The 135,901-nt window shown below is 39.7% G+C and overlaps 2 protein-coding genes and 1 pseudogene across 2 annotated transcripts; 2 read left to right on the forward strand and 1 right to left on the reverse strand.

Annotated features, from left to right (window-relative positions):
- Positions 1-22,154: 22,154 nt before the first annotated feature.
- LOC149279535 (uncharacterized) lies at positions 22,155-23,033 on the forward strand. The gene has a single exon (XM_089501048.1). The coding sequence runs from the start codon at positions 22,155-22,157 to the stop codon at positions 23,031-23,033; it is 879 nt and encodes a 292-aa protein (XP_089357174.1).
- Positions 23,034-35,437: 12,404 nt separating this feature from the next.
- Positions 35,438-95,460, reverse strand: LOC149279536 (laminin subunit alpha-1-like; annotated as a pseudogene).
- A 29,158-nt stretch (positions 95,461-124,618) lies between these two features.
- On the forward strand, positions 124,619-125,497 carry LOC149279537 (uncharacterized). The gene has a single exon (XM_089501049.1). The coding sequence runs from the start codon at positions 124,619-124,621 to the stop codon at positions 125,495-125,497; it is 879 nt and encodes a 292-aa protein (XP_089357175.1).
- Positions 125,498-135,901: the final 10,404 nt, after the last annotated feature.

Consider the following 135,901-nt stretch of genomic DNA (forward strand, 5'->3'; position numbering starts at 1 on the left):
CGCAGAACCTCGAAGTGTGGCCCGCGTGAGATCGGCAGCCAGGATCACAAGAGCCCTGCTGCTTACTTGTGGGGAGAACGAGGGAGGCCGCTCCCCCTGCTGAAGTCTGTGAGCGGCATTGAGAGCTGTAGAGCAGGTAAGGGGGTGGGGTAGGTTGTGTGAATGAGTATGTCTGATTGAGGGAATGAATCTGTGAATGAATGAATTTGTGTGTGTGTGTGATAGCATGGATGTGTAAATGCTGGAACCTAGGCATGATGGGACTGTGATTGCTGTTAGCAATCACACTCCTATCATGCCAAGTCAGCCAGTACATGCTGAAACCTGGCTAGCTGCCCCCCTTGTGTATTGATGCTGCCAGCAGTATGGGGTCTGCACTTACAGCCACCCTGTACCAGCACGTATTGGCTGACTTGGGATAATAGGAGTGTGATTGCTAACAGCAATCTGCTAACAGCAATCACAGTCCCATCATGCCTAGGTTCCAGCATTTACTGGTTGCCTGGGTATGAAAAAAAACTCCTATCATGCCAAGTCATATTGTTGATTTTTTTTGTCCAATTGTGGTGTGTTACTTTTAATAAAAGCGTGGTTACACACTAAAATTGGACGAAAAATACAATGCCCAGCCAACCAGTACATGCTGGAATCTGGGTATGCCTGAGATTGCTGTTAACAATCATAATATATCATTTTTTTGTACAATTTTGGTGTGTAACTTACTTTTATTAAAAGTGTGTTTGGGGGGGTCAGTTTCGGCTAAGTGAACCCTGAATTTTCGGTTTTGGTCCAGAATTTTCATTTTAGTGCATCGCTAAAACAAATAGAACTATTTTATTTTTACTTATACAGAATCCTGAATTTGTAGGCCCAGAAATCCCAGAAATCAGTGAGAGGAAAAGTAAAGGTTTTGTGTCATTTACTTTATTTTAATCTGCATATTTTATTAAAGGCCATATTTTCTCTAAGTGGAAAATGAGTGCGGCCCTCACACGTATACAATTCTGATGAAGTGGCCCACTGCAGAAAAAACTTGGACGCCCCTGTACTATATGATATATAAAATAAATGGGGTGTGAGTCTATATACAAAACCCCCCTGATGTGAACCACAAAGGTCTGATCAGTATATCAATATGATGCTGTCCAGAGAGGTCCCCGGAGCCACTTTGGCGCTTTGGGATAAGTGGTTGTAATTGTATATCACATGAGAAAATCCCCTTTAATCCAGTGTTGGTTTATATTGCTGAATTATACAGCTGAGCCTTACTTTTAAACACTTTGATAGACCTGAACAATGGCACGACGCGGGATTAAGTGGGATTTACAAACATGAAGTAAAGTACACAGTTTCATAAATCTACATGGTCTGATTCACACAATTCTATTTGTGCAACTTTCACTCAAAATTCTTTATCTAAAGTTAAAAACGTATTTTATAATGTTTTTGCCAAATATGGTATTCAATTAAATAATGTTAATAATGAAAGTAAAATGATTACATCATATACCATTTTAAAGGTTGTCTTCCAGTGGATGATTTGCCATTTAAATGTAACTCTTGTGTGGCTCCCTATGTGTCTTCTTTACCAACTGTGGCTTAACATCTTGCTTTGAAGGAACTTTAAGGAACAAGGTAATTGAGGAGTCCAAAGTCATATCCATTAACTATTATTTGGGTTTGCTTGGCTGAGCAATCCAGAAGAAGTGAGGAAGCCATGTGGGAGCTCAACAGTATGCTCAACAGATGATCTCCCCAACTTGTCCATGATCATCACTGTAAAAGCGTGACATTGGGGCAGTGCCCCAAAATCTGGTCTGTCCTATGAAAACCAAGACTGTTGGGATGTATGTTTTCATTTAGTAAAACAGTAACAAGCTTCCAAGCGTATAAACATTTGAAGTTCATGGTTATATTTGTTTAGCTTTATAATATCACATTTTAAAGGGTCTGCATCAATGACAGAAACATAACTTCTAACATGAATCGTGTCTTGTATGTCATACTGTTTTAGTGCGCTATATCACTTCCTAAAACTGTTGTTTGATGCACTTTGGTCGCTCACATAACCTCCCCCCCCTTTTATCTCCTGTTTGAAGACACTAGCAATAAAACCATAAGAAACATAGAATTTGACACAGATAAGAACCATTTGGCCCATCTAGTCTGCCCATATTTCCCTGCTGTTCTGTCCCACGCATATAAATTCTGTTACTGTATTAACCTCTACCCCTTCTGCTTGGAGACCGTTCCACTTACCTACCACCTTCTCAGTAAAGTGAAATTTAATTGCATTACATCTAAGAATCTCTCTAGTTTTAGAATATAACCTCTTATTTATGATCATGTCATCTTCTTAGGACAACCGATCAGTGTCCTCACTAATTTCAGTAGGTACGCAACTTGTATCTACACATTTTCTTGGGGTAAGCATATATCTAAAACACCTTGATGACATATATATATATATATATATATATATACACACACATATATTAGCATGTACAATTTAAGTGCATTCTGTGCATTGGACTATCCCTTTAAGGCAATTTGACTTGAATTCTACATAAGGTTGTGGTAGAACATCGAGCAAACCCTTTTTTCCGAAACCTGTAAATCCCCTAAATATTAATATAATTAAATATTGACTCAGACCAGCTGAACTGAATGCCAAAGGCAACGTTGGCTTTATGGGTCTTTTTATTTTTACGTTGTGGATAACAGTAGTCTTATTCATGTATTGTCTAGACAACTTCAAACAAAAAGGGCATTTCTAGAGGCAAACAGCTGCAAATCCTTGACAGTGCTTTGTGGCTTTGTCTGTTTTATATTGATGCGCTGTGCTACTCACTGCATGAACACATACTAACAGTCATGTAAACTCTTCGGATGGAGTCTTTCATCAAAGGTAATACCTTTTATTGGGCCAACCCAGATATTGCTGTAAAGTAACATAGGCTTTTGAGACCTCAGAAGTCCCTTCTTCAGATCAGATGAAAAATATAGAAAACGTAGAATTTAAAGACAGATAAAACCATTCAGCCCATTACTCCTGTTGTGAAGACTCAATCCTCAATCAGTCCTTGGTCTCGTCCTAGATTAGGAATAGCCATATCCTTATCCCATGCAAGTTTAAATTCCCTCACTGTATTAGCCTCGACCACTACCGCTGGGAGGTTGTTCCATTAACCTACCACTAACCTATCACACTGTCATAATAGGAAAACTTTCTTCCATTACATCTAAGCTTCTGACCTACTACTTTAAGATTATGACCTCTTGTTCTCACACATACAAGACACATGCATTCCGTCAGAAGAAGAGACATCTGAGGTCTTAAAAGCTTATGTAGCTGTACATATTTGTCTATGGTTATCCAGTTGTACTGCTCCATATCCACATTTTTTTTTTCATATTAAAGCCTACAGAATATGTTTGTGGGATAACCCTAAAGGAAATTGTACTAAATACTGTAAATAGTCCATTGAGTGGAATCTCTTAATTCCTGCTGGTACATCAAACTTAAGCTTTTCATAATAATATTTACTTTTAAACATAGCCAGATGTAAAATAATAGAGCCTTTTGCTTTAAAAAGCTGCCAATTCGTACAAACGAACAGCTCCCAACTGTTGTCCCCTTACAATAAAGTAATCCATGTGTCTGGCTTTTGGCTGCTTATCTCTGCATACATCCTCTATACGTCTTTATCTATAATCACTTTGCTGTGATTGGAGACAATGGAGAAGCCAGTGATCTCATTCCAGTGTTATGAACGCTTTCATCTACTGATCATCCGTGATCAGATAATGACCCTTCGGCTGAAATTAGCTAGGTATGCAGTGTCAAAGGATTTATGTGTGCAGCTCACATGAAGAAGCGGTAACCTGATTTTTAATAATAAGACTCTACATGCATCTACCGAGCAGTTAACCTGTCTAGTGCCAGAGCAGGTGTGCAATACATTCAAAGGGTTAACAGGTACACCTTTTGAGTCTGTAAACATATATCCGTATGTAAAATATAAAATAAAGCTGCAGTTCCATTTCATACCGTAATATAATCTCATCGTAATTTAGTTTAGAATGACTATTGGCTACCATCCGAAAAAAAAATAGCTTCTTTGCGATACGCTACAGAATTTGATGTCGCTATATAAGTTAATAATAATAATAATAATAATACAATCAGAGTTATGCACCAAACTATCACTGTAACACCGTCACCAATGGCAATAGTGCAGGCATAGAAGCGTGATCCTTTACATACTATCTCAGTATTGGGTTTTTTCATCGTGAGGCTTTCCTAAAAGACAATGACGATGAGGTTTTCCATTAGACCAAAGACGCAGTGCATTGTTGCCTGTCTGATGGTATCACAGTATGGCGGCAGGAATGCCAAAAAGAAAAGCAGCTGTTTAGCCCTGGTAAACAAAAAAAACCTAAACCAGAGCCTGAACAAAGATGTGCTCCACACGGGAAAACCAAACACAAGCAGAACGTTTCTCCGGTTATCTCATTCACTCGCTAGCATTCGTGTTGAATAAGGCGCTTTATAGTTTGCCAATGGATGTGAAGACATGACGCAAACATAGTAAATACGAAAAGAAAGAACCAGAGGATGTTGTTGCTGGAGAAATGATATAGTTAGCATATTCTTATTCTTGTCATGTTAGATCTGGGCTAGCTAGCTGGATTTGGCAATATAAGAAAAATCTTTTGTACGGAAAGTCGCAGGGACCAAAATTCTTTACAAACAGAAATGTTTTAGCTGACTTGTACCCCTCTGCTTTCGATAAGCTAGGCCCAGCCAAGAGCTCAAGCACAGCTTAAGCCAATACCAACTTGATGTCATATGATGGCACAGCATGGAGTAGGTATACTGTCAAGGCTCAGCTGGCTCTGTGAGTAGTTTAATATTAATTCTTTAAAAAAAACCTGACCTAGAAGTTGTACCTATGTTGCTGTAGGCGCCCTCTTCATCTGGAACTGATTGGCTGCTTAAAGCAACTTATGAGTGGCAAGAAAGTGTTGCAACTGAAATTAATGGGAATTACATGCGCATGGGGGTCTGAACGTACCACCATGGGGGTGGTTGAAGCATTCACTAAACCACCACTGGAGCTGAATGGAGGTACGTATATCACATGCATGGAAATGTTTAAAGCCAGACACATCTCTTCCCTGGGGGAAAGGTGCAAATGCATATAGAGGGTGTCTATTTTTGCAAACGCAACACAAGGAAAATGTAAAGGGACCACGCAGCTAACATATGCATTAATGTGCGTATGATGTCCATAGTGTTCCTTTCATACACACAGTTCTCTTTCGTTTCACCACATAAAGTGTATACGTTCTGCTCCATTGACTAAAACCTGTTGGGATGATATAAAAAGAGCATTTCATTTTTAAAGAGATACACATTATTTTCTAGAGCTGGCCAGCTGATGAGCTACAGATGCTCACTGAGGATGCAAGCTGAGAGTGATGCCAACAGAGCAATATTGTATGACTGCTCCTGCAATCCGGAATGCTTATTTTGGCTCCCGTAAGGTAGAGGGGATCTAGATAAGATCTCCTTTACTGATCTTGGTAAAAATGGCATTTCTCATTGCAGAAGCATTGAGTAGCTGCTGGTCACCCAGAGAAAGCAGTGTTACGAAGCTCAAAATAAAACATATTGTTAAGCACTACATGTTATGTCTTATCTGCCTGTTATACAAGCAGGGCCGGCCCGACAATGGAGCCGAGTGGGGCAACCGCTCCAGGCCACTTTGCCGCCCCAAGCCCTTTTTTTAAATCGAAAGAGAGAGAGAGGGGCGCCGAGTGGTTTTCGCTTACCAAGCTGTCAGTACCCGCTCGGCGCCCCTCTCTCTCTCTCCTCTGCGGCGAGTCTCCCTGTTCGGTCTCGGTGCCGGCTTGTAATGCTGAGTGCCGGAAGATTTCCGGCGCTCAGCATTACAAGCCGGCACCGAGACCGAACAGGGAGACTCGCCGCAGGACTGCTGAAAGGTAAGTACAAGGGGGGGGGGGGCGGGGGAGAGGAAGGGTAGATAATGGGGGGGGCGGCAGGGACGGAGGGAGAGGAAGGGTAGATAAGGGGGGGGCGGCATTTTAAAATTCGCCCCAGGCGGCATTTTGCCTTGGGCCGGCCCTGTATACAAGGCTGCTGAATATGATGGTGCTATAAAAGTCACTAAGTATTAATAATAGCATGGTATTTTGAACTCGACTAGATGTTAATACAGTGAAGGCGTTTAAGCAAGCATGGGATAGGCATAAGGCTAAGCTAGATATAGGATAAGGAAAGTATTCTGAGGTTGTGCAGACTGGATGGGCCGAATGGTTCTTATCTGCCGTCACTTTGTATGTTACTCCCAGGTACATCAGAGTACGTCTGAGCTTCTCTGTAAAATTAGATGCATATAACTCCCCATCTTCCACACACTTGAAGTGGCAGAAGCAGTGTTTTTGTCTAGTAAAGATACAGTTTAAAATAAGAGTTTACATTGTTTATATGTCCTATGTGATATATTGTTTATAGTAAACAATATATTGTGAATAGTAAACTGTTTAACCTTATGTAGTTTATATGATATCAAGGTGATCTTTAGAAGTGCATGCCATAGGGGGTAATGTTCAACATTCTTCTATTCTAAAACCAAGAAAAAAGTTTATAAGTTACACGCAGCCAGGGACTTTATGGAAAAGTCTAAAAAGCAACACAACATTATCAACGGATGAGTGCTTTTATTACACCACCAGTCTTACAAGGTTTTTCCAAGTGTGACTGAGGTTGTTACAGTATATTGCTAGGGAACATGGAAATTAGGAACCAACAGGTTTGAAGAGTCATTCATTAAAGGCAAACACCTCCCCCGGCCCGAATGCTGTTTGAGGTATTTCTTACAGGGGTCATCTCCAATGGAGAACAAAGACCTAATCCACAGCTGGCTTCCGTTAGTATTAACAAAAAACACAGTATAGCTTTTTGATTTAGAACCCTCCTTTCATCTCTAAAATAAATAACTGATGAATAACAAGTCTTCATGCTGAACTAGTTAGAAACAGTTTGCACCAAATGGAGAAATACAAATCCCCAAGTTATTTCAAACAAAATATTGTTTCTTTTTCTGGATCAGCTGCTCAGATATATAATAAAAACCATATGTCTATAAACCAGATACATAGTTACATAGTACATAAGGTTGAACAAAGACCTAAGTCCATCAAGTTCAACCCTTCTACCTCACCTTCCTACTCTTGATCCAAAAAAGGCAAAAAAACCCTAATTAAGCTACTTCGAATTCTGTCATTAGGGGAAAACATTTCTTCTTGACTCCAAAAGGCCATCAGATTTCTTCTTGGATCAAGAAGCTCTAAAATATTAATTCTATTTATAGCCCTATGAGGAAGTTTGTAAGCCGGGTAAATTAATGTCACCTGTACGGTTGACATTGTAAAGCAGCCACATAGTCAATGGTAATATGCAGTGGAAGAAGTTGGGTTTTCAAAATAGTCTGCAGGTAATGATCTTTGTCTGAGGTTCAGTCATGCAGCTTTTCCAGGGTCACTCAACTCTCTTTAAATTCACATTGAAACTGTGACAAAGGCATGTTTTACACAGTGTATAATATTAAGTCTGTTTCTTCATCTGATCTAAGCCCCTCACCCCTATACCTAATTTGGGTTCTTCATCTGAAGCACCTACCAAGCCCCTCACCCCTATGCCCCTAAGACTGTTTCTTCATCCAAGGCACTCATCAAACTCCTCGCCCATAAGTCTGCTTCTTCATTTGAGGCAACCCCCAAGCCCCTCACCCCTATACCCCAAAGACTGTTTCTTTATCCAAGGCACCCACCAAACCCTTCACCCATAAGTTTGCTTCATCATCTGAGGTAACCACTAAGCCCCTCACCCCTATACCCATAAGTCTGCTTCTTCATCTGAAGCAACCACTAAGCCTCTCAAACCCTAAATAGTTTTGTTTAAGTTCTAGTCCCTCTTTTGACAACATAACTGGAGTTTGAGCAGAATATCATTCATGTTGAAGGCTGAAAGTTTCGTTATAAAGCTACGTACTTTCTGTCCATACACCATAAAGTGGATGCTGTTTTAAAAAGTAGTAAATATCTTAAAGTCACATATCTCACTAACTAAATTTTCATGTTTCCTTGTGCAATAACTCAAGAAGGAAACCACTAGCTGCCTATCTAGATGTATCAGTCCATAGCAAAAGTGACCTGAAGACTTCATTCTATGTTCACACTATGTTCACATGAGTTCGCTTACCCATAATGCATTCAACACAATTGCATCATTACCATTAAAACTGGAATTTTCCACATGCCTGCTTAAACTCATGGTGATAAGATCTATTCTAGAGCTTTCATTAATTGTTGAAATGTCCAGCTGGTTTTTCTGTAGGGTATATCGCGTATCTCCTGGATATTTTCTACAGTAGATTCTTAAACCATTGGTCCAACCATCTTTGAAAGAAATTGTGTTATACAAAGCTTTCAGGAAATGATAGTATTATCTAAACCGTCCCTGGAGCACTATGAAAATTGTTACGATTTACAAGAGGCTTTAAAGCCAACAATATAAAATGGTTAGAAAGCATGGAATGTGCTGTCTATGGCAGGGTCACTATTCTTCTGTTATATATTAACAGAAACAACTACACAACTGTCACAAACTACTAGAACTTTAAGGTAAAATGCCGTCAATATTTAATGTATATGTAGTCATTACAAATTAAGGACTTGATGTATTCTAGGTGTAGTGTGCTTCATGCAACCACAATATAAAATACTTTTGGCCACACGACATACCTAATTCTGTTTGGAATGTTAACCTATAATTATGCATTAGATGAGTGACTAGTGAGTATTATTTGATTAGAAAATCTTAAAAGTTTCTAATTATGGCCTTCGGGATAAGGTGTATAACATAAATCATGATCATAAAGAGAATGGATTCCCGGACAGGTAAAAGACATTTAGCAGTAGTAGCTACACAATGTATGATGAAGATATCAGTTGTGACACAACACTCCTTTTGTTTGGGTTATGCTCTCTCACTTCCCACACACGCAGGACTTGGAAATCACTATCCTGTTCAGCTCATAGAGATAAAGAGGAACATGCTCTGGCGAGAAGGACCCTCCTTTCTCTCTCTTTGTCTGTTAAATATGTTCCTGTGGAGATCTACTACCAGATATCCTTGTGGGCTATAATGAATGTTAGTGATAATGAAACCCATCCATGATGAAGCCATACTAATTTCGATGCAAGAGCTGGTCCATCCATTAAAAGTTCAGAGAAAATTCACATTTAAGGAGTCTTATGACAAAATGGTGAAAAATGTACATTTAACTTTAAAGTTTTACTCTTTCTAACTCTTCATTTCTCCTTTTGATGTGTTAACTGGTCTGTACAACCTCTGGGTTTACTGAGTTTATTTGACATTCTCACCCCATCATAGCATACTATCAGTGGTGTATTTAACACATTTGCTTTCACAATTTAGCCATGTCAAAGACCTATTTCAGCAAATAAGGTAGCTTTGCACAGTTGTTCCCACTAGCCCAGGTGGCCAAATACTTAAAGGCTTAGAATGGCATCTGCAAGGAAGAGCCTCATTACCATATTTAAAATTAAACTTCCTACACACGAGCATTCACAAGTTACTTACATAAAATATTTACATATTATACATATTACACATATTTTAAGAACCACATATCGCTGATTTAAGTGTTGTGCTAGAGACAAAAATATTTGGCTGAAAAACACACAAACATATAACATCATATAATATAAAACAATGGACAGAGTCCAGCATTATTATTATTATTTATTGTTTTATATAGCGCCATCAAATTCCGTAGCGCTGTATGTGACCGACCACCTTTTTTTTGGTAATTTATAATAGGCTATATTTTCATAAAAACTGTACTTTAAATTTGATTGGTTCCAAAAAAATTCAGAAACAAATTTTATCGCACAGAACCCCCTAAAGCTACTATTATTATTTTTTTTTAAAGTTTGAGAACATTATTAGTTATATTATAAATCATTAACGTTGCCATAATTTGCCATTCAGTACGCGAGGATAAGTCTTATAGTAGGGGAAATAGTTATTTTTTTAGTTAAGAATACCTCCAATAATGGGAGATTTGGGGAGAAATGCTACAAAAAAATTTTTTTACACTTTCTGCATGATACCATGTTTTGAATAAATAATAATTAAAAAACAATGCTTTTCTTTTAAAGACAAAATTAAAAAAAAAAACAAAACAATGCAGAACTGACCAAATATATGGATTTCGTGAATCCAAAGTTAAAATGCAGTTTTAGAAGTAATAAGTGTGGGTAGTGAAGTGTGATCTGTTGCAGAACGCCCATTGTAGTGCAGAATATGTAAAGGGAATGTGTTCAGCTGATTGAAGAGTTAATGAAGATAAACTTTTTATTTAAGAGTAATCATCAACCATGCTAACAAGAGTCTTATAGGAAAAAAGAGCTATTCTAAAATGATTATTCCCCAGTAAGTTGACTAAAGAAGCCTAAAGTATGTCAGTGGCAAAACACTTGGTGTGATGTGTGTTGGAATGCTTTGTGTGGCATCCCATCACACAATAAATGGCATTCCTACACAATGCATCTCTGTCTAGACAGTCGAATTACATGATACTGTATGCGTCCCTCAACTCATAGCATCCTGATCTTGGACAGCCCGCTGGCTGAGGCTGATGAGCGGTGCAGTCCTGCCACAAACTGGACACGCCGGCTGCCCAGCCCTTGCATTATTACAGGGTCCGGTAAGATCTCACCTCTGAGCTGGCACCGTACGGCAGCGCACAGCAGCAAAAGCAACAGCACCCTGAGGGATGGCATCTTTCATTCACAATACACTCCGAATGGGATCTGGCAGCTTGCGGGGCGAATCGCCGCGGACAGGATGCCTGGGAACCACCGAAACGGATTTATTTGTTCATCAGCGTTAGGGATCTCCGTATCCTCCCTGCCAGCAGTCGCTCTCTCCCAGCAGATCCTTTCTGATCCTCATCCACTATCTTCACCCATTCAAAGTCCTTTGGGGAGAGGGACTGGTGCCGGGGAGTGGGGGGGGGGGTGAGGCGGGGGAAGAAACCATTGATTTAAAAGGGGTGGAAGCTTACTAATTCGCGGTCAAATTACAATATATTTGCACGGACGTCCGTTTTACCGGATGGTCTCCGGTGTGGGGAATGAAGTGATTTATATGGGGAATTGTAGTGGTGCGAACTGAAACTTTTAATGGCTGAAAACATGTTGTGTTCTGAGAGGTTTAACCCACAAAGTGTGTGTGGGATAGAGGCAGTGAACTTTTATGTGAGAGCTGGTCCTGGGGGGATCAGGGAGGACAGCGGAGAGGGATTAAGTGTTGTTGGGGGGCTAAGTGGGTCAGAAGGGTCTTAGCTGACGACGTATGAGCAATTCACAAGTTACAAGAGATGCAGAAATGGGGAGGTGACTGGGACTCATAACACATAATAGGGATTATGTAAGTAAAGTGATTGAGGGGCAGAATTTCAAAGTGGTCTTATCACCATAGCAACCAATAAAATGGGGCTGTTGGGTAGGCCATTGTTTGGTGCTAGTACCTAAACAATTTGCTCCACTTCTTAGTTGGGTCAGAACTGTTGGGTAAGTATTCTTTCCAAGAGGTTCTGAAGCGGCTGATGCCGCCATTGGCAGTGCTACGCCATGTTTGCCTCTTTTAAAAGGTATAATATGCCTGAATGAGAGACCTAAAGCCTCAAAAGCTTGCAATCTATTATACTTTCTGTTAGCCAATAATGGTGTCATCTTTACCAAACTTGCTCTTTTTCTACGGTTACAACTCTATGTTTTTATTTAGCACTTTTCTTCTTCAGCTGATCCTTAAAGTTCATCTGGCCGATGGAGATTTGTGAAGTCTTTATCAGCACAGATATTCCCTTTTGAATTAATATATAGCGCTTCTTAATGTGTGTTCATATCATTTTTTGCATTTTCTGTTTTACTGTTATTGGTCATTTCTTATTCTGCTCTTTTGCAGGAGCTTGACGGAGTCTGCTGACACTAGATGGAGAAAAAGTAATTTAGAGTGGGTTGTATATAAGTGGAACAGAAGTGGTGGAATCAAATACATTGAGGGGATTTAAACCTGTATGGGATTGTCATAAAGCTATCCTGAATCTCAGCCAAAGCTGATGGTTTAAGTCTTTACATCAGGAAAAATGGTCTAGATGAGCCAAATTGTACTTATCTGCCATCAAATTCTATGTTTCTCTTTATCTTTTAAGTCTGAGACTTGTTGCAGCAGATAAAACGTCAGAACATGAAGGCTGCAGATGTTATTTCCTACAAACACCCAATGCAATTACCTATAACATGCTCATCACAGAGGTATTTAGTGCATGAACTGCCTTAGTAACTATCAACTGAACATGCAGTGCATATAAAGCAGAAATCACTCTGGTCAATCATCCCCACTGAGAGCTTAATTGATGTGCGACGGGTTATCTGCTGAACAAGTTCACATTGGGGTCTAATAAGTCCAGAGAATGGGGTGAATATGTAGATTTGTCAGAACAATGACACAGAGCAAGAAATTCACTTTTCACAGTAGTTTTTTTATTATTTATTGATTTATATAGCGCCATCAAATTTCGTAGTGCTGTCCAATAGATAGACAGGACATATCAAGTAGTATATAACATAAAAATTTGACTTACAGAAACAACAGTTTTATATTAATTACTAATTAATTAGTGCCTTTCACCCCATATTCTACTTTATTTTTGTGTGTCGGGAAGCATATAGATTGAAATTCATGGAAATTTCGTAATTGACTAATGTGATGTTACTGGCCCTTTTGTTGTCCCTTTGTTCCTGAATTCAGACACTCGACAAATGACCCATAATGACCTCAAACAATTTGCCACCCCTCTTTTTCATTGGAACCACACGGATTTTATTCTTTACACCAATCACTTACGTTGCTTCCACATCCTTGCGTCTTAGCTATGCTGGGAGATTTTAAATATATAATTTAAAAGAAAATGTTTTAATTATATAAGTACTGCGTGAAGAGATCACTTCTCATGAAGCAGACACCGTGTTTCTTCCTTTCAGCCTTATCTCTGAAACAGATAAGTAGATCCTCCTTTTCTGGCGCAAAGTGATCTTTTTGAAGGTCAGCCTCCTCCCAGTTGCATTCTCATTGATTCCATCTGTGAATATTTCACAATTTTCTCAAAGTATGTAGTTAAAAAGATGTATATTATTGAAATATTTTTTAAATGAATTGACTTAAATGTTCAAAGAAAAAAAGATAACAAAAGACAGCGCTAAGGCATATATATGCTGTAAGTCGCAACAAAAATAAATACAAATAAACACCACATATTGTTCCAGATGTCCATTCCCTATAAGGTTTCCTTTATTTCAACCAATCACGTCTTATAATTAAACTTATTCTTGTCAACTTAATTCATATAAGACCATCCGTCCAATATCTTTAATTTGCCCTCTAGGTTCATGGGCAAAATTCTTGGCGTGGGTGTCCCTTCTTGCCCTTGTTAGTATAACGTATAAGCGATAATGTAGCTCTTCCACTTATTTCTTTCTAGATTTATAATCCGCCATCATATTCCGTACCACTATACAATGGCCAAACAGGACCTAACAAATAGTGCATAACATAACAATTCTATAGTACTAGATCTTCTCCAATACCAAGATGACAAGATATGTGTTCTTTGTTATGATAACCAGGACATAGGCATATATACATATTGCCATACGGCCAAGTTTCTGGGAACTAAGCAGGATCCGTGCCAAATATATGTCCACATCACAGCCTTTCCAAACATCTGAGTTTTTTAAGACTTATCATGAGTAGTTAGTAGTAGCCTCCTATAGATTTAGCAAATCCCCCTATACGTTCTAGTATGCACAGGCATTGCAAAGGTTCACATGTTGGCCGTAGCCATGTGTTGTGAATAGACTGTTAAAACACTTCCTGATGAAAGATCTTTGTTATCCCAACTTTCTGGCAGTGTGATTACTGTGCGGAGTCGGAACTAGTACTGGAGACGAATTACCTTAAACCAGATGTTTAAAAGCTCACTGTTATCTGTTATATTGTTGCTGTGTTCACAGCGAGATACAATAAAACCATTGCTAATCATTCATTTGCAAACATTTAAGGAGTGGGTGTTTATTATACCTATGTTAAAAATTACACTATGAGTACTGCAATTGTTTCAGCCACTTTGGGACTATATATATGTATATATCTTACAGTAGGATAAATTAGCTAAAAACAAGTTTTTGCAAACAAGTCAGATCATTCATTGAACTATGCATTATATGGGGCCAGCTAAGCCTTTCTTGCAGAAAAATGTTGATATGATGGTCCTTTATAATGCCCAGTGAATACACATCCTGCATTAATGGAAAAAAAACCAATGCTTTGGGGGTATTGACTTTTGTTGCCCATTTTATATGTTAAATACTAGAAATAGAGCTATTTAATCATTGTTGATTTTCCGCAGATTTAGAGCTTTGCTTTGTGATGTAGACAGGGAAAATTACTAGACAAAAATTTAGAAAAGGAAGCAAACATTCTGGCTGTTTACATTCTAAGATCCAGACATGTAAGGAGACATAAACTAAAGTCTCTGGATTTAAAATCAACAATGCTTGTTTTATTCAAATTTAACCCAGTCTGCTAAAGATACTCCATTATTTGCACTGTGCCTAACCGGCACAGCCTCCATAGTGTCCTATGTGCAGTGCGCCAAGATATGATGCCATATCCCAGCGGTAGATGGTAGATGGCAGCAGGGGCAGATATGTCTCTGTCTACAGTCAAGATCATAGTATAAGGTCTATTCACAAAGGTATGTACTATACAACTGTCAAAGCTACACAAAGTTACTAGTAACATTGACAGTTGAGTCAAGTTGCTCATGTAAACTTACTTGAGTTGGCCAAAATTGGACATCTTGTATACTCACTAGTCGACTGAACTGCACTAGTTCTATTAACAGCAAATCAACTTGTCTATTCGCATGAATTCAGCTTGATTGTGTAAAACTTCTCAGGGGGAGGCAATTTGATCTATAACCATAACCATTAACAAACTTAAATTCAATTTAAATGCAATCCCGTATATCCTGTTAATATCGTGTTAACTGCCAACATAGATGGTTTTTTGATACCTGTCATATCAAACAGGATAAATTCACTACAAATGTCTGTAATAATTTATTATTAATTATTATTATATTATTATTATAAAGTGTTCTTAAATTGCACACTTTAATATTTACAGGATAAGGTACTCCACGATAAAATACACAAACCGGACACCACGTTTTAATTACTGCCTTAGAAATAGGATAGACATTCTTTTGGATAAAAGAGTTGCCCTAGGGCCGAATTTACTTTGGGATGCCTGTCCATTCATGCAGGCAGATGACAGCCGGAGAGTTTAGCTTTGCACATTTAATCAGTACATCTGGAATGTGACCGTAATTAAATTCGGAGTAGATTTGGGATAATAATTTTAGTAAATGTTACCAATGTTTTTGTAATTGTACCCTTATAAATAAAAGTATACGATTGTAAACTATGTGCAATAAAGATAATAAGTAAAAATAAGCAAAACAGAATGGGAATGAGACCCCACAATTATGGGACAGGAAGTTCTTGCTTCTATGCTCCTAATCCAAAATCAGTAGCCAGAGGGAAAACTGAATGTTTAACAGCTGTGCCGCAGTGGTCACTTTAAAAGAAGAAGGAGTTGGACAGGGGTCCAAAGATGTGCAGTTGACCCTTTAGCCCTTTGCTTTTGAAAGAGAGAGGAATTTAATTTCAATCCATGGAAAATGTACGAGAAACTATTGAGAAATGGAAATACAATCCAACTGGGGTTTAATCATTAAAACCAGATTTTTTAGATGAGTTTGCATACGAGTTGCAATTTCAACTCAACTTATCAAGAGGCAAAAGTGGCGGGTTCTTCACGCGAGAATGATGTGCTGGTCCTGCATAATGGATGGTCTAATGGGGGGACATGACATTTCTTGTCATTTTAAGTTGCATTTCCATTTGAATTTGAGGAAACCGCTTGAAGCATTCGTTGGCTTGAGGTTTTTTTCCAATATTTGTGTTTGATTTGTTCATTGCAAACAGTGGAAAGTCTGTACATTTTGTCAATAAACCCGATTTGCAATGGGGGATGAATAATTTTGACTGCAACGGTACTAACTGTGAAAGTAATAACCAAAACTTTAAAAAAGCAATATATGCCATTATAAGACACTTGCATACTCAAGACACTTCAAATAATTTATTTTGGGGTATTGGGTAACTCATCGACTTTAGTGACAATTATAGAGAAATCATATATATATAACGGGCCACTTTTTATTTTTTGATATATTATTCATGCTAAATGTTGGACTATACATCTAAAAGTGGCATCAAAGGAAAGCCCTAGCTGCCCTTGAAAAAATAATGTATAATATGTATGAGTACAGTAAAAATGAAAAGGGGAAATCATAGATAAACAAGCATTTCGTAAAAACACAAAAAATCTGTAAGTGTTTGGGTACAAAGTACCTTAAGTAAAGAAGGAGTTAAAAAAAAAAAATTTACTTTTTTTGTGGTTAATGCACCTACACACATCTGGCAGGCCACTGGCCAAAAGAGGGCCTTACTTACCCGATCTTCCGCTCTGCAGTGTGCGACCACTGGCTGGATATGCCCAGCTGCACGCTACAGAACCATAAAAACATAATTGCCTGTTCTGTCAGATGCAGCTGTTGTTGGCCACCAGGGCCGGCCCTACCATGGAGCAGAGTGGGGAAATTGCTCCAGGCGGCACTTTTGAAGGGCCGGAACTTTGCCGCCCCACGCCCTTTTTTGGGGGCCGTCATTTCCGGCGCTCAGCATTACAAGCCGGCATCGAGACCGAGCAGGGAGACTCGCCGCAGGACTGCTGAAAGGTAAGTACAAAGGGGGGGGGGGATAGGGTAGATAATGGGGGGGGGGCAGAGGAAGGGTAGATAATGGGGGGGGGCAGAGGAAGGGTAGATAATGGGGGGGGGCAGCATTTTAAACTTCGCCCCAGGCTGCATTATGTCTTGGGCCGGCCCTGTTGGCCACACGTTATTTGATTTTTGTATGTATAGTCCATCACTTAGTACAATAATAATATATTAAAAATAGTGATTTTTTTAAAACAAATCGCTTTTATATTTGATTTTATTTATAGGTTAAGTGCCACTACTGAAAAAAAACCCTTAATTTTTCTTTCAGTAACATCCCCCAAGTAAACTCATACCCGCCATATCTATTTTTTTTTGTAGGGTGAATCGTTCATAGTTGTTTATTTTTGATTTTTACATTTTCTAACTCCAAATGATGCGTCAGGATGCAACAAAAATACATTACAGTCGATTCAAATCGGACGACAACATGCATTATTAAATAAAAATAAAATTTGGGGGACTATACTGCTCCTTTACGTAGCTATGCATGCCCATTTTGCTAGATACGAGCCTATTTTTATAAGGCAAACATCAAGTGTAAAAAAAGCTGTACAACAGGGACAGTTGGAATCATATGGCAAACTAAATGTTCCACATATAACAACCATTTGATCTGTAAAACATGTTTCCTGGGAAGCAAGAAATCTGTATATCAAACTTCAGAATGGGGTAAAAAGTTCAAGAACATTTCCTCTAAATCCCATTTAGAGGAAAAAACGATTCAGGTTGGCTAGATACTCCTACACCCTTAGCATATGCCAGAAACACTTCTGAATATCTTAAACAAAATAGAACATTTAATTAAATATTAACAATAGCTCTTTAGTTCTATGTATAGTCCATTAGAAAATATACAGGATATACTTTACATATGGTGGAAATTAGCTAGCAACAGGAGGTTGCATACATTAAAGAGACATTGAACATGGAGAATAACTGGCTCTGGGGGACAGCAAATGTATTTTTAAGTTAGAAATAGATATTTTTTAAAATGTGGTTTATCTATTGAGATGCACTGTTTTCGCTACAGACTCTTATGAGATAGGCCAATATCATATTTAAAGCTTAGTGAAACTTCAGTATCACTGGTATTATTTTACCCAATGATATAAAACCCATGAATGTGATGCTTACTCAAATGAAACACATGCAAACAATATTGAAGAAATGATTAACAATATAATAAGTCTAGGAAAGTCTGGAGATTGCTTACTAGTATGATAAAACTAGTATGGTAAAGGTGTGGTGCTTAATGGCACCGTTGTTGGTCTGCAAACACCCCATGCAAGAAAAAGAGAATCGATAATAAATTATGCTCAAAACACTCTATATGTTCCTTAACATATTTAATACATTTATCCTTTAGCATTCGACAGGCTCACTCTTTCTGGAGTGCTACCTGCTAGCTGTGCAACAGTTATTTTGAGAATAAAACAGGTTTGCCAAAAAGTGTTGTGTGGTTTGGTAAAGCATTTAGTACAACGTGTGTGTGTTTGAATGAAGTACATGCGACACTGCAAATGGTTTTCGTTGGTCTGACATATCAGCGATGAAGGTTTTTAATGCTGGCAGTCTACAATGTATTCCCTACACTTCCAATTGAAAGTAAACTAATTCTGGCATCAGTCTGTACTGAGATTGTTCCTACGTCTGCCTCTATCATACATTCTGGAATTCTATTTAAATGCCTTATGTGATGTCTATCTCAACAGTAAATGTTGTCTGGTATGTAGCTTTTCTATTATGTTGGCTGGCGTGTTGCTGTCTGTTAGTACATCAGATATTGCCCCTATGATCTTAAGAATTGTGCATATTCCTCTGCAATTTGATTTGCGCACAAAACAGCTCTGTCGTCACATTAAAGGCGTAGTATCGTTACACAGGAAAATATATTTATTGATATCAATTTAGTGTCATTCATATTTTGTCAGGAATGCCTAATTGTCATGTGGCACATAATTAGATTGTTGCCAAAGAAATTGAAAACTGAAAAAATATATATTTTTAAAGTTTGTGTTGTGATTGAAGGGTCCAAGAAAAGCATACAGAGAGGGGTCTGCTAAGGGTTACTTGATAAACAACTAATGTTTTGTGCAAGTTACTCTGTAACAGCGCTACACAATGTTAATTTGAAAGCTAATTTTTATTGATTGGAATAACAAATGCGTCACACAAATGAAAAATAAGAAAACCTTTCGAAATCAGGTTACTTGAATGCTAGGACATGTTGAATAGGGACATCTGCACCCAGGTTATTTAAGGTCACATCGTCTTTTGTCTGCGTTGAGGAACTGTAATCATTTCAGAATGTTTTGGCATTTTGTTCTTATTTTCTTACTTTCTGAACTCTATGATTTGTTTTCTCTCTGTGTCTGTGTATGTGGTTTTCACATTATATCAAGTATTGTATGGTGAACCAAAGCACTATTGGTTAATAAACTAAACAGCTACAGACTTGTAATGGTCTAGCATCGCAGTAGGATATATTAAGCTGTAGTCCAGAATACTAAACTAAAATCTGTAAATCTAAAGGGCAATGCTGACCACCAGGTCTGGACCAGACATTTGGCAAATGGCCACTGGGCCAGTGGCTGAATGAAATGCACAATTACTACCCCTCCAGTGGCAGTCCTTCAGTGTGTGTCCACTCACTGGATACAATCCGCCACAGCTTGTGAAGGTGTAATGTACAGTGATGTATCCTGGCGGCAGGTCCAGGGAGGGCAGCTACAAAACAGGGGGGGTATATTGCCTAAGGTGATGAAGCACACAGGTGTCTCGCTGCACAGTGGAGAACTTTGAGCTAAGGCAGCCCCAAAGATAAATACATCACAGGTAATGTATATTATTTACCAGCCACTGGCCTAAATTGCCAGAGTTGTTTTTCTTCCTAAAATCTTTTGGACTCACCCTGCATCACCCTGTTCTACAACAATTTCTTGATACAATAGCATGCGTGACTCTCGTCGCTCTATGTTGCATCTCTTTCATATGTTTCTTAAGATTTTATTGGAAACAATGTGGCAACGGGCCATTGCCATCTGTGTTGCCCAAGCCTTCTCTGTATTAAACATTGTAAGCAAATAATAGATTTTTTTTATCTGCTAATCATGCCTAGGACTTTTACAACATAACTGGATCCATATAATTCCTATGCAGCTTTTATTTGTGAATGTGTGATGAGTGAGTTTTGGGTCGCTATATTCTTTTAGCCATTTGTCTGAGGCCTTCCCTGGGTCAGCTCAGTACAACCTGTATGCTCACAATAAAATATACTTCTGTTTTTGTAACTTTGAACCAACTTTAATACAAGATTGCATCCATTTATTACTCTTTTAGGGTCATCCAGGACTTAGTCCTGAGGCACCCAAGTTGACCTCAATTGTGTTTGTGTCCTACTTGCGTGGTTCCTGATACCTACGATCCTGCTTCTGTGTTGTGTCCATGTTGTTCCTGATTTACTGGAATCCTGACTATTGCCAGGGATTTAAATCAGCTAAGACTAGCAGACTAGCATTAAGTATATGCTGCTCATTTAGCCTAGAGTGAGTTTATATACTTACCTTAGTGCATGAAATTTTAGGTTAAATAAGGGTATATTTTCTTCATCCATTTTTAATACAGATAAACAAACAAAAAGGCCATGCATGAATATGAAGCTATCTCTGGCAATGAATACCCCATGCTAATGACAAACGCAAGAATTATTTTATTGAGTCTCCTGAAATACTATATAGAAAAAATATATATAGGGTTTACCGAAATGTCTGTATTGAAAGATTTGCCTAACAAATTATACCTGCATTAATAATACACGGGTTTTTTGGGGCAATTAAAATATACCAGACTGGGGTTAAAATTTGCCCTTTAAGGTCAGTGGCTGACTTTAACATTCCCATTCTACTCTCTTACAGCGTACAGCCATGTGTATCCAGAAGACAACCAAATGCTAAAGGCCTACACCGGCTGCCACAGCAAGTTTACCAAAGGGTGCATGACGCTATGAGGCAATGACCCGTTATGTCCAATGCCTAAGACGTCCTTTGAAGGACCTTCAGAAATAATATTTGCTAGAAAATCTTCTTGTAGTAGTTTTCCAGATGTGTTCTTTTTATAGGAAAGCAGGACAAATGCAGCAGTATGTATTGAACAGAAGATGGCACTGTGACATTTCATTTATAAACATGTTTGTTGCTAATGTTATCTATACCATGTTGAGGATTATGTGGCCTTTAACAATACAAGGTAGAAAATGTCATATATTTAATGTAAAATGCCATAAAAGAAATAGTGCATTTAACTATGTATATGACATTCTGTGTGATTATAAAAAACTTAGTTCATGAGCTCATAACTGTGGCACCATAAAATAAAACCTTTTGTTTTGTGATCATTTGTAAAAAGACCCATAGTGCTAGAATATGTTTTATTCCATATTTGTATGTATTTTTAAACTACAGGAAGAGAGACATTATTCTGTATACGTACAAGTCTGTACATTATAGATTTTAGAGTGTACACTCGTTTGAGCAGGACCCTCTTTTCTCTAATAGTTATGTTATGCATTACTTGTTCTGTTTACCTATTGTACAACACTGCAGAATATGATGGCACTATATAAAAACAATAAATAATAATATTATTTAAATAATTAGATTTATTTTTACAAATCAAAGTTGTCACTAGTCTTAATACAAAAATTTGTCAGGCAACAAATTTCCCACAGGTAATAGAATCCTGTCCTAAATGTGGCTAACGGATGCTTAGTAGGTAATTGAGACACAATGTGACAGCAAATGGCAAAGACAGCTGGTCCATCATGTTGGAAAAGAAGAGCCTGTCCGATCAACACTTTCATGGGTTTCTGCAGCTAGTTCAGAGAAACAACTTATATCTATCTTAAAATGACTCTGGAAAAACATGGAAACAACTGAAGAACTAAAACTGACTCCTGATTAGTTTGTATGATTCTACAGTTCAGTGGATCAGCCAAGTTTGGAAATCCAAAACCACACAACCACGAAGATTGTATGACGGAGCAAGCATTTCTTTGGCTTAGCAATGGGAGTGACGTTTTCAAGTCAATCTGACAAGACCAAAAGGACAAAAGGTCAGAAAATCTCAGAAAAAAAGATTGCTCTCAAACCATTATACAATAATGAAGCGCCAGAGACAAATCAATCTACCTGTGTCAATTTCAACTTTGTTCTGAAGGACATAGCAGAAATACCAAGCTTCATTTGGCACATGACAGAGGTTCAAAAACTCAATCTATCACAGAACAAGCTAGTCAGACTTCCTCCAGCGCTGGGAAAGCTTGAACAAATAGTGGTGTTAAACTTATGTGGCAATAACATTGTTTACTTACCTAGAGAAATTGGACTCTTGAAGAATCTCAAGGTCTTATTTGTTAATTCAAATTACTTGTGTGATGTCCCAGAGGAGCTGAGTTCATGCAGAAAGCTGGAAGTTCTTAGTTTGTCACATAATTGCATTTCAGGACTTCCCTGGTCCTACTGTGACTTAACGAACCTTAGAAAATTAAATCTGAGTAATAACTGGATAGTGAACATCCCTGCATGTATATTTCAAATGAATAATCTGGATTTTCTGCATTTGGGATCCAACAAGATTGAAAATATTGCGGAGAGCATAAAACATTTGGAAGGTTTGAAGATATTCATTGTTGAGAATAACAATATACGCGTGTTACCTAAATCCATTTGCTCATTGACTTCTCTTGAGCTACTGAATGCTGACTTTAATTCCATACAGACGCTTCCGGACGATCTGTTTAAATTAAGAAAGTTGACAAGAATTGCATGGAATCCAATGGACAAAGGTTTTCATATTATCAATAATCCCTTAAGTAACCCACTATCTGAGATTGCAGAAAGTGGGCTAGGTATGCTATTTAACTACCTAAAAGATAACAAATAGGATGGCATGATTAATAGATTTTCTGAGATCTATGGTTTATTTCCAAATTACTAAAATTGGTTATGTTACATGGATTTGCATGATACAAGCCTTTAAGACTATTTTAATTTTATCTTCTGTTTCCTGGATATAGTTTCAAGAATGTACTTTCTATATGTACTGTATTTGGAAATGCTCTGAAAAATACCCTCAAACAAAGGTCTGACGATAAGACTAAGATCCACATCCTTAGTCTGGGGATGCATTGGTAATTCTGGGGGGCAGAGTGGCATATCTGGGGGCAGAGTGGCATATAGGGGGTATAAGGCATATCTGGGGGCAAAGTAACAAGCCGGGGGGCAGATGTGCAAATAAAAGGAAATAAAAAACAAGAAATGCATTTTTCTCGATCATAGTTTTAATTAAATATGAAAAAATAGTTTACATGTGAATTAATAGTATAAATAGTAAAACATTTTTTCTTATAGGGTAGTCTTATATTCAGCCTTTTTTTCCCCCTAAATTAATATTCAAAGTTAGGGGAGTTGTCTTCTAATCAAGGATGTCTTATAATCAAGCAAATACGGTATTTTCTATTTCCCATGATGTTTCTTTAGTTGATGGACGTTCATTTATTGCCAGTGTTTAAAATAAAGCTATTTAATATTTATTTATATGCATTCTGACTGATATGTTCATAAATCAACTGTGCACTCTGCTCATAAGGAGCCACATGTGTTTAATATAATAAACACTGATTAGCATTTGTATATTTTTTGAGTAGAAAGTACCAAGGTCAGGGGTGGCTAAAACTTAATGCGACCTACAGGGAAAATATTGTGGCCCATCGTTAACAGTATTTAAGAGAATAATTAGGAAAACTTTATATAATCACAAATTTGAAGAGAATTAAAGTGATATGACCCTATGAGGATTCGATATCATGTGTATCTGTCTCTAACCTTCATCTTCTAAGGGTTCCATTAAGACCCCTCTGACTAAGGCATGTTTGGGGCTTAACTGTTTTACTTAGTAAGATGTCACACATTGAAATGAAAATTAAGGGCTATTTATAGATTGTAAGCTTTTGAGCACAGTCTTCCTCACCTGTTGTTTCCATAAATCTAAAAATTATGAGATCTCCGCACCACTGACTTCTCCACATCACCTTAGCTACAATTAGAGCAATCCATTTCCTTCTCATTCCTCCTCAATCTCCCAATAGACTGGAAGCTCCCAAGAGGATTGCGCTCTTTTCCTTTTCGAATCTTATTCTCAAATTGTATTTTCTTCATTTTTATTGCCTCTCTATATAAAAATGTTATGTAAAGTATATGTACCATAATATAAAATTGGAACTAGAGAGGTTTCTCTCAGTGGAGTGGAAGTTATGTTACGTATTAAATTCAGGACATTCTGAAGTCTCTGCAACTAAATGAAAAATCACCCCATGCTGAAAGAACTTGGAGGCCCCCTTGACCACTCGCTCTTCCATTCCTTCTATGAGGCTGGGGGCAGTGTTAGTCACACATAGGGGTGAGGCTTGCCCCAAATTACCTTAAAAACCCTAGCAGGGTGTTAACATGACCAATGGTAGATCTTGGCTGGGTGATGCCTCTCCTCACTATTTACCTCCACGGTTGCCTTCTGTATGATGAGTGCTGGGATATTTTTGTCCGGTGGGCACAGTGTTACATAGTGCTTATGGGACTCTTGCAGACGAGATCGCTAATCTCCCCAGCCTATGGAGCAGTGGTATGCCCAATAGGGCAATCTGCCCCCTGATTATGCTATCCGTGGAACTGCCTTCCTATGGCAGAATATGTCAATGGGCATGGCCAAACATCAATCCCTTGTACAGGAAGTTTGGTCTGATTTCTAGCTCCTCTTGGTAAACTTCAGAAAGTCCCCGGGTATGCACACAACATATTCTGTATTGTATACAAATAATTTCATGAATTTTCTCTTCCATTGAGATCTTTAAAAATGAATTTTACACTAGGTCAAAAATCTACAAATCACAAGTATTTTCAGTACATTTTTTGTTTCCCTTTTCTTTTCCTTTTCTTTTTGCTGAATATGATTTTGACAGTTGTCAAGCTAATGCTGTACCATGTTGAATGAAATACATATCAATAAATTACAATCTGGGGTCTCAGCAGCTTAAATATGTCTCCTTGCTAATGTTAGAGATGAGAAGTGCAAATAGGCTGGGGGAGTTTATGTAAATAATAAAGGTCTTCGCCCCTAAAAATAAGTAAAGAAAAAATTCATAAATCAGGTAAAGTTAAAAATAAAAAGCACAGAGAGGAAATACAATAATAGCAGAATATATTGTCAAATTAAAATATCTCAGTGTGGATACTGAATGAATTATCTCTCTTGGAGAGGGAACAATCAGTTTTCAAAATATTGTACTGTTTTCTTTTTTTATAACAGTTCTAGTTTTTACATAATATATGGGTCATACGTGTTCTAGTTCTGTTGTCTTTACCCAGTCCACTAGACCAGAGGTTCCCAACCTAGTTCTCAAGGTAATTACTAAATCCTGCTATAGTGTGCTTTGAAGTTAGCAAACCTCAAACAAGCTTTCAATACAGAAGGCTTTGTGTTCTTAAACCATCTATTTCTTGTTTAGGGGTCTCACACGGATTATTTTTAAGGACACATAAAACTTTCTTCCAAACTATGTATATAGTTTATATATCGTATTTGCCCAATTATAAGACGAGGTTTTTTCCAGAGCAAATGCTCTGAAAAATACCCCTCGTCTTATAATCGGGGTCATTTTATAATCAGACCTCAAATAGGTCTGACTGAGACTAGGATCCAGATAACCCGCAGCGATGCAGGGGAACTGGATCTTCCTCCTGTGTTATGCCCCCCACACACACACTTACCGTTGCTTCTGAGTCCCCAGTGCTTAGTCCGGGCAGCGTGTAGAGTTCTACACGCTGCCCGGACTAAGCACCGGGGACTCAGATGCAGGGGACCTGGTGTCATGATTAACTCATATAACGTAGTGGATGCATGGAAGGGTAACCCAGCAGAGGTGGTTAGTTTCTTTGTCTAAGCATTCAATGAGTTAATCTGAGGTTGATTTAATGTGTTTCTTTGTGAATGCCCTCTGTATCTGTTCTGGCTAGAGGTGTCATCTTCCCAAAGGACCCCTGTGGTGATTCATGGCCTAACAGATAAGGACCCTGAGTTATAGGAATTCCCTTCCTATCTTAAGTGGGGGGTTTCCATCACCTTTACCCCACCATAACTTATTGGCACATCAAAGATGGGACCCGATTCTTGGGGCTGGTGTCATATAATCAGTCATGTGGTCAGAGGGGCGTTTGCTTGCAAAAGTCTGATTTAGGGACAAAGCAGCGACCACAAAGGAGAACTCCATGATATACTCTGATCGGAACAACATCACAAGAAACCATCTGGACTTAAGGAGTTCCCACAGGCCTACTTATTGGAGAAACTCGTGAGTGAGGGTCCTGTGTTTAAGTCCTATTGTTTTTAAGAACTGTTTGCTGTTTTACTTTTATTTTGTATGTCTTGTTTTTTGTAATTCTGGCACTGTGTAATCTTTGTCTTTTTGTTATTAAAATATTCATAATCCAAGTCTGTCTTTGGGCTCTAGTACCGATATCCACAAACCCTAAGAGAGGATAACACGTTACCATATTGTTATTAAGTTTTACAGGATATATATATATATATTTTTTTTCCACTTAATAGACAAGGCACTAATAGTGACACTATCCACACAAACACAGAATTTTCCCATGAACAGGCTTTTTTAGACAGGGAGCCATCCCGAAAGGGTGGCACAAAAAGAAAGGAAACCCCCCCGAGGAGGGAAGCCATAGAACTAAGAAACAGATATATACCCCTGGAACAGAGTCCATGGAAAAAAAGAAAGTATACAAAAGAACAAGAGGTCAGAGGGGGGGAGGAAAGAAGTCACCTGACGAACAGGTACTAATCCCAGAGAAAGAGGGCATTGTTAACATATCTTCCATTTCCCTTACACAAAATGAAATAAGTTTACTCAGGAAAGGTTTAAAATTTGCACCGGCCAGAGGCCCGAATCAGTTCCAATTGTTTGTAGACACCCAGAAGTACCTGAGGAAACTCACAGTAAAAAGGTTCTTTTGTAAATCAGAAAGAATGGACACCAATGGAGACACAACAGTGGAATCATTTTCACACACAAACTTAAAACCCAAATCCAAATTCTTTCCACAAAACGAAAAAAGCCAACACATTGAAGTCTTCACAGACCTTATACAAAAGGATTTAGAAAAACTGGGAAATAAAACTAGGACATACAACTTAAACAAAAATGAACAAACGGCACTAAAAATATTAAAAGAGAAACACGATATAGTTGTCAAGCAGGCGGATAAAGGAGGAGCTACGGTTGTGATGGACCGCCTCTACTATATAAAAGAATCTAAAAGGATTTTAGGAGACACTATCATATATAGGAGACTGAATAAAGATCCCACAAAAGAATTCAGTATAGTGCTATATAGTATCTTAGAGGAAGGTTTAGAACAAGGAATCCTCAATAAGAAGGAGTTTAACTATTTGAAAAGGGAACATCCAAAATTACCGGTGTTTTATTTTCTTCCGAAAATTCACAAACATCTCAAGGAGCCACCTGGTAGACCTATAATTAGCGGTATTGATTCACTCACATGCAATACATCTGAGTATGTGGACTTCTTCCTCCAAAAATACGTTCCAAAAATCCCAGCATATCTTAAGGATACGACTCACCTTCTTAACACACTGAAAGATATAACATGGTCCCCTGGTTGGTTGTGGGCCACAATGGACGTCTCCTCGTTATACACTATTATTGATCATAAACAAGGATTGGAAGCCATAGATAGGACATTATCAAGAGATATTGACATAAAACCATTACAAAAATCATTTATCATAAAATGCATCAATTATATATTGACACATAATTATTTTTGGTTTGAGGAAGAATTCTTCCTCCAGCTTTGCGGTACAGCTATGGGCACCAGGTTTGCACCGAGCTACGCTAATCTATTCGTAGCTGAGTGGGAAAATCAATATATATGGAACAACAACCCATTCGGTGCAAACCTGGTGCTCTGGAAGAGATACATAGACGATATCCTCATAATTTGGAATGGATCAGAGGACAGTCTAAATGAATTTATAAAATATACAAATAATAATAAATGTAACCTGAAGTTCACCTCAAATATCCAAAATCAACAAATTGAATTTTTAGATGTGGAGTTATTCCATGAAAACAATCAGATATGCTCAAGAAATTATAGCAAGCCTACTGACAAAAACGGATACATAAATTACAATAGTTGTCATCATCCTCAATGGCTGGACAATATTCCCAAGGGTCAATTCCTGAGGGTAAAAAGGAACTGTACGAGGAGAGAGGATTTTGAAACCAAAACAAATGAAATGAAACAGAAATTTATAGAGAAAAACTATCCGGAAGAAATATTGAATAAGAGTCTTCTAGAAGTAGGAGCAGTGGACAGACAACTACTTCTGGATAACAAGAATAGGCCAACAAAACATTTTCAAGAAAGGGATTTCAGTTTTTCATTTTTCACACAGTATAATACCCAAGCAAATAAAATTAAACAAATTATAAACAAGCATTGGCACATCTTAAAAAATGATGAGGTCCTAGGCACACAATTACCTGATAGACCGCAGATAATCTTCAAAAAAACAGGGTCATTAAAAACAATATTAGCCCCGAGTGTCCTACCAAAACATATAGCAATGAAAAAACCTGGAATACTTATAGGTAGCAAACCGAATGGGTTCTATAAATGTGGCCATTGCAAGATGTGCGCTTTTTTACCCAAAAAAAACAATCAATTTATAGGCACAGTAACAGGCCAAACATATACCATAAAGCATTTTATAAACTGTCTAACAAAAAACATAGTCTACCTATTAGAATGTGGATGCGGCCTTCAGTATGTGGGTAGGACAATAAGACCTATGAAGGAAAGGGTGTTAGAACACCTTGGGAATATAAGAAAAAAAGATATCAAACATAGTGTCCCCAGACACTGTAACACATGTCCGAAATACACAATAGAGTCCTTAAAAATTATGGGGATAGACTGGGTACCCCCGAATTGGAGAGGAGGCAGTACTGTAGAGAATTTGTCCAAACGGGAGACCGAGTGGATTTTTAAACTGAAAACCTTCAAAAAAGGTGGTCTCAATATGGAATTGGACATATTCACATATATGTGAGAACACAAAATGGGTTACATATGGTTTTTATGGAAATATCCAAGTGAGAGCATACAACGCTCCACACATTACTATTTTTTATTATCTGTTATATATATCCCTTTATACACAGTGCCAAAAGTAAGGTACTTGTTTAGGTTTGTTAGTATAGACAAACTTACTTACTAGGTTGCATTTCCATAAAAATACAGGACACATTTTTTTCATATATATATTTTTTATTATTCATTTTTTATTCTTTATTATTTATTTATTTTTTATTAGTATTCTTTATTTTTCAACCATACATACATGTCATCAATGAAGATACACATACTATTTGTTTATACTTACACACTTGCAATTAATATCCTTTGCAACATCGGGGCATCATTGATTAATAATCATAAACAATATAAGGATTTATTGAACCTTTCTTCATGGATGAATAGCACTCTGTATATTGTCCCCGGTCTTCGATATCTCGGGTTTATTGCCCCTAAAAACGAATAGACTCTAATAGCAACACAGACCACGTTTCATTGAATATATAGTCGGACTATACATTTTCCCTTAGTTTATCCATATGAAGTTTCCTTCATTCATTTGTTTATATCGTACCCTAGGGGGCGGTTCTCATTTAAATATAATGAATGGCACTGTATACTAAACATTACCAGTCACCTCCCCCTTCCTCTTTTTTTTTTTCCCTTTCTCAACATAATGTCCGTTTTGAATCACTAAATGAACAGTATGGGCGGCATCTATAGGCACCCACTACACACATTAGATGATCATCAAACTGAGACATTGATCGGTAGACCCGATCGTTTCCAAACGAAACAACTAACAAACAATTTTCACTTACCGATTGCTTCTGAATTCCACGGAACGTCTGAAGAGGAGAAGACAGATGGGAGGGCAGCGTAACGGACGGGATGATGACGTCAGACGCCGGCAAAAAAGATGGCGCCGTACAGAGTTCAAAAGGACTCCGCATCAACAACGAAGAATACTCCTGATGAAGCCACGGAATTGGCGAAACGCGTCGAGGATTTTAAAGAGCTCTTCTTATTCTTTTACTTTGACTTTTATAGCATCCCTTGGTGGATGTATATGAACATTTTATTGTTTTGGCATGTTAGCCCTGAATAAATAGGATTTTATACTATACTATAGAGTGAATTTAGCTTGATTCCATCTTGGGACATAGTCCCACACATACAGATCATCGGAAGGCGTTACAAGAGGAGCAGAGGAAAGACATTTGACGTGTAAGGGTTTTAAAAACCCCCTCAAAAGTGTAAGTGCATTTTGGTATTTGCGTGCTACAAATATTGCATGATAACACACCATTGGGGTCCCTACCTGTCTCTCTGCTTCTTTACATATATTCACTATACATCCATCCGGAAGACAGGATTGTCTATTGAAGCCTGAACACATGTGAACACTGTAAGTGCATTATATAGACTTACAGCGACAGCACCTGTGTTGAATATTACACAATTATATTTTTTTCTTTTTATTTCATTTCTTTAAAACCGGTATACACGAGCGCCCCCTAGCGTTCTTTGTTCTCAATTTGAAACACCTGGAGAGTGTTTGTACGGGCTGCAGCTTAGTATCCGGAAAAATTATACAACATAAAGGGAAGTATTTTTTATTGTTTTTTTTCTCTATACACCCACTCCACACTGGTTTTCATCACTCCTTTTTTTCATATATATATATATATATATATATATATATATATATATATGTTAGTTGCCTGGGGTGGGTTGATATATATATAGAGATAAAGGTTCTAATTCGGATTTCTCACGAATCCGGTATCAAAATCGTGAGTGGTGGCAGACTACCTGGGGGGATACAGGCAGGATTTGGGGGTTAATTTGGTATAGCTTATGCCTTGTTAAGGGGTCAAGTTAGTAAATCCAGAGGCCTGGTGCTATTAACCCCTTCATGCCCACGCCCTCCACACAGTCACGGCTTGGCAAGTAGTCTTGACCGTGACAAACTTGGCGGCAGCTAGGTGGGATATCTAGAGTTTTTTAGTGCTATTTATATTGCCCGGTTTGGCGATTTTAGTACTAGAAGAAATTACATGGGTTTTGTGTAATTTCCCAAAGACATTACTCAGTGCCTAATTACAGACATACAGTGCAAAACAGTTCGTTCCTCTTCCTTTTGTTTTTCTCTACCATACTGCATTATGGAGGCATATCGACGACAGCCAAAAGAATCTCTGGAGCTGGTTTGTCAAGAAAGGAATATACAAATTTTTGGCAAAAGCAAAGAGCAGCTGATTTTGGATCTCCTGGAATATGATAAACTCTGTGCAGAGCAGGCCATTGGAGCAGATGTGATTTTGGAAGAGCCTGTGGATCAAGGATGTTTTCCTGATAAAGTTAACGCCTTGAGTGCAATGGACTCTGAGTTACAAGTGGTACTAAAACATCTGGGGAGTGTGGATCCTCAGCTAAAGTTCAACCTGATTATGCAGTACAAGGAGAGAGAGAGGGAGGCTGCTGAGAGAGCTGCAGAGCGGGCTGAACGAGAAGCTGAGCGGAGATATCAGCTGGAACTTCTACGGTTAAAGCAATATAGTCCGTCTCCCCAAAGCATTGTTAACGGGGATGGATATGCTAACCGACCTCGCCTGGAACACTTTCCAATGCTGGAAAAGGACACTGACTTGGATGTGTTTTTGAGAGGATTTGAGAAAGTGTGCCGGCAGTACCAGCTGCCCAAGGAAGAGTGGGGAAAGTATTTAACCCCACGTCTGAAGGGGAAAGCCCTGGATGTGTTTGCTTCCTTACCAATGGAAGTTGATCAGGACTATGAGGCCATAAAATCTGCCTTGTTAAAAAGTTTTAACCTCACCCCTGAATTCTACAGAAAAAAGTTTCGAGAGATGCAGCAAGCTACATCGGACAGTTGCACCGAATATGCGGGACAGCTTCGGACTATTTTCCGGCAATGGACTGGAGGCCTACAAGTTACTACATATGAGGCCCTGGAGGATCTGATGATTTTAGAGCAGTTACTGAGGACACGAAGTCCAGAGGCCCGAGAGTGGATTCTGGACAGAAAACCTAAGACCACGGCAGAGGCGGCAGATCTGGCTAACGATTATGCCAACAACCGTACTCCAACAACCAAGCGGGTACAAGCATCACAAGGACCATCTACCTGGAAAGGAGCAGCCTACCAGCCACCAACTCCTAAGCCAGCAGGGAGACCATCACCAACATCTTTCCTAGCCAACAGAGCAGGGGCCACATTGGGCCAGGGGGATACCCGCCGGTGTTATCGGTGTAACCAGATTGGGCACTTGAGTGCCACCTGCCCTTCTAAGAGACCATCTCCATGGACAAATGGAAATGGAGGTACAGCTGGGGGAGCTGCACCTGTTTTATTTGTGGCTAGACCAAAGGAGGCACAAGGAGACAATTTGCAGTGTGTAACAGTTGGGGAACACCCAGCTGTCTTGTTTGTTTCCAGGTTTCAGGGGAATGAAGATGAGAACCTACAAAGAGTGACTGTAGGTGACTGTGTGACTATGGGACTCAGGGATACGGGGGCTGCTTGCACTCTGGTGCGGCCTGAGATGGTAAAATTGGAGGATCATATCCCTGGGAAGACCATGTCCATCCATGGAATTGGCGGGGTGCGCCCTGCAGTGCCAGTGGCACGTGTGTACCTTGATTGGGGTGTGGGCAAGGGTTTGCGGGAGGTGGGGATATCCGAGGATATTCCTGTTAATGTTTTGCTGGGCAAGGATCTGGGTCGACTTGTTTGCCAGTATGCACCAGTTGAGAAAACCTGCAAACCTGGAGGGCTGGTAGAGAGCCCTGTCCAACCTAAGGTACTGTCTGAAACTTTGGGAGTAGTGGGTAGCTGGGAGGGAGCCCAGAAGGTAGAGGTATGCCTGTCTGAACCAGCACCCAGGATCCTGTCTCCTGAAGGGATGAAGGGGGATGTGCACCAAGGGACCACACCTAGCGAGCAAGCTCTAGGGGAAAAGTGTGGTTTGACCTTTGGAGGGGCAGAGTTTCAGGAACAGGGAGTCTGTAGTGGCTCTTCTGGTTCAACGCCCCTTGATACGGAAAAGCATAGTGTTACTATGGGTGATCAGGTAGCCAAGGGATTCGGGCATGCTGGGGATACTTCGGCCAAAGTGTCTTCAGAAGTTGTATGCTCAGAAGGTATTATCCCTGAAAAACTAAAGGGGACTGGGGATGTGTGGCCAACCGTGCCTACAGCACCTGAGTATTTAGGTTTGGGTGCAGGAGAAAGTATACATGATATAGGGGTGTCTGCGGATATTCATGTTACTGACTTTCCTCAAAGGGAAAACAAGAGATATATGGAATGTGATGTATCTGTGTGTCAACAGCCAAAACCCTGCTTTCATGCTCCAGAGGAAATGCTTCATTTAACTCTTAAAGTGCTGGAGGTTAAGAAGCAGGAAGGGGGTAGTTTCTCCACCGTGCCTAAGACCCCTAAAGCTGTAAAGTCTGGAGATAAGGAGGAGGGGGAGGAAAATTCACACCCTGTTATCCCTTTTGTGTGTTTACCGAGTGGGCAGTGTGAGGGGCAGAATATTTCCCCTGTAGCTGTAGTGGCATACCAGCAAGATGCTGGGGCAACAGCTATAGAGGATAATATAGTATGGGTTGATGAAAAGACAGCTGCATTGACCAGTCAGCAAGAAACCCCTCGCCCTGTGAGTGTAGGTGAAGCCAAGAACCTGGGATCCACACCGGATGCCCAGGACAATGGACCCCCGTTTGCTGTCTTTCTTGGGAATGGGCAGCGTTTAGCTATCCTAAGCAGGGCAGAGAAACAAATGGATGAGGCCTTAAAACATCGGAGTAACTTATCGCCAAAGGAAGAGGCTTATTCAAGGGTTGGCAGAGAGTGCTTAGCTATGGTGTGTGCTTTGCAGGAGTTACGGCCATGCTTGTATGGTTGTGACTTCACTGTTATAATCTATCACAACCCTTCTCTTCAGGCAGATAGAGTAGATGGGAAGTTTAGCAAATTGCTCAGATGGAGTCCCGTGCTGACAGTTTGTCTTGTCAGGGGGAGACTAGGATTTAGGCAGACATAGTAGATCAGCGTGTGCTGACCTCCTCTGTCCACCATCTTAAAGGGGGAGGTGTCATGATTAACTCATATAACGTAGTGGATGCATGGAAGGGTAACCCAGCAGAGGTGGTTAGTTTCTTTGTTTAAGCATTCAATGAGTTAATCTGAGGTTGATTTAATGTGTTTCTTTGTGAATGCCCTCTGTATCTGTTCTGGCTAGAGGTGTCATCTTCCCAAAGGACCCCTGTGGTGATTCATGGCCTAACAGATAAGGATCCTTAGTTATAGGAATTCCATTCCTATCTTAAGAGGGGGGTTTCCATCACCTTTACCCCACCATAACTTATTGGCACATCAAAGATGGGACCCGATTCTTGGGGATGGTGTCATATAATCAGTCATGTGGTCAGAGGGGCGTTTGCTTGCAAAAGTCTGATTTAGGGACAATGCAGCAACCTCAAAGCAGAACTCCATGATATACTCTGATCGGAACAACATCACAAGAAACCATCTGGACTTAAGGAGTTCCCACAGGCCTACTTATTGGAGAAACTCGTGAGTGAGGGTCCTGTGTTTAAGTCCTATTGTTTTTAAGAACTGTTTGCTGTTTTACTTTTATTTTGTATGTCTTGTTTTTTGTAATTCTGGCCCTGTGTAATCTTTATCTTTTTGTTATTAAAATATTCATAATCCAAGTCTGTTTTTGGGCTCTAGTATCGATATCCACGAACCCTAAGAGAGGATAACACGTTACCATATTGTTATTAAGTTTTACAGGATATATATATATATATATGTTAGTTGCCCGGGGTGGGTTGATATATATATAGAGATAAAGGTTCTAATTCGGATTTCTCACGAATCCGGTATCAAAATCGTGAGTGGTGGCAGACTACCTGGGGGGATACAGGCAGGATTTGGGGGTTAATTTGGTATAGCTTATGCCTTGTTAAGGGGTCAAGTTAGTAAATCCAGAGGCCTGGTGCTATTAACCCCTTCATGCCCACGCCCTCCACACAGTCACGGCTTGGCAAGTAGTCCTGACCGTGACACTATATATTTTGCAATTACCTCTTGTTCCGGATAACAATAATAGAGTGTTCTTGTCCATCACTAAAGGTTCCAGTAGGTGATTTGATGATGATCTTTCTTGTGCTGGCACCATCCACAGGGTTGATATGGAATTCAATATGTCCATTCACCAGCATTATAGCAAAGAATGGCTAAATGAAAATATATGGTTTAAAAATCTATATGTTAGTTCTGAGGGCTGAGATTCCCATCAAAGCGATACACGAACATGGACAGTACCGATTTATATACATTCAAGGACCACATGAGGCCCTTGTCAGGGAAGAATGTTCCCCATGGGCAACAGATAAGACAAGGACAGTTTTTAACCCCTTAAAACATCCTTTAAATGGTCTAGATGACCAAAGATGTAATAGTCTTCTGTTTTTTTTAAATTAGACAGGCTGGGGTCTCCACTGACAGCACCCATCCAGTGTAACAGTGCTCGACACGAGTGCCGATTTCCTCAGAATAATGGAGAATGCCCGAGCGATAACATGTAAAAGGTTTCCAGAGCCTCTGATGAGAAAACAGCGTTTCCCCTCTTAAAAAAATATTTTAAAAATTAAATTACTTTTTAAATAATAAAAAAAAAAATGAAAATAATAAAATAAATTGAATAATAATAATTAAATGTCTTGTCATGTAATGTCACAATGACATTACAATACCATCCAGTTCTAAGACCTTTAAGAACCTCAAAGGGATCTTCAGTCTAAAAAGGTGTAAAAAAAAAATAATTTTTTTAAAAAAAATTAAAAAATATTTGCATTTTGCCAAAAATAAGGAAAAATAGTGTAGTATGTAAGGGGTATAAGTCTACTCAGGGGATGTTTTTGAACATAAATCGGAGAGGGGGGTTATCACTGGGACCTAATTTGTGAAAGAAAGCAAAATTGCAAAAAAATTTGGGGGGGTTTTACGGTTTTGTTAAAATATTATTCATAATAAATTACAATACACACAAGTGGTATAAGGAAGATGCCCTTTCTGTTCTTGTAAAAACAATACATAACTTGTGTGGGTAAAGTATATATATATATATATATATATATATATATATATCTATTACATTATATACAGTCTAGTGCTCGTTACCTTTAGACACACATGATATAAAAAGTACATTTACATTTATAGGACTCATCTTGCTTTTCAAGCAAACTACAGGTTTACTGTTATAATAAAATATCTGCCCTACTTTGGAGCTCTCATTGTCCTGCAACAGGGACCAATCACCAATCTCTGCAATTTTATAAAACTGTCATAAATCTGAATTATTTGTGTAAATATGTTTCATAAAATTATAATAATAATAATAATAATCATTTGATTACTCACCAAGAGAGCTTGCCTGCGACTGCGTTTTTCCGCTCCCTTGCCAAATCCAGCCACGATAATTCCAGATTCATTGAGTGTGGAGAACGATACCATTAGCTCCGATTCTGCTGCCAATGATACTGGCTGCATTTCCACGTAGCCATCTTTTAAAACGGTAATGCTACGAGTTGGCTACGGCAGGAGAAAGACACAAAAATACTTTAGTGGTTGGATTCATTCACTCAGATTACAGTGGATTAAAAATTGTGGAGTCTCACAGATGCCATCAAATGAATAATAACAAATAAAAATATGCGTATTGGTTGATAGATATGCAACTGGTTATCAGATTAAATGTACCCGATTGTAGGTGCTGTAAGGTAAATGTATAAACTTTAGTTAATGCATCTATGATAACCTAAACTGTATTGAATTTAGTAAGTGAAGAAAAGTAGGAGTTTGGAGGAGAGCTGCGATATATAATATATGAGGTGACTTCTGAGACATTTCACTGATTATACTTGGCATTGCCTCATATCATTTGGATAGGATAGGAAGCCTTTTCTTACACCATAGGCATTTCTTAGCAAGTCAAAATTTGAGCGGGAAATCTCCAAGTTCTTTATACAGCCCACATAAGACCTGCTGCTAAGCTGTTTTCTAAAATCAAGAAAGATTTGCAATTGATGTGATAGAAACATAATGAACATGTTTGAAAATGTTTTAGATAAATGATACTTTCTTTATACTAAATTTAAATAATCTCTGTTGGCTTGAAGTAACTTTTTCCCCCAAAATTCACAATTTTTTCATAAAAATTGTCCGGTTGAGTTCCATTTAAACACACATCTCTTCTAAGGGGAGCCATCATTAAAACATTTATTTAGTTTTTTTGCAAGAGTCACCCATTAGAGCAGGGGTGTCAAACCTGCGGCCCTCCAGCTACTGCAGGACTACATCTCCCATAATGCTCTTTCAGCTAAGGGGCTGGCTGAGGAGGATGGGAGATGTAGTCCTGCAGCAGCTGGAGGGTCGCAGGTTGGTCACCCCTGCTTTAGAAGATCAGTCTGGGATCAAATAAGGTCTTCTTGTTTTCAAACAGAGGTTTTATTTACTAATGCAGTTCATGTTAGTCCAAAAATCTACAAAGAAAATTATAACTAGACACAATACCTAACACTCCTGGATCTGGGAAGTCCACCAATATAAATAGGATCCTTATCTGACCGGTTAAGGTCCGAGGCAACGCCTGGAGCTTCTCCTTGCTTGGTTTCTCTCTGGGTTGAGTTGTAGGAATCCATCACAGCCAGTATACCTTTGTCACAAGAGAACACATCAGTCTTAAAATGAAACTTCAAATACTTCACTAGTTGAAATGATCTACAACAAGTCCTTAGAGGCCCAAAAACTTCACAAAGAGTGTCAAGAATGGCCACGACAGACACTTGACTGGTTTGTGTGTGTGGGCTTCAGCCGTACCTTGCTTCCTGTTGCGCTGGAAGGCTACTTTATGCCATGCTCCATCATTATAGCGTCCATCTGTCATCAGTATCAGAGGTCCTGATCCCAATTCGACAGATACTCTCAGTTTACCGTCCACCATTTCCATAGATAAATAATCTCGCTGATAAAACAAGAAGAAAGTTTGATCAACTTTGTTGAACCATACTGAGCAGCTAAACACTAGGATGTTAAACTTATTTCACCAATGTGTCTACCAGTTAAATAAATTAGCTTAAAAAAGCAAACCTTGACTTATTCTAAACATCATCTGGGTATTGCTTTAAGGCTTGGGTTCATCAACAAGTAAACAGCTGGACAAAAAACCAAGCACCAAAAAGCAAGGGATTAGCAAAAAAACCTGTGTTTTCATTTTTAAATTATTAACTTTTAGAACTTTAAGTAGAAAACAATAGCTGGAAGAAATGAAAATAACTGAAGGGCAAGGTCTTACTGTTCCATTGGAAGCAAGATACAAAAGAAGGCCATTTGGAGCGAATGTTCGGAAATGGATAACTATCTGAGATGAAGTGGAACGAAGCGTCTTCTCTACAATAGAATATCCGCTGCCGTCAAAATGGAAAGCAGTTTCTTCTTCTCGTGGGCTACAAATACAAAAGGGAAAATTTCAGTCAAGCCACATCGTGGTGGACAAATGTTGGCACTATAAGTGCCATTGAGATAACTAGTATATGATTAAGAATAGTATTGCAGGTGGATATATCACAATGAGGCAAGTTTAATACCTGTATGTGATTTAACAAGGGGTAACAACATTTACTCATCTCCATGATAAAAATCAAGTGTAATTAATAGCAGGGCTCTACCGGGGAGTTGAACTGGGCCAGGCACAGGCACTTTAAGGCCAGCGGCCCATAAGTGACGTATGTATGCAGATGCATGCTACACTCTTACACTCTCTCATGGTGCAGCTGCACATTAAAAGGCCAGATCTGGCATGCAAGCGGCAGTTAAGGTAAGTGACTGGCGACAGCTGGCACCGGCCCACCTGGCATTTGCCCCGGGTCGCTCGATGGCCAGTTCGCACCTGTTTAACACAAAATTTTAAAAATGTTCCCATTTCAATTGTATACCTGTTGACTTACTATAGCTACACTCATTGCAAACGACTATGACAAACATGGAGCGTGTCCACTGTTAATGCTTTTATAGGAGTAACTATGAAACTATCTGGAATTATGAAGAAATTATTAATGCAAACAACTACATAACTAACATTTGGAATACACTAAGAACTTAGACGCCTGCAGAAGTTTTACGCCTTATAACGCTCTTGCTGGTAAATATAAGTTGTAATATTGCCACCTGCTGGTATGAACGTGTCATAACTACTCACTCACAAACAGTGGTGTTACGAAGGGATGAATCCTACATTCATATAATTTACATTTGTAATATTTAGGGGTGTCCCATCACCCATTAATTTGAAGGACATATGTACATTTTACTTGTTGCTGAGTACTGCTACCTTGCAGTATGTACTCACAGAACAGTTCAATAACCGATTTCAAGTATCTGATTTTCAATTGTGGGTAGCATGTGAAAATTCTACATAATTATAGGAAGATTATCCGTTATATACATATTATATGTCATGGCTAATGGCAGATGTGTCATTCTACATTGGAATTAATTATTGCTTCTCCAAAAGCTGCACAAGGGGAAAAGGCAGCGCATGTTAAAATTATTTGAAAATAAATAAAAAGTGGTTACTAAGAGTTATTTAGGACTTAGCATTAAAATATATAGCTAGGAAAAAAATATTAAACTTTACACATTTGCATATTTTAACACATTCCTAAAGCCTACCCACTTTGTATGGGAAATTAATAAAATATGTTTTAGCCATGCTCTGTAGACACAAATAAAAATAGGATCAATGTGTCCATTTTTAGTGATTAAAGCTGCTATCTGTGTTAGAGGCGAGTACAATTTTCCATAAAAAGATAAAACCAAAAAAAAAAAAAAAAAATCTATAAAATCACGCTCTCTGCTTCCTGCAGGAATTCCAGCATCATTTAAATTCCCAGACGTGTAAAAACAAGTAGAAAACACTTTTCTTATAATTTTCCATATGTTTAAATGTTTTTTTTTTTTATGTTTTCTATTTTGGTGTGAAACTGTGCCTCTAACAGTAATGATGGGCTGAACATGAAAAGGAACAGAATATCCTCCTGCAGCCACTTTAGGTTTTGTAGATCAATAATAGTATGTCAGGCTTCTAGCTGAATACCCATTATAGGTTTAGGATGTAAATGTTTGCATTTTACATATTTATTTTGTTTAAAAAATATTAAATAAACCAAATATATTTTATTTTATTAATTAGGGGGGGGGGGCAGAAGAGCTCCTCTAAAGAAGATAAGTGAGCTTACAAAACATACATTAGTAAAAGGTAGCATGACAATAATATAGAAATAGCATTAATACTTTTAGGAAGCTAAATAATACCTTCCATAGCATCCACCACATTTGCCCTCTCTCTCTCAACATAGTTCCATAAACCAATGGAGTGCCCATTAAGGAACGCCTCGCCCATGCAACCTTTAAAATCTGTGGTCTTGACTGCTGTTGATTTCTAGGAAAGAAAAATACACGGATAATTAGCCATGGGATTTGTTTATACACATTTTAATGTTATTTTTAAAAATATATAACTATATGGGAAAGCAGAACCTCTCCTGATGTCTTTAGGCAGCCTACAGGTCTGTATCTAAGCGTGATAACATCAGGCAAGCCCTACATACTACATGTGGAATAATGCATACATATTTTAGGTAGAGGACATCAAAGGTCTGTCAAATGCCTGTTGAACAAACATGTTTTTGGACTCTGTTCTAGCACACTTCTCTTTGACTCTGCTCAGACATCTTGAATGCATCCTAGGTTACAATGTGGTGAAGATACTGATTTTGGCTTATGCCAGTGTCTACATGCCAAGCTATATCTACTGATATAGTGATTTTTATATAAAGCAGGTTGAAGTCTGGTGGGATTTTAGTAAATATACCCCTATGGGAGGCAGAATCCATACATCTAACGCTAGGTGGGGCGGTTTGGGCTTAATATCCATGAGTAAGGGAGAAGGAGTGTGAACCAGAGGAGGGTTTGGGCTGCTCCAGGTTTCTGTACACCTATAAGATGGCTTTCCCAAATATACACACATACATACATACATACATATATATATATATATATATATATAATATAATATAATATACACACACACACACTTCTGTTTCACAATGATACAGCAACACAAAGGTGCAAGTAGACCAAATTATGGAGCTTGAGTCTATAATATGATTAATCATTTCTTTTTTCTATATTGTAGGTTTAACCATGTCTAAAATGATTATAGGTAACAAATCAGTTCACGTTCAAAAAATGCATTTCATCTGGGAAATATACCTGTAATTGTTCTCCTATTCCCCCAACAAACATCAATGTTGAGTTATCGATGTGGAGTATGGATGATGTGCCAGGTGAAGATGACATTTTGGCTGTGGGCTTCTGAGAAGGGCCAATTTCTTCCACAGTCAATGAACCTGATTTACCAAACCTGTGAAGACGAGCCATGGATGTTATAACTAATGATACTACAATTTCATATTTGTATAACCAACTCTCTCAACTAATTAGTTTTGTGTTTTTGTTGTCTTTGTGTCTATCTAACTAAACGCATACATACACTGATCCTGTATAAAATAATATAAAGTGTTTTTTTTCAACCTGGAAGGAACGTCTCAGTAATTGGTACTGAATTTATTTATCATAGAAGGTCAACTATATTAAATTACGTCTCAGCAAAATTACTTTTTGATAAAAGATAAAGTACCAGAACACAAAGGAATTACATCAAAGTATAGAGTGGAAAATGTGGGGTTCAAGTTTGAAGATATTTTTTGGTGGTAAGTAAGTACAGTAAATGAACTCTTGTAGAAATGGTCACACTAAAGAACAAATAATTAAAATCCTGTACAATTGCCATATGTTTTACTGGTCACATCTAAATAAGCTTTACCTTGTTGCGTGTATTTTATGCCACTTGTTATTGTTTATCTGGATATCGGGTTCTTCGAGCCTTACAGATCCTGCGCCCAGGTCCCAAAGGAAGGAAACCTTGCCTTTCAGCATTTCTACCGCCATGAAGTCAGCCTGCAAGAAAACAGACACAAACAAAATAAACGATCAATGTGCTAATAAAGCCCCATTTTTCAAATGCTGTAATTTCATTAACATTACGACTAGAAGTTTCATTAATAATATAATCCTTTTCACCGTGTAATAGTTCCCTGGAATATCTGTTTTACGTATGTTCATATATACGATTACTTTAGTTGCATGCTGTAGATCAAAGAGACTTCAAAACTTTTGTAGCCGCTTTCATGTTCAGTGGCCAGGTGAACGCCAGGTGAATGCGCAACTCATACAGACACTCTAGTTTTTGATCGGTTCTCCCAAGCAGAACTGGGAGAACATGAAGACTCAATACAATGGGAGAACAACTCGTAGGAAACTTTTAGCCCCCAAGTTATTGATCGTCGAACATTTCTTGGAAACTCTGATTTGAGTATCTATGGAACATAATGGAGTCTGAAGCTACGAAGTAGCCCAATGCAAGAACGGCCAGACTGGCGAGTTTCTCCACGAGATGGGCAAATTTGCACTCTAAACCTCTAAGCGAATGACTGTAGAGGGACACGATCTTTTCTTAGTAAATGTTCTTTAAATTTCTCTTTACTGCATGATACATCTGGCATTGAAATGGCTTTTTGTCAACAAATGCATGAAACATTAAAGTCACTCACTTTCGTGCTGCTGCCCAGGTAGAAAAGCAGGTTGTCCGGCTCGCCGGTCTTAACATTAAGAGTTAGAGTGCTGAAATGTGTAGAATAGAGCTCTGGATGGTAAGAGCGTACACAATCTCTGTCGGCTGAAACAGCCACTTTAATCTGCAAAAATAGAAAACAATTTATTATTAATATCATTAACAGGCCATGCCAACACCACAGCTACTTCTCAAACTTATGTTATGTCAGGGTCTCTCTCTTTAAAGTGGTACTGCTGTCTCTCTTAGATAAACTAAAAGGCAGTTATCTGTAGTGAGCTGTCTATGGTACGCAAGGGAACATTATCCTCAATCAGCGAAATGGTAAGTGGACCAGAACCAAATATTGAAATAATTCATCTATAAATCCAATTTTCGTTGCAAAGAAATGTTTGGGTTTAAAAAATATGATATGTTTTTAGATATGTGTTTTTCTTTTTTTCGAAATCAAGTTTTATTGAGGGTTTTTCAAAATTTCAAAAGGAGGAGGGAAGAGGACGGGGTACAGAAGAAAAATAGGGGAGAGGGGGAGTAGGGGCAGGGGAGGGAAACACGGAATCATCCATAGCAGCCAGTGTACAGAACAAGACATTGCACATCATACAGTTATAGAGGCAAAATGATGAAAGTAAAAGGCATGCAACCAAGGAGCAAATGAGACGCATCAAAGAACTAGACGAGGCGGCTCTGGGGCTGGACCGCAAGGAAACAAGGCACAGTGCGGAAGGAAGCCTAAAAGGCGCCCCTGGCCACATAAGCGAGCCAGTGGAACCACGTGGCCGTGTATCTCTCTCTCTGCTTCAACGAGACGGCAGTGAGATCTTCAATGATCCTAATCTCCTCCACGCGGGACACCCAATCCCGAAGCGACGGGGACCTAGTTTGCTTCCATAGTAAGGGAATGAGGCTCTTAGCAGCATCCAATAAATGGCGAACAACAGACGCCTTGTAGCTGGCGACCGAGTGTGTAGTGTGATGCAACAGCATGGGCATGGCCCGGAACGGCGGGGGGGGAATCAGAGAGCTCGGAAAGCACTCGGTGAACGTCTGACCAAAAGACCCTGACGCCGGGGCAATCCCACCAGATGTGGAGCAATGAACCCTCGTCCCTCCCACATCGCCAGCATCTATCAGGGGTATTGGGGAACATAAGGTGGAGCCGCTGAGGCGTCCGATACCAACGTGAAAGAAGTTTGTAGTTCGTCTCCTGGGTTTTAGAAGCCCTGGAGCTCTTGTGGGTAAAGAGAAAGATCTTCTCCCAGTCCGCATCTGTAAGGAGCACGTCACATTGGGATTCCCAGACCCGGCAGAAAGATGGCCTCGAGGCCTGTGCAGAATCCAGAAGGAGCGAGTAGAGCAAGGAGACAGCCCCCTCCGGCGGGCGATCCCCAACACACCAGGTTTCAAAGCGAGTCGGGTCCCTGTGCAGGGAGTGCCGATTAGGAAGGTGAGTAATATAGTGCGTCACTTGATGATAGGTAAAGCGCTCCAGCCACGTAGGGCTAGCGCCCGTGAGCAACACCTCCAAGGGCAAAACACGACCACCCCTCAGGAGCCCATGAATACGAACAGGCAAGGGCAGCCCCAGGAACCCTCGGTCGCCCCAGGTTCGCCCCGGAGCAAAGTCCGGATTGTCCCACAGGGGCAACAAAGGCGAAGGCGACGAAGAGAACGGGGCACCACGGCCCACCGCCCTCCACACCGCCATAGTCGCAGAGATAAAGGGGTGTGCGCCTACTCCGCGGCCCGCCCCGGGGCCCCAGACCGCGTGCAACACCCTACCCCGCTCGGGGCCCAACTCCAGAGCCACCCAAGGTTTGGCGTGCGCAGGCGAGATGTTCCAATCTATGATCCGGAGGAGCTGGGTGGCCTGATAATATTTATGGAAGTCCGGCAGCGCGAGCCCTCCTCTGGATTTGGAGCGGACCAGCTGCGAAAACTTCTGCCTAGGGCTCCTGCCCCCCCCAAACGAAACCCGCGACCGCGCGACGGAGAGAGACAAAGAAACCCCGGGGTATCCGAATTGGCAACGTCTGGAATAGATACAGGACCCGGGGCAGCAAGTTCATTTTCACTACGTTGACCCGTCCCATCCATGAGAGGAAGAGAGGCGACCACCGCTTAAGGTCCTCCGTCAGTCTGAGCAGTAAAGGGGCAAAGTTAGCACGAAAGAGATGGGCCGGGTCAGATGTCAGCCAGACCCCTAAATACTTCATCTGCCCCGGGCACCAGCGAAAGGGAAAGCTAGAGGCAAGGTGCGGGACCTGAGGCGAGGGCACCGAAATGTTTAGTATTTCAGATTTAGAGAAATTGATTTTCAGGTTCGAGAGCTCCCCATAAGAGCGAAATTCCTCCAGAATGTTGGGCAGGGAAACTACCGGGCGGTCGACCACAAAGAGGAGGTCATCCGCATAGGCGGCCACCTTGTGGCACACGCCCCCCTCACTAAAGCCTAATATGTCGGGATTGGAGCGGATGGCTTCAAGGAAGGGCTCCAAGGTGAGAACGAACAACAGAGGGGATAAGGGACAACCCTGCCTCGTGCCATTCCCGATCGAGACCGGGGGTGATAGAACTCCATTGACCCGGACGCGGGCCGTGGGGGAGTCATAAAGGGCCGAAACCCACTTCAACATGACAGGACCCAGCCCCTGGTGGTGCAGAGTGGCGTGCAGAAACGCCCAGTCCACCCTGTCGAACGCCTTTTCGGCATCGGTGGACAGGAGCAGAATGTGGCGAGCCTCCGCCCGCGCCCTGTGGACGATATTCAAAAGGCGAATAGTGTTATCACGGGCCTCGCGGCGGGGAACGAACCCCGCCTGGTCCGGGTGGACCAGCCGGGGAAGGAAACGAGCCAGTCACAGCGCAACGGTCTTGGCAAGGAGCTTAAGGTCGGCATTCAGCAATGAGATGGGCCTGTAGCTCTGACAGAGGCAGGGGTCCTTGCCCTCCTTAAGCAGCACCGTGACTGTGGCCGCCAACGTCTGGGGGGGAAACCTATGGCCCTCTTGAATGGAATTGACAGCTCTAAGGAAATGGGGGAGGAGCCTCTCCGAGAAAGTCCTATAGTACCCCAAAGGCAACCCGTCCGGACCCGGGCACTTCCCACTCTGGGAAGCCTGCAGCGCCGCAGAGAGCTCCTCAGCAGAGATCGGCTCCTCGAGCGAGGCCGCCTCGTCAGGAGCAAGTTTGCGCTTAATGTGACGGGAGAGATACCGATGGAGCAATTCGTGCCTGGACGGCGAGCCCAAAGGGGACCCCGGTTGGCGGATATTATAGAGGGATGTGTAGTAGGCGTGAAACGCCTCCACTATTTTGGAGGGAAAGGGGGACACCGCGCCAGCAACGGTCTTAATCCTATGTATATGTGTGAGCCTCTTATGCGGATTCAGCGTCCGCGCCAGGAGCCTACCACACTTGTTGCCATGCTCCTGAAAAAAACGACCATTGTACAGCGAAGTCCGCCGGAAACGAGAGTTCAAAACGTCTGCAAGTTGGCCCCTTAGGGAGGACAGCTCGCCGTACGAAGCATCAGAGAGGGTGTGTTTATGAATGGCCTCCAGGTGCGCGATGCGTGAGGTGAGGTGCTCTATCTCCTGGGCGCCAGCCCTCTTTCGCTGCGCCCCATGCCGTATAAAAAATCCCCGAATCACACATTTGTGAGCCTCCCAGACAACCAGAGGGGGCGTCTCCTGCGTAGAGTTCTCGCTAAAATACCGCTCTAGCTCCAACCCCGTCTGAGCCACCAAAGTCTCATCCAGCAAAAAGGAGTCATTGAGTCTCCACGTCCACTCCCCAGGCTTGGATAGAGGCGAAGTCAGAGATAAGCAGACAGGAGAATGGTCCGACCAAGTCATCGGCAAGATCGTGCAAGACAATAAGAGGTCAAGATGGGACTGGGAGAGGAAAATGTAATCAATCCGGGAATACCGGTTATGAGGCGCGGAATAGAAAGTGTAGTCGCGGGCCTCCGGGTTTAGGGCACGCCAACCATCGACCAGGCGGAGCTCCGCTAGGGATTTACGCATGGAGCGCAACTGGTTCACCGGGGTACTACAGGTACCAGAGGAGGTATCGAAGCGAGGAACCAGAGGGACATTCAAGTCTCCACCGACTAGCAGTACGCCTTCACTAAACTCAGAGAGTAGGGACCGAAAGGAGCGGAGGGCGGTGTGTTGGCTCCTATTAGGGAGGTAGATGCTGGCGAATGTGTACATGACCCCAGAAATAAGACCCTTCACGACAGTGTATCTACCGGATTCATCCAGGAGAGTACCCTTAAGCTCAAAAGGCACCGATCTAGCAAACAGGACTGCAGTCCCCTTGGCCTTGGCCTCTGGATTGTTGCTAAAAAAGCCGGTGGGGAAATGCCTGTCCCGGAAGCCAGGAGCCTGTCCCTCTTTAAAGTGCGTCTCCTGCACAAAAACTACCGAGGCCCTATGGGAGCGAAATTCTCTGAGAGCCCTAGACCGCTTCTCAGGAAGATTAAGGCCCTTGGCGTTTATCGAGTAAAGGGTCAGCGGAGTCGGACGACAGGCCATCTATATGAGGATGAGACCCGGCCTCCCGGAGAAAGGGGGAAAGGGGAAAGGGGAGGAAATGAGAGCGACAGGAAGGAGGAAAAGTAGGAGAGGGCGATAACAAGAAGAGGGGAGAGAGTAAAGGAGTAGTAGGGAGAATGTGTCGCGTACTGGTAGGAAACCTGCGCCTCAGCCGAGGAAGACAGGACCACCAGTATCGAGTGTGGTGACACCAAAGCCCCGCGGGGCAAGTGAGGCTAGGAGACAAAGAAGTGAACGTTGCAGCAGCAACAACGCAACGGTGAGTAACAAATAAAGTAGTGTGCGAGGAACACACCACCCGCACAGTAGAACAATCGCGGACATTATAACGCCAGCAAGAATAACGAAAGCAGACACCGTGATGCTCGTGAGTATAGAAAGTGGTACAATATTAACAGACCAAAAAACAGCATCAAGTGTGCAGAGCATAGGTCGACATGGTTCATGAAACGAACAAACCGATAAATCTAACCGTAATGGGCCAGAGGGTCCAGCAGAGCATAGTGGCACCCCGGTGGCGGAAAATAAAAAAAATCTAAATAAAATATATATTTAGATATACATATATATTCATACATACATATATATAGAAATAGAAATAATAGACGGGACCATACAGAGGAGTGAGTGAGTGTGTGCAGAGAAAGCTCCGGTAGAGACTATAGGAAAGCATAACTGACCAGAGGCCTATAGAGCCATTCGTGATAGAAAGTGGTACAATAGTAACAGACCAAAAAAACAGCATCCAGTGTGCAGAGCATAGGTCGACATGGTTCATGAAACGAACAGACCGATAAATCTAACCGTAATGGGCCAGAGGGTCCAGCAGAGCATAGGGGCACCCCGGTGGCGGAGAAAAAAAAATAAAAAAAAAAAAAAAAAAATATATACATTTAGATATACATATATATTCATACATACATATATATAGAAATAGAAATAATATACGGGACCATACAGAGGAGTGAGTGAGTGTGTGCAGAGAAAGCTCCGGTAGAGACTATAGGAAAGCATAACTGTCCAGAGGCCTATAGAGCCATACGTGTCAATAGAGGGGGAGGGGAGTAAAAAAACAGACGAAGCCCAGCAAAACGCCGAGATCTCCCGGACAGCAGTAGCGGCAGGCCCGCAATAGAACACACACACAAGAAAAACAAAAAAAAAAAAAAGGGGGGGGGGGAAACACAAACGGAAATATCACAAAACAAAAAGGCAAGCAAAACGGTGGCTCACGTGGGCCATGGGAACACATGGCGGGCAGCGTCCTAAAACACGGCGAGGCCCGGCAAGGAGAGTCTCACAAACGACCGCGGCGGCGGGCACGGCGGGCAGGCTGGCACCCACAGAGCAGGTAAGCAAAGTCCCGAAAGCAAAGTCCAGCCAGCTCCGAGCGCCTCGCAGCAGGAGCACCCAGGGAGCAGGGCCCATCAATCCTCCGGTGGTTGGGGGCGATCCTCACCGCCGCGTCGAACGGAGCTCGTGCGTCGGTCACCTCCCGTCCCGTCGCGCAAACGCGGCGTCCTGGGTCCCGGGTCCCTGTTGAGCCAGTCGTCCGTTTCGATCGCCGGCAGGTCCAAGGCCCGGAGAAACCGCGGTACGTCCGCGGGGGCCCGCACAGTGGCCGTCGTAGCACCATTGCGTGCCACCAGGGCGAAGGGGTGCCCCCAACGGTAGGCGATCTTGCGATCCTGCAGCATCGCTGTAACCGGGCGGAGAGCCCTCCTGGCCTGGAGCGTATATCGGGAGAGGTCCTGATAGAGGGAAATCTTATGGCCCTCAAAGGACCAAAAACGTTGGGCCCTCGCCTTCGCCATAATCTCCTCCTTGAGCGCGAAGCTATGGAGGCAGCAAATTATGTCTCTGGGAGGATCCCCGGGGCCCCCTCCATACCTCAGGGCCCTATGAGCCCGGTCGAACTTAATCGGCTTGTCATCGGGGCCGTCGGGCCTGCCCAAAATCGAGGAGAAGAGGGAGTGTAGGATGCTCTTGAGGTCCTCAGGCCGTTCGCCCTCCGGTAAGCCCCGCACTCGGATGTTGGACCTCCGGCCCCGGTTGTCAAGGTCCTCCAGGTGGGAGAACAGCGTAGCGAGTTGCGAGGAGCAGGATCTTTGGAAGGCAGCAAACCGTCGGTCCACATCCCGCGCCCGGACCTCATTAGCAGAGAGCCTCGTATCGAGGCGCGAAATGTCCGCCCGCATGGCCGTAACCTCGGCGCGCACCGTCTCCTTCACCTCGGCAACCAGGAGGCTGAAGTCATCCTTCGTCGGCAGTGACGAAAAGATGCGGCGCCAGTCGCGCGAGGTAAGCTCCGGTGGATCGTCCGTGCGTTGCGGGGAAGGGCAGCCCTCCGAAGATTGAGAGCACGTGGGGGGCGGCGCCATGACAGGCCCCTCCGGCTCCGAGTGTAGAAGTGCCGGGGGATGAAAATATTCCCGGAGGGACGCCGGCGGGTGTCTGCCGCTGGTCCCCGGCGTGGCAGGCTCGGTGGGAGCCTTCTTGTTTCGTCCCATGTCAGGTAGAACAGGCGTTAATCGGCGAAAGTAAGAGCGGGTGGTGCGGAGCTCTCGGATTATGCGGCCATCTTCCTCGCCTGGCTAACCACCTAGATATGTGTTTTTCTTGGAAATCTGCTTCCACTTGTATGGTAACTGATAAAAATAGTGCTAACCATCGGAGGGGTTGTTTTTATGGTACTGAGACCTTTATTCTAAATATGCCTTATACTATCTATGGCTGACTAATAAGTCATCAGTAAAAGGTAATAGTTGAAACTCTTTTTTCCGTAACACTTTTATCACACTTACCGATGCGGCCTGTTTACGGGCCTGACTAATAAGCTCTTTAATTTCAGATAGATTTCTGCTTAGGTTTTCCTCAAGCAATTTCAAAGGTTTCAGTCTATCCAATAAAATGTTGGCCTGCGTTTCCACTTCTTTAATTCTGCTTTCCGCTGTTACCGCTGGTGAAACCAAACATATTTAGAAGCTTGCACATACAGTATACATAAAAACATTAACATAGGTGAACCTTATATTCGGGTGCGTTGTGTGTTCTTAGCATGGCCTTTGTCATGAAGAAAAGTCCTACTACCGGCAACCAAGCGGCAGCCAGCCAGTTCTGCCAGTGCCTACCCGACAGCCGTCTGCAGCGCAGTCCCATCGGGCTGCAGGCAAATTTGTGATGCGCACTAGAGGGCCAACCTGTGCCGCGCAACAAGAGGCATCCCTGCGATGGATTTAAAAACCCAGAACTGCTATTAAGAAGCACCCTATTGTGTTCCTGTTATACGTATCAGGAGAATCTGTTCCAGAACCCAGCTACCAAACCCAGCTATCCCGACTACCTGCGCTGTGTACCAACCTTGGCTTTTTCTGACTACTTGTTTAGTATAACAAACCCAGCGCTGGCTACTGTCTGACCTGGCATTCTGTGGTACCTGTATATGTGTATATATCTCCACACTATTTGGATCACCAAAGTCCCTGTCTTCTTATTTTGGGGCTCAACCTCTTGAGGCTGAAGGCTCTATCAGGCCGAAGAACTGTCATGGTGTGTACGCTTCTGGTTCACTGCAGTTGTGACAGCTCTTCGGGGGGAGGGAGACCATGAGCTGGTAGTCAAGCTGGAAATGGGGTCCCTTATTACATGAAATTTAGAATTTGACAGTAGATAAGAGATATTTGGTCAGTTTTGTCTGCTTGTCTCCAGAGTTTGAGGTGACTCAATAAGCCTGGCCAAGCTCTGCTTTGGCTCTTGCTCGGGCTTTACAGAGCAGCATATTAAACCTCTTCCATAACGATTGTACATTCTATGCCAAAGTATTCCGTGCCCCCTATATTTTTGCAGCAAAGTATCAGCGAGCGCATTAATGCAGGAAACATACCTGTCTTGGATGAGTCCGCTAGAAGCTCGTTGGTTTTCCGCAGCGTGTCGTTGACTTTGGACAGCGCAGAGGACGCAGTTAACACCTTTTGGTTGAAGTTCGTGATATGGTTTAAAGTGCCAGCTGCACGGACATTGGCAGACAAGGCAAGCTCTTTAGCAGCTTGTAGTTTCTCACTGGTATCTGTTCCAGGGTAGATAAAGCAAATTATGAATTTTTTCACTTTGAAAAGTGAAGTTGGAAAATTGAGAAAAGGGAAAACATTTCTAAGAAAAAGTACATATAAAGAGGCTGTTATTGAAACCCGAATTAAGGAGTGGTTCTCAATTTAGGACACAAAATCCTGATGAGGATTATTCTTATGCGAATGAATGCGATTTTAATACTAACCCCACACTAAATTACTCACAGACATTAATGTGGCTCCTGCCCTGTTGGGGATGTGGATACGCAGTGATTGTTTTGCAAGAAATAAAAGCATGGGCTTGGAAGCTCAGAGGTTACTTCAGAAATTATGCTTCTCAACATTTCAAAAGGCAAAAGAAGGACACCTTTTTGTTAGGAGCACGGTTACAGCCTTTAAGTGTGTATCGAAACATATTCACAGCATTTAATGACTTATTTTGTCAGAAAAATCACACTGAACAGCCATTAACAGGTAAGCAGGCCTCGCTCTCAGAAGGAAGTCTAGGCATTGTATGTCTGAACTGAATCAATAATTAAAGCTTCTGTTCCAGCAATATGTTTAGCAAATAAATCTTAGGAGACCTCTCTTTTTTTTGGCAGTCTCATCACATTTTCAGTTTCTGAAGCATAGCAATGTCTCATTAATGACATAAGCGTGATGTCATTACTGTATTCATTACGTTGTCATCGCAAAACCATACATTTCTTCTTTTAGAGTCTTTTCAAATATATATAATGTCTGACAACTTGCGGTACCTCCCTTTTAAACGCAGTGTTCCACCTACTCTAATAAATATGCCCAAGAAATAATTATTTAATACTGTAAATGTTTTTTCCAGGAACATAGGCAACAAAAAAGCAGACACTAATAGGTTCTTGCTATAAAAACTGAAAAAAGTTTCTTTGTTTTATAGGTAAAGAAGATACCTTTTACACTAGGATAAAATTCAGCTTTGTTTTGTTGATGCCCATTTGGAATGAACAGAGGATTATGCTGAGATGGTCAAGAATTAAACCGAAGCAAATCATTTATGTGTTTCTATTGTGCACCTGTACAAAGACTCTTTTGTCTGCATTTCCATCAGAGTTGCACATTTTTATTACTGAAAGTACAATTTGTAGGTACAGCTAGAAGTAAATGAATACTCCTTAATGCTACTTACCATTTGGTAAATTTCTCAGAGCAAGCAGGTGTTCACTTATTTGACGTGTAAATGCATGAGTGCGTTTTTGTATTGTATCTGCTTTTGTTTTCAGATCGTTCAAATCAGACACAAGACCTATGGGAACGAACAAAAGAGTTTGAGAAGATTACCAATTTAAATATGTGAAAGGAAGAACTGTCAAGGACAAACAAGTGTTGGGCATAAGAAATTGGATTTTTATTTTTGTCAGTAGGCGTTTCTGCCCTGTCTGATGATGATGGTAACCGCACATTGTCATACCGAAGTGTCATTTGATTACAGTGCGGAAGCCACATAACCTTTCAGCTTCCATTTTTTGTTTAAAAGATCCAAAATGACACAGAATCACTGAAATAAACAGTGATCTATTTGTATGCAGGCCCGGACTGGCCAACTGGCAAACCGGGTAAATGCCTTGTGGGCCAGTGCCAGATGGAGCTGGTAACTTACCTTTACGTAAGTCGTAGATTTGTGGCATGCGTCCTCATATAACCATTCTTTTATTGGATCAAATAAGAACGTCTATCATTATTAAAGTAACTAATACTCCTAAAGTTATGTAAAGCTATGGTATTGACAAAAATATAGTATAATATGGTACAAAAATATCATTCAAAAGTTCCCAAACCCTTACCTTCCGTGCTAAGACTTAAATTTTTGGCCTCATTTAGAAGTTGTGTGCTGAACTTCATAGAATTTTTTGGTGCAACTTGTAAAGATCCATTTCCCCCTGAAACCTTTTAAAAGAAAACATATAGTTATCAGATTTTTTTAAATGATGTAAAAAGTCAAAATTATTTGTGTTTGTTTGTGTTCTTAGAGTGAAAGTTGTATATTCTATTGAGGGCGATTTTTCAATGCTATACCTGCAGTGATAAAATGTTAACGATGGTCAGCAAGGTAGGTTGGGAAATTAAGCTCAAGTCAGGTGGTATATGTTGTCTGTCATTTACACATTTATCAAGTGCATTATATCTTAATATTTGGTTTAAATTGGTCAAGGGTGCCATTTGTTGGCACCATACATATTTTAATATGAACGCTATAAGAACAAATCAAATGGACAATTAAAAAAAAAAAATGTTATAGGCAACACTATGATGTAGGCATTGGATAACTACTAAAAACTAAGCACAGCAGAAACAATATAATAATATAATATATAATAATAATAATAATAATAATAATAATAATAATATAATATAAAATGTTAGAACAAAATGAGTTCTAGGAGATGGTCCTTTTCCAAAAAGTTATCTACATAATGTTTGGGGGTCCATAACCCTGAGATCCAATAAGCTTTTTGCATTGTTGTGATGTGAAGGACAAAATATATTCTAACACTAAGCAAACAGAGGTCTGGAAAGTGATCGGATGTTGATGCTTTCACATAAGACTGGACATCTAAATTATTTTTTTACTTTAAGGAGAATTTTGTTTGTGACCAGATCCATTCTATAGTTCTTCTATGGGTTTCGTGTATGATTTCTGTCATTGTAAGACACATGTTTTCTGGGTTACTTTATTACAGGGGTACCAGGCCAGGGAAGCCACAACTTATTAGTTGGGTTTTTTTGCCAGTTAACTAAACTATACATCAGTGCTTACTTTTTAGGGCTAAAACCTTAGGCGACATATCATATAGTTCATAGGGTTAACTGATGACAATGATTTGTCTGATCTTAAGTAACAGTAACTAGTGACATTATTTCTAATAAACATTAATCAATCTAGTTAAAAAAATAATCTGAAAAATAAAAACCCACGTTCTAATAAAATGTGCTTAATCTTTGATACTGTACTGGAGATTTTTGGCTATAGAAGGTGTACCTTAACCTAAATTTTGTATATGTTTTAGCATATGGATGTCATTAGGATACAAGTCTATTAAGAGTGTTAATACAATTGTCTATTAAAATGTAATTGTGGATTGATAACACTAACAGTAATCTTTTTTCCATTCCATGTTCTTTAGACGCTCTTTGAAGACCTTACCATTGCCAGGACTCCTGTAACTGTGTGGTTACACTCTTCTGCAAGAACCTCTGATTGCGCAATCATATTTTTGATATCTGTGTGAGAGTGGATCGCACTGGTGGCATTCAAAGAGGCATTCCTTACATCTAAAAGAGAACTGGAAACACACACAAAAAAAGATATATTATTATATTGTCCCTTTAAAATATGTTTTTGCTGAAAAGAGTTTGTAGCAAAATGAGTAAAAAAACCATTTAAAACACATCAAACTCTACAACTAAGGTTCACAGCTTTGAATAGCAGATGTGTTGTTCTGCTTATGCATTTGTTTTAATAAAATAATCACATCTTCTACTACCCAGCTTGTAGCAATTTAGATTTGACTTCCATTTAACTTAATACCGTGACAAAACCAAGGTAGATGGCAATGCTGACTTATATGAAACAGGAAGTTCTACTTACCGAGAGCTTCTTTTCCCTGCCAATCCCTGGTGACACTCAGGATAGACTCCTCCTCCGTACCTGATAGGGCAGGACTCAAAAACTTAAAAACCCCCTCCCCTCCTACTAGCTCCAGTGAATACCAAAGACCACACAGGAAAAGCAATCTGATGCAACAAAATTTATTGAAAAGGAAGGGAGGGAACAAAAACGTGTCACCAGGGATTGGCAGGGAAAAGAAGCTCTCGGTAAGTAGAACTTCCTGTTTCCCTGCCATCCCAGGTGACACTCAGGATAGATGTACCAAAGCAGAAGGGTGGGAAGACCTAAGGAGACAAAACAGCTTCAAGGACCTTCCGACCAAAAAGAGTGTCCTCCTGAGCCATCTGGTCGAGACGGTAATGCCGTACAAAAGCGTGGAGAGTCCGCCAAGTCGCCGCCTTGCAGATCTGGTCAGGCGAAATACAGCATCTTTCGGCCCAGGAAGTGGAGACCGCCCTGGTAGAGTGGGCACGGATCCCCACGGGAGCAGTTTGGCCAGCCGCAGAATATGCCAAGTTGATGGACGCAACAATCCATTTAGCGATGGAAGTCTTGGAGATGCTGACACCTCTGTTGGGTCCCGAAGTGGCCACAAACAAACGCGAGGACTTACGCAGGGGCAGAGTCCGTTCCAAATAGACGGCGAGGCACCTCTTTAGATCGAGGGAGTGAAGAGCTTCTTCTGCAGCCGAGGCAGGAGCAGGAAAAAAGGTAGGCAGCACGATCTCCCGACTCTTGTGGAAAGCCGACTGAACCTTGGGTGCAAATTCCGGCGGTAGAGAAAGAACCACCTTATCCGGGAAAAAACTGAGAAACGGTTCCTTCATAGACAGAGCCTGTAGTTCACAAATCCGACGAGCAGAAGTAATGGCTACTAAAAAGGCAGTCTTCAGCGATAGAAAGTACAGAGAAACCGACTGAAGAGGCTCAAAAGGAGGTAACGTTAGTCTACGAAGGACGAGATTCAAGTCCCAAGGAACCATTCTGGTGACAGAACGAGGACGCATCCGGACAATGGCCTTGGCAAAACGTCTAACCGCAGGCAGAGATATAAGCTCGAATCCCAGGAGAGAACTGATGGCAGATATATGAACCCGGATAGTGGAAGGTTGAAGCCCACTGTCGAATCCCTCCTGTAGGAAGTCCAAAATGGAGGCCAAAGAACAGGAAGATGGCAAAACTCCTCTGGAACAACACCAACCGTGAAATCTCTTCCAGATCTTAATGTACCGCAGAGAGGTAATTTTCTTTCTGCTGTGCAGAAGAGTTTCAGCCACACGAAAAGAAAAACCTTGCGCTCTCAGCAGTTCGCGTTCAACCTCCAGGCCGTCAGGTGGAACACGGCAGGGTTTGGGTGAAGGAATGAACCCTGATGCAGAAGGTCTCTCCAAGCCGGGAGCTTTAGAGGGGGAGAGAGACCTAGAGTGATCAAGTCCGAATACCAGACACGCTTGGGCCAGTCTGGTGCTATTAGGATCACGGAGGCGCGATCCTTCTTGATCTTTTGAAGGACCCTGGAGATCAGAGCAAACGGAGGAAAAACGTAGGCGAGACGGAAATTCCACTCCTGGGCGAAGGCATCTATTGCCAAAGGATGATCTTGAGGCTTGAGGGAAAAGAAAACAGGAACTTGAGCATTGTCTCTGGATGCCATCAGGTCGATCTCGGGTAAGCCCCACTGTTGGACGATGAGGTCGAAGGCTGCCGGATGTAGAGCCCATTCGCCGCTCAGTACCGGAGTTCTGCTCAGGAAATCCGCTCGAAAGTTCAGAGTGCCTCTGAGGTGGATAGCGGACAGAGTCATGAGACGGGACTCTGCCCAAAAGGAAATCCTGAGAGATATACGGAGAAGTCGAGGACTTCTTGTGCCTCCTTGCCTGTTGACATAGGCCACTACAGCCTGATTGTCGGAGCGAAGCAAAATGTCTTTGCCGGTGAGCAGATGTTCCCAGTGATGCAGAGCCCTTTCTACTGCAAGCAATTCCAGACAGTTGGAAGGAAGAAGCTTCGCGGCTGGAGACCAGAGACCCTGCACGAACAGGTCCCGATACGTAGCGCCCCACCCCTTGATGCTGGCGTCGGTGGTGAGAAGAACCTTGGAGACAAGAGACCATCTTCTCCCTGCAGCAAGGGTGCTTCGTTGGAGCCACCAGGCGAGAGAGGCTCTGACATGCGGTGGAAGACAGACAAGCCTGTCCAGAGCCAAAGGGTTGTTTTCTAGATTGTCGAGGATAAATCTCTGAAGAAGTCTCATGTGGGCCAGAGCCCAGGGCACCGCATACCTTGCGGAGACCATCTTGCCCAACAGGGACATGCATAACCTCAAAGAAGTGCGGTGCGCAGAGCGAACCCTGCGCACTAGGAGCCGAATCCCCTTGATCCTGGCAGGAGGAAGGAAAGCTTTCCCGGAGCAGGAATCCAGGCGAAGACCTAGAAACGTCAGTTGTTGAGAGGGAATGGTGCAGGATTTGTCCCAGTTCAGAATCCAGCCGAGATCCTGTAACGTGTCGATCACTATGGCAAGGTGAACCCGAAGAATCTGCTCTGTCCGGGCATGTATAAGCCAATCGTCCAGATAAGGAATGACTGAAATTCCCTGAACCCGGAAATGCGCTGCCACGACTGCCAAAAGCTTTGTGAAGACTCTTGGGGCTGCCGACAAACCGAATGGAAGGGCTTGAAACTGGAAATGCTGGACAGTCGAACCCCGAGGAATCGCCACTCTCAGGAAACGTTGATGCGATGGATGGATGGGAACGTGGAAATATGCATCCTTTAGATCCAATGAAGCCATGAAATCGTTGAGGCATAAGGTGTCGAGGGTGGATCTCACGGTTTCCATCTTGAACCGGACAAACTGAAGGTAACTGTTCAAAAAACGCAAGTCCATGATGAGACGAAGACCCCTCGGCTTCTTGGGGACCAGGAAAACCGGAGAATAAACCCCCTGGCCTTGTTCTGGCCAAGGAACAGGAACCAGGACTCTGAGGTCTGCCAACTGTTGAATGGTAGACAACAGGACCGACCGCTTCACCTGGTCTGGAGGAAGGTGGGAGATCAAAAACCGGTCTGAAGGCCTGGTCCTGAATTGAAGACGATAGCCGTGTGATACAATGGCTGTCACCCAAGGGTCTCGGGTGAGTGAGAACCAATTGACCTTGAAAAATCGGAGCCTTCCTCCCACCGGAATGGAAGAGGCGTCATGCAGAGTTCTTGGGATCTTGAAACGCTTTGGGAAATGCGAGTCTGTCAAATCTCCCCCTTCCACGAGGGAATCTGCCTCGGAAGCTCTGTTCTCTGGACGAGGGGTTGAATCTGGAACCATGGCCCCTAGATTGTCCCGGGAAGAATGGCCGAAAGGACTGTCGTCTTTTAGAAGGAGGCTTTCGCTGGGGCATCCAGTGCTTGTCCCCTGTGGTTCTCTCCAAAAGGGACTCCAGCTCTTCCCCGAACAAAGTCTTACCTCTAAAAGGGATATTAAGAAGCCTGTTTTTAGAGGCATTATCCGCTGACCAGGCCTTAAGCCACAGGGCTCTTCTGGCTGCAACTGAGAGCGCCGAAGCTCTGGCTGTCATCCTGATGTTCTCAATGGAGGCATCACAGAGAAAATCCACAGCCAATCTTACCGCCGCAACATTCTTGAGAATGGTCTCTCTGGGGGTCTTGGCAGCAATATCCTCCTCGATCTGGGAGAGCCAAATCTTGATTGTTCTGGAAACCGAGGCAGAAGCAATACCTGGTTTAAGGATGGCAGCAGAAGCTTCAAACGATTTTTTAACTGCAGCCTCTGCCTTCTTTTCCATCTGGTCAGAGAAATGAGAGCCATCCTCCAGCGGTAAAGCAGTCTTTCTGGAGACCCTCATAACCGCAGTGTCTACCAGAGGGGTAGCACAGAACTGAGTAAAGTCTTCATCAAAGGGAAACATACGCTTAACCCTTCTGGACAGGTTAACCCTTCTTTCTGGGTGGTTCCATTCCTGCTTGATAATGTCAGATAGCGCAGGATGAACAGGAAAAGAGGCGGACCGTTTGGAGAAGCTGGTACCAAAGAACGGGTCACTCTTCTGAGTGGAAGACTCCTCCAAACGCATGGCTGACCTGACAGCAGAAATCAAAGTCTCAATCTCTTCCACCGGGAACAAAAAAGAACTCTCCTCCCGGATCTCTCCTTCCTCCGAGGAACCTTCCTCAACCTCTGGATAGTCAAATTCAGAGTCAGAAAACGACGGCTGAAGTCCCAGAAGAGCGGGGTCTTGAGCAGCCGGAAGGTGATAGGCAGGAACAGGAACGGTCTGACGGAAGGCAGAGAAGGTAGACTGCATCTCCTCTTTAAGCCAGGTCAAAAACTCTCTACCCCCAGACGGCTCAGAATCCGCTACGGACCTCAGGCAAGCGGAGCAAAGCTTCTTCCGTGAATCCTGCAAAGCCTTGTGACACCCAGAACATTGGGCATGCTTGGACTTAGCAACAGCTTTCTTAGGCTTGTCCTCAACAGAGGGCGGCTCAGGGATATCCGGGGCTGACATATCTAAAACTGTAACAGCACTCAGCCAAACAGCAGGAACACATAAATAAATAAAATCACCTACCTTTATATATATATACTCAAAACAGAATGCTGGAATCAGGCAGAAATCCGCAACAGCGGGGAAATGGCGCCAAAATTTCTAATTTGAACGAAAACGAGGCTTGGAACGCACTACAGGAAGAGCAGGAGGCTGGACCGGAAGTCGGCCGCCGCCATTATGGCCGCCACAACAAGCCCCAGATTCGGGGACCGGGAAGCCTCCCCGGACGCGGGCAGAAGAGCCGGAGCCGCCGCCGGGACGAGGGCGGCACAGCCGGAGCCGCCGCCGGGACGAGGGCGGCACAGCCGGAGCCGCCGCCGGAGCGAGGGCGGCACAGCCGGAGCCGCCGCCGGAGCGAGGGCGGCACAGCCGGAGCCGCCGCCGGGACGAGGGCGGCACAGCCGGAGCCGCCGCCGGGACGAGGGCGGCACAGCCGGAGCCGCCGCCGGGACGAGGGCGGCACAGCCGGAGCCGTCGAGGCACAGCCGCGGACATCGCAGCATACGGGACCACCAAGGTACAAATATAGCCAAGCGCCGGGCAGCGCAGCACCAGCCGTCCGGCTTAAGGTGCAGGGTATCCCCCAGCAAGGGGGCTTAGCCCAGGGAACACGGCTCCACCTGGAGCCGGAAAAAACAATAAAAGGGATGACGAGTCCTCCCTACCTGATGTAGGGCAGGAAAAAACACTGGAGCTAGTAGGAGGGGAGGGGGCTTTTAAGTTTTTGAGTCCTGCCCTATCTCAGGTACGGAGGAGGAGTCTATCCTGAGTGTCACCTGGGATGGCAGGGAAATATTACTGAACTGGATGAATTAATAACTACATTTTGGTATTAACACTGCTATGTTTACCTATTTAGAGAAGCAGAAAGTTTGTGTAGTTCAGCTGCATAATCTTCTGCCTTATAGACCATGTCAAGTGCGTCTCTTTTGGCCATCTGCATTACCAGACGATCTACATGGTGTCTCAGTTTAGAATTCCAAAGAAGAAGCTCCTCTTGGTGGGTCTCCAAAACCTATGGACAACATTACAGCATTAAATCCACATTAAATGACTCTCTATGGTTCAATTAATTCAGTGACACCTGGATACATACAGATGTAGCATTAATGGTGTCCTCTGCAAGCAAAACTGCATCATCCACCAGCCCAAGACCTTCCTCAATCAACAACACAGAACTGTTCTTATTTTGCTGAAGGTCGTGTTTTTTTGTCTGTAAGGGAAAATAAATAAAAATACATTCCACTGAAATTATTTTACCGCACCACACTGATTGTTCCTTAGGTTTTTTTTTTGTTTTTTTTTTGTTGTCCATGGGTCAACTTTCATACTTGCAGACCCTAAGACTAATGCAGAGTTCCCCCGGTACGCAAAGATGTTTCAAATGGGAAAAAAGTAGGGCAAAAGGTATTTTTTTTAACCTTGATCAATTGTTTTACCACATTAATAGGTAATTATAAACATAAATTCTGAAACTCACCCTCAAATCAGCCAGATTTCTTTGTATAATGACCAGCAGATTGTTGGTGTTGTTGGTGTTTGCAGAGGCCACATACAACAAATCCTCCGCTGCCAGTAGTTTGTTGTTACGTTGTGCAAGGGCATTTTCAAGACTATTTTTTAACTTTGTTAAATCTTGGCGTGGCTTCTCATATTCTTTCTTAACTCTGTGTAGATAGCCTTCTGATACTCTGATAAATCATAAAAGGAAAAAAAACTACTCAGATAAAAGTAAATACCGCTATTGGTTCAATTTCTAAAGCTGTCTGGTACTCTCTACAGAATTCCTCTAACTTCTTGTGTTCTTGTGACAGGCGGTATAAAAAAAAAAAAATGAAAAGGGCAACTCATTTTAAAAGTGTGTTTTAATTTATATAGATATATTTGATTTAGCAATTCCTTTTTTCCCCTGTGAACAGACATCCAATAAACAAAACAAATATATGTACGTATTATAATATAATAAAATAAAATAGTATTCGTATGCTTCGATATTTTTCATGGATTTAATATTGTATTTTACTTTTTCTTTCTGGACCTATATAAAAATATTTTTTTCTTAAAATCTCAATAAAAACTTATTCCATTAATAATATAAAATGTATACGTACTAACATGTATACTAATATTATTATATATATATACATACACACACACACACATATATATATATATATATATATATATATATATATATATATACACATATATATACAGTTACACACATATACACCAGAATCCCTTGTGGTTGTGGAAGCACCATGAGATTTCTGAGGGAAAAACAAGCCTTCTGGCTTGTCTGGTGTCTGTAGATGAGTATTTAATAATACTTCTACTACATATATATCGCAAAAACAAGAAAGTAAAAGAGCTTACTTGAGGGTTTTGGTAGCATCTTGACTTTGATCATCAAAATATTTCGATCTCATAGAACTGAGCATTAAGGAGACATCATCCTCATAATTTAATTGCAAATTGTCAGAGAGCTGTGTATCAATGCTCGTCTCATTTAGGCTTTCAACCACTTCCACCAATACTGCAAGAAAGATAAGTTAAGAGCTCATTTACAAAGCTTCCAAACACTAGAAAGACAGATCTGGCCACATAGTCAAATTAGGCAGCTGTCTAGTATGCCGAGTTGGTAGGGGTGCCACTATATATTTTTTTTTTTTTTACAAAGAAAGTATACATGTAGCATATAATTTACCATGGGTGCTAGAAGTCCTATAGTTGTCCATGTATGCTATCAACCTCAGTACCAGAAGAAAGTCTGCGTTGATTTAAATAACTATTTAAAGTTAATAAAAGTACACGCAAAAAGGAAGAACTGCCCTTATATCGCCAAACAACTTCTATCTCTGACAACCAGATAATTGCTGGATAGGCGTCTGTAGCTCAACAACTGTTTGGGATAAACCCATTTAAATGGCAATAAATGTACCTTGAATAGTTGTTTGCATTTTGTCAATAAAGCCGATTAACTCTTGAGTCTTATTCAGAGTTCTGATGGTGGCATTGTTCAGTGCTTCTCCATCACCAATCACCTGCTCCATCTTAGGGAAAAGTAAACATGTATGACTTAGATTTTTAAAAATGCAAAACAAATTACATTTAAGTTGTATAACAATGAGCAATGTATAGATCATTTTGAACAATTTAATAATATCACTGAATCTTAAAAGCTCCAAAGCACCTGTATGTAATAAAATATTTTACATAATTAACCTAATTTCAATTGATGTCGCAGGATAGATATAAGAATTTCATAAAGCGAAAAAAAAAAAGATACTACAGTGCTCTGAAAAGGTATTTATTGTAATTATGTCTGTGTGTGTCTAGTGAAATTAAACCCAATTATCTATTATATTTGGTTAATTGATTTAGTAACTAAGGGGGCAAGGGTCAGATTTTTTTTCCTTCTACAAATGAAAAGATCATTTAAGAACTGAACTTTATGTTTACTCGGGTTATCTTTGCCTAATATTAAAATTATTTGGAGGATCAAAAAAAAAAAACAAAAAAAATAAGGGGCGACAAATATGCAAAAATAGAAATTGGGGGCAATTGCGTTTTTGTAGAACTATATGTATTGACCTTACTGGACACATATGAGGTCTACTTTTTAATATTTGCTTTACTAGATTTTACATTAAGAAATAGACTTAAATAGAATTCAAACTGTCCAAGGTATAACAAAGCAAACTTCATATTATGGCGATCTTACTAAAAGAGGCACTGTAGGAAAATCAATCTGCAGATTATGGTGTGTACTCACGTGCTGCTCAAGTTGGAGGGTGTCTTTAGACAAAGAACTGAGCTGCGCCATTGTCTTGTCCAGTGATATTATTGGACCGACTCTTATTGGCATAGACTCCTGAAAAACAATCCAAATGTGTCTAGTTATTGAGAATATTGAGAAACATGACTTAAATCTACACATTTGACTTGCATAAACCTCGATAAAAATAATGGAAACTTTACTTGGGAATATACCTAACAGATGGAATATACCGTATGTACATATGAAATAAATGTAATGATGACATTAACCTGACTGAGAAAAATTAAGAGATTCCAGAGATGCCATAAAAATGCTCATGGACCTTGGACAGGAATACAAATCAAATCTGTACTTCTCCAGCCTGAACATGCATGGAGACACTATTATTATTATAATTATTGTTTTATATAGCGCCATCAAATTCCGTAGCGCTGTACAATGGGTAGACAGGACATAACAAGTAGTATGCAATATAACAAATTGACTAAAAGAGACAACAGGTGAGGAGGGCCCTGCTCAAACAAATTTACAATCTAGAGATACAAGCCTAAAACATGCAGAAATGTATAAATGGCCAAAGAACAGGGTATGTTATAGATAGATAGATAGATAGATAGATAGATAGATAATATAAACTAGATAGATAGATAGATAGATAGATAGATAGATGCCATTTACTTTCAGTTTATTTAATGTGTGACTTTCAACACTTTGTATTTGTTTTTTTCTGGCAGACCTCAAAATAAAGTGATTGCTGTTGATTTAGTCTTTAAGAGCTGTTGCGTTTCAGCTATGTGCTCATAAGCTTTCAATAAATCCTGTGAGCCCTTTCCATGAACCTCAATGTTTGTTGTATCTTAATCTCCTATCAACCATCATTTTTGGCTTTTAAGGCATAATTAAATATGTATTAAAAATATATTTGCATATAATTGCCTCTGGTAATTAGCGAACATCATGCTCTAAGCCGGGACCTGATTAAATTATGGAGAGAGCAGCAACTTCATCTACAGATCCAATTTGAACAGTTTCAAGATCATAAATATCCTTTATTAGATTTTATCCAGTTTCCCCGATCTGGACAGTTTCGGCCATGACGTGTCTACAGAGAGCAACTACATTATTTGTACGGAGGGATGGAGGGAAACTTAAAGTAACATAATATTTATTAAAACACATTCTTATTCACGAAGCTGCCTATGTTATAATATTTCATTTGCAATCTAATGTTGTTGATTAAAATTAAACTAGACCCACATTCTACATATATCTACCATTTCTTCTGGGAGGCTGTTCCACTTATCTACCACTCTTACAGTAAAGTATAACTTTCTTACAAGTCTATATTACAGATGGATGGATGAAACAGGATGAAAGCAAGCGACAGATAGATAAATACCTAATCAAATACCACTGGTTGAAATATGTATTATACTTTTTGAGTAGGATACCTTAAAGTGCTTTGTCACATTTTCCAAGTTGAATAGAGTTTGATGAGGTGGTCTACCAATACCGGTCATATTAAAAGAGAAGATGGCCTGGTGCATACTATCCAAATCATCAAGTAAGGTTCCTGTGCAATCATCATCACAAGCTGGAAATAAAAGAATAAATAAATGGTCAAAGCCATGGACAGGCAGGTAACCGCTGAAGTACTTTATACCCCAGTAGTATTAGATCATTTTATTAAGGTGCACTGAAGAAGTGATGTTAAGATATATCTATTAAGAAGTGTTGCATGGATCCTACAATAATAGACTCAACAGGTTCTGAAAAACCCTTTACTTTACCGTTTCAGGCTCGGGTAAGTTTCCCTGAACGTCTCACATTAATAACGTTATCCCACACAATGAGCATGAAGCATCTAGTAAGAGTTGGCGAAGGAATCGTTAAACAGCATTAAATAACGTGGACACTCTTTACCTGTATCCAACTATAATATGAAATAAAACATATTCAACGGTGTCATATCTTATTATGTTTGGGTCACATGAAGTGCGATTTATTAGGTGCACCACTAGTGGCAAGGGTGACCGCCTAATTTTTGGCTTAGATTGGCCATTGTACCGAAATGTACCTGTTCGTGCCTCTGATCCATCACTTTCCTTGCATTATTAAACTTTTTCGACTGTGTGTGTGTGATCTGGCTCTTTTGACTTATAAGTTGCTCTTATCACAGCGTCATTCCCCGTGCACCCAACTCTATATACCTATGTCAAAGGTCCCTTTCTTCCACTAACAAAATAGCTAGGTTATATGCACAGTACAGAGTGTACTGATGTGTGTTACTTACATATACATTCTTCTTCCAAAAGAATGTGCCTTAATTCACAAGTATCACAAAGACGGCCAGTTACTCCTTTTTTGCAAATGCACTGGCCGGTTAGCCGATCACATTCATTATTCAATGAACCGCTTGGGTTGCAGTCACATTTCTGGCAGAAGCCATCAGGCTCATTTGGATTTCCGTAGTAGCCAAGAGAACACCTACATGTTACAAAACATATACAGAATACATTATTAAATACTTTATGTTTGCACCATAACGCCTTTGCATCATAAGTAGCTATTGCTAAAGAAAATGTCAAGTTCTTATTTCAGAGTCTTTTAAATAACTGAACTGGTCCAACTTTTCCAGTGTTTCTGTGAAGCCCAACAGCTTGGCTAACACTGACAACCTGGCTTGTTTCATAGGCTTCGGTGATAATAGCATTTACAGGAGCCATTGAGTTTAGTGCTCGCCCCAAACTTTAGGAACATTGATATGGTGTTGGTCCAAAAGAAGACAGGGCCTTTGCAGAAGATGATATAAGCTATTGGGCCAACACAGAAAAGTATGTCTTCTTTGTTGTTTTCAATGTTCGCCCCCCCCCAAAAAGATATCACTTTTAACTATGAGTAAAAGCTGACTGTAATACTCTCTTTTAAAACTCACTTTGTTTATGCTGGATTCCTTCCAATAATTCAATAGCACATATCGTCCTTACCTTTCACAGTATCGCCCTTCATATCCAGGTAGACAGGCATCACAACGGAAATCATTAATGCCTTCTAGGACGCACGTGGGGCTAAAACTAGGATCATAAACAGGAAAAGGGAGTTTAAAATGTTTAACAATTATAATAGAGCAGATTTTATTTCTCTACATTTACATTTTTATACTTAATTTCTCTAATTTGCTAATACAGCATGTAATCAGAGCTATATTACCCTAGTCAGCTTCCAAGGACAGGAGACCTCAGAAGAATGCCAGCCTATTGAGCCCCAGCTAGGAGGTTTAAGAGATCAATCTACTCAACACAGCACACTATTTTGGGAGAAGGAAGAAGTCTGAACTTCTCAGTCATGCTTCCGTGTGCAACTGAATATTTAGTGCCAGAATATGGTGTCATACGCAGACATCATCTTTCTATATGCAGAGGTGGAGTGGTCAGACAGATCTATACCACCGTAAAGGTAGTCATTCAGACACTTGAACTAGTATACTGGAGTGTTAATTTTACATAAAAATACTGACATACTAGAGATTTCGTTTGAGAGAAAATACCTTCATTACATATTAAAAGCATTCCACTGTACAACTTAGTACCCCATTTTCACGAAAGCATCTAAGTAGGACATTGATGTTAACCATATATTTTTGGCTCATTTGCAGATGCTTCAAGATGCCTTCTTATGGTTTTTTCTCAACAATATAATTGCGGTTTATGATGCCAAATCATGTTGATTCCAGCATTAATGCTAAGAGGACTAGAAACTGACCCCATCAGAAAAGATTCTAAAAAAGCAATATTAAAACATAAATATCTGATTTGTGGAGTAATGGCAGACAAGGAAGAAGACTGTACACGCATTTCAACATAAAATAGGTGTTTAGATGTAAAATTACCTCTGGCTGTTGCCCTTGGGACAAGCACACAATGAGCAATCTGCAATTGACCCAGTTACTTTCCCATAGTAGCCAGGAGCACATAGATGGCAGTGGTCACCAGCTGTATTATCTTGGCAGTCCTGCAACATGACAGCAAACCAACAATCAGCATTGCCTATAACTGGTAATACGCTAATCCTTCACTTAATACTGCAGCAAGGAGGTTCTTTAACAATGTACCCACTTTCAGGTAATGATCAGGGAAATTGGTGAAATCTGACAGTATGGTTTTTAGACTGGTCGATGCATGTTATCTATTGCTATAAGGCATATGTTTTTATGAAAGACACTTTTTTGCACTTGGAGATTGAATTTTTGTTCTTTTTTTATTTTGTTCACTATGCTGTGTTAGACATGTGAGCATAGCTAAATATTAGCTGTTCCCGAAGGAAAGAGAGTTAAATCTAAGTTTGTGTTGTCTTTTAGTATCCAAAAGAAGAAAGGACCTCCAAAGAAGGGGCCTATGGGATTTTGAAAAGTTATGGTATTTTATTAACATGTTGGCCCACTAATGGCTGTATCTATTTTTATTGAATGGGAAATTAGGATTATACAGTAAATTATTGCAAATTATTAAAATATTAACCAACTCTCTGGTGGGGGAGTCGTAGAATAAAATTGTACAACGCCAGTGGGTATTACATGCAATAACATTCACCTTTCAACATTCATCTGGCGTGTTCTACTATCATATAAACTAATATGTAAATGCTCAAACAGACATAACCACACATGGAGAAATATTATCTAGATGGTCTAGAGTTACAGTTTTGCACATACATTTAAAATCATACAAAATACCCCCATTTTACTTACATATAACATAGGTAAGACTTGAATAAATGAAAATATTTACTTAAGATTGTTTCAATTGTAAATGTTGACTGACCCCTTCAATGTGAGGCAATATTAAGATATGAAATAATATATAAATACGATGTAAATACTGAAAATATATTATCTCTCAAGGACCCTAAAATTGACAAGTTTTCACCCTAATTTTATTCAAACATTATTTTAATGTTAGTTATTAATGTAATTACAATGTAGAATGCATTATCATAAATGAGACTGAAATGTAATATATCTGGCTGCTTTGAGATCCTGTATAATGTTACATACCATGCATCTGCCAGTATCCGGATCACAGATCTCGCTGTGATTGCTGCACTGACAGGGGACACAGGGAGGGTTTTGGAAACGTAACCCTAAGATACTGATTTCTGAGAGCTTCTCTCTATAGTATCCAGGTGCACACTCCTAAAGAAAGAAAAATATGGCGTGAAAAAGGGTAAATCCATTGTTTTTGAAACGGCAGAATAAAATTCTACTTTTTGGAAATGCAATTTACCTGACATGAAAGTCCTCTATAACCAAGGGGGCACTCGCAGACCTCAATGAGATGAGCAGCTTCTCGGCCAGAATGCATGTCTGATGCCTCCACCGCAATCTCCATTGATATATTAGAGATCCTAGGAATGTTCAAAAAAAGAGGAAAATAATAGGAATTTAACACAGAATGAACACATTAACTGATGACCTGATGTTTTACAAGCACATAAGTATAACGAGACTGTGATTTATGTACATAATTTACTAAATCTTTACCTGCTTTGTTGTAATCCATATCCATACGATGCTTTGATTAGAATGTAATCAATGTTGTTTAAAACATACATGAAATCTGATCTTGTTACAGTCTGCTCAGAATCAAAATACCTCCAGTTATTCTGCAAATGACAAACAAATAAAGGAAACATTCAGTAACGTTAAATGGTAACCATTACATTGGATTAAATAACAACACAGTTCCAGATAAGTTTTGTGATCACAGCATAGACCATTGGATTGCTCACATTTTGCAAGTCCTACTCTTTAGAATAATAATGTCTAAAGTATCAGAGACAATGTTCCAAAAGTCTGTACCTGGGCACTGAACATCCAACTAAGATCCTTAATCCTTAGCAGCATTATGAGTTGGTTACTAAGCAATACATATGTTGGTTTGAGGTGGCTCAGTTCTACTTTGCCCAGTTGGTTTTAACTGTGGAGAACCTGAGCAGCTGCTGAGAAGCCAGGCTATTACTTATATACAGTACTTACCTCTGTCATGCTGGCTTGAATCTCCGTTCTCACCGCGTTTCCAGGAGCAGGGGTGTACATAGATATAATCAGTTTGCTGGCGCTCCCACCTTTCATTAAAATCTGGGGCTCAAAATCAGAGGAACCAGAATCTCCCAGAGCATAATAAGTAATGACATATGACAGCATTCCACCGTAGGCCAAAATCTGTGGCCAGATAAATAGAAGATAAAAGTGTAAAACATGGTTTACATTGCCAGACAAAATAAAAAGAATGACTGTTAATGCAACCGCAAACATTAGACCTTTACGGCTCAACAATAAATTTTTATGTTATATTCATATCTTGGAATTCTCTGGGTTGACCAGGATTCTCCGGGTAAAGCCCCGCTTCCTCGGGTCTTCCAGTCTTTATTTTTGCTTGGCAGGGGGCGGGACTTGGCTATATCCAATCTCCACCCACTTCCTGTTTTCTCCTACCCACTTTGCTTTGACTTCCCTTCTAGCAGGCCCCTATACAAGACCAACCCCGCCTCTATATGTGACTAGCCCCACCCGCCATCAAGGCAAGGCCACAGATATCACATTAATATGACCATTTTACACGTATCAAGTTAAATATTAACTACTGTTCTTACCTTATTATCTAAAAACTGTTGTGGTAATCGCCAGTAGAATTTTTCCGAATTCAGACGTTGCTGCACCACTGTTGCGTCCAATAAAATGTCAACCGCCTCTGAGAATACCCCGTCTGTAGTTCCCTGGAGGTTACTTGGAGAAACCACGCTGAGCAGAGAATTATCCGGGACCAAGGAAATCTAAATACAAATATTTAAAAACATTACATATAGCACTGCATCAAAAAAAACAAGAACTGATCTTTTTTGTTTTGTATTTTGCCTGTAAAAGATTACATTTGTATTGGATCATATGCAGAGAACTCCTTTACCTTTGACAGCAATGCTAATTTTAAAACTTTAAATTAGAATATAATGTATACTTGGTAATGGGATACAGGACAATAAATACAAATATCAGTGACTTACAGGTATGCGGACATAGCCTTCCATTTCGGCACAAAGCTGGGATACTCCAGAACAGAAACAGAGGGAACAGCCCAGTGGATTCTCAGCATGAAGAGCAAAAGTGCCAGCCTTACACTCGTTGCAATAACTTCCAACCACATTGTCCTGCAACAAAGCAGGTGTATAAAATCATGTTTTTAAAAGGACAAAAGTACACATCATTTTACACATTTTGCAGATTAGCCATTTGTATAATGTGTTCTAGCTCTGTTACTTAAGCCCAAAATACTAGACAATCACCTCGATTCCTTATCATACTGTCAGTGGAGTTGCATTCATGAATAGCATAATAGATAATTAATCATAAATCATCTGTGCACCTTTGCACTGTGGATTCTACGGTATCTATGTCAAAATAAAAGTTTGCTAATGCAACCAGAGAGTTATTTGACAAAAATGGCCCATTGTACCTTAAAATACACATTCCCAATGTGATTGATTGAATTTGGTTGAATCACAATCTATTCCAAAAAACAGTGGCTAAATCTTGTGGAGGCCAAAAAAACATTCAAAAGCCTACTTTAAGGGCTAACATTTTCTCTAATGTTTAATACAAAAATTCAATGGATTCTAGGCTGAATTGGCTTCAATGGGAGCAGTGCAGGCTGCAGGACATGTGCTCTCGGTACAGACAGGGGAGAAGGAGTCTGGGTTTGTTACTAAAAACTGCAAAATAATGTACAGTATGCGACAAACTGCACGCAGAAAAAATGCATTGGTTTTACACAGAACATTGTTTTCCCAAGGATGTTTGAAGCTATACAATGTATTATACCATGTTATATTTTTTTTATCAAGTTACGTTATAAAACACGTGTTGGAGTAATACAGAGAACAGGGTTTATTTACCTTACAAGCACATTGGCCGGTCTCTTCCACGCTGCTGCACACCTTCCGTTCATCATCACACCATGCAGACTGCGTGCCTTCGGGATCACAGTCACAAGAAACGCACTCGGGATATTTCCTATATCCAAACAGGCAGGCGCTGCAGGTCTGTCCACCAAATTCCTTTCTGCAATGGCACTGGCCAGTTGAAAGGTCACACTGGAGGCTGTTGGACCCATCTTTGCTACAGTTACATTCCTGAAATCACACAAATACATGACATCTTGACATTTGCAGCATTAATATGATCCTGTTGGCAGATATCCCCGCCAGACCAACTAGGTTGTTGGTCACATGGTTATCCGGCACAGGCTTTGATAATTCTAGAGGTCTCTTACCAGACATCCAAGTTCTGGATCATGACCCCAGTAGTTGGTGTCACAGAATTCACACTTGGGTCCATGCGTATGAGGAGGGCAGATGCACTCTCCAGACTCAGGATCACAGTTATTCTGGGTGTGTGCACAGTCACAAGCTGGGAAGGAAAACGTAACACAACAATGTTGGAAAATTGCAAAATGTGAAAGGGGGACACTTTTTTTTAAAAAAAAAACTCTCCGATACAAGCAATTGCATCACCACTTAAAACACACTTTATTTTTGTCAGCACAGTCATGCATATTAAAAATAACCAACACATTGAATTGAATTCCCATAAGGCTCAGCCAGACATACTACTTCCATGATGCTGGCTGAGCGTCATGGGAAGTGCAGCAACAGTAAAGCTGCAGATGCTAGCTGTGAACTACAATTCCTATGATTCTCAGCCATCCAGCCAGGTGTCCACCATAATGCTGGCTGAGCATCATTGGAAGAGTAGTGCACAGCAGCAGAATTTTTTTTTTAAATTAAAAAAGGCTAATGTTATCCTCCCTCCATTGATTTTTGGAATCAAAACATTTGATACTGCAAAAATTGATGACATTATTCTTCACGATATTCTTGTAAGAAACTTTTATTTCTTTGTTAATAACGTAAACAATTGTTTCATATTTATTAAGAAATTTCCTTTTATTTGCCAACCCCCCCAGTTATGCACAGCTGCCCCCAGAAATGCATTATACCCCCTATATGACACTCTGCCTTCCTGATATGCCTTATACCCTCCTATATGCCGCTCTGCCCCATGATATGCCTTTTAACCCCCTATATGCCTTATACCCCCCTATATGGCACTCTGCCTCCAGAAATGCCTTATACCCCCTATATGGCACTCTGCCTCCAGAAATGCCTTATACCCCCTATATGCCACACTGCCTCCAGAAATGCCTTATACCCCTATAAGCCACTCTGGAGGCAGAGTGGCATATAGGGGGTTAAAAGGCATTTCTGGAGGCAGAGTGGCATATAGGGGGTTAAAGGTATTTCTGCAGGCAGAGTGGCATAAAGGGGGTTAACAGACATTTTTATGGGGCACTCTGGCTCCAGAAAAGCCTTATGCTCCCCTAATAACACTAAGCCCCCCCGACTTACCACTGCTTCCCGGTGTCTGGTGGGGGCAGCGTTCATTACATTAAATGGGCTGGCGTGCACGCACCGAGCTACCCAATGGCCGTGCCTCAGCACTTCGTCCCACGTTTTAAAAGGTGGGGTGGGTGCACGTCAGCCCCTTTATTTTCATTAGACGCCGGCGGCCGGAAAAGGCTTTCAATCCCGTTTGCAGCCGCTCAGCGGCTGTTTTCAATGTTGATCTGCCGGCCAACATTGAAAACAGCCGCTGAGCGGCTGCGAACAGGATTGAAAGCCCCCTCCGGCCGCTGGCTTCCCGGGACAGAGACCCCAAATCGGGACTGTCCCGCCTGAATCGGGACAGCTGGGGGGCATGCAATCATAGAATTGAATATAGCTATGCATCAGCTCCAAAACATAACTAATCAACACTGTGCAAAACCTACGAGTGCAGCCGCCATCCTGGTTTGCATAAAATCCATGGGCACAAACATCACACTTGAGTCCAGCTACTCCAGGTACGCAGGTGCACTGCCCGGCATCATTACACGCATCTGAAACGGAGCCTGACTCGTTACAATCACAGGGGAGACATCCAATGCCAGACGTCAAACCGTAGAATCCATGCTGTGGGAATAAACCATAAAGTCACTCACTTTCCATGAAAATGTATTTAATTCCTAGAGTGCGTGTTAATGGCCCTATAGAAGTGCCGTTTGCTTAACCGGATCCGTGTTGGTGAGTCCACAGGAGAATACTGTTATGTTATCTATCTTTGTATCTGTTATAAAATCAACTATATTTAATTGCCCTGATCTTATTCTTTTTACATTATACATGCACTTTAAGAATAACCGGTTTTATTGTTTCTTACCACGCACTGATCACATCTTTTTCCAAACACATTTGGTTTACATTCACATATGCCAGTCTCGTGGTGACAAATGCCTGAAACAGAGCTTTCAGGATGGCATTGGCAAGCTTAAAAAAAGAAAAGGAAAAAAATAGACGTAAATAATGGTCAACTTTTTTAAATTAGCAAATATACACATTTAAAAAAATAAATATGATACATAGTGAATAATGCATTTGTTTGCATTCAAAAGCTTAGTCTGCCAGAAAAAAAAAAACAGCAGATGTTTAAGGGAAAAAAGAAGGGAAATTCCACAATAAACTAGATGCCTTCATTCAACTATCCGAAGACATAACGTGCATACAGCTATAGGGATTAATCAACGGGAAATGTGCCAGCTTAGAGGCCCATGTCTAAGAAATAAAAGGCACAAAAAAGAAAAATCTAGTCAAGTAAACGCCACATTTGTGACACCAACGGAGACTGCCCGTTTTCTTAACCGGATCTGTGTTGGTGGGCCCACGGGAGAATACTGCCTCCTTACTACAAAGAAGGTGACTCCGTCCTGAATCAGGGGCTCATACCCACCAACACAACATATACAGTAAACCGCAGCGGTATTTATGACACGTGAAATGCTGCCGTACTTAAGTTATGGCGAGTGCTTAAACTTTTTTTGTTTTGTCATATTAAAATCTCCTATGGGTACTTAATTTATTAGTATGATTACTTTGCATTTTTATGTTTATCTTAGCTATACTTCTAAAGTATTTGCTCGGCTGCACAGTCAAGTCAAACGGGAGTTAATATATGCATGGAATCAGCCATTCACAATCGAGTGGGCGGGGCTATCTGGCTAACGCAAAGGCACAAACGAAAAGCTAGAAGCTGATACAGCAGCTGAAAACCTATTTTGACAGAATAAATTGATTTGGAGAGAAAAAAGTGAAGCGCAAATGCCACAGGTATCCCCCTCGAACATTGTTATATGTTGGTGCAGTATTTATATTTAAAAAAAAAAAAAAAACATTTAATAGATTTATAAATATTTATTTGGGGTTTGTGTGACGTTTTTAACCCATTCAGGAACAAGAGATTTTCACACTCCAAAATCATATTTGCTAAAGCATTACTTTTATATTTTTGATGTACCCATAAAATAAATTAGATATTGGTTTGCTCAGGACGGGACATACTAAAACAATCAGTACTGTATGCGTGGGATCATTTTTTACTATTTAAAAAAAGAAATAAAAGGCCCGAAGTAATATCTCATGGTATTACATTTACATGAAATACACGAAGTACAATAGCCGTTTTTAACAATCCGGGCAACACAGCTGGTGAGCACATACATTTTGCCTAACAGCTATTCGGGAGGTTATTGAGAATGACCGATTCTGGTGCAAAATTAAAAAAAAACAACAGATGGTTATTACACACAAGCCTCTCAGCGTCAGGTTGTTTAGAAAGTTTTACCGGCATATCACTGATCTATCAGAGAAGACATTTAATCAGAGGCGTATCTACTGAAAATAGCGCCTATGGCAAGCACTGAAATTGCGCCCCTGTCCAAATAAAAACCCATTTACTAGCCCCTGCTGCCTATATATATATATATAGATATATATATATATATATATATAGATATATATATATATATATTAGTCCCTGCTGCCGATAGCGGGTATAGATCAACACGCAAACCCAGATCAATTGAAATTCACTTGTGATCTCAGCACTGAAGGTATATATCAAATAAACAGAATCAGACATACAAGTCCTGTATTTGCAGGTATACAATAATAATATATGAAACGTAGCATCGCAGGTATAGATCAACTGAATAAGACATATTAACCCTGTATTTGCAGGTACACATAAATAATGTATGGAAACATAGCATAGCAGATATGGATCTACAGAATAACACAAAAAACCAGCTTTGCAGGTAAAGATCAATTGGAATTCACATAAAAACACGGCATTAAAGGTATATTTAAAACCCCCTAAATTACAGGCATAGATCACAGGTTGCACACCGCAAAGCCAGCCCTGGCGTCCACACTGCCGACATAGAACCTGGCCAGCACCCAGATTACACACATAAGATTTGCCATCTTTGTCCCCAAATAGCCCACCACAAGTCAACTTTGTCCCCAAAAAGTCCGGCCAGTGCCATCTTTGTCCCATATACACCCTGCCTGTGCCATCTCGGTCCCCAAGGCTCAAACCTCCTGCTAGTGCCATCTTTGCCCTTCCACAATTATACATCTATGATACACAAACACTTTTACAGTCACTCACTAATTCACACTTTAATTCAGAGAACTCATCCACACATTAACTCATGCTCGCCCTCATTCACTCAATGCATCCACACATTAACTCATGCTCTCCCTCATTCAGACAATACATTCACATATTAACTCATGCTTGCCCTCATTCAGACAACTCATCCACACATTAACTCATGCTCTCTCTCATTCACTCAATGCATCCACACATTAATGCACACTCTTTACTTATATCTACCCCCCCTCCCTTATCACTTTTTAACCCCCTCCCTCATCACTTTTTAACCCACCCCCTCCCTTCCTTCCCTATCACTTTTTAACCCACCCCCTCCCTTCCTTCCTTATCACTTTTTAACTCCCTCCCTCCCTTCCTTATCACTTTTTAACTCCCTCCCTTCCTTATCACTTTTTAACTCCCTCCCTCCCTTATCACTTTTTAACTCCCTCCCTCCCTTATCACTTTTTAACCCCCTCCCTGCCTCCCTCCCTTATCACTTTTTAACCCCCTCCCTTCCTTATCACTTTTTAACCCCCTCCCTTCCTTATCACTTTTTAACTCCCTCCCTCCCTCCCTTATCACTTTTTAACCCCCTCCCTTCCTTATCACTTTTTAACTCCCTCCCTCCCTCCCTTTTCACTTTTTAACCCCCTCCCTTATCACTTTTTAACCCCCTCCCTGCCTCCCTCCCTCCCTTCCTTATCACTTTTTAACCCCCTCCCTTCCTTATCACTTTTTAACTCCCTCCCTCCCTCATCACTTTTTAACCCCCTCCCTTCCTTCCTTATCACTTTGTAACCTCTCCCCTCTCCCCTCGCCCCTCTCCCCTCTCTCCTCTATCCTCTCTCCTCTCTCTCACCTTGAAGTCCAGCGACGGGAGCACGATGTTGCTGTCTTCCTGCACCGCTCGCTGGTGCCCGCTGCTTCACTGCTGAGCGCCGTAATATGACGTCATATTTCGGCGCCCAGCAGTGAAGCAGCGGGCACCAGCGAGCGGCTTTTAAACACTGATGCGGAGGAGATAGAGGGGCGCCTAGCAACTGCGGCGCTCTGCATGAAATGCCGGCACCGGGATGGGGGTAGAGGGCTCGTGTAGGAGAATGAGGGGCGCCGAGCGGTTGCTAGGCGCCCCTCTCTCTCCTCCGCATCAAAAAATAAATAAAAAATGCCGGTGAGCGGCATTTAAAAGCCGCTCACCGGCGCCCCCCTTGAGATGGCGCCCATGGCACGTGCCATGGCTGCCATACCCTATATATGCCTCTGCATTTAATCCACTAAAAAATACATCTATTCCTCAATTAGGAAAGAATGGTAATGTTATGGCAACGAAGGTTAGAGCGCTGTATTATTTAAAAGAATAAGATCCAAGTAGCATGTAAATGTTTCTTACCAGTGCAGTTTTTCGCTAAGATTGCATCCCCATAGAAGCCATCGGCACATCGTTCACAGTGCCGTCCCGCTGTGTTGTCTGTGCATTTGAGGCATTCTCCTGTCACTGCATTACAATGGCCAACCTCAAAAGGGTCTATGTTCCCATTGCAATCACAAGGGACGCACGATCCTCCGGGAACAGAGGGACTGCCATAGTAACCATTTGCACATCTAGAACATAGGAAGTATTTAGTATTAACAAAACGTACTCTTTCAAACACAGTTAATAACAGAGTAAAAAAGAAATCAACCAAGTCACTGCTATTATCATACATTTAAATTCACTAAAACCATCATATTCCACAATGTAAAGTAAATTCTGCAATGCTGTAAGTCCATAAAGAAGTTGAAAGAATGGTTCCGCTTATATAAAATGTAGTTCAAATATGCATGTTTAAGTTATGAAACACAGCCATTCTGGATTGTATTGCTCAGGAAATTCTCAATTTCCAAATAATCCAATCAGAGTACAGCTGTGCAATCCATGCGATGTATTTACTATGTGTTTGTCTGTACATAACCGTTTGAACTTGACATTTGTATAAAGTCCTAAGTGCCCCTTTACACAATACTTATATATTATTCATTGTGTATTAAAGACGATAAATAACGACTTACTTTTCACACCGTGTTCCGGTGTATCCAGGGGCACACTGGTCACAGACTGCCTCACCGTCAATGGATAAGTGACATGTTGGACTGAAACTGAATAAGAAGAAATATAACATACAACGTAAAACAGAACTCATTTTGTTTGCTTTACATTGGTATCTCAAGTCACAAGATAATCAAATTAAAAAAACTATACAACAAAATATTACATCCAAAAATGTAAATAAACAGTTCAGACTTGGCTTGGTAAAGAGAGTACATTGGCATGAATCATTTAAATGAAGGCTCACTTGTTAGTGGAGATCAGCAGAGGACAGGCGCATGGTTGGCAGTCATTAGGTGTTCCATGGTAAGGGTTTCCATAATAGCCTGGCATGCACTGATCACAATGATGTCCTGTGGTATTGTGCTGACAGTCCTAAGGGCCATAAATAACTACGTCAGTAAAGAAAAAAATTCTCTCTCTCTCTCTCTCTTTCGTACATGTAGATGTAGACGGTTAAATTACTTACATAACATGCACCATGGATGTCACACTCAGTCGCGTGGCCGTTGCATTCACAGGGTTCACAGATGCCACCAAACAGGGTTCCACCCACACGATAATGACCAGGGAGACAAGACTAGAAAATAGTCATTTCTGGTTATAATATATACACCTTTACTACCTGCATGCTGTAAATATATTTAAGCTCTTGAAAATACTTTATTACTAAATGGCAAAAATGGAAAGAAATAAAATGGAGGCTTGGCTGCAACTCCCACTGGGTCGATGGAACTGACCATGCACCCGTCTGCGTCGATGTGTTTTAGGAGTGGTGTGGAAAGCAAGGACTTGTTTCACCCACCTCTGCCTATTTTAACCAATCTCCACTTACTCTCTCGCATTTACAGCCATGCATTCTCCCTCCTACAAAGCCTTTTTATTTTTTATTTTTTTTTATGTATAAGGCTGCTTAGGGATGGAGACATGCAAAAAAAATAAAAAAAAAAACAGAATAAAATAAAGAAAGAATGCATCTCGACATTAGTATTGCCTAGAAATCATGTTTGTAAGAGCTGCTATGTTACCTCGCAAGATGTACCAGAGTAACCCGGAGGGCATTCACAGTTTTCCACTTGAACAGCTGGCAAGAGGTCCAGAACATTTGGTTGTGCAATATCCAAGGTTACTGAGCTTAATCTGCGAAATAATAAGAGAGGCTAAATAAATCCGTCAGTAATAAGATTGACACATTTACTACAACAAAATGAGATCATGAAGAGATAAAAATATGTAGTTGTTCAGTTATGGAAAACTTAAGCACTTTAATATGTATTCTTCAAAAACAAAAATAAATAAAGCACTTACATCAGGCAGAAGATGCAACCCTGCAGCTGCCTTCCTCCTCCTCAATGGTGCAACGGTCATGCCACTGATTGGCTGGCTAAAGCAGCCAGTGGCAGGAAAGCACTACCATTAAAATCAATGAACAGACAACCCCCCCCCCCCGGTGTCCCCCGCCACAATGTAGCAAATGCATATGGGGGCATTCTACTATCATATGAATTAAGCTGGAAAGAGGTAATAAGAAAGTCTTGTGGGTCGTTGAAGGTTCATGGAGATTTTGAGGTACACAGGATGTTTGTGATTGACGTATCTACATAAAAGTATTTCAAGACTATTTTTTACCTGGAGATTGTATTCTTGGCAAGGTTGTAGCTAGCCCTAATTTGAAGGTGGTTTACATTTGCGAGGACAGTCATGAGCCTATCCCTGTCCACTGGTCTCCTTGAATAGAAGTCTATGAAGTTCTCAGGAACGAGCTTTATCTCAGCTGTATGCTCCTCATAAGGCCGCAGCAGGACACCGTCGGCCTTTAATCCCAAAGTCTGCCCATTACCCTGCAAGAACATGAAAGTTATTGTAGATGAACTACTAAAACATAAAGGTAACCCATTTTAATAAATGTGTTACGTGCTTTAAAAAGTGGCTACATTGTGGAGAGAAGAATGATTCGGAAAGCGCTGCTTTTTAACTTTTGGATGCAGAATTTCAACTGCTGTCTCTTCATATATAGATGGCGTTGTTGCTATTTAGTTGTGGACAGAGGATACACTGACATCTCTATCATGCAGCAAATCTATGTGTTTTAATAAGTAAGAGTATAAGCGGCCAGATCATTTGTGAGGAAAAATGTTGGACATTAGTGGAATATATGAAACATTGTATTACCTGTAAAATGACATCCACGCCAGATATCACTTCACTGTCTGCACTGTCCGCAGGAATATCATAAGACGCTGTGTACCTTAAGTATCCGCCAACGGATGTTAGCTGGGATTTAAAAAAAGATATATTGGTTTTAATAAAAACAGACACAGTAAATGCAGATAATATCCATTGAAACCAAAAACTATACATGTTGTTCCAAATGTGACTGTAAATTTGAGTATGGAGCCATTAGGATGTCTGTAAAACATTGTTCAACCAAAATAATTGTGCAATGATAGATTCCCTTTCTATAAAGCAGAATGTTCTCACATTACTCCTGTCTACCAACCTCTTCTATTAAATCAATCCCTTAATATTGCACATGAAGGGGGGGGGATGCTACTAAGTGGTAAAAAATAATTTTATATTACATCAGCATTCAAAGATTTCTGTGATGAGCAAATTTTCTAATTCTATTTTAAAAACATAAAGCATGTCACCATTGAAGCCTTTTTGTGTTGCTCTACTGTCCAGTTGGTGGCTGCCAGTTACTTAAGTATGGCTAATGGCTAAGATGAGAGTAAGTTCAAAAATGTAGATCCAATGGTTCTTAATCTAAAACAGAACTCTGTATATCTGCCCGGGTAATGGGGTGAAGATTCCACAAACACCCTAACATTTTTATTAAAAATATTTAAAATGGAGAGAGTCCTAATTCCTTTAACCAGTCCGACATGAATACATAAAAAACCACCTGTGTAGTATTTTAATGAGAACTTACACTGCTCTATTTCCAAGTATATGCAAGTAAAACACATGTCCTGCGTTAGCTACAACCTTACAGTACCGAGATGAATGGTCTTTTATAAAACCATAAAAACCTCACCATCCTAACTTGCAACTGAGATTGTTTGAAAGCGTTATGGTTATGTATTAAACTATGCTCCTTCTTGATGTATGAATGATTCCAAATGGCTTTATTGACCCAATATCGGCAGATGGCATAAAAATACATAGTTATGGTATTTTACTAGAATTTCCTTATACACAGACACAGAAATACAAGTGAAAATAACTTACTTTATTTCCAAGATATGCTGAAGGAGCTTCCCAATAATAAGCAGATATCAAAGAATTTCTTGCTACAGTATGATTAATACTTATTTGATGGGGGCCATCAAACTGGTCTTGATTGGGTTGAATACGTGTTCCTTGTAAATCACTAATGTACCAGCCATTAATATTGGAAACCTTTAACATGAAAAAAGATACATACGGTTATATAAATATGAATCCTGGATAAGCATGACACGTGGATTCTGTAGACACAAACAACATTTAATTGCAAAGCTAAGTTAGATATTATTTAAAGACACATCACGATACTAGCGCTAGCTAATAAAAGGTTTGATTCTCTTTAAATAACGTTTTATTTATCTCACCAGTTGTATAATATCACTCACCAGTTTAGCTCTTGCCATCCAAAACAAATATTACTTCTTTAACACATGGGTTAACGGAAATGACTTTGAGGGGCCCCTAGGCACGCACATGGACACGCACTCTCTACCAAGATCCCAATGCAGGGTCGGGTTATGTGTAGAGTGCAACTCTTACTTGCCCACATCTTGGGGCCCCTAGTCACATGCTAAGTGTGGCTAATGGATAATCTGCCATTGTTTAAAGGTGCTGTTCCAACTACTCTACTGAATCTAAAACAGTTGTAGTTAAGTGCACCATTAAAAATTCTTAGTATTGTTGAATGATCTTAGAAATGGTTGTGTGACACAACAACATGCACTGATAGGTTGCTGGAAAAAACAACACATCTGCTATTGTCCATTTGCTTAACAGTCTTGAAAACGCTATTACTGTTTTGTAGTACAGTTTTAAGAAAGGAAGTTCTCATCAAACCACGACATGTTTTTGGAAGCTGCCGTTCCCTTGGTTCACTATGCACTACGACGCCCCCAAACACCAAATGAATTATGCATCAAACAACACCAGCACAGGAGAAGCTCGTGGGTATGGTTGTCCATTCCTACTACACAGTGACTTGACGGGAATGTTGTATTGCAGTAGCAGTAGAATCAAGTCACTTTTTGATGGTAACAATAACATTCAGAACATACTTTATGTTGTAAACGATAGAGTGCGAGGTCCTCTGCGACCTTGTTATTATTTGTCATTATTATGTATTATTCTGCATAGTGCTTATCATAATTTGGTGCAAAATTAACAGAAATCTGTAATCACCTGAGTAGTATGCCAAAAGAGTCCATCGCAGACACCAGAAACACCAAAGCAAAAGCATTCTGTGCATCCTTCTGGGTTTTGTGCCTGCAGGTTGTAGAACCCAGGCTTACAGCGGTCACAGTTCTCTCCTTCGACATGTTCCTGAAAGGTACAAATAATGACCGTGACACGCATGCTAACAGACAGTGGCGGTCCTAACACCGATGCTGATTAAGGACACTATAGGCCTACATGGCCTCCAACCATAAAATACACGGTATGTGTAGACTGAGGTCAAGCTAGGCACTATCAATGTGTAATGTACTCATGTGTGCTATGTACATCCCAGTAGTCAAATATTCTACAGACATCTCTGATTAAATCTACCTCCTAGAACAGGACTAGGGCAAGTTATATCTCTCCATTTGCTGTGTTTTTCTATGACTAGGAAATTAAATTCTCAGTTGCTACGGTGACTGCAGCACATTTATTACCTTGCTCTATGTTACTTCTTTATACACAACCTCCTTACACTAACCAGTCTATGCGCTGTTCTTCTTTTAGTGATGTTATAATTAAATAACAAAACAACAAAACATAATCTATAACTTATCAGCCACATACATGGCATTACTCACCTTACATATACATTGTTCAGCACAAGGGTCATCATGTATGCTGCCTACCAGACTGCAATTACACTTCACACAGTTTGGGTACTCCTTGTATCCAAACGCGCATTGGTCACATTTTGTCCCTGTGAAGCCTTCTTTGCATTGACACTGACCCGGGAAGACACCTTTAACATACATTTAATATATAAACTTAACCCAAGCAAATAAGGAAATGAGATTACAGATAATTTATTGCCAATTTTACATGCAGCTCAAGATAGGTGGCATCTTTGACCCGCCTGTTTAATACCTATGCCCTTGGGTACCGGGGGTCTTTTTGTTTGGGGGGAGCATGGGTTGATCATGGTACATATACAGACTTTCTGATTTGTAGGGTTTACCAATTACCGGTTTAGCACACTTAAACAGTATTTTTGTATGTCTTTCCCTTAAACGTTTACCAGTCTGAAACTCTGTAATATATGGAGCCGTTAATTAGGCCTGGTAGTTTAACATAACAATTAACAAAGGCTTTGGGAGCAGGGGACAGCACTCAAAAAGTAGGGGAAATAATAATGTTTTATAGGAAATTCACACACCTTGGTTTATGTTGGCATGATTATCATCCACAATACAAACAGGACTGATAGATCCAAAGGTGTCACATTCACAAGGATAACAAGGGGCATCTGAGTAGGGAGACACCTGTTAAGGACAAAAACTTATATTTAGTAGATATTCTGAATATTCTAAACCTGTATTTTCAATAACATAGATAAGTAGATAGATACATAGATAGATACATAGTATAGTTTAATAGATAAACATATATGAGGACCTTATTTATTTTAAGATTACATTGGGTTTCTTGACAAATACTGTCCTAGATATTAAGTATGGGTCAGCATGGCTTTCTTTAACTAGTTGAGGATTACTTTACATCTTCATACCTTGTGTGGCCGGTAGTAGCCATCAATACAGGTCTCACAATTAAGCCCGGCTGTGAATTGAGTACAGTTGATGCACACTCCTCCTCCAATGTACTGATCGTGAATGTTCAAACTCATGTTCCGATCTGCCACATCTTGGTCAAAGTAACAATCTTCTGCTTTGTTATGGCAATTGCATTCTAAAAACAGAACAGTATTAGTTTGTGATCATACCTTTATTCTCCTCTGACAACTTCAAACAAATACTGACTTTTTTTGCATAGACCTTAAAAAAATATATTTTGACTTTTACTTGGAAAGTGTGGCGTAACCCTCCAGAATTGGAGAAGAGAAGGGGAGGGCAAAATTTTCATCTTTATTAATTCAAAGGTAAGCTGTAACTAAGCAGACAAATTACAAAATAACTCATACTATTATGTGGCACAAAATCACCTTAAAATAAAGTACCGTATTTGCTCGATTATAAGACGAGGCCTTTTTCAGAGCAAATGCTCTGAAAAATACCCCTCGTCTTATAATCGGGGTCGTTTTATAATCAGACCTCAAATAGGTCTGATTATGAGACGACTAAGATCCAGATCCCCCGCAGCTGCAGGGGACCGGGATCCTCCTGCCCCCCCCCCACTTACCAGTACATCTGAGTCCCCGGTGTGTAGCTGGGGCAGCGTGTAGAGCTCTACGCGATTCGCGTAGACAACTTTCGCTGCATCAAAAGCACCGGTGCAGGGAACTCTGATCTCGGACAGTCGGGGAAGGTCTGCGTGATGGACGCAGACAACCCCCGCTGCTAGCCACGCCTCCTTCCGGCTGCAGCGTAAGTGTGTGGGATCTACACGCTGCCCCGGCTACATGAGTGCTCTGTGAAATGCCTTTTAACCCCCTTAATGCCACTCTGCCTCCAGAAATGCCTTTTTAACCCTCTATACGCCACTCTGCCTCCTGAATGCCTTAAACCTCCCTATATGCCACTCTTCCCCATAATATGCCTTTTAACCCTCTAAATGCCAGAGTGGCATATAGGGGTATAAGGCATTTCTGGAGGCAGAGTGGCACATAGGGGGTCAAAAGGCATATCATGGGGCACAGTGGCATATAGGGTTAAAATGCATATCATGGGGCACAGTGGCATATAGGGGGTATAAGGCATTTCTGGGGCAGATGTGCATAACTGGGGGGTAGGTTGGAAAATAGAAGGAAATAAAACCAAAATATTTTTCTCAATCATAGCTTTTATTAAAAAAAAATAGTTTAGATGAATTAACATTTACTGGTAAAACTTTTTTCCTATAGGGTCGTCTTATATTCAGGCTTTTTCTTTTTTTCCTAAATTAATATTCAGATTTGGGGGGTCGTCTTATAATCATTTAATATGTATTTGACATTAACACAACTATCAAATTAAATATTAACGCTCTTATTGTGTTAAAAGATAACATTTCTCTTCCTCAGGCTTTCTCAGTGCCTGGAAAAGCGATGAAAGGCCAAACTTACTCTCGCACTGGCTGCCAACCGAAATAGTGCCCGGTCGCCATGGATTCTGGTGGTATCCAGGGCAACACTCATTACAGCTTTCTCCACAAGTGTTGCGTTCACATTGACACTGAAGTCTCTGAGTAGCAGAAAATATGAGAAAGTTGTCACACAGTGATCTGTAATATATATTATTCTAAATAAACAGAACTGCCTAAATTAAACTTAACTAGAAGCTGGAACTAGATAGAAGATGTAAAAAGTCTGTGAAATACAGCTTGATCCTGTGAAATACATTTTTATGGACACAAAATATTTTAAAATTAACAACAAAACTTACCAAAGTAACTGGATCGTAGGGGCAGCTGCGAGCATGTCCATAGCAAATACACATCCCTCCAACTGAAATATCTTTTAAAGAGTAGAAATACTGAAAGAGAAACAGCGGCAAAAGAGGGATATAATTATTAAATATGCTATAATCAATCAATGAAACACTCAAGTCTAAATCTAAATCTCAAACTGGGAAATCAACAGATTTGCCACGACAAACATAAGTTTTAATATTTAACACTTAAAAGTCCTGGGGATTTAAAGCTCTAACAGACTGCCATCACATGTTTATAAGACAGAAACCTCTGGGTAAAGATTTTCTCATATTCTGAAAGAAGTAAAAAAAATAAAAAAAAATAGAATTTTTATTAAGTAGTAACAGAGCTGGACCATAATTTAACAACAACAAAAATATTCTTTCAGCCACAGAGATTCTCTCTCTCTCTTTCATGCGTTTTTCAAACCTTTTGCCTATTCTTAAATCACATGTCCTTTTTGGGATTTACAAACCACAACTATTTTTATGTACAAATACTTACCCTTCTAGTTACTATTAGATCTACATCCCGGAGATCAAGATGGTTAAGCGTCATGAGGTCGGCATTCAGAGTTCTAATGCGTTGCAAACGAAGACGGATGTATCTCGCAGAAGTAAACTCCAACAAAGTTGGGGATGGATCATCTGCACTGGGTCTTCCATTAATCAGTGAAACGTGAATCTAGGTTTGTTAATTAAACACATAACACAATATTATAACTAACTACTCAGCCAAATCGCCACCCGAGGATGCCACTTAGCCCCAGTCAGCATAACAGGTGAGGATCCCCTGCATAGGGCCGCAATCACAATGCTCTGTGTTGTATTTTTCATATTTGGTAGTTTGTGCTTTTGCCCATTGTTTTTTTCCCATTGGTTTCTTGGATGGATTTGTACCTTTCTACCTTTTTGTATCTTTTTTTTATTATTGGATAAATGTATGTAGTTATTTCTGCTCATAAATTGCCACTATAGTTTAGATTGTTTATTTTATGGGATTTTAGAGTAATAAACTAACATTTATCGAAAAGCCTTTGTCTTCTTCCTTCTTCAAATTTTACTAAACCTCCAAACACCGCGCAAACTCTCTTCACTATCAGACAGTAGGTGATGTATGGCTGCTTGATACAGAATACGTTTGAAGACTTTGTAACAAAATATGAAACAGCTATATGTTTCTTTAAATTCTGTCTATGGAAACACTATCTTTCCTCCCTGGAGACAATGACCGCAAGGCTGGAGAGATCATCAAAGACAACAATTTCCAACAAATTTTCCTTGCTGGTCATGTCATTGGTCTGTAGATTAGATGAGGAAACACAACAGCATTCTCATTTACTAATACAAGCAGAGGGCAAAAGGTTGTACATGGTCTATCTGTGTGACAATGGAAGCACAGATTTCTGCTCCAGGATTCTGGAGAAGGCATCTAAAAAAACAGGCTGTTGTTTACGTACATTGGGATGTAACCAAAAAAGCAAGGTTTCATGAATAATGGTGATGGGTATGAATACATACTACACCAGTCTGCAACTATTTAATCAGTGGAAAAGTAAAATTTGAAATAATTATACCTCTCCATGTTCCAGCGGTACAAGTCTTGAATAAAATGACGTGCAAATCACTTCATCATCCCTTCTGTACGTTGGTGGCCCAAGTCTTGGTGTCACATTGTATCGACTCAAGCACTCGTAGTCACTGATTGCATAATACTGCCAAGGCATGAACTCAACACCATCCTGAGAACGTTCTAATATCCAGTTACCTGGCCGTGGTGAATTTGCTGCTTTAATTATTATGTATGCAACTTGGAAGATCTGCGCACAAAAAGAATGTTTCATTAAATACATATTTCACACAAAAACATTTTTTTCCATTCCTATTGCTACACAATTGCTATAAGACACTGCACCTCAATTTGTCATTTCTTAACTGTATTTCCAGGGTTATAAGTTACCTCCTAATTGTACCAGGCAAAACACTTATAAAGATATATTTTCCTAACAATTTGCACCAAAAGGATTATAATATGGCAGTATTATTTTTTTTTCTTTCCATAGTACACATACTGCACAAATATGTATATTTGCAAAAAGAGAATACATATTATAGCTCTTAACTTATTATTATTTATCCATTTCTCATATTTTGCAGAACTGTACTTTAGGTAAGCAGTACAAAATAATTTGGATTTACAAGAAGAAAAGATAAGGAGAGCCCTGCAAACTGAGCTTACAATCTAGATATGTGTGTTTCCCATTCTTAAGTGAAAACCTTAATATATATTTTTCAGGGCTTTGTAATGTGCATTACTATTTATCCATGAAACTGCGCTTATATTACCATCACAGTATTTTCTCCCCCACACTGTGTATTCTGCTAACTTGCCTCCCTGTTTGTTATATGGTTGAGTGAACAAGAAATGAGCCGGTTCATATTGTACTGAGATTTTTTTTTAATGGCTCCAGAGTCATGAGTCTTAACAAAGCTACAGCTGATGTAGCTCATTGTAAGCCCACATTGGACAAGTATTTGCAACAATATATGCTTCTCCTGTAGCCTGTTTCATTCTTCAATTTAGAGAACATACAGAAGCACCAATTTAAAGCTATACCGCTTACTAGCCAATATGAATTATACATTTTAATTTGCCATCCAAACAACATCCCACTATAGCTCTCTGTAACATATGGGCAAGAAAATGAGTGTCCAGTGTGATTACAGGAGCCACTTAAGGCTGATGGACCGATTTCCTCCAGTTGTCCGTGGGCCAACATTCCATCTGCACTATGATGGGACCTTCGTTTTAAGCCCAGTGCTGCGTGACCAACAGTTCCCGACCTGGAAAGGATTTTAGATGTTCTAGATGTGGCAACATGTTGTTATCTAAATGGTATAATTGGTCAAACATGACCGTGGTCTGAAAGTTGTCTGTCTACACCTGAAATCCATACAATTGTGCATACCATAACAACACAATGGAACTGCAATGAATTAATTGGCAAGCTATCAATGTAATTATATTCACGCAAGTTCTCCAACCAATCCTGGGTTGCATTTTAATACCCTCCGTTGCTGCTAATAACATGTACCTTATGTACTTACATGATAAGAGATATCTTAGGTGATTATTTTTAAACCTCCTTAATAAGTTATGTTATTTAAAATATTCTGTGTACATTACTTTATCATAAAAGATTGACTTTTTGTCTTTCATAGCTTGATGTGTGCTAACTGATATTAATTTGGTGTGAACATTGCGAGACAGGGTGGGACAGTGTGCGACGGGAAGAAGTAAGTGGAGTGAAATTCTGTAAGCACAAAGATCAGATTTATATGTCTTCAGACTGAGGCATACATATTTTGGGTTGCAGACTTAATTGTTGCCTTAGTTTAACAGTTGGTACCCTTAGAGATGTATTTAGAGGTTGCACAGAGACTGTTAAATTCTATTATAGTGTTTTGCTTCTTATATATTTATATTGTATGTAATGTGTCCCCAGAAAATACAGTGGAAGTGTTTGAGTATTTAAAGAAAAAAAAAAGTTCACCCAGTGTGCTGCAAAATATATAATATCAAATGTTCTTAGAAAAAAAAATGTTCCATAATTTCTAACTGTGGTTTCACAGTTTGCTAAGAATACAAGGCATGAAAAGTAACCCTTGACACCGAATAAATGGTTGTATGACAGTGGCCTGGGAAAAAACCCATGGAACATAATAGGCAGTCAAGCAACATGCTGTAAAACTGTCTCCTTACAACATAATGGATGAGCAACGTGACTGCTGATTCTCTCAGGATAAACTTACCAGATCAGTGAAGTCTCTTCTTGCTGCACAATATTTGACACAAAGAGCAAATAAGTAGATTTATGCATGAATATCTTAAAGCTTGTAGGGATAACATGCAAACACATATGCAATGTCTATACTTGCGCAGATTTAGGATGCATTATTTTAAATTGGACATTGCGATGATATAAAGTATTGTTTATCTAATGAAATAATCTCCTCATTAATTAGACTAGACATTCTACTTTTAACAGCAAGGTAACATGATGAGGACCTAGTTTGTCGTCTAGATGATTGCGCTGAGATAACAGAGATAAAACATATATCTAATATGGATATATGCAACTTTTCAAAAGTTTGGGGTCACTTACCAACGTGTTTGTTTTTTTAAAGAAAATATATTTTTGTCTATTAGAATAACATGGAATGGATGAGAAGACGTTGTGTAGACGTCGTTGATGTTGTTAAATGACTATTGCAGCTGGAAAGAACAGATTTTGTATGGAATATCTTCATTGGCGTACAGAGGCCCTTTATCACTCCCATCACTCCTGTGTTCCAATGGCATGTTATGTTCGCTAATCCAAGTTTACATTTAAAAGGCTAATTGATCATTAGAAACCCCGTTTTGCAACTATGTTCGCACAGCTACGAATTTCCATGACCCCAAACTTCTGAACTGTATTGTATCTAATGTCAAAACATTGTATTATATGAAAACCACAACTGTTTTGAAACAAATAACATGTCATTTTTTCTGCATAAATGTAGCAAATATATTGGCACATTAGCCTTTCTGAGTAGGGACTGAGTTCAGGGTTGGAAACAAAAAATCTGATTTGGAAAAGGGGCAAACGCATATGGGGTGGGGGATTCTACAGAACCCTAAACCCTAGCCTCATGTATTCACAAAGCAGACAACAGGAACATTTAAAGGAACCACATGAATTGAAGTGCATATGATGGCTGGAGTGTCCCTTAAATAAGGAAAATGGATATAGCCATGTTTGTTCAAGAGGTCCTACATTAAAGTTGATATATTTAATTGGGCTAAAGCCGTAGAATAACATAAATCTTTGGAATCTCAGAGGTGTCAAAAACGTACATAATTTGAAAATAACAATACATTTTCATATAGCTTAATTTTATCTATTTTTTTATATAATGAGATATGGTAGAGATGTGACCCTAGCTTTCTCATTAAGATGGTTAAGCATGGTTAATAAGCAGACAAATGGATCCCCCGGTTAAAGTAAACTGAATTAAAATGTAAACCCCTTATCATGCATTAACCAACACTGAAAATGAGAAGCACTAATACAGGGTTTGATTAATTATTTCTAGTCGCAAATGCTAACGCTGTCCTTATGTCCTAAATAAAGTTAATTTTTTACACACAAGAGGATTTGGGGCACTTATGATACAGTGGTGGGGAAAGAATTGGCGAGAATTGATTCTAGTATTGATCCTAGTGAAATCTTTGACCTGCTATGTCCATTTCATGCACGTAACAGAACAATTTAGTATTATTAATACAATAATAATAATAATAATAATAATAATAATACTTATTATTTTGAATATCATTTACTTTGTAACCTTTAGAATTCTTGGATTGTGATCAACCACACTATTAAAAGGGAATTGTGACTATTTATTTTACTTAGTACCAGGTTACAAATATGGTTTCCTTATTTAATAGTTGTAGTTTTAGCAAAATATAATATTTTCAGGCAGACGTTCATATCTGTGATGTAGCTCTGTTATCTGAGCCCAACCTACTAGGCAAACACCCTTACTCCTTTCAAATAATTGAATGGCTCAGTCTTAATCACCCAGCAGGACACTCTGATTAATGAAATGCATAAATCATTATATTTAATCCTCAAAGAGAAAAATATTTTTTCCCCCATGAGATTTCGACTTTATCAACTAAATGTAAAGCGTTGTGTGCCCCTATTTACATGCACTAGTTAGAAAGTTCACAGATAAAAGACATAAACACGACAGATAAGTAGTCCATATATTTTGCAGTTTACAGGTTATTTATGGAGAAACAGAGGACCGTATAATGAGTACTTCCAAGTGGAACAAAGACTGTACATGTGAGATTTATAAGGATCCAGACGTTATTTGGTTAGCTTGTAATTTAGATTGTTCAAAGGAACTGGAAATGTGATATCTTACACATTTGGTATATGTGTGGTATTTCCAATTCAGGATGCTTGTAATTAAAGAGTAATGAAGGTCTTTCTAATACAGTAGGGGTTGTGCAGTACTTGATCCATACATTTTGAAATGTGAAGGTGTAGGCAATCTGGTTCTAACTGTGCTAACTAAAAGATAAAATAACTCTGGTGTCACACCATACCCTTAGTTGACTATTCTCCCACAAATACTACATAGATGCCATAAAGAACTGCAAACGTGCAAGACTATGCAGAAAGGTGCTATTTTAAATCAGGAAAAAAAGATTTTAGCTAGAAAAAAATAAAACAAGAAAGTGTCATAATTACTTGTCTTAAATCCAGTGTTATGGTGACCCAGTGATATATTCTGCCATTCTGAATACTGGGACTTTGCCACCAATCATTAGTGCCATCGATTGCATTGGTTATCGGGTGCCGTTCTGTAAATAAACAAATAAAAAAACATATACCAGTTTGCAAGTGAAAGAGAATAGAAAATTGAGTAAGAAAGTATTTTATTTATATATATTTTGGTGAGAAGATTATTGGGTTCCGGTCAGTAAACAAAATACTACAGAAATAACGATGCCTGTTTGCAGTTAACCAGCAAGATGTACAACACATAATGAGGTCTTTTAACTACAATGTGAGTGCATGAGAGTTGGCAAAAAAAATCTTAATTTGTAGCAGCTCGTTCATATATTCACTATTACTAACTCACATACTCAAACACACACAACTTATTCTGCACATTGATTGCTTGAAAAAAGCAAGCAATGTGCAGAATAATTCAACCCCCAGATTGCTTGTGATTTGTAAATACAAGCTGAAGCTTGCAAATTTCTCTTTGTAGCCTCAGGGGGTGACATGTAACGTCCCACACACACAGACACCAAAAAAAAAAGATTCATTACAAAAATAATAATAGAAATGAAACAGGGATCCCCACATTAAGCAAGGGGGTCAACAACCCATCCACCTTTATCCCCTACCCTGTATGTGGTGGGGTAGGGGGTAATAATAGACTATATTGGGGTATAAAGCCCACCATGCTCTACATAATTTAGTGTTTACTGGGATGAGGTTTAAAATATACTGGGGGCAAAGGTTATTGAGTACAAAAAAATAAACCTTATATTCAACACCCTATTTACCCCCCTCCCCCAAAAGAATCCAAGTCGGTGAACTAGGAGTGAATGTCATTCATTGTCCACCCCTTTGCACCTACAGGGTTCAGTCTTTTTAACTTTTAAATTTTTTATTTGAGTGACTATATGAATTGCTTGCATGTAATGACATGTGACTAAACCATTTAACTATTTGTTGGTGAATAGACCCAAAAGTATATCAGAAGATGGGTTACTTACCTTTGGGATTGGAACTGTTCTCATCACAGATACTACATTGAGGGTTGCGTATTGGCCTTCCTGGCACATGTTCTACAAGTTTACAAAACATCTCTGGTCCCATTTCACCACATGTGGCATTAGTGGTAATAACGGCATTACTGGCAAGATTCAGTATAGCGGGAAACAAACCTAAACAGAACACAACAAGATTTACCATGTAGAATAACATTCAGAACACAAATTCATTTATGTGTTAGGGGAATAATGTGTTTTCATTTTTAAAGTATTACCGTTGATGATTTAAAACACAATATGTATGTGTATTTAATCAAGCATTAATTCTTTTTCTCCGGTTACTTTGCTGTCATCACTATATATTAGCACAATGTTAGTGATTTTTGGTATCGTCCGTGAACAGTTCTTGCTTTAGAACAATATTATGAAGCAATGTATTATAGTACGTTTATTAGAGAAGAATTGTCCTAAAAACCTCCCAAGAAATGTTGTTAAAATGTCATTTTTTAAAGTTATATATATATCCAAACAAGAAAATATGCCATGCCTGATGGGCCAATCTTAAAAAGAACATGTTAATAATATAACTTAAATGTCTTGTTGTCCATACACTGCTAAATGTCACACTTTTGTAATTTAATGAAACATGGAAACATCATTTCTAGCGCTGTCAAAAGTGCAAACTCTTCTCAGAAATAATTATATATTCATGCAAGTTGCCTAATTTTCATTTTTGGGGGAAACACTTGTCAAGTGACACAAAAAAAAACATGAACTGATAAGACATTCCTTTTTACGCAATTAAACCTTCAAATGAAATAATAAAATGACAGATCTGTAAAAGGTTAATTTACTTAACATGCAAGAGATTGTAATTAACATTTTGTCTAAGTGACACAGTGCCTTTGAATACAATTATGTTTAAAATTCAATGTTGATGCTCTAGATAAAGATATAATACATTAAGGCAAACAAAGGGCTCGCTCAGGCATTCTTCCTGACCTGGGATCACAGTGTTTTCCTGTTTACTTTCTTGCTACCCTCATACTTGTCTGTCTGGTTAGTGCTGTACTTTATGAAGCAATCATGCAGTTCAATTGCCAAAAAAAAACTGTAGGGTTTTGTTATCTGTGTTCATGTTCCTAGAGCCATGAAACTGCAAATCTGCAAATTCCTTCCATTATTTTGACTGGCTTTAGCTTATGAATGCGTCTGACCTTTTAAGTTCTGATAACTTATCTTCATACCACATTCCTTTTATTGGGAGCTTTGCTCAGTGATCAATACATATTTTCTTTTAATATATGTCAAATTTTAACCTTTTATTATTTGAAAGAAAGAAAGCAAAGGATCTTCATGGACAATTACCTAAGCATTTTTCTGTATGTCCTACTTGTTATGTGCTACACTACTTGTCGCCCATTGTAAAGCTTTACAGAATATAATGATACGACATAAATCAATAAATAACAGCTACATTTTAGTTATCCCTATTTTTAACAAAGTTAGGACCTATATCGAATATTCAAAGATACTTTTCAGTTTGTGTCCTTCTTCTAAGCAATTAAAACCATAGGTAGTAAGAAAAGCAAAAGAAAAAATGAAGATAACCCACTGTGTGGATGTTACTGCTTGCTTCCCCCCCCCCAGCCTTTTGTTCTTTAATTGTTGAGTACAATAAACATCCTTTAAAGAGAACGAAGGTGATGCGTAGTTTGAGGTGAGGTAAGTAACAGTAATATGCGGGTTCAGAACAGAAGTCACATCATATTACTCGGCACCCCTTTTGTTCTTTATGGGGCTTGGCTGTATCAGCTCCTTCCACTCTCACCCTTTCGATAGTCCACTGTACGCTAGCCCAAACCCATGTATGCAGCTAACCCTACCTACCTGACTTGACCCCACTCACATGCAGCCATTGAGCGTTGAGACCCAGCTATAATAAAAATAGAAACCTGTAGAACTTTGTAGGTCATAGAGAATCACCTCCTTCCAATACACCAAGGGCCTTGAGAATTAGTACATTTTAAACATTTAGAATGTTTGATACTTTACGCAAGAGTTAACAACTATTATTCTCAGACATGATTTTCTTAACATGGAATGAATGGCCTCACCAGTTGTTAGAAACACTGTAGTATTGTGTTTGGTTTTTTTTTTTGGAGTCTTACTCCTGTGGTTTATTATCTTGATATCGCTATGTATATATTTTAATGTATTTTAATATTTATATAGCTTTAGATGTAGAATTCCAAGCATGTCTTCAGGCGTCTGGCTTTAGTTCCTCTCCAGGGCTCTTTTCCCATTCATACCAAATTTCATTTCCTGCGTTGCTTTGTTGAACTTCTGTTTGCAAAAACCTGCTTTTCTGAGAGCAGGTATATATGTAAAATGCCTTGGAGGTAATCTCTCATAGAGGGTAATGACAACAAGGCAAAATTAAAAATGATATTACCTTATGAATGTTCTAATATATCCTGATATATGGGATAGATTGTTACCCTCAATACAAAGAAAAGAAATAACCAGCCCATCAAATGATCAATAAGCAAATAATCTTTGAACTTTTAGGTGTTGATTATTACCCCCCTTTGGTTTTTATGGTGATCTTTTTTCCCCACAATGGACCACTTACTATGATGCCCAAACGCATCACACTGCTACAACCACACTTGGTTGAATATGGGTAAATTCGCCAGTTTAAAACCATCACCCAAACATACATTAAGCTATTGAACTGGGGAATAATTAATAATTGTACGTGAAATCTTGCTTCTAAGAATAAAGTATATGTGTCTTCCGATGTACAAATTAGTACTAAAGATAATATTTTTCCAAGCATTAATAATTTCCTACAAGTCAAGTTCATCTTTATCTTGAATGAAACTAGCCACAAATTTAGCCCTTGAAAGGGTTGCAAAAAAATTCACGTTGTAAAATACTATGGTGGCCTCCTCAACTGGAGGTTTTGCCTTCTTCCTGAAGTGTCTGAAGGCTTTTACAGTAAAAAGGAGTGCTGCATCCACAGTTTTTCAGGTTTATTGTGCATATTGTTGATAATAACCCCTGGAATTGGGTGGAATGGTTGATAAGCTATATGGCTGCTTTATACTATACAGAATTAATTATTTTGAGGTTGCTATTCCTTTTATACGGGTTGTCTCAGATGCCTAATTTTAAGTACCGGTATTTTCACAGCTGAACGCCAACCACCAGTCTAGAAAACATCAAACAGCCTTGGTATGCATACTACCTGTGTACTTTCCCTACTACACTACAACTGCACTGAGAAAGAACATATGTCATGATTGTATGTTTGCAGATCACACTACAAAGGAGCTGACGTTTAAAATGCTTTAATGACTGTGTTGACATATTGTAAAAAAAAAAGAAGAAGTTAAATGAGATGGGGGGCAGTGTGAAAACCCTTGCCCCAGAAATGTAGCACCTGGCCTGGAACATGATGCTCCTAGCAGTGATCAGGAAATCAGGAATATTAACTTGCAGATGCAAGACAGCTGGAAGCTCCTGTGGAAGCCTGGCTTTCACGGCTAGGTTACTTAAGAAAATAGCAGAGGATGTTTACTTTCTAGCTCCTGTATTTATGTTTTGTGTCGGTTGTTTTAGTGTTCTTTACAAATCAAATCATTCTTGGTAGCACACTTTCTGAAGAATGTTTGGACTGGGGTTCATACGGACATTCAATAAACATAATTTTGTTCAGCAGATGGTTGTAGCCCTGCAGACGTAGAGCTAAACATCCTGCCAGCCTGAAAAGCGTTAGGTGGTAGCCCTCAGATTTACATTAGGAGTGTTACAGAATAACACAATTTCTATTTATCTACACCATATCACTGGTTGCTGTGGTGACTGCACCATTATAACGCAATGCACAAATATACTTAAAACAACTGGGTCTAGAATGCCACATTTATATTGCCTTCCGTGTTATCTCTTGTTGGTTGAGCTAACAGGCCACAAAATATCAGCCCCTGGCTAGAAATGTTCAGTCTTAATTACAGAGTAATTGACTAGACCTGCATGACTAACTCCCAAACAAAAAGAAATAAAGAATTCTAGTGTCTGTGCTGAATCTTAAATAATTCCCTCTGGCCAAGAGAAAATGGTTAATTACTATGAGTGTAAGTAGGTATACTTTGTTGAATGTTTTTTTTTTTAATCAGAAAATTATCTTTTCTTTTTTTTCAATGGCCTGGTCAGGACTGGAAAGATTCCAGGAGCCAAGATTCTATGGCTTCCAAAATTCTACTAGCTTTTATCTATGGAAGCATCAATCCTTGGCTTCAAAATCATTTCCAAGCTGGCGCCATAAATATTCTGTCTGGTTCCCAAAGCTGATTTTCAGCAGGGTTATGTCAGGTTGACTACCCAGTTCCTGGACCATCCTAGCAAAGTTTGCATTTGAGTGACAACAGTTTATAGCTCGGTGTGCATGAGAACTCCACAAGCAAGTGGGACCTGGGCCTACACAAGGACCCAAAATTGTATGCCCTGTTAACCTTTTTTTTTAAGAAATCAGGCCTGCTGACCTGTGATTTTTCAATGGCAGCTATAACATTTTGGGTGTTTCCAGTGCAGAACACAATAATGATGTCATAAAGTCGGCAGACAAGTCATCTGCTATGGACATTCCAAGCATAAACATAAATACAAGTTCTTGCTTTGCACCAAGCAGCTTCCTATTATCATCAGTGACCCAGAAGCATGTATGAAATTTGGGTGCCAATGTCAGAAAATGGTACAACTTGGTACCTCAATTGATCAATCAAAGCTTCAGCCTCCATGGCATAAGCTTGCTGACGTCTATGTGGCGGTAGCGTAATTGACTTTAATTTGGTTAATTAGGTTTAGTGGGTTATACTTATTTTAAGGGCTGATATTGTTGTGGCGGTGTGTGTAAGACATATGGGATTACTGCCACATGTTTGGGCCTTTACAAATGTAAGGCTTAGAACTATAAACACAAAATGTTATAATGTGCAAAAACCTATGGATACTTCAGAATCCTTTTTTTCATTAATCTAAATGATATATTTTTCAAAGCACTTATACAATGAGACCGTGTAATGTCAAACAGACTTATTTAGATAAATCAAGAATATAATATAACAAACTAAACTGAATGTGACTATGTGAGTGGAATGATCAATTGAGGCTACATCACTGAATACTTCCTACGCTCTAACTCCCCGTTTTTAGAGCTAATTTTTCCCATCTGTCTGCAGACCAGTTCAAAGCACCTCAACTTGTTTGGGAAAATACTTGAAACCCGAGGACCTTTCAAAGGACATAATTATTTTGGTGAAAGAATAGTTTTCAGTGTTAAGGTCTCTGACACGATCTAAACCTTCATCAGGACAAGGCATTGTCCATGCCAAAACATTACAAAGAGTTAAAATACAGACTAAGCATTCTAGGCTGATTAGATAAGTGATGTACCATAAATAAAGGAAATGTAAAGCAACTTTTAGCCTATCAGACAAAGCTTAAAAGCCCTTGTGCTGCATTTTTTCCTCTTGGCTAACATCACAAGTTGCAGAAACGTAGTCTTCTTCCCACAGTCGTTCAGGCAGTTACTGACTAATGAACCATAGAACAGCTAAATCTGTTCGTGACAAAGATTGAGATTCATAATCAATGTATGTCATTTTTATGGTGGTACCATATATAACGCAAGTTGAAGAATTTACTAAATTTCAGGGGGGGGGTATATGATCACAAAGCCAGACGTGTGTGAAGGTTTATTTACTAACGCAAAAGTAAATAATTCTGAAGAGGAAATCCTGTAGGGAGAACATTTGAGACTGAGAAAAACAGTGCAAAGTATATTAACCTTATGCAAATGAAGTTAATGAACAATCAACAATAAAACGTTGGTCTTCCCTAGAATGTACAGAATGCCATAGAGATTTGTATGTCAGATAATTTACTGTGAATGCAGACCCAATGTGGTAGACTTATTTGGGATTCCTGGGGTTAATCATTAGTATGCAGTAGGCAAGACTCTAATAGTCCATGTGGGTTCCTCCAGCAATCTTGCTTGGAATACAATGAGCAATAGAGAAACTAAGATCTAAGGTTATGTAAGTGCAAGTTATTCAGAAACAAAACATCTATTATGGGCAGAATAAGACGCCAAGTATCTCAGATACTTACTGCAGTTGTCCATATAGAATTGCATATGCTAATTTGGTTGTTCATACACTTTTATTATGTTTAGCTCTTCGTGACTCCTTGAATATTAACGGCCATTTGACATTTTAAGTTCGAGATGAATAGACAATCATGCTTCAGATTAAGTTTACATTGAGTAAGAAGTATTTAAGCATAAAGAAAACCAATTGGATGGCATAAAGGCGTATTTATATAAAAAGTGATTCTGGTGTAAAGTTCAAAAAGTGGTCTTATCAATGATCATGACCATTCCATTACTTGTTTAGGTGACAAGGCCATATTTCAACAGCAATTATTATTTTAACACATAACCCAAGGTATATTTTACTGTTGGTTTCATGGCTGGGGGTGATCCCCTTATCTTTGGTCTATGAGTAGAGTGTTCCTCCTTCAAAGTGCAACAGTGAGTTAGCATTGTACTAAAAGGCCTTTGTCACTTCTGTAGGTTAAATGTTTCTAATTCATAGTAACATAGTAACATAGTTCATAAGGTTGAAAAAAGACCAAAGTCCATCAAGTTCAACCTATATACATATTGTGTCCCTACTGTGTTGATCCAGAGGAAGGCAAAAAAAACCCTTATGAAGCAGATGCCAATTGCCCCATACCAGGGGGAAAATTCCTTCCCGACTCCAAATATGGCAATCAGAATAAATCCCTGGATCAACGTTCTGTCCCTATTAATCTAATATCCATAACTTGTAATATTATTGCTTTCAAGAAACACGTCCAGGCTCCTTTTGAACTCTTTTATTGAGTTTACCATTACCACTTCCTCTGGCAGAGAGTTCCATAATCTCACCGCTCTTACTGTAAAGAACCCCCGTCTGTGCTGGTGTAGAAACCTTCTTTCCTCCAGCCGTAGAGGATGTCCCCTTGTTATAGATACAGTCCTGGGTATAAATAGGTCCTGGGATTGATCTCTGTACTGCCCCCTTATATATTTATACATAGTTATTAAATCCCCCCTAAGCCGTCTTTTTTCCAAACTAAATAACCCTAATTCTGATAATCTTTCTGGGTACTGTAGTCCTCCCATTGGTACTGTAGTCCTCCAATTCCTTACATTCATTATGGGAATATTGCTTATTACCACAAGGAAAAAAGGCTTTTTTGAGCTTTTGCTTAATTCGGATTAATGGGTTTCATGTAGAGGATTATTTGGGAGGCATTCTAATATCCAGCGCTTAAAAAGACCCAAAAACTATGCTGTTAGGAAGGATCATCTTTGTGTCATTCAGTAAATAGCTTGTCGTCATCTAACAATTAAGAACTAATTGCAAATTAGTCCTAAAACAAGCTTCCACGTCTCCTTATCTTAATCCAACTTGCGCTTGGCACCTTTATGTCTGGGGTCCTTCACAGACTGACTCCTGCTTGAAATGAGTTTGAAAACCAAGTTTCTGTCCCCATCTTAAAATTGTAAGAAAAATGCTTATCTAAATCTACTAAATCTTTATTTTAATCTTAAATCTCACATTAACATTAACTAATTTAATTTTATGATGATTCATTAACCCTTTCAGTTCCATTTCTGTAACACTTTTTGTAACAATTGGACTACTTCTTATAAAATGCAATTATGGTGTAAATGTTGTGTGCACTACTGATTAAACAAAATGTATCCAAATGTACAAATAAAGACTTTAACATAAGTGATACACGACAAGGGTGGCCAAGCAGTTTTTGTAATGTAATTGTGGATGACCTCAAATTCCAAGATTTTTTTTTTTTACTCAAAGGACTTTTATCATACAGCAGTATGATCCTTCTGTACACGAAATGTAATTGCAAAAAGGGAAATTAATTTAGAAAATGTCCTCATTAGTTAACCTTTCGTGAATATATAAAATTGTGAACAGAGATATATAATTATTTCATATTCTTAATTGAAATGCATTCCCTATGTAAAGAGGTCACTAATTACGTTAGACTCTTTGTATCTTTGCTGTAGTTGTTTTTTGGAGATATTCTTTTTTTAAAAAAATGCAACACATTAAAGCTGAGATCTGTGTCTCAAAAGTGGCAAAGCCAACATTATCTTATCAAATTCCTGCCCTGAAATATTCTCCTTCTTACTCGCCAACCCTTATAAAGACTGCTTGAACCAATCAACACCATAAATCAGAGATAACAGGAAGAATAACCATATAGAACATGGGAAAAAGAAAGATACCTTTATACATAAAGTGTTTTTTTACATATACTTTGCTCATTTTAATCTGTAAAGTCACTAAAATTGCAAAATGTAGGATTTGGGTAAAGTGACAAATCTGCGTTGAGCAACATATTAATAGGGAGAATCATTTCTGTAGATTCTAAAAACATGAGGTTAAGGAGTTTTATTACAAAGTTTGCTTAATCTGTAAACACTATTACATGAGTTTACTTGAGGAATTTAAGATGTTTTTTTGGTAATATCCAAGAATCAGCACATTTCTACTGGAACCCATATTTTAAGCGCAGGGAGAAAAACTAAAGTTTCAAGATGTTCCAAATGGCTCATTTTGACCATAAAGTCTAATTTTGCCCCTACCTAATAAATGATATGATTTGCACACAAGGTCAGTGAAATATAAAATAAATGGGGTGTGAGTCTATATACAAAAACTCTTGATGTGAACCACGAAGGTCTGATCAGTATATCAATATGATGCTGTCCAGAGAGGCCCCCCGGAGCCACTTTGGCACTTTGGGATAAGTGGTTGTAATTGTATATCACATGAGAAAATCCCCTTTAATCCAGTGTTGGTTTATATTGCTGAATTATACAGCTGAGCCTTACTTTTAAACACTTTGATAGACCTGAACAATGGCACGACGCGGGATTAAGTGGGATTTACAAACATGAAGTAAAGTACACAGTTTCATAAATCTACATGGTCTGATTCACACAATTCTATTTGTGCAACTTTCACTCAAAATTCTTTATCTAAAGTTAAAAACGTATTTTATAATGTTTTTGCCAAATATGGTATTCAATTAAATAATGTTAATAATGAAAGTAAAATGATTACATCATATACCATTTTAAAGGTTGTCTTCCAGTGGATGATTTGCCATTTAAATGTAACTCTTTTGTGGCTCCCTATGTGTCTTCTTTACCAACTGTGGCTTAACATCTTGCTTTGAAGGAACTTTAAGGAACAAGGTAATTGAGGAGTCCAAAGTCATATCCATTAACTATTATTTGGGTTTGCTTGGCTGAGCAATCCAGAAGAAGTGAGGAAGCCATTTGGGAGCTCAACAGTATGCTCAACAGATGATCTCCCCAACTAGTCCATGATCATCACTGTAAAAGCGTGACATTGGGGCAGTGCCCCAAAATCTGGTCTGTCCTATGAAAACCAAGACTGTTGGGATGTATGTTTTCATTTAGTAAAACAGTAACAAGCTCCCAAGCGTATAAACATTTGAAGTTCATGGTTATATTTGTTTAGCTTTATAATATCACATTTTAAAGGGTCTGCATCAATGACAGAAACATAACTTCTAACATGAATCGTGTCTTGTATGTCATACTGTTTTAGTGCGCTATATCACTTCCTAAAACTGGTTAAGTGTTGTTTGATGCACTTTGGTCGCTCACATAACCTCCCCCCCCTTTTATCTCCTGTTTGAAGACACTAGCAATAAAACCATAAGAAACATAGAATTTGACACAGATAAGAACCATTTGGCCCATCTAGTCTGCCCATATTTCCCTGCTGTTCTGTCCCACGCATATAAATTCTGTTACTGTATTAACCTCTACCCCTTCTGCTTGGAGACCGTTCCACTTACCTACCACCTTCTCAGTAAAGTGAAATTTAATTGCATTACATCTAAGAATCTCTCTAGTTTTAGAATATAACCTCTTATTTATGATCATGTCATCTTCTTAGGACAACCGATCAGTGTCCTCACTAATTTCAGTAGGTACGCAACTTGTATCTACACATTTTCTTGGGGTAAGCATATATCTAAAACACCTTGATGACATATATATATATATATATATATATACACACATATATTAGCATGTACAATTTAAGTGCATTCTGTGCATTGGACTATCCCTTTAAGGCAATTTGACTTGAATTCTACATAAGGTTGTGGTAGAACATCGAGCAAACCCTTTTTTCCGAAACCTGTAAATCCCCTAAATATTAATATAATTAAATATTGACTCAGACCAGCTGAACTGAATGCCAAAGGCAACGTTGGCTTTATGGGTCTTTTTATTTTTACGTTGTGGATAACAGTAGTCTTATTCATGTATTGTCTAGACAACTTCAAACAAAAAGGGCATTTCTAGAGGCAAACAGCTGCAAATCCTTGACAGTGCTTTGTGGCTTTGTCTGTTTTATATTGATGCGCTGTGCTACTCACTGCATGAACACATACTAACAGTCATGTAAACTCTTCAGATGGAGTCTTTCATTAAAGGTAATACCTTTTATTGGGCCAACCCAGATATTGCTGTAAAGTAACATAGGCTTTTGAGACCTCAGAAGTCCCTTCTTCAGATCAGATGAAAAATATAGAAAATTTAGAATTTGAAGACAGATAAAACCATTCAGCCCATTACTCCTGTTGTGAAGACTCAATCCTCAATCAGTCCTTGGTCTCGTCCTAGATTAGGAATAGCCATATCCTTATCCCATGCAAGTTTAAATTCCCTCACTGTATTAGCCTCGACCACTACCGCTGGGAGGTTGTTCCATTAACCTACCACTAACCTATCACACTGTCATAATAGGAAAACTTTCTTCCATTACATCTAAGCTTCTGACCTACTACTTTAAGATTATGACCTCTTGTTCTCACACATACAAGACACATGCATTCCATCAGAAGAAGAGACATCTGAGGTCTTAAAAGCTTATGTAGCTGTACATATTTGTCTATGGTTATCCAGTTGTACTGCTCCATATCCACATTTTTTTTTCATATTAAAGCCTACAGGATATGTATGTGGGATAACCCTAAAGGAAATTGTACTAAATACTGTAAATAGTCCATTGAGTGGAATCTCTTAATTCCTGCTGGTACATCAAACTTAAGCTTTTCATAATAATATTTACTTTTAAACATAGCCAGATGTAAAATAATAGAGCCTTTTGCTTTAAAAAGCTGCCAATTCGTACAAACGAACAGCTCCCAACTGTTGTCCCCTTACAATAAAGTAATCCATGTGTCTGGCTTTTGGCTGCTTATCTCTGCATACATCCTCTATACGTCTTTATCTATAATCACTTTGCTGTGATTGGAGACAATGGAGAAGCCAGTGATCTCATTCCAGTGTTATGAACGCTTTCATCTACTGATCATCCGTGATCAGATAATGACCCTTCGGCTGAAATTAGCTAGGTATGCACTGTCAAAGGATTTATGTGTGCAGCTCACATGAAGAAGCGGTAACCGGATTTTTAATAATAAGACTCTACATGCATCTACCGAGCAGTTAACCTGTCTAGTGCCAGAGCAGGTGTGCAATACATTCAAAGGGTTAACAGGTACACCTTTTGAGTCTGTAAACATATATCCGTATGTAAAATATAAAATAAAGCTGCAGTTCCATTTCATACCGTAATATAATCTCATCGTAATTTAGTTTAGAATGACTATTGGCTACCATCCGAAAAAAAAATAGCTTCTTTGCGATACGCTACAGAATTTGATGTCGCTATATAAGTAAATAATAATAATAATAATAATACAATCAGAGTTATGCACCAAACTATCACTGTAACACCGTCACCAATGGCAATAGTGCAGGCATAGAAGCGTGATCCTTTACATACTATCTCAGTATTGGGTTTTTTCATCGTGAGGCTTTCCTAAAAGACAATGACGATGAGGTTTTCCATTAGACCAAAGACGCAGTGCATTGTTGCCTGTCTGATGGTATCACAGTATGGCGGCAGGAATGCCAAAAAGAAAAGCAGCTGTTTAGCCCTGGTAAACAAAAAAAACCTAAACCAGAGCCTGAACAAAGATGTGCTCCACACGGGAAAACCAAACACAAGCAGAACGTTTCTCCGGTTATCTCATTCACTCGCTAGCATTCGTGTTGAATAAGGCGCTTTATAGTTTGCCAACGGATGTGAAGACATGACGCAAACATAGTAAATACGAAAAGAAAGAACCAGAGGATGTTGTTGCTGGAGAAATGATATAGTTAGCATATTCTTATTCTTGTCATGTTAGATCTGGGCTAGCTAGCTGGATTTGGCAATATAAGAAAAATCTTTTGTACGGAAAGTCGCAGGGACCAAAATTCTTTACAAACAGAAATGTTTTAGCTGACTTGTACCCCTCTGCTTTCGATAAGCTAGGCCCAGCCAAGAGCTCAAGCACAGCTTAAGCCAATACCAACTTGACGTCATATGATGGCACAGCATGGAGTAGGTATACTGTCAAGGCTCAGCTGGCTCTGTGAGTAGTTTAATATTAATTCTTTAAAAAAAACCTGACCTAGAAGTTGTACCTATGTTGCTGTAGGCGCCCTCTTCATCTGTCGTCCAACATTATTTTTTGGAACTGATTGGCTGCTTAAAGCAACTTATGAGTGGCAAGAAAGTGTTGCAACTGAAATTAATGGGAATTACATGCGCATGGGGGTCTGAACGTACCACCATGGGGGTGGTTGAAGCATTCACTAAACCACCACTGGAGCTGAATGGAGGTACGTATATCACATGCATGGAAATGTTTAAAGCCAGACACATCTCTTCCCTGGGGGAAAGGTGCAAATGCATATAGAGGGTGTCTATTTTTGCAAATGCAACACAAGGAAAATGTAAAGGGACCACGCAGCTAACATATGCATTAATGTGCGTATGATGTCCATAGTGTTCCTTTCATACACACAGTTCTCTTTCGTTTCACCACATAAAGTGTATACGTTCTGCTCCATTGACTAAAACCTGTTGGGATGATATAAAAAGAGCATTTCATTTTTAAAGAGATACACATTATTTTCTAGAGCTGGCCAGCTGAGGAGCTACAGATGCTCACTGAGGATGCAAGCTGAGAGTGATGCCAACAGAGCAATATTGTATGACTGCTCCTGCAATCAGGAATGCTTATTTTGGCTCCCGTAAGGTAGAGGGGATCTAGATAAGATCTCCTTTACTGATCTTGGTAAAAATGGCATTTCTCATTGCAGAAGCATTGAGTAGCTGCTGGTCACCCAGAGAAAGCAGTGTTACGAAGCTCAAAATAAAACATATTGTTAAGCACTACATGTTATGTCTTATCTGCCTGTTATACAAGCAGGGCCGGCCCGACAATGGAGCCGAGTGGGGCAACCGCTCCAGGCGGCACTTTTGAAGGGGCGGCACTTTGCCGCCCCAAGCCCTTTTTTTAAATCGAAAGAGAGAGAGAGGGGCGCCGAGTGGTTTTCGCTTACCAAGCTGTCAGTACCCGCTCGGCGCCCCTCTCTCTCTCTCCTCTGCGGCGAGTCTCCCTGTTCGGTCTCGGTGCCGGCTTGTAATGCTGAGTGCCGGAAGATTTCCGGCGCTCAGCATTACAAGCCGGCACCGAGACCGAACAGGGAGACTCGAGCAGGACTGCTGAAGGGTAAGTACAAGGGGGGGGGGGCGGGGGAGAGGAAGGGTAGATAATGGGGGGGGCGGCAGGGACGGAGGGAGAGGAAGGGTAGATAAGGGGGGGGGCGGCATTTTAAAATTCGCCCCAGGCGGCATTTTGCCTTGGGCGGGCCCTGTATACAAGGCTGCTGAATATGATGGTGCTATAAAAGTCACTAAGTATTAATAATAGCATGGTATTTTGAACTCGACTAGATGTTAATACAGTGAAGGCGTTTAAGCAAGCATGGGATAGGCATAAGGCTAAGCTAGATATAGGATAAGGAAAGTATTCTGAGGTTGTGCAGACTGGATGGGCCGAATGGTTCTTATCTGCCGTCACTTTGTATGTTACTCCCAGGTACATCAGAGTACGTCTGAGCTTCTCTGTAAAATTAGATGCATATAACTCCCCATCTTCCACACACTTGAAGTGGCAGAAGCAGTGTTTTGTCTAGTAAAGATACAGTTTAAAATAAGAGTTTACATTGTTTATATGTCCTATGTGATATATTGTTTATAGTAAACAATATATTGTGAATAGTAAACTGTTTAACCTTACGTAGTTTATATGATATCAAGGTGATCTTTAGAAGTGCATGCCATAGGGGGTAATGTTCAACATTCTTCTATTCTAAAACCAAGAAAAAAGTTTATAAGTTACACGCAGCCAGGGACTTTATGGAAAAGTCTAAAAAGCAACACAACATTATCAACGGATGAGTGCTTTTATTACACCACCAAGGTTTTTCAAGTGTGACTGAGGTTGTTACAGTATATTGCTAGGGAACATGGAAATTAGGAACCAACAGGTTTGAAGAGTCATTCATTAAAGGCAAACACCTCCCCCGGCCCCGAATGCTGTTTGAGGTATTTCTTACAGGGGTCATCTCCAATGGAGAACAAAGACCTAATCCACAGCTGGCTTCCGTTAGTATTAACAAAAAACACAGTATAGCTTTTTGATTTAGAACCTTCCTTTCATCTCTAAAATAAATAACTGATGAATAACAAGTCTTCATGCTGAACTAGTTAGAAACAGTTTGCACCAAATGGAGAAATACAAATCCCCAAGTTATTTCAAACAAAATATTGTTTCTTTTTCTGGATCAGCTGCTCAGATATATAATAAAAACCATATGTCTATAAACCAGATACATAGTTACATAGTACATAAGGTTGAAAAAAGACCTAAGTCCATCAAGTTCAACCCTTCTACCTCACCTTCCTACTCTTGATCCAAAAAAGGCAAAAAAAACCTAATTAAGCTACTTCGAATTCTGTCATTAGGGGAAAACATTTCTTCTTGACTCCAAAAGGCCATCAGATTTCTTCTTGGATCAAGAAGCTCTAAAATATTAATTCTATTTATAGCCCTATGAGGAAGTTTGTAAGCAGGGTAAATTAATGTCACCTGTACGGTTGACATTGTAAAGCAGCCACATAGTCAATGGTAATATGCAGTGGAAGAAGTTGGGTTTTCAAAATAGTCTGCAGGCAATGATCTTTGTCTGAGGTTCAGTCATGCAGCTTTTCCAGGGTCACTCAACTCTCTTTAAATTCACATTGAAACTGTGACAAAGGCATGTTTTACACAGTGTATAATATTAAGTCTGTTTCTTCATCTGATCTAAGCCCCTCACCCCTATACCTAATTTGGGTTCTTCATCTGAAGCACCTACCAAGCCCCTCACCCCTATGCCCCTAAGACTGTTTCCTCATCCAAGGCACTCATCAAACTCCTCGCCCATAAGTCTGCTTCTTCATTTGAGGCAACCCTCAAGCCCCTCACCCCTATACCCCAAAGACTGTTTCTTTATCCAAGGCACCCACCAAACCCTTCACCCATAAGTTTGCTTCATCATCTGAGGTAACCACTAAGCCCCTCACCCCTATACCCATAAGTCTGCTTCTTCATCTGAAGCAACCACTAAGCCTCTCAAACCCTAAATAGTTTTGTTTAAGTTCTAGTCCCTCTTTTGACAACATAACTGGAGTTTGAGCAGAATATCATTCATGTTGAAAGTTTCATTATAAAGCTATGTACTTTCTGTCCATACACCATAAAGTGGATGCTGTTTTAAAAAGTAGTAAATATCTTAAAGTCACATATCTCACTGCCTATCTAGATGTATCAGTCCATAGCAAAAGTGACCTGAAGACTTAATTCTATGTTCACACTATGTTCACATGAGTTCACTTACCCATAATGCATTCAACACAATTGCATCATTACCATTAAAACTGGAATTTTCCACATGCCTGCTTAAACTCATGGTGATAAGATCTATTCTAGAGCTTTCATTAATTGTTGAAATGTCCAGCTGCTTTTTCTGTATGGTATATCGCGTATCTCCTGGATATTTTCTACAGTAGATTCTTAAACCATTGGTCCAACCATCTTTGAAAGAAATTGTGTTATACAAAGCTTTCAGGAAATGATAGTATTATCTAAACCGTCCCTGGAGCACTATGAAAATTGTTAAGATTTACAAGAGGCTTTAAAGCCAACAATATAAAATGGCTAAGAAAGCATGGAATGTGCTGTCTATGGCAGGGTCACTATTCTTCTGTTATATATTAACAGAAACAACTACACAACTGTCACAAACTACTAGAACTTTAAGGTAAAATGCCGTCAATATTTAATGTATATGTAGTCATTACAAATTAAGGACTTGATGTATTCTAGGTGTAGTGTGCTTCATGCAACCACAATATACAATACTTTTGGCCACACGACATACCTAATTCTGTTTGGAATGTTAACCTATAATTATGCATTAGATGAGTGACTAGTGAGTATTATTTGATTAGAAAATCTTAAAAGTTTCTAATTATGGCCTTCGGGATAAGGTGTATAACATAAATCGTGATCATAAAGAGAATGGATTCCCGGACAGGTAAAAGACATTTAGCAGTAGTAGCTACACAATGTATGATGAAGATATCAGTTGTGACACAACACTCCTTTTGTTTGGGTTATGCTCTCTCACTTCCCACACACGCAGGACTTGGAAATCACTATCCTGTTCAGCTCATAGAGATAAAGAGGAACATGCTCTGGCGAGAAGGACCCTCCTTTCTCTCTCTTTGTCTGTTAAATATGTTCCTGTGGCGATCTACTACCAGATATCCTTGTGGGCTATAATGAATGTTAGTGATAATGAAACCCATCCATGATGAAGCCATACTAATTTCGATGCAAGAGCTGGTCCATCCATTAAAAGTTCAGAGAAAATTCACATTTAAGGAGTCTTATGACAAAATGGTGAAAAATGTACATTTAACTTTAAAGTTTTACTCTTTCTAACTCTTCATTTCTCCTTTTGATGTGTTAACTGGTCTGTACAACCTCTGGGTTTACTGAGTTTATTTGACATTCTCACCCCATCATAGCATACTATCAGTGGTGTATTTAACACATTTGCTTTCACAATTTAGCCATGTCAAAGACCTATTTCAGCAAATAAGGTAGCTTCGCACAGTTGTTCCCACTAGCCCAGGTGGCCAAATACTTAAAGGCTTAGAATGGCATCTGCAAGGAAGAGCCTCATTACCATATTTAAAATTAAACTTCCTACACACGATAAAGTAAACTGTACTCCGTCATAGCGTGGGATGGCGCCTGATGGTAGTTTGGAAGCATTCACAAGTTACTTACATAAAATATTTACATATTATACATATTACACATATTTTAAGAACCACATATCGCTGATTTAAGTGTTGTGCTAGAGACAAAAATATTTGGCTGAAAAACACACAAACATATAACATCATATAATATAAAACAATGGACAGAGTCCAGCATTATTATTATTATTTATTGTTTTATATAGCGCCATCAAACTCCGTAGCGCTGTATGTGACCGACCACCTTTTTTTTGGTAATTTATAATAGGCTATATTTTCATAAAAACTGTACTTTAAATTTGATTGGTTCCAAAAAAATTCAGAAACAAATTTTATCGCACAGAACCCCCTAAAGCTACTATTATTATTTTTTTTTAAAGTTTGAGAACATTATAAGTTATATTATAAATCATTAACGTTGCCATAATTTGCCATTCAGTACGCGAGGATAAGTCTTATAGTAAGGGAAATAGTAACGTTTATTATTCTCAGTTATTTTTTTAGTTAAGAATACCTCCAATAATGGGAGATTTGGGGAGAAATGCTAAAAAAAATTTTTTTACACTTTCTGCATGATACCATGTTTTGAATAAATAATAATTAAAAAACAATGCTTTTCTTTTAAAGACAAAATTTAAAAAAAAAACAAAACAATTCAGAACTGACCAAATATATAGATTTCGTGAATCCAAAGTTAAAATGCAGTTTTAGAAGTAATAAGTGTGGGTAGTGAAGTGTGATCTGTTGCAGAACGCCCATTGTAGTGCAGAATATGTAAAGGGAATGTGTTCAGCTGATTGAAGAGTTAATGAAGATAAACTTTTCATTTAAGAGTAATCATCAACCATGCTAACAAGAGTCTTATAGGAAAAAAGAGCTATTCTAAAATGATTTCCCCCAGTAAGTTGACTAAAGAAGCCTAAAGTATGTCAGTGGCAAAACACTTGGTGTGATGTGTGTTGGAATGCTTTGTGTGGCATCCCATCACACAATAAATGGCATTCCTACACAATGCATCTCTGTCTAGACAGTCGAATTACATGATACTGTATGCGTCCCTCAACTCATAGCATCCTGATCTTGGACAGCCCGCTGGCTGAGGCTGATGAGCGGTGCAGTCCTGCCACAAACTGGACACGCCGGCTGCCCAGCCCTTGCATTATTACAGGGTCCGGTAAGATCTCACCTCTGAGCTGGCACCGTACGGCAGCGCACAGCAGCAAAAGCAACAGCACCCTGAGGGATGGCATCTTTCATTCACAATACACTCCGAATGGGATCTGGCAGCTTGCGGGGCGAATCGCCGCGGACAGGATGCCTGGGAACCACCGAAACGGATTTATTTGTTCATCAGCGTTAGGGATCTCCGTATCCTCCCTGCCAGCAGTCGCTCTCTCCCAGCAGATCCTTTCTGATCCTCATCCACTATCTTCACCCATTCAAAGTCCTTTGGGGAGAGGGACTGGTGCCGGGGAGTGTGGGGGGGGGGGGGTGAGGCGGGGGAAGAAACCATTGATTTAAAAGGGGTGGAAGCTTACTAATGCGCGGTCAAATTACAATATATTTGCACGGACGTCCGTTTTACCGGATGGTCTCCGGTGTGGGGAATGAAGTGATTTATATGGGGAATTGTAGTGGTGCGAACTGAAACTTTTAATGGCTGAAAACATGTTGTGTTCTGAGAGGTTTAACCCACAAAGTGTGTGTGGGATAGAGGCAGTGAACTTTTATGTGAGAGCTGGTCCTGGGGGGATCAGGGAGGACAGCGGAGAGGGATTAAGTGTTGTTGGGGGGCTAAGTGGGTCAGAAGGGTCTTAGCTGACGACGTATGAGCAATTCACAAGTTACAAGAGATGCAGAAATGGGGAGGTGACTGGGACTCATAACACATAATAGGGATTATGTAAGTAAAGTGATTGAGGGGCAGAATTTCAAAGTGGTCTTATCACCATAGCAACCAATAAAATGGGGCTGTTGGGTAGGCCATTGTTTGGTGCTAGTACCTAAACAATTTGCTCCACTTCTTAGTTGGGTCAGAACTGTTGGGTAAGTATTCTTTCCAAGAGGTTCTGAAGCGGCTGATGCCGCCATTGGCAGTGCTACGCCATGTTTGCCTCTTTTAAAAGGTATAATATGCCTGAATGAGAGACCTAAAGCCTCAAAAGCTTGCAATCTATTATACTTTCTGTTAGCCAATAATGGTGTCATCTTTACCAAACTTGCTCTTTTTCTACGGCTACAACTCTATGCTTTTATTTAGCACTTTTCTTCTTTAGCTGATCCTTAAAGTTCATCTGGCCGATGGAGATTTGTGAAGTCTTTATCAGCACAGATATTCCCTTTTGAATTAATATATAGCGCTTCTTAATGTGTGTTCATATCATTTTTTGCATTTTCTGTTTTACTGTTATTGGTCATTTCTTCTCTTTTGCAGGAGCTTGACGGAGTCTGCTGACACTAGATGGAGAAAAAGTAATTTAGAGTGGGTTGTATATAAGTGGAACAGAAGTGGTGGAATCAAATACATTGAGGGGATTTAAACCTGTATGGGATTGTCATAAAGCTATCCTGAATCTCAGCCAAAGCTGATGGTTTAAGTCTTTACATCAGGAAAAATGGGCTGTCTAGATGAGCCAAATTGTACTTATCTGCCATCAAATTCTATGTTTCTCTTTATCTTTTAAGTCTGAGACTTGTTGCAGCAGATAAAACGTCAGAACATGAAGGCCGCAGATGTTATTTCCTACAAACACCCAATGCAATTACCTATAACATGCTCATCACAGAAGTATTTACTGCATGAACTGCCTTAGTAACTATCAACTGAACATGCAGTGCATATAAAGCAGAAATCACTCTGGTCAATCATCCCCACTGAGAGCTTAATTGATGTGCGACGGGTTATCTGCTGAACAAGTTCACATTGGGGTCTAATAAGTCCAGAGAATGGGGTGAATATGTAGATTTGTCAGAACAATGACACAGAGCAAGAAATTCACTTTTCACAGTAGTTTTTTTTTATTATTTATTGATTTATATAGCGCCATCAAATTTCGTAGTGCTGTCCAATAGATAGACAGGACATATCAAGTAGTATATAACATAAAAATTTGACTTACAGAAACAACAGTTTTATATTAATTACTAATTAATTAGTGCCTTTCACCCCATATTCTACTTTATTTTTGTGTGTCGGGAAGCATATAGATTGAAATTCATGGAAATTTCGTAATTGACTAATGTGATGTTACTGGCCCTTTTGTTGTCCCTTTGTTCCTGAATTCAGACACTCGACAAATGACCCATAATGACCTCAAACAATTTGCCACCCCTCTTTTTCATTGGAACCACACGGATTTTATTCTTTACACCAATCACTTACGTTGCTTCCACATCCTTGCATCTTAGCTATGCTGGGAGATTTTAAATATATAATTTAAAAGAAAATGTTTTAATTATATAAGTACTGCGTGAAGAGATCACTTCTCATGAAGCAGACACCGTGTTTCTTCCTTTCAGCCTTATCTCTGAAACAGATAAGTAGATCCTCCTTTTCTGGCGCAAAGTGATCTTTTTGAAGGTCAGCCTCCTCCCAGTTGCATTCTCATTGATTCCATCTGTGAATATTTCACAATTTTCTCAAAGTATGTAGTTAAAAAGATGTACATTATTGAAATATTTTTTTCCCTTTTTTAAATGAATTGACTTAAATGTTCAAAGAAAAAAAGATAACAAAAGACAGCGCTAAGGCATATATATGCTGTAAGTCGCAACAAAAATAAATACAAATAAACACCACATATTGTTCCAGATGTCCATTCCCTATAAGGTTTCCTTTATTTCAAGCAATCACCTCTTATAATTAAACTTATTCTTGTCAACTTAATTCATATAAGACCATCCGTCCAATATCTTTAATTTGCCCTCTAGGTTCATGGGCAAAATTCTTGGCGTGGGTGTCCCTTCTTGCCCTTGTTAGTATAACGTATAAGCGATAATGTAGCTCTTCCACTTATTTCTTTCTAGATTTATAATCCGCCATCATATTCCGTACCACTATACAATGGCCAAACAGGACCTAACAAATAGTGCATAACATAACAATTCTATAGTACTAGATCTTCTCCAATACCAAGATGACACGATATGTGTTCTTTGTTATGATAACCAGGACATAGGCATATATACATATTGCCATGCGGCCAAGTTTCTGGGAACTAAGCAGGATCCGTGCCAAATATATGTCCACATCACAGCCTTTCCAAACATCTGAGTTTTTTAAGACTTATCATGAGTAGTTAGTAGTAGCCTCCTATAGATTTAGCAAATCCCCCTATACGTTCTAGTATGCACAGGCATTGCAAAGGTTCACATGTTGGCCGTAGCCATGTGTTGTGAATAGACTGTTAAAACACTTCCTGATGAAAGATCTTTGTTATCCCAACTTTCTGGCAGTGTGATTACTGTGCGGAGTCAGAACTAGTACTGGAGACGAATTACCTTAAACCAGATGTTTAAAAGCTCACTGTAATCTGTTATATTGTTGCTGTGTTCACAGCGAGATACAATAAAACCATTGCTAATCATTCATTTGCAAACATTTAAGGAGTGGGTGTTTATTATACCTATGTTAAAAATTACACTATGAGTACTGCGATTGTTTCAGCCACTTTGGGACTATATATATGTATATATCTTACAGTAGGATAAATTAGCTAAAAACAAGTTTTTGCAAACAAGTCAGATCATTCATTGAACTATGCATTATATGGGGCCAGCTAAGCCTTTCTTGCAGAAAAATGTTGATATGATGGTCCTTTATAATGCCCAGTGAATACACATCCTGCATTAATGGAAAAAAAACAAATGCTTTGGGGGTATTGACTTTTGTTGCCCATTTTATATGTTAAATACTAGAAATAGAGCTATTTAATCATTGTTGATTTTCCGCAGATTTAGAGCTTTGCTTTGTGATGTAGACAGGGAAAATTACTAGACAAAAATTTAGAAAAGGAAGCAAACATTCTGGCTGTTTACATTCTAAGATCCAGACATGTAAGAAGACATAAACTAAAGTCTCTGGATTTAAAATCAACAATGCTTGTTTTATTCAAATTTAACCCAGTCTGCTAAAGATACTCCATTATTTGCACTGTGCCTAACCGGCACAGCCTCCATAGTGTCCTATGTGCAGTGCGCCAAGATATGATGCCATATCCCAGCGGTAGATGGTAGATGGCAGCAGGGGCAGATATGTTTCTGTCTAAAGTCAAGATCATAGTATAAGGTCTATTCACAAAGGTATGTACTATACAACTGTCAAAGCTACACAAAGTTACTAGTAACATTGACAGTTGAGCCAAGTTGCTCATGTAAACTTACTTGAGTTGGCCAAAATTGGACATCTTGTATACTCACTAGTCGACTGAACTGCACTAGTTCTATTAACAGCAAATCAACTTGTCTATTCGCATGAATTCAGCTTGATTGTGTAAAACTTCTCAGGGGGAGGCAATTTGATCTATAACCATAACCATTAACAAACTTAAATTCAATTTAAATGCAATCCCGTATATCCTGTTAATATCGTGTTAACTGCCAACATAGATGGTTTTTTGATACCTGTCATATCAAACAGGATAAATTCACTACAAATGTCTGTAATAATTTATTATTAATTATTATTATATTATTATTATAAAGTGTTCTTAAATTGCACACTTTAATATTTACAGGATAAGGTACTCCACGATAAAATACACAAACTGGACACCACGTTTTAATTACTGCCTTAGAAATAGGATAGACATTCTTTTGGATAAAAGAGTTGCCCTAGGGCCGAATTTACTTTGGGATGCCTGTCCATTCATGCAGGCAGATGACAGCCGGAGAGTTTAGCTTTGCACATTTAATCAGTACATCTGGAATGTGACCGTAATTAAATTCGGAGTAGATTTGGGATAATAATTTTAGTAAATGTTACCAATGTTTTTGTAATTGTACCCTTATAAATAAAAGTATACAATTGTAAACTATGTGCAATAAAGATAATAAGTAAAAATAAGCAAAACAGAATGGGAATGAGACCCCACAATTATGGGACAGGAAGTTCTTGCTTCTATGCTCCTAATCCAAAATCAGTAGCCAGAGGGAAAACTGAATGTTTAACAGCTGTGCCGCAGTGGTCACTTTAAAAGAAGAAGGAGTTGGACAGGGGTCCAAAGATGTGCAGTTGACCCTTTAGCCCTTTGCTTTTGAAAGAGAGAGGAATTTAATTTCAATCCATGGAAAATGTACGAGAAATTATTGAGAAATGGAAATACAATCCAACTGGGGTTTAATCATTAAAACCAGATTTTTTAGATGAGTTTGCATACGAGTTGCAATTTCAACTCAACTTATCAAGAGGCAAAAGTGGCGGGTTCTTCACGCGAGAATGATGTGCTGGTCCTGCATAATGGATGGTCTAATGGGGGGACATGACATTTCTTGTCATTTTAAGTTGCATTTCCATTTGAATTTGAGGAAACCGCTTGAAGCATTCGTTGGCTTGAGGTTTTTTTCCAATATTTGTGTTTGATTTGTTCATTGCAAACAGTGGAAAGTCTGTACATTTTGTCAATAAACCCGATTTGCAATGGGGGATGAATAATTTTGACTGCAACGGTACTAACTGTGAAAGTAATAACCAAAACTTTAAAAAAGCAATATATGCCATTATAAGACACTTGCATACTCAAGACACTTCAAATAATTTATTTTGGGGTATTGGGTAACTCATCGACTTTAGTGACAATTATAGAGAAATCATATATATATATAACAGGCCACTTTTTATTTTTTGATATATTATTCATGCTAAATGTTGGACTATACATCTAAAAGTGGCATCAAAGGAAAGCCCTAGCTGCCCTTGAAAAAATAATGTATATTTTGTATGAGTACAGTAAAAATGAAAAGGGGAAATCATAGATAAACAAGCATTTCGTAAAAACACAAAAAATCTCTAAGTGTTTGGATACAAAGTACCTTAAGTAAAGAAGGAGTTAAAAAAAAAAAATTTACTTTTTTTGTGGTTAATGCACCTACACACATCTGGCAGGCCACTGGCCAAAAGAGGGCCTTACTTACCCGATCTTCCGCTCTGCAGTGTGCGACCACTGGCTGGATATGCCCAGCTGCACGCTACAGAACCATAAAAACATAATTGCCTGTTCTGTCAGATGCAGCTGTTGTTGGCCACCAGGGCCGGCCCTACCATGGAGCAGAGTGGGGAAATTGCTCCAGGCGGCACTTTTGAAGGGCCGGAACTTTGCCGCCCCACGCCCTTTTTTGGGGGCCATCATTTCCGGCGCTCAGCATTACAAGCCAGCATCGAGACCGAGCAGGGAGACTCGCCGCAGGACTGCTGAAAGGTAAGTACAAAGGGGGGGGGGGGATAGGGTAGATAATTGGGAGGGAGAGGAAGGGTAGATAATGGGGGGGGGGGCAGCATTTTAAACTTCGCCCCAGGCTGCATTATGTCTTGGGCCGGCCCTGTCGGCCACACGTTATTTGATTTTTGTATGTATAGTCCATCACTTAGTACAATAATAATATATTAAAAATAGTGATTTTTTTTAAAACAAATCGCTTTTATATTTGATTTTATTTATAGGTTAAGTGCCACTACTGAAAAAAAAAAACCCTTCATTTTTCTTTCAGTAACATCCCCCAAGTAAACTCATACCCGCCATATCTATTTTTTTTTTGTAGGGTGAATCGTTCATAGTTGTTTATTTTTGATTTTTACATTTTCTAACTCCAAATGATGCGTCAGGATGCAACAAAAATACATTACAGTCGATTCAAATCGGACGACAACATGCATTATTAAATAAAAATAAAATTTGGGGGACTATACTGCTCCTTTACGTAGCTATGCATGCCCATTTTGCTAGATACGAGCCTATTTTTATAAGGCAAACATCAAGTGTAAAAAAAGCTGTACAACAGGGACAGTTGGAATCATATGGCAAACTGTCACGAACCGAGGACACAGGTTGATAAGGAGCCCAGGTGCAGGGGATACGAGGGGCTCTGTCTGTACCCCACGATGATGTATGGTCTGGGGTTGTTACAGACAGGCGCAGGAATAAACCACAGACAACAGAAGATCAGGATTTAGAGTTGTATTGAATGAGGTGATACAACAATATATATATAAAGAGTCACGCGACTTGGCAGGAAGCCCACTTGCAGGGCACACGGCAGATAAGCCCACTTGCGGGGCACACGGCAGATAAGCCCACTTGCGGGGCACACGGCAGATAAGCCCACTTGCGGGGCACACGGCAGATAAGCCCACTTGCGGGGCACACGGCAGATAAGCCCACTTGCGGGGCACTCAACCAGGGTGGTCCGCTAGTGGGCAGTCATCCTGGGAGTCGCGATGCAGGGCACTCCTCTTGGGAGTCCACTTAGTGGGGCGCAGGCCGCAACTCAGGAACACGGCAGGTAATGGAACAAGGCAGGTACTGGAACAAGGCACATGGCAGAGAAGCCCACTTGCGGGGCACACGGCTTGTAGCCCTCTTCCAGGGCACACGGCAGGTTGCCCACTTGCAGGGCACACGGCAGGTTGCCCACTTGCAGGGCACTCAACCAGGGTAGTCCGCTAGTGGGCAGTCATCCTGGGAGTCGTGATGCAGGGCACTCCTATTGGGAGTCCACTTAGTGGGGCGCAGGCCGCAACTCAGGAACACGGCAGGTACTGGAACAAGGCAGGTACTGGAACAAGGCAGGTACTGGAACAAGGCAGGTACTGGAACAAGGCAGGTACTGGAACAAGGCAGGTACTGGAACAAGGCAGGTACTGGAACAAGGCAGGTACTGGAACAAGGCAGGTTCTGGAACAAGGCAGGTTCTGGAACAAGGCAGGTTCTGGAACAAGGCAGGTTCTGGAACAAGGCAGGTTCTGGAACAAGGCAGGAACCAAACAGGTAGTCCTCAAACATTAGGTACAGGAACAAATCAGGAACCAAACAGGTAGTCCTCCAACTTCAATGTCAAGGCCCAGACTGCAGGGCTGGGCAGGTTTATCAAGGCTAACTTGATCAGGTAAGCCACTGCAGCTGGACCTGATAATTAGTCTGAGATGTCCTGATTGGCTAGGGCGGCCACTAGTGGCAGGAAACATGAAATGAAAATGGAAAGTTTGAACAAGTCCAGCTAGCGCATGGTGAAACGTGACACAAACTAAATGTTCCACATATAACAACCATTTGATCTGTAAAACATGTTTCCTGGGAAGCAAGAAATCTGTATATCAAACTTCAGAATGGGGTAAAAAGTTCAAGAACATTTCCTCTAAATCCCATTTAGAGGAAAAAACGATTCAGGTTGGCTAGATACTCCTACACCCTTAGCATATGCCAGAAACACTTCTGAATATCTTAAACAAAATAGAACATTTAATTATTAAATATTAACAATAGCTCTTTAGTTCTATGTATAGTCCATTAGAAAATATACAGGATATACTTTACATATGGTGGAAATTAGCTAGCAACAGGAGGTTGCATACATTAAAGAGACATTGAACATGGAGAATAACTGGGTCTGGGGGACAGCAAATGTATTTTTAAGTTAGAAATAGATATTTTTTAAAATGTGGTTTATCTATTGATATGCACTGTTTTCGCTACAGACTCTTATGAGATAGGCCAATATCATATTTAAAGCTTAGTGAAACTTCAGTATCACTGGTATTATTTTACCCAATGATATAAAACCCATGAATGTGATGCTTACTCAAATGAAACACATGCAAACAATATTGAAGAAATGATTAACAATATAATAAGTCTAGGAAAGTCTGGAGATTGCTTACTAGTATGATAAAACTAGTATGGTAAAGGTGTGGTGCTTAATGGCACCGTTGTTGGTCTGCAAACACCCTATGCAAGAAAAAGAGAATCGATAATAAATTATGCTCAAAACACTCTATATGTTCCTTAACATATTTAATACATTTATCCTTTAGCATTCGACAGGCTCACTCTTTCTGGAGTGCTACCTGCTAGCTGTGCAACAGTTATTTTGAGAATAAAACAGGTTTGCCAAAAAGTGTTGTGTGGTTTGGTAAAGCATTTAGTACAACGTGTGTGTGTTTGAATGAAGTACATGCGACACTGCAAATGGTTTTCGTTGGTCTGACATATCAGCGATGAAGGTTTTTAATGCTGGCAGTCTACAATGTATTCCCTACACTTCCAATTGAAAGTAAACTAATTCTGGCATCAGTCTGTACGTCTGCCTCTATCACACATTCTGGAATTCTATTTAAATGCCTTATGTGATGTCTATCTCAACAGTAAATGTTGTCTGGTATGTAGCTTTTCTATTATGTTGGCTGGCGTGTTGCTGTCTGTTAGTACATCAGATATTGCCCCTATGATCTTAAGAATTGTGCATATTCCTCTGCAATTTGATTTGGGCACAAAACAGCTCTGTCGTCACATTAAAGGTGTAGTATCGTTACACAGGAAAATATATTTATTGATATCAATTTAGTGTCATTCATATTTTGTCAGGAATGCCTAATTGTCATGTGGCACATAATTAGATTGTTGCCAAAGAAATTGAAAACTGAAAAAATATATATTTTTAAAGTTTGTGTTGTGATTGAAGGGTCCAAGAAAAGCATACAGAGAGGGGTCTGCTAAGGGTTACTTGATAAACAACTAATGTTTTGTGTAAGTTACTCTGTAACAGCGCTACACAATGTTAATTTGAAAGCTAATTTTTATTGATTGGAATAACAAATGCGTCACACAAATGAAAAATAAGAAAACCTTTCGAAATCAGGTTACTTGAATGCTAGGACATGTTGAATAGGGACATCTGCACCCAGGTTATTTAAGGTCACATCGTCTTTTGTCTGCCTTGAGGAACTGTAATCATTTCAGAATGTTTTGGCATTTTGTTCTTATTTTCTTACTTTCTGAACTCTATGATTTGTTTTCTCTCTGTGTCTGTGTATGTGGTTTTCACATTATATCAAGTATTGTATGGTGAACCAAAGCACTATTGGTTAATAAACTAAACAGCTACAGACTTGTAATGGTCTAGCATCGCAGTAGGATATATTAAGCTGTAGTCCAGAATACTAAACTAAAATCTGTAAATCTAAAGGGCAATGCTGACCACCAGGTCTGGACCAGACATTTGGCAAATGGCCACTGGGCCAGTGGCTGAATGAAATGCACAATTACTACCCCTCCAGTGGCAGTCCTTCAGTGTGTGTCCACTCACTGGATACAATCCGCCACAGCTTGTGAAGGTGTAATGTACAGTGATGTATCCTGGCGGCAGGTCCAGGGAGGGCAGCTACAAAACAGGGGGGGTATATTGCCTAAGGTGATGAAGCACACAGGTGTCTCGCTGCACAGTGGAGAACTTTGAGCTAAGGCAGCCCCAAAGATAAATACATCACAGGTAATGTATATTATTTACCAGCCACTGGCCTAAATTGCCAGAGTTGTTTTTCTTCCTAAAATCTTTTGGACTCACCCTGCATCACCCTGTTCTACAACAATTTCTTGATACAATAGCATGCGTGACTCTCGTCGCTCTATGTTGCATCTCTTTCATATGTTTCTTAAGATTTTATTGGAAACAATGTGGCAACGGGCCATTGCCATCTGTGTTGCCCAAGCCTTCTCTGTATTAAACATTGTAAGCAAATAATAGATTTTTTTTATCTGCTAATCATGCCTAGGACTTTTACAACATAACTGGATCCATATAATTCCTATGCAGCTTTTATTTGTGAATGTGTGATGAGTGAGTTTTGGGTCGCTATATTCTTTTAGCCATTTGTCTGAGGCCTTCCCTGGGTCAGCTCAGTACAACCTGTATGCTCACAATAAAATATACTTCTGTTTTTGTAACTTTGAACCAACTTTAATACAAGATTGCATCCATTTATTACTCTTTTAGGGTCATCCAGGACTTAGTCCTGAGGCACCCAAGTTGACCTCAATTGTGTTTGTGTCCTACTTGCGTGGTTCCTGATACCTACGATCCTGCTTCTGTGTTGTGTCCATGTTGTTCCTGATTTACTGGAATCCTGACTATTGCCAGGGATTTAAATCAGCTAAGACTAGCAGACTAGCATTAAGTATATGCTGCTCATTTAGCCTAGAGTGAGTTTATATACTTACCTTAGTGCATGAAATTTTAGGTTAAATAAGGGTATATTTTCTTCATCCATTTTTAATACAGATAAACAAACAAAAAGGCCATGCATGAATATGAAGCTATCTCTGGCAATGAATACCCCATGCTAATGACAAACGCAAGAATTATTTTATTGAGTCTCCTGAAATACTATATAGAAAAAATATATATAGGGTTTACCGAAATGTCTGTATTGAAAGATTTGCCTAACAAATTATACCTGCATTAATAATACACGGGTTTTTTGGGGCAATTAAAATATACCAGACTGGGGTTAAAATTTGCCCTTTAAGGTCAGTGGCTGACTTTAACATTCCCATTCTACTCTCTTACAGCGTACAGCCATGTGTATCCAGAAGACAACCAAATGCTAAAGGCCTACACCGGCTGCCACAGCAAGTTTACCAAAGGGTGCATGACGCTATGAGGCAATGACCCGTTATGTCCAATGCCTAAGACGTCCTTTGAAGGACCTTCAGAAATAATATTTGCTAGAAAATCTTCTTGTAGTAGTTTTCCAGATGTGTTCTTTTTATAGGAAAGCAGGACAAATGCAGCAGTATGTATTGAACAGAAGATGGCACTGTGACATTTCATTTATAAACATGTTTGTTGCTAATGTTATCTATACCATGTTGAGGATTATGTGGCCTTTAACAATACAAGGTAGAAAATGTCATATATTTAATGTAAAATGCCATAAAAGAAATAGTGCATTTAACTATGTATATGACATTCTGTGTGATTATAAAAAACTTAGTTCATGAGCTCATAACTGTGGCACCATAAAATAAAACCTTTTGTTTTGTGATCATTTGTAAAAAGACCCATAGTGCTAGAATATGTTTTATTCCATATTTGTATGTATTTTTAAACTACAGGAAGAGAGACATTATTCTGTATACGTACAAGTCTGTACATTATAGATTTTAGAGTGTACACTCGTTTGAGCAGGACCCTCTTTTCTCTAATAGTTATGTTATGCATTACTTGTTCTGTTTACCTATTGTACAACACTGCAGAATATGATGGCACTATATAAAAACAATAAATAATAATATTATTTAAATAATTAGATTTATTTTTACAAATCAAAGTTGTCACTAGTCTTAATACAAAAATTTGTCAGGCAACAAATTTCCCACAGGTAATAGAATCCTGTCCTAAATGTGGCTAACGGATGCTTAGTAGGTAATTGAGACACAATGTGACAGCAAATGAAGAGCCTGTCCGATCAACACTTTCATGGGTTTCTGCAGCTAGTTCAGAGAAACAACTTATATCTATCTTAAAATGACTCTGGAAAAACATGGAAACAACTGAAGAACTAAAACTGACTCCTGATTAGTTTGTATGATTCTACAGTTCAGTGGATCAGCCAAGTTTGGAAATCCAAAACCACACAACCATGAAGATTGTATGACGGAGCAAGCATTTCTTTGGCTTAGCAATGGGAGTGACGTTTTCAAGTCAATCTGACAAGACCAAAAGGACAAAAGGTCAGAAAATCTCCGAAAAAAAGATTGCTCTCAAACCATTATACAATAATGAAGCGCCAGAGACAAATCAATCTACCTGTGTCAATTTCAACTTTGTTCTGAAGGAGATAGCAGAAATACCAAGCTTCATTTGGCACATGACAGAGGTTCAAAAACTCAATCTATCACAGAACAAGCTAGTCAGACTTCCTCCAGCGCTGGGAAAGCTTGAACAAATAGTGGTGTTAAACTTATGTGGCAATAACATTGTTTACTTACCTAGAGAAATTGGACTCTTGAAGAATCTCAAGGTCTTATTTGTTAATTCAAATTACTTGTGTGATCTCCCAGAGGAGCTGAGTTCATGCAGAAAGCTGGAAGTTCTTAGTTTGTCACATAATTGCATTTCAGGACTTCCCTGGTCCTACTGTGACTTAACGAACCTTAGAAAATTAAATCTGAGTAATAACTGGATAGTGAACATCCCTGCATGTATATTTCAAATTAATAATCTGGATTTTCTGCATTTGGGATCCAACAAGATTGAAAATATTGCGGAGAGCATAAAACATTTGGAAGGTTTGAAGATATTCATTGTTGAGAATAACAATATACGCGTGTTACCTAAATCCATTTGCTCATTGACTTCTCTTGAGCTACTGAATGCTGACTTTAATTCCATACAGACGCTTCCGGACGATCTGTTTAAATTAAGAAAGTTGACAAGAATTGCATGGAATCCAATGGACAAAGGTTTTCATATTATCAATAATCCCTTAAGTAACCCACTATCTGAGATTGCAGAAAGTGGGCTAGGTATGCTATTTAACTACCTAAAAGATAACAAATAGGATGGCATGATTAATAGATTTTCTGAGATCTATGGTTTATTTCCAAATTACTAAAATTGGTTATGTTACATGGATTTGCATGATACAAGCCTTTAAGACTATTTTAATTTTATCTTCTGTTTCCTGGATATAGTTTCAAGAATGTACTTTCTATATGTACTGTATTTGGAAATGCTCTGAAAAATACCCTCAAACAAAGGTCTGACGATAAGACTAAGATCCACATCCTTAGTCTGGGGATGCATTGGTAATTCTGGGGGGCAGAGTGGCATATCTGGGGGCAGAGTGGCATATAGGGGGTATAAGGCATATCTGGGGGCAAAGTAACAAGCCGGGGGGCAGATGTGCAAATAAAAGGAAATAAAAAACAAGAAATGCATTTTTCTCGATCATAGTTTTAATTAAATATGAAAAAATAGTTTACATGTGAATTAATAGTATAAATAGTAAAACATTTTTTCTTATAGGGTAGTCTTATATTCAGCCTTTTTTTCCCCCTAAATTAATATTCAAAGTTAGGGGAGTTGTCTTCTAATCAAGGATGTCTTATAATCAAGCAAATACGGTATTTTCTATTTCCCATGATGTTTCTTTAGTTGATGGACGTTCATTTATTGCCAGTGTTTAAAATAAAGCTATTTAATATTTATTTATATGCATTCTGACTGATATGTTCATAAATCAACTGTGCACTCTGCTCATAAGGAGCCACATGTGTTTAATATAATAAACACTGATTAGCATTTGTATATTTTTTGAGTAGAAAGTACCAAGGTCAGGGGTGGCTAAAACTTAATGCGACCTACAGGGAAAATATTGTGGCCCATCGTTAACAGTATTTAAGAGAATAATTAGGAAAACTTTATATAATCACAAATTTGAAGAGAATTAAAGTGATATGACCCTATGAGGATTCGATATCATGTGTATCTGTCTCTAACCTTCATCTTCTAAGGGTTCCATTAAGACCCCTCTGACTAAGGCATGTTTGGGGCTTAACTGTTTTACTTAGTAAGATGTCACACATTGAAATGAAAATTAAGGGCTATTTATAGATTGTAAGCTTTTGAGCACAGTCTTCCTCACCTGTTGTTTCCATAAATCTAAAAATTATGAGATCTCCGCACCACTGACTTCTCCACATCACCTTAGCTACAATTAGAGCAATCCATTTCCTTCTCATTCCTCCTCAATCTCCCAATAGACTGGAAGCTCCCAAGAGGATTGCGCTCTTTTCCTTTTCGAATCTTATTCTCAAATTGTATTTTCTTCATTTTTATTGCCTCTCTATATAAAAATGTTATGTAAAGTATATGTACCATAATATAAAATTGGAACTAGAGAGGTTTCTCTCAGTGGAGTGGAAGTTATGTTACGTATTAAATTCAGGACATTCTGAAGTCTCTGCAACTAAATGAAAAATCACCCCATGCTGAAAGAACTTGGAGGCCCCCTTGACCACTCGCTCTTCCATTCCTTCTATGAGGCTGGGGGCAGTGTTAGTCACACATAGGGGTGAGGCTTGCCCCAAATTACCTTAAAAACCCTAGCAGGGTGTTAACATGACCAATGGTAGATCTTGGCTGGGTGATGCCTCTCCTCACTATTTACCTCCACGGTTGCCTTCTGTATGATGAGTGCTGGGATATTTTTGTCCGGTGGGCACAGTGTTACATAGTGCTTATGGGACTCTTGCAGACGAGATCGCTAATCTCCCCAGCCTATGGAGCAGTGGTATGCCCAATAGGGCAATCTGCCCCCTGATTATGCTATCCGTGGAACTGCCTTCCTATGGCAGAATATGTCAATGGGCATGGCCAAACATCAATCCCTTGTACAGGAAGTTTGGTCTGATTTCTAGCTCCTCTTGGTAAACTTCAGAAAGTCCCCGGGTATGCACACAACATATTCTGTATTGTATACAAATAATTTCATGAATTTTCTCTTCCATTGAGATCTTTAAAAATGAATTTTACACTAGGTCAAAAATCTACAAATCACAAGTATTTTCAGTACATTTTTTGTTTCCCTTTTCTTTTCCTTTTCTTTTTGCTGAATATGATTTTGACAGTTGTCAAGCTAATGCTGTACCATGTTGAATGAAATACATATCAATAAATTACAATCTGGGGTCTCAGCAGCTTAAATATGTCTCCTTGCTAATGTTAGAGATGAGAAGTGCAAATAGGCTGGGGGAGTTTATGTAAATAATAAAGGTCTTCGCCCCTAAAAATAAGTAAAGAAAAAATTCATAAATCAGGTAAAGTTAAAAATAAAAAGCACAGAGAGGAAATACAATAATAGCAGAATATATTGTCAAATTAAAATATCTCAGTGTGGATACTGAATGAATTATCTCTCTTGGAGAGGGAACAATCAGTTTTCAAAATATTGTACTGTTTTCTTTTTTTATAACAGTTCTAGTTTTTACATAATATATGGGTCATACGTGTTCTAGTTCTGTTGTCTTTACCCAGTCCACTAGACCAGAGGTTCCCAACCTAGTTCTCAAGGTAATTACTAAATCCTGCTATAGTGTGCTTTGAAGTTAGCAAACCTCAAACAAGCTTTCAATACAGAAGGCTTTGTGTTCTTAAACCATCTATTTCTTGTTTAGGGGTCTCACACGGATTATTTTTAAGGACACATAAAACTTTCTTCCAAACTATGTATATAGTTTATATATCGTATTTGCCCAATTATAAGACGAGGTTTTTTCCAGAGCAAATGCTCTGAAAAATACCCCTCGTCTTATAATCGGGGTCATTTTATAATCAGACCTCAAATAGGTCTGACTGAGACTAGGATCCAGATAACCCGCAGCGATGCAGGGGAACTGGATCTTCCTCCTGTGTTATGCCCCCCACACACACACTTACCGTTGCTTCTGAGTCCCCAGTGCTTAGTCCGGGCAGCGTGTAGAGTTCTACACGCTGCCCGGACTAAGCACCGGGGACTCAGATGCAGGGGACCTGGTGTCATGATTAACTCATATAACGTAGTGGATGCATGGAAGGGTAACCCAGCAGAGGTGGTTAGTTTCTTTGTCTAAGCATTCAATGAGTTAATCTGAGGTTGATTTAATGTGTTTCTTTGTGAATGCCCTCTGTATCTGTTCTGGCTAGAGGTGTCATCTTCCCAAAGGACCCCTGTGGTGATTCATGGCCTAACAGATAAGGACCCTGAGTTATAGGAATTCCCTTCCTATCTTAAGTGGGGGGTTTCCATCACCTTTACCCCACCATAACTTATTGGCACATCAAAGATGGGACCCGATTCTTGGGGCTGGTGTCATATAATCAGTCATGTGGTCAGAGGGGCGTTTGCTTGCAAAAGTCTGATTTAGGGACAAAGCAGCGACCACAAAGGAGAACTCCATGATATACTCTGATCGGAACAACATCACAAGAAACCATCTGGACTTAAGGAGTTCCCACAGGCCTACTTATTGGAGAAACTCGTGAGTGAGGGTCCTGTGTTTAAGTCCTATTGTTTTTAAGAACTGTTTGCTGTTTTACTTTTATTTTGTATGTCTTGTTTTTTGTAATTCTGGCACTGTGTAATCTTTGTCTTTTTGTTATTAAAATATTCATAATCCAAGTCTGTCTTTGGGCTCTAGTACCGATATCCACAAACCCTAAGAGAGGATAACACGTTACCATATTGTTATTAAGTTTTACAGGATATATATATATATTTTTTTTTTCCACTTAATAGACAAGGCACTAATAGTGACACTATCCACACAAACACAGAATTTTCCCATGAACAGGCTTTTTTAGACAGGGAGCCATCCCGAAAGGGTGGCACAAAAAGAAAGGAAACCCCCCCGAGGAGGGAAGCCATAGAACTAAGAAACAGATATATACCCCTGGAACAGAGTCCATGGAAAAAAAGAAAGTATACAAAAGAACAAGAGGTCAGAGGGGGGGAGGAAAGAAGTCACCTGACGAACAGGTACTAATCCCAGAGAAAGAGGGCATTGTTAACATATCTTCCATTTCCCTTACACAAAATGAAATAAGTTTACTCAGGAAAGGTTTAAAATTTGCACCGGCCAGAGGCCCGAATCAGTTCCAATTGTTTGTAGACACCCAGAAGTACCTGAGGAAACTCACAGTAAAAAGGTTCTTTTGTAAATCAGAAAGAATGGACACCAATGGAGACACAACAGTGGAATCATTTTCACACACAAACTTAAAACCCAAATCCAAATTCTTTCCACAAAACGAAAAAAGCCAACACATTGAAGTCTTCACAGACCTTATACAAAAGGATTTAGAAAAACTGGGAAATAAAACTAGGACATACAACTTAAACAAAAATGAACAAACGGCACTAAAAATATTAAAAGAGAAACACGATATAGTTGTCAAGCAGGCGGATAAAGGAGGAGCTACGGTTGTGATGGACCGCCTCTACTATATAAAAGAATCTAAAAGGATTTTAGGAGACACTATCATATATAGGAGACTGAATAAAGATCCCACAAAAGAATTCAGTATAGTGCTATATAGTATCTTAGAGGAAGGTTTAGAACAAGGAATCCTCAATAAGAAGGAGTTTAACTATTTGAAAAGGGAACATCCAAAATTACCGGTGTTTTATTTTCTTCCGAAAATTCACAAACATCTCAAGGAGCCACCTGGTAGACCTATAATTAGCGGTATTGATTCACTCACATGCAATACATCTGAGTATGTGGACTTCTTCCTCCAAAAATACGTTCCAAAAATCCCAGCATATCTTAAGGATACGACTCACCTTCTTAACACACTGAAAGATATAACATGGTCCCCTGGTTGGTTGTGGGCCACAATGGACGTCTCCTCGTTATACACTATTATTGATCATAAACAAGGATTGGAAGCCATAGATAGGACATTATCAAGAGATATTGACATAAAACCATTACAAAAATCATTTATCATAAAATGCATCAATTATATATTGACACATAATTATTTTTGGTTTGAGGAAGAATTCTTCCTCCAGCTTTGCGGTACAGCTATGGGCACCAGGTTTGCACCGAGCTACGCTAATCTATTCGTAGCTGAGTGGGAAAATCAATATATATGGAACAACAACCCATTCGGTGCAAACCTGGTGCTCTGGAAGAGATACATAGACGATATCCTCATAATTTGGAATGGATCAGAGGACAGTCTAAATGAATTTATAAAATATACAAATAATAATAAATGTAACCTGAAGTTCACCTCAAATATCCAAAATCAACAAATTGAATTTTTAGATGTGGAGTTATTCCATGAAAACAATCAGATATGCTCAAGAAATTATAGCAAGCCTACTGACAAAAACGGATACATAAATTACAATAGTTGTCATCATCCTCAATGGCTGGACAATATTCCCAAGGGTCAATTCCTGAGGGTAAAAAGGAACTGTACGAGGAGAGAGGATTTTGAAACCAAAACAAATGAAATGAAACAGAAATTTATAGAGAAAAACTATCCGGAAGAAATATTGAATAAGAGTCTTCTAGAAGTAGGAGCAGTGGACAGACAACTACTTCTGGATAACAAGAATAGGCCAACAAAACATTTTCAAGAAAGGGATTTCAGTTTTTCATTTTTCACACAGTATAATACCCAAGCAAATAAAATTAAACAAATTATAAACAAGCATTGGCACATCTTAAAAAATGATGAGGTCCTAGGCACACAATTACCTGATAGACCGCAGATAATCTTCAAAAAAACAGGGTCATTAAAAACAATATTAGCCCCGAGTGTCCTACCAAAACATATAGCAATGAAAAAACCTGGAATACTTATAGGTAGCAAACCGAATGGGTTCTATAAATGTGGCCATTGCAAGATGTGCGCTTTTTTACCCAAAAAAAACAATCAATTTATAGGCACAGTAACAGGCCAAACATATACCATAAAGCATTTTATAAACTGTCTAACAAAAAACATAGTCTACCTATTAGAATGTGGATGCGGCCTTCAGTATGTGGGTAGGACAATAAGACCTATGAAGGAAAGGGTGTTAGAACACCTTGGGAATATAAGAAAAAAAGATATCAAACATAGTGTCCCCAGACACTGTAACACATGTCCGAAATACACAATAGAGTCCTTAAAAATTATGGGGATAGACTGGGTACCCCCGAATTGGAGAGGAGGCAGTACTGTAGAGAATTTGTCCAAACGGGAGACCGAGTGGATTTTTAAACTGAAAACCTTCAAAAAAGGTGGTCTCAATATGGAATTGGACATATTCACATATATGTGAGAACACAAAATGGGTTACATATGGTTTTTATGGAAATATCCAAGTGAGAGCATACAACGCTCCACACATTACTATTTTTTATTATCTGTTATATATATCCCTTTATACACAGTGCCAAAAGTAAGGTACTTGTTTAGGTTTGTTAGTATAGACAAACTTACTTACTAGGTTGCATTTCCATAAAAATACAGGACACATTTTTTTCATATATATATTTTTTATTATTCATTTTTTATTCTTTATTATTTATTTATTTTTTATTAGTATTCTTTATTTTTCAACCATACATACATGTCATCAATGAAGATACACATACTATTTGTTTATACTTACACACTTGCAATTAATATCCTTTGCAACATCGGGGCATCATTGATTAATAATCATAAACAATATAAGGATTTATTGAACCTTTCTTCATGGATGAATAGCACTCTGTATATTGTCCCCGGTCTTCGATATCTCGGGTTTATTGCCCCTAAAAACGAATAGACTCTAATAGCAACACAGACCACGTTTCATTGAATATATAGTCGGACTATACATTTTCCCTTAGTTTATCCATATGAAGTTTCCTTCATTCATTTGTTTATATCGTACCCTAGGGGGCGGTTCTCATTTAAATATAATGAATGGCACTGTATACTAAACATTACCAGTCACCTCCCCCTTCCTCTTTTTTTTTTTCCCTTTCTCAACATAATGTCCGTTTTGAATCACTAAATGAACAGTATGGGCGGCATCTATAGGCACCCACTACACACATTAGATGATCATCAAACTGAGACATTGATCGGTAGACCCGATCGTTTCCAAACGAAACAACTAACAAACAATTTTCACTTACCGATTGCTTCTGAATTCCACGGAACGTCTGAAGAGGAGAAGACAGATGGGAGGGCAGCGTAACGGACGGGATGATGACGTCAGACGCCGGCAAAAAAGATGGCGCCGTACAGAGTTCAAAAGGACTCCGCATCAACAACGAAGAATACTCCTGATGAAGCCACGGAATTGGCGAAACGCGTCGAGGATTTTAAAGAGCTCTTCTTATTCTTTTACTTTGACTTTTATAGCATCCCTTGGTGGATGTATATGAACATTTTATTGTTTTGGCATGTTAGCCCTGAATAAATAGGATTTTATACTATACTATAGAGTGAATTTAGCTTGATTCCATCTTGGGACATAGTCCCACACATACAGATCATCGGAAGGCTTTACAAGAGGAGCAGAGGAAAGACATTTGACGTGTAAGGGTTTTAAAAACCCCCTCAAAAGTGTAAGTGCATTTTGGTATTTGCGTGCTACAAATATTGCATGATAACACACCATTGGGGTCCCTACCTGTCTCTCTGCTTCTTTACATATATTCACTATACATCCATCCGGAAGACAGGATTGTCTATTGAAGCCTGAACACATGTGAACACTGTAAGTGCATTATATAGACTTACAGCGACAGCACCTGTGTTGAATATTACACAATTATATTTTTTTCTTTTTATTTCATTTCTTTAAAACCGGTATACACGAGCGCCCCCTAGCGTTCTTTGTTCTCAATTTGAAACACCTGGAGAGTGTTTGTACGGGCTGCAGCTTAGTATCCGGAAAAATTATACAACATAAAGGGAAGTATTTTTTATTGTTTTTTTTCTCTATACACCCACTCCACACTGGTTTTCATCACTCCTTTTTTTCATATATATATATATATATATATATATATATATATATATATATGTTAGTTGCCTGGGGTGGGTTGATATATATATAGAGATAAAGGTTCTAATTCGGATTTCTCACGAATCCGGTATCAAAATCGTGAGTGGTGGCAGACTACCTGGGGGGATACAGGCAGGATTTGGGGGTTAATTTGGTATAGCTTATGCCTTGTTAAGGGGTCAAGTTAGTAAATCCAGAGGCCTGGTGCTATTAACCCCTTCATGCCCACGCCCTCCACACAGTCACGGCTTGGCAAGTAGTCTTGACCGTGACAAACTTGGCGGCAGCTAGGTGGGATATCTAGAGTTTTTTAGTGCTATTTATATTGCCCGGTTTGGCGATTTTAGTACTAGAAGAAATTACATGGGTTTTGTGTAATTTCCCAAAGACATTACTCAGTGCCTAATTACAGACATACAGTGCAAAACAGTTCGTTCCTCTTCCTTTTGTTTTTCTCTACCATACTGCATTATGGAGGCATATCGACGACAGCCAAAAGAATCTCTGGAGCTGGTTTGTCAAGAAAGGAATATACAAATTTTTGGCAAAAGCAAAGAGCAGCTGATTTTGGATCTCCTGGAATATGATAAACTCTGTGCAGAGCAGGCCATTGGAGCAGATGTGATTTTGGAAGAGCCTGTGGATCAAGGATGTTTTCCTGATAAAGTTAACGCCTTGAGTGCAATGGACTCTGAGTTACAAGTGGTACTAAAACATCTGGGGAGTGTGGATCCTCAGCTAAAGTTCAACCTGATTATGCAGTACAAGGAGAGAGAGAGGGAGGCTGCTGAGAGAGCTGCAGAGCGGGCTGAACGAGAAGCTGAGCGGAGATATCAGCTGGAACTTCTACGGTTAAAGCAATATAGTCCGTCTCCCCAAAGCATTGTTAACGGGGATGGATATGCTAACCGACCTCGCCTGGAACACTTTCCAATGCTGGAAAAGGACACTGACTTGGATGTGTTTTTGAGAGGATTTGAGAAAGTGTGCCGGCAGTACCAGCTGCCCAAGGAAGAGTGGGGAAAGTATTTAACCCCACGTCTGAAGGGGAAAGCCCTGGATGTGTTTGCTTCCTTACCAATGGAAGTTGATCAGGACTATGAGGCCATAAAATCTGCCTTGTTAAAAAGTTTTAACCTCACCCCTGAATTCTACAGAAAAAAGTTTCGAGAGATGCAGCAAGCTACATCGGACAGTTGCACCGAATATGCGGGACAGCTTCGGACTATTTTCCGGCAATGGACTGGAGGCCTACAAGTTACTACATATGAGGCCCTGGAGGATCTGATGATTTTAGAGCAGTTACTGAGGACACGAAGTCCAGAGGCCCGAGAGTGGATTCTGGACAGAAAACCTAAGACCACGGCAGAGGCGGCAGATCTGGCTAACGATTATGCCAACAACCGTACTCCAACAACCAAGCGGGTACAAGCATCACAAGGACCATCTACCTGGAAAGGAGCAGCCTACCAGCCACCAACTCCTAAGCCAGCAGGGAGACCATCACCAACATCTTTCCTAGCCAACAGAGCAGGGGCCACATTGGGCCAGGGGGATACCCGCCGGTGTTATCGGTGTAACCAGATTGGGCACTTGAGTGCCACCTGCCCTTCTAAGAGACCATCTCCATGGACAAATGGAAATGGAGGTACAGCTGGGGGAGCTGCACCTGTTTTATTTGTGGCTAGACCAAAGGAGGCACAAGGAGACAATTTGCAGTGTGTAACAGTTGGGGAACACCCAGCTGTCTTGTTTGTTTCCAGGTTTCAGGGGAATGAAGATGAGAACCTACAAAGAGTGACTGTAGGTGACTGTGTGACTATGGGACTCAGGGATACGGGGGCTGCTTGCACTCTGGTGCGGCCTGAGATGGTAAAATTGGAGGATCATATCCCTGGGAAGACCATGTCCATCCATGGAATTGGCGGGGTGCGCCCTGCAGTGCCAGTGGCACGTGTGTACCTTGATTGGGGTGTGGGCAAGGGTTTGCGGGAGGTGGGGATATCCGAGGATATTCCTGTTAATGTTTTGCTGGGCAAGGATCTGGGTCGACTTGTTTGCCAGTATGCACCAGTTGAGAAAACCTGCAAACCTGGAGGGCTGGTAGAGAGCCCTGTCCAACCTAAGGTACTGTCTGAAACTTTGGGAGTAGTGGGTAGCTGGGAGGGAGCCCAGAAGGTAGAGGTATGCCTGTCTGAACCAGCACCCAGGATCCTGTCTCCTGAAGGGATGAAGGGGGATGTGCACCAAGGGACCACACCTAGCGAGCAAGCTCTAGGGGAAAAGTGTGGTTTGACCTTTGGAGGGGCAGAGTTTCAGGAACAGGGAGTCTGTAGTGGCTCTTCTGGTTCAACGCCCCTTGATACGGAAAAGCATAGTGTTACTATGGGTGATCAGGTAGCCAAGGGATTCGGGCAT

The sequence above is a fragment of the Sceloporus occidentalis genome, unplaced genomic scaffold, assembly GCF_023333645.1.
Source record: "Sceloporus occidentalis isolate IW3139 unplaced genomic scaffold, rSceOcc1.0.p SCAF_162, whole genome shotgun sequence".
NCBI classification, from domain to species: domain Eukaryota; kingdom Metazoa; phylum Chordata; class Lepidosauria; order Squamata; family Phrynosomatidae; genus Sceloporus; species Sceloporus occidentalis.

Bases quoted from the DNA above. Each gene is read 5' to 3' on its own strand.
- LOC149279535 (XM_089501048.1), top strand. From the start codon at position 22,155: ATGGGAGTGACGTTTTCAAGTCAATCTGACAAGACCAAAAGGACAAAA.
- LOC149279537 (XM_089501049.1), top strand. From the start codon at position 124,619: ATGGGAGTGACGTTTTCAAGTCAATCTGACAAGACCAAAAGGACAAAA.